At 42.8% G+C, this 144179-nt stretch overlaps 1 protein-coding gene and 1 non-coding gene across 3 annotated transcripts; one reads left to right on the top strand and one right to left on the bottom strand.

Annotated features, from left to right (window-relative positions):
- Positions 1-33808: 33808 nt before the first annotated feature.
- On the bottom strand, positions 33809-132436 carry KITLG (KIT ligand). Of its 2 annotated transcripts, XM_048500431.1 has the most exons (10): positions 132134-132436; positions 93460-93573; positions 70599-70661; positions 60364-60540; positions 59379-59541; positions 58845-58928; positions 47015-47124; positions 44799-44857; positions 39763-39842; positions 33809-37800 (listed from the first exon to the last, which is right to left on the bottom strand). In XM_048500431.1, exons 1-9 carry the CDS (start codon positions 132146-132148, stop codon positions 39803-39805), a joined length of 825 nt encoding a protein of 274 aa, XP_048356388.1. In that variant the 5' UTR covers positions 132149-132436; the 3' UTR covers positions 33809-37800; positions 39763-39802. The 2 variants fall into 2 exon arrangements, with proteins under 2 accessions (XP_048356388.1, XP_048356389.1); XM_048500432.1 differs by lacking the exon at positions 93460-93573.
- On the top strand, positions 131585-131737 carry LOC125435964. Its single transcript, XR_007244950.1, has one exon. It is a non-coding gene; the product is annotated as a 5.8S ribosomal RNA (ribosomal RNA).
- Positions 132437-144179: the final 11743 nt, after the last annotated feature.

The raw sequence follows: 144179 nt of genomic DNA, 5'->3' as shown, positions 1-144179 counted from the left end.
CTGGCCTCGATCTGAGCGCCTCACCACCCTGCCTCTGCTGCCTGACTGGGATAGCCTCCTTGCCCCAGTTCTGCCTTACCCAAGCCATGACTGTGTGTGTCAACCAGCCTCATGGACAGTGGGATTCGCACTCTGGACAGTTCCGTTGTGGAATGGAAACGGTTACCTTATACTAAAAACCAAGACAGCACCATATAATAATGTGAATTGAAAAGGGAAAGAGGGATTCCATTTGACCACCCCAGAAGAAGAAGAAGAAGAAGAAGAAGAAGAAGAAGAAGAAGAAGAAGAAGAAGAAGAAGAAGAAGAAGAAGAAGAAGAAGAAGAAGAAGAAGAAGAAGAAGAAGAAGAAGAAGAAGAAGAAGAAGAAGAAGAAGAGGAGGAGGAGGAGGAGGAGGAGGAGGAGGAGGAGGAGGAGGAGGAGTTTGGATTTATATACCCCCTTTCTGTCCTGTAGGAGACTGAAAGGGGCTTACAACCTCCTTGCCCTTCACCCCTCATAACAAACACCCTGTGGGGTGGGTGGGGCTAAGAGAGCTCCGAAAATCTGTGTCTTTCCCAAGGTCACACAGCTGGTGTGTGTGGGAGTGCACAGGCTAATCTGAATTCCCCAGATAAGCCTCCACAACTCAAGCTGCAGAGCTGGGAATCAAACCTGGTTCCTCCAGATCACAGTGCACCTGCTCTTAGCCACTATGCCACTGCGGCTCCCCAAAGGCTATGCTGGGGATCATTGGACCTGCATGGACATCTGTGTGGGTTGCGGACTGTGATGAGAAGGACAATTGCCACAGCAACACGTGGCCTGGCCCCACTAGTCATTTAATATAAATTACTACTGAATTTCATTGCTGAGAATATCTTAAAACCGCAACAAAGCAATCAGGATTGCAGGTATATAACTAATGCAGACATACAAATATTTAAGTTTAAGGATGCAGTATTATTTTCTTGAAGTATTCATTCATCAAAAGAAGTAGCTGGATCCTTTGCAAATATATTGACTAATAAACTGTTTATTCAGTTGGTTAACCTTTAGAAAAGTGTTATTTGAGTTCTTCATTATTGATCATTGTTTGGCATTTGCCTTTGCTATCATATCAGGAATAGAAGATTGGCAGCACAATCTTAATTTTTCTAAGCCTATTGATTTCAGGGGCTTTGTATCTCTGCTTAGACTTGCACTGTTAATTCTGGATTGCGAAAGCTACACTGACATAGACGCACATAGTTAGCATATTCCTTTGTCAGCTGAATAGCTGAGTTTTGCAGTTTTGCAGCAGGTAGAACTGGAGAACACTGGATCCACTTAATGGAAAGTGAATAACGAAAGAGTTTGCGTAATTTGTTCAGCAGAGGTTGTCCAACTGTCATCCCTGACTACACCATTTTTGAAAGATTTATAATGCTGTAATTCTTTAAGAGCCAAACAGGAATACAGAAAAAATGTGATTAAAACGAGAACTGCAAGTTGGCATAACAAAGCATTGCATGGCCAATTTCTGGAGAAGATCAAGGACAAGGTGAACAATGAAAAAACCTCGCTGTAGTTGAGGTGAGAATTGGGGTGGGGGGAAGATGGAAAGGTGAGGCTTGGGGTGATGGGAGGGTTGGCAGGTATGGCTAGGAATTGGGGAGGGGTGGAGGGTTAGTATTGGGGGTTGAAAGGTGAGTATTAGGGTGGGGAGGGAGGGAGGGAAGGGATGGGTAAGGGTGGGGGTGGCAAGGGATAGCTGGGATGGGGGAAGGAGTAGCTATGGGTGGGGGAGGGGCAAGGGGTGGTGGAGGATGGCAAAGGATGGTTAGAGGGGGGAGGGTGGCAAGGGATGGGGAGGGTGACAAGAAGTGGCTAGGTGTGGGGAAGGGTTGGGTGCTTAGGGTTGGGGGAGAGTAGCAAGGGTTTGCTAAGGGTGGGGGAGGGAGGCAAGTGGTGGGTAGGAGTGAGGGAGAGCGGCAAAGGATGGCTATGGGTGGGGGAGGGGTAAGGGGTGGGTGGGGTGGTCGAGGATGGCAAAGGGGACTAGCAGTGGGGGTGGGTGGACTTTGAGGGGCAGCAGGGAAGGGGTTTAAGAACATAAGAACATAAGAACAAGCCAGCTGGATCAGACCAAAGTCCATCTAGTCCAGCTCTCTGCTACTCGCAGTGGCCCACCAGGTGCCTTTGGGAGATCACATGTAGGATGTGAACGCATTGGCCTTCTGCGGCTGTTGCTCCCGATCACCTGGTCTGTTAAGGCATTTGCAATCTCAGATCAAGGAGGATCAAGAATGGTAGCCATAAATCGACTTCTCCTCCATAAATCTGTCTAAGCCCCTTTTAAAGCTATCCAGGTTAGTGACCATCACCACCTCCTGTGGCAGCATATTCCAAACACCAATCACACGTTGCGTGAAGAAGTGTTTCCTTTTATTAGTCCTAATTCTTCCCCCCAGCATTTTCAATGGATGCCCCCTGGTTCTAGTATTGTGAGAAAGAGAGAAAAATGTCTCTCTGTCAACATTTTCTACCCCATGCATAATTTTGTAGACTTCAATCATATACCCCCTCAGCCGCCTCCTCTCCAAACTAAAGAGTCCCAAATGCTGCAGCCTCTCCTCATAGGGAAGGTGCTCCAGTCCCTCAATCATCCTTGTTGCCTTTCTCTGCACTTTTTCTATCTCCTCAATATCCTTTTTGAGATGCGGCGACCAGAACTGGACACAGTACTCCAAGTGCGGTCGCACCACTGCTTTATATAAGGGCATGACAATCTTTGCAGTTTTATTATCAATTCCTTTTCTAATGATCCCCAGCATAGAGTTTGCCTTTTTTACAGCTGCCATGCATTGAGTTGACATTCCCATGGAACTATCAACTAAGACGCCTAAATCCCTTTCCTGGTCTGAGACTGATGCTAGCACTGACCCCTGTAGCGTGTATGCGAAGTTTGGATTTTTTGCCCTTATGTGCATCACTTTACATTTTGCTACATTGAACTGCATTTGCCATTTCTGGGCCCACTCACCTAATTTATCAAGGTCCGCTTGGAGCTCTTCGCAATCCTTTGTGGTTCTCACCACCCTACATAATTTGGTATCATCTGCAAACTTGGCCACCACGCTACCCACCCCTACTTCCAGGTCATTTATGAATAGGTTAAAGAGCACTGGTCCCAAACGGATCCTTGGGGACACCACTCCGACATCTCTCCATTGTGAGAACTTCCCATTTACACCCACTCTTTGTTTCCTGTTTCTCAACCAGTTTTTTAATCCATAGGAGGACTTCCTCTTATTCCTTCATTGCTGAGTTTTTCTCAACAGTCTCTGGTGAGGAACTTTGTCAAAAGCCTTTTGGAAATCCAAGTAGACAATGTCCACTGGTTCCCCTTATCCACATGCCTGTTTACACCCCTCAAAGAACTCTAGTAAGTTTGTATAAGACAGGATTTGCCTCCTGCAAAAGCCATGCTGACTCTTTCTCAGCAGGTCTTGCTTTTCTACATGTTTTATAATTTTATCTTTAATGATAGATTCTACTAATTTACCAGGAACAGATGTCAAACTGACTGGCCTGTAATTTCCGGTCCCCTAGATCCTTTCTTAAAGATTGGTGTGACATTGGCCATCTTCCAGTCTTCAGGGATAGAGCCTGATTTCAGGGATAAGTTGCATATTAAAGTGAGAACATCAGCAATTTCATGCTTGAGCTCTTTAAGAACTCTTGGGTGAATGCAATCTGGGCCAGGGATTTGCAACATTTAGTTTAACAATGGCTGCCAGAAATTCTTACTTGTCTACCACTATCTTCGCTAGTTCCTGATTCGCCTCCTAAGAAGCTTGGTTCAGGTGCAGGAATGTTCCTCACCTCCTCTTGGGTGAAGACAGATGCAAAGAATTCATTCAGCTTCTCTGCAATCTCCCTGCCATCTTTTAGCACACCCTTTGTTCCTTTGTCATCTAACGGGCCTACCGCTTCCCTTGCTGGCTTCCTGCTTTTGATGTACTTGAAGAACTGTTTGTTGCTGGTCTTGATGTTCAAGGCCATGCGTTCCTCATAATCCTTTTTTGCCTCCCTTACAGCTAACTTGCTTCTCTTTTGCCACCATTTGTGTTCCCTCTCATATTCTTCATCAGCCAAACTGGACTTCCATTTTCTAAAAGACATTTGGTGGGTCAGAAAGGACCCAGCTTGGAAGAAGTTTGCTGGGGCATCTGTGGGGGGGTGGGAAAGGGCTTCCTTTGGGTGGGGGAGGAGGGTTCAGGGCAGTAGAGCACTTGCTCCTTTGTTGGCCTGGCTGAGCAGGTGGGAAGACTTCTGGAAGGCCACAGAGGAGCGGGGCCAAAGTGCCATTGCTCTGTGGACTGGGGAGATTGAATGTCAGGATGATGAACCAGGATGATGAGAGCAGGACTCACTTTGTGATAGTGTCTCGTGAGTCCTTATCCCTCATTGGCTAAGGGTTCTTTGTTGGACATTTGATGCCTTAGTGTTTTATATTTTAGGATTGTTGTGAAGTCAAATCTGACTTATAGCGATCCCTTGTGGAGTTTTCAAGTCGAGAGATGTTCAGAGATAGTTTACCACCACCTGTCTCCATGACACAACCCTGGTATTTCTTTGAGGTCTCCCATCCAAATATTTACCAGGGTCAATCCTGTGCAGTTTCTGATGTCTTATGAGATCAAGCTAGTCAGGGCAGAGCATCATTAGGGAATTTTCTCTGGGTCTGATCAGCTGTATGGTTCTCTTTGAAGAGATTAGAAAAACATGAAAATATTTATGGCACAGAAGGTAACAACTGCAACAGATAGTACCTGTAACTGAAGGCTTGTTGAGTGACTAATAAGTGTCATCACCTTGGTCTTTCCATTTCTTCTGAACCAGTCCAGCTTCCCACTCTCCCATTAAATGCACAGTCACTTGATAGTACCAGATTTATATATTTTGGGAGTCAAAATAAGGAACAGTACTTAACTCTGTCTCCTGTTACTGTTTGTTTTGCTGTCATGCACACTAGTTATGACACTGCAAGGAAAGTGAAACAGAAGTCCAGAGGCATGTTAAGGACTATCTCAAAGTAAGCTTTCAGCCAGGAGTATTAATAGGTATGAGTGTGTGAAAGAGAGAGTGTGTGAGAAAGAGTGAGAGACAGTTATGTGTTCTTAGTGTTCACCATGCCTTTCTCTGTGTGTAGAGAAAGTGTGCCTATGTGACAGCATTCAAGACCAAACAGGCAACTTCTTTTTGAAAACTGAGTGTGCTTGATGTGGGGTGTCCTGATAAGAGGTGGGTTAAGGACAAATTGTTTAGCTAGTGCAGAAGTTCCCCACATTGCAGAGGGAAGGGAGATACCTTGTGGCCTTGTTTGTTTGCTGTGCAACTTGAGGTTCAGAATGGACTGTGGTGAAGGTCATTCAGCAGCAATATTTGAAGGCTATTTGGAGTATTTGAAACCTGTAGCTAGTGCAGAATTCTGTGGCTAGGTGGATGGTTTGGGCTACCTTCCCTGATCATATGACCCCAATACAACAGCAATTTCACTGGCCATTAAAATAGATAAAAATAAAATTTAAAAAACTGGCTATTGTACACTCCCAAATCTAATTCAAGGCATTGTTTCTGTTCTTCAAAAACTCTACATGGCTTGGGACCAGAGTATCTGAAGGACCATCCCCCACTCACAAATCACCTGGCCCAGATCTAATGCCCCCAGATTTTTATAAAGCATTTTCAGACTGGTGGACCCCCCTATTGTCCTCTCTGTTTACTATGGTTGATAGTTCAGGTACTGTCCCAGGGTCTTGGGTAAATGCAATAATAACACCAATATTCAAAAAGGGTGACCACATGTCACCGGCTAATGACAGACCCATTAGTCTTTTATCTGTCTCCGGTAAACAAACAAACAAACAAACAAACAAACAAACAAACAAACAAACAAACTAACTAACTAACTAACTAACTAACTAACTAACTAACTAACTAACTAACTAACTAACTAACTAACTAACTAACTATCTTTCTTTCTTTCTTTCTTTCTTTCTTTCTTTCTTTCTTTCTTTCTTTCTTTCTTTCTTTATTCATTCGATTTGATAAACCGCCCTACCCCCGAAGGGCTCAGGGCGGTGTACAGCAAAAACAACAACAACCATAATAAAACAAATCGAATAACCCCAGTTAAAAAATACAAAACCTTAAAACTATAGCAGCAGCATCCTACAATAAATAGTTAATAATTAATAATAAGGGCCGTCTGGCATCACACCTCAGTGGTCAAAACCTGGGAGTGGTCAAATTCTGGGAGGGGGCTGGCAGATGGTCAGGTGCACAACCAGTGAACAGGGCAATGAGAGGGGCGGAATCAGCGGCCGGTCCCCCCAAAAGCCCAGTGGAACAGCTCAGTTTTACAGGCCCTGCGGAACTCCCCAAGGTCCCGCAGGGCCCTAACTGCTGGAGGAACAGCGTTCCACCAGGCAGGGGCCAGGGCAGTAAACGCCCTGGCCCATGTGGAGGCCAGCCGCATCATAGAGGGGCAGGGGACCACCAGCAAGTTTGCCTCCACTGAGTGGAGGGTACGACCTGGGATATATGCCAAACATCTGTTAAATAGGCTTTGTACATGGACCGATGAGGGAAAAATCATTCACCCTGAGCAAATAGGGTTTAAAAAAGGCTGCTCTACGCTTGACCACTGTATGATTCTTAACCTCCTGTTATTAAAATTAAAAAAGGGGCATGATCTAAGATCTTTGCTGCCTTTTTGGACCTGAAAAGTGCCTTTGACTCAGTGGTTAGAGAGTTGCTATGGCTTAAACTAGCAGAGATGGGAATCAATCTTAGATTATTACAACCTGCCAGACACAATGTACTAGCTCTGAGACCTAACCCCAAAGATTCCCATTGTGAAGGGTGTTAAGCAGGGCTGTGTATTGGCTCCAGTCTTGTTTAACCCATTTATTAATGATCTGGTACACGCATTGTCAGATGTTAACTCACATAGCCCAGTTCTTTCAAACAAACCCATACCACTCCCACTTTACGCTGATGACGTGATACTGATCTCTAGGTCTCAAGTGGGTCTTAAAAGGCTTTTTAGAAGGACAATGGAGCACTGTACATCTAACTTCCTATCCTTAAACCCAGAAAAATCAAAAATTGTCATTTTTTCCAATGTGTTTAAGCCTTCCAAATGGCTTATCAATGGGATTAAGGTTGAACACTCCAAGTCCTTTAAATATTTAGGCCTAACCTTTCATCACAAAGCCACTTGAGCCAGACACAGAGACACTGCTATAAGGAAGCTATCACAATCAGCTTCAGCGGTGGTGTTTTTTTCATTCCAGGGGAAGGGATTATGTCCTCAGCTGTGCTCTAAAGGTTTTCAACTCCAAGGTAGTTCAGCAACTTCTCTATGGAGTTCCCTATGGATAACTGCATGGAACAACTCAGTTGAAAGTACTACAATCTGGCTTCCTCTACAAAATACTTGGGGTACCACACTCTGTACCATATGCTGTACTATGCTTAGAAACTGGTCAGAACCTACTTGAAACAAGAGCATGGCTGAATACATTCAAGTATTGCATCCAAACTATGTTTTAACTCTGATGAGCGCAGTTTAACATATATTAAAGCCCCTGAACCTATTTGCCTCCGAATGGTATCAACTTCTTAAATAAAAAATCTACTCTCTAGGTTTAGTACTTGAAGATCTCTGTATGCTGTCACCCAGAGAGATTCTGCAAACCTTTAAAACAGACTTCTAGAACAGGAATACCATATCTTGTTGGGCCAAGCAAACAAATCATGCTCACCCCTTTCTGTCAGAATAGTACCAGAACAGGGGCACATAGCCAACTATTAACTGAACCCCAACAGAGATGGATTATTACAAGGGCCAGATGCAATACTTTTCAATCGGCCATTACAAAGGGTCGCTACCTATCTATCCCTCTCCAGGATCGGGTCTGTCCCCACTGTAAAAACCAAGTGGAGACTCTTGCCCACATTATACTTGACTGTCCGAGATATGTGGATGTTAGGAATTTTTCTCCTGGGCGGGTCTTAGACAAATCTGAAAGAGACTCTGACAACTCTGTTGTGGAGCTTTTATTAAATAACACAGAGGCTTGGAAAAAGTAGCAAAATTTATTTTACAAGTGACAGAATTTTCTAAGTAACGTCCAATGCTAGATACAGTTTATCTGTCTGTGTTTTGAATGTACTTTTGATTTGTACTTCAGAAATGTCTGTAATGCTCTGGAGCCTATTTTAATATGCCCAATAAAGGTTGTTGTATTGTGACCATCCCCCCCCCCCACATAGATTCCTGACCATCAATTAAAGATGGTTATTTGGTAAGTACACAAAAGATGCCATTTTTCCTGGCTGCCCCATAATTAAGGAACAACCTCCTACATAAGAACATAAGAACATAAGAACAAGCCAGCTGGATCAGACCAAAGTCCATCTAGTCCAGCTCTCTGCTACTCGCAGTGGCCCACCAGGTGCCTTTGGGAGATCACATGTAGGATGTGAACGCATTGGCCTTCTGCGGCTGTTGCTCCCGATCACCTGGTCTGTTAAGGCATTTGCAATCTCAGATCAAGGAGGATCAAGATTGGTAGCCATAAATCGACTTCTCCTCCATAAATCTGTCCAAGCCCCTTTTAAAGCTATCCAGGTTAGTGGCCATCACCACCTCCTGTGGCAGCATATTCCAAACACCAATCACACGCTATGCGTGAAGAAGTGTTTCCTTTTATTAGTCCTAATTCTTCCCCCAGCATTTTCAATGGATGCCCCCTGGTTCTAGTATTGTGAGAAAGAGAGAAAAATGTCTCTGTCAACAATTTCTACCCCATGCATAATTTTGTAGACTTCAATCATATATCCCTCAGTCAGCCTCCTCTCCAAACTAAAGAGTCCCAAATGCTGCAGCCTCTCCTCATAGGGAAGGTGCTCCAGTCCCTCAATCATCCTTGTTGCCTTTCTCTGCACTTCTTCTTCTTTCTATCTCCTCAATATCCTTTTTGAGATGCGTGACCAGAACTGGACACACAGTACTCAAGTGCGCAGTCGCATCTTTCACTGCTTTATATAAGGGCATGACAATCTTTGCATTTTTATTATCAATTCCTTTTCTAATGATCCCCAGCATAGAGTTTGCCTTTTTTACAGCTGCTATGCATTGAGTTGACATTCCCATGGAACTATCAACTAAGACGCCCAAATCCCTTTCCTGGTCTGTGACTGATAGCACTGACCCCTGTAGCGTGTATGTGAAGTTTGGATTTTTTGCCCCTATGTGCATCACTTTACATTTTGCTACATTGAACTGCATTCTGCCATTTCTTAGCCCACTCACCTAATTTATCAAGGTCCGCTTTGGAGCTCTTTCACAGCAATCCTTTGTGGTTCTCACACCCTACATAATTTGGTATCATCTGCAAACTTGGCCACCACGCTTACCCACCCCTACTTCCAGGTCATTTATGAATAGGTTAAAGAGCACTGGTCCCAAAGCGGATCCTTGGGGACACCACTCCCGACATCTCTCCATTGTGAGAACTTCCCATTTACACTCCACTCTTTGTTTCCTGTTTCTCAACCAGTTTTAATCCATAGGAGGACTTCCCTCTTATTCCTTCATTGCTGAGTTTTCAACAGTCTCTGGTGAGGAACTTTGTCAAAAGCCTTTTGAAATCCATAAGTAGACAATGTCCACTGGTTCCCCTTATCCACATGCCTGTTTACACCCTCAAAGAACTCTAGTAAGTTTGTAAGACAGGATTTGCCTCTGCAAAGCCATGCTGACTCTTTCTCAGCAGGTCTTGCTTTTCTACATGTTTTATAATTTTATCTTTAATGATAGATTCTACTAATTTACCAGGAACAGATGTCAAACTGACTGGCCTGTAATTTCCCCCTAGATCCTTTCTTAAAGATTGGTGTGACATTGGCCATCTTCCAGTCTTCAGGGATGGAGCCTGATTTCAGGGATAAGTTGCATATTAAAGTGAGAAGACCAGCAATTTCATGCTTGAGCTCTTTAAGAACTCTTGGGTGAATGCAATCTGGGCCAGGGGATTTGGTAACATTTAGTTTATCAATGGCTGCCAGAACTTCTTCCTTGTCTACCACTATCTTCGCTAGTTCCTCGGATTCGCCTCCTAAGAAGCTTGGTTCAGGTGCAGGAATGTTCCTCACCTCCTCTTGGGTGAAGACAGATGCAAAGAATTCATTCAGCTTCTCTGCAATCTCCCTGCCATCTTTTTTAGCACACCCTTTGTTCCTTTGTCATCTAACGGCCTACCGCTTCCCTTTGCTGGCTTCCTGCTTTTGATGTACTTGAAGAACTGTTTGTTGCTGGTCTTGATGTTCAAGGCCATGTTCCTCATAATCCTTTTTTTGCCTCCCCTTACAGCTAACTTGCTTCTTTGCCACCATTTGTGTTCCCTCTCATATTCTTCATCAGCCAAACTGGACTTCCATTTTCTAAAAGACATTTTCTTTTTTCTGATAATTTCCTCAACCTCTCTTGTTAACCATGGTGGCTTTCTTTTGGACTGGGTGCTGCCTTTTCAACCTGTGGGAACACATTCCAGCTGAGCTTTTATTACTGTGTTTTTAAATAACCTCCAAGCATCCTGGCCAGTTTTGACTCTCTTTGATTTTCCCTTTCAGCTTCCCAAGCACTATCCCCTCATCATTGAGAAATTTCCCTTTCTGAAGGTGAATGTAACTACATTAGTAGTTGCCACTTGTTCGCATGCTGAGATACTGAATCTGACAGCATTGTGGTCGCTGTTCCCTATCGGCTCAACAACACTGACTTCCTGCACCAGGTCCTGGGTTCCACATAGAATTAGATCTAGGATCACCTCTCCCCTGGTTGGTTCCACAACCATCTGCTCTAAGCCACAGTCATTTAGCCTATCCAGGAATGCTCTCTCCTTACTATGACCTGAACATGCATTTTTCCAGTTTATATGGGGATAGTTAAAATCACCCATTACCACTACATTTTTGTTTTTGTTGGCCTCTCTAATTTCTTTTTCCATCTACAGAATCCTTCTTGTGCACTTTGGTCAGGGGGACGATAATATATTCCTAATATTAAACTGTCCTTCACACCTGATATTGATATCCACAGTGATTCTGTAGGGGAACCAGCTCCCCTTGCATTGTCTATTTTATGTGATACTATGCTCTCTTTGATGTAAAGGGCAACTCCACCCCCAATGCGCCCTGTCCTATCCTTCCTATAGAGCCTGTAGCCTGGTATAACAGCATCCCACTGGTTCTCCTCATTCCACCATGTCTCTGTAATGCCCACTATATCAAAGTCCTCCTTCAAAACTCTGTACTCTAGCTCCCCCTTTTAGGTCGTAATGCTTCTACTATTAGCATAGAGACACCTGTATACCCTGTCTCTGTCCTTAACCTGGGATTTATGTGCTTTACCCTCAAGTTCTTTTGTAGACACTATCCCTTGTCACATGCATGCATTGCTATGTTCATCAATTGTATGTTGTTGATTTAGAAAATCCTCCCTCTCTGTCTGCATCCCCATAGTTACTTTATTCTAAACCGAAGTCTCCTCAGCTTCTGTCGGCTTTCCCCAGTGATCAGTTTAAAAGCTGTTCTGCCACCTTTTAATGTTGAGCCAGCAGCCTGGTTCCTCTTTGGTTAAGATGAAGCCCGTCCCATTTGTACAGGCCTACCTTGTCCCAAAAGGTTCCCCAGTTCCTGACAAATCTGAAACCCTCTGCCTTTACACCACCTTCTCATCCACGCATTGAGACCCTGTATCTCCGGCTTGCCTAGCTTCCGCCTGGCGCTGTGGAACGGGTAGCATTTCTGCGCATGCCACCTTGGAGGTCCTGGACTTCAACCTGTTTCCTAGCAGCCTAAATTTAGCTTCCAGAACCTCCCGGCTACATTTCCCAATGTCGTTGGTGCCAATGTGGACCACAACTGCTGACTCCACCCCAGCACTGTCTAAAAGCCTATCTAGATGACGCGTGACATCCGCAACCTTCGCACTCAGGCAGGCAAGTCACCATCGCGGTCATCACGCCTGTCACAAACCCAACTCTCTACATTTCTAATGATCAATCACCCACTACAAGGAGCCCCCCCACTCCCGAGGGTATCCTCAGTGCGAGAGGATAGCTGATCACCAGTTAAGGAAGGGATCCCATCTAAGGAAGCATCTTCCCCCACCTCAGACTGGCACCTTCCATCCCCAAGGCCTTCATTCTCCATGACATCTGAAGAGATGTCACCTTGGGAGTGGGACCCGGCCATTGGGTCCCTGAAAGCCTCGTCTGTCACCCTCCCTGCCTCTTTCAGCTTCTCCAGGTCTGCCACCTTGGCTGCAAGAGAACGCACACGTTCCTTTGGAGAGTGCCAGGAGCTCATTGCAGCCAGGGCACACCCTCACTTCCTCTGTCCTAGTGGCAGATAGTCATACATGTGACACGCAGTGCAAAACACTGGAAAGCCCCCATCCCCCGGCTGGCTTTCTGCCTTCATATCTGATTTGTTTAGATATTTAAATATTAAGCTTTTAGTCACTGCCCCTGGAGCTATCTGTACGTACTATCTGTCAAATATGTCCTTATTAATTTAAAAAGCAAAAAAATTAAATTAAAATTGCACGCGCCGCTAGGCCTTACAAGGAGAAAAAGAGATAACCCCTGTTAAAATACACTGTTTTAAAAGCTGTGGCTTTGAGAAAAGCCCTCCAAAATGAACACCAGCAGGTCACTCTGCTCTTCCTGGCCAAGTCTCTTCTGCTGCTACTCCTCTCTGCTGGTTCCAGAGACTGAACTAAAGCCCCACCTCTCAGGACAAAAGCCCCACCTCTCAGGACAAAAGCCCCACCTCTCAGGACAAAGAGGAACAAGAGATGAACTCTGTTAACCCCTGTTAAGCCCCACCTTCCAGATTCAGCAGCCTTACAAGGAGAAAAAGAGATAACCCCTGTTAAAATACACTGTTTTTAAAGCTGTGGCTTTGAGAAAAGCCCTCCAAAATGAACACCAGCAGGTCACTCTGCTCCTCAGGGAAGTGTGCCTGCCCCCCCCCCCCACTTGTCAGTTTTCAGGAGGCAGTTGAGACAGTTTTATTTAGAATTGTATTTTGATTGATTTGGTTTTTCTTGTTAGCAGTTCTGATTGGAATTTTTAAATTGTTTTTATGTGTTTTATAAGTGCTTTTATGCTTTTTATAATGTTTTATTTATATTGTAAGCCACCTTAAATTCAGCAAGGGAGAAAAGAGTCTAATAAATGTTTTACATAAGTAAGTAGAATAAAATAAAATCACACCAACACTACCAACCCACCCTCACACACTGTTTTTCATTTCCCCCCACACTGGTGACTTCTACTGACTCATTCACTTCCAAAGCAACAGCACTGGAACAGTAGCATAATTTCACAATACTGGCACAAACATTGTGTGCTATTATGTGATAAGGACATTTGGGTTGCAGTCATATCCCACAGAAATAGAATCCAAATTGATAGGTCTGTTTTGACAATGCGTTAAATACATGTTGGGTTGGGGGAAACCCACCCCATCTCACTTTCAATTTATCATCACTAGAATAGGATTTTGCTGCCAGTCACCTAAAACTGAGTTCGGTAGACAAATATGTGATTTTTCACCTATGCTAAATTCTGTAGTAGTTAATATAATGGTCACTCAAGGGTGAATATTTACAGCCCCATCCAAAAGGACAGGCATTGTGATGGGGTTCCGCAGCCACGCCAGCCCACTGTTCCCAAGGAGGCTTTCCAGTGGTGTGGGGAGGCTGAATATACAAAAAATCCCTCTGCTGCTAACCCCTCCCGAGCTAAATGGACTTACACCACTGAAAAGGTGGCATAAGTCCAAAACCTCAGCCACTGTGGAGGGCTGTGGTGGCAGGCTGTTCTCAACAGTGGATTTGGTCTTCCCCTTTGGATGGGGTCATTTGCATGATACTTTTAAGTTAAACTTGCTGAAGTTTCCAGGGGATGTCTGTAGTAGTTTTTGCAGCGTTATTTGTTATTTGATATAATAGGAGGTCATCAGTTCCTTAATGATTTGAATCAAACAACATTAAACCAAGTTAAAAAATAATTGCTTGGGATTTAAAAAAAATTAAATGAAATATTTATTTATTTATACTCACCTTTCCACTAAATTACCCAACAATAAAGAAACTCAATAAATAGCCATTTAAAATCATAAATCCTAAGTAAATTCTCAGATGAAGGTCACACCTGTGGAGGCAGCTCATTATTTCATCTCACACTGAGGAGTGGAGTGCATAATGAATAGTGCAATCTGTGAATTATATAATAAGCATGAATAGAATATTATGTGTACATACATCTGGCCTTATTATTAGAAGAGTGAGGCAAAGTGAGGAGAGAATCATTCACTTATCCTGTGACTTTGCCTTGGGTTGGCCTAATATCCAGAGGTGGGATCCAGCAGGTTCTCACCAGTTCCCGAGAGTGGGTTACTAATTATTTGTGTGTGCCGAGCAGGGGTTACTAATTGGGTCTGCTTTTCTGTTAGAAATTCCATTAGGTCTAAAAATCATAAAGTCCTGTTGTTTCCTATGTGGTTGGTTAGCGAAGGTAGAAAATGGGATAATTCTCCCTGTTGGGCTGTTTTAAAAACATGTTTTAGAAATATGGTAAAGTTCCTTGTTTAAGGAAAGTATCCTTTTTTTGATTTCTAGAAACAAAATTAAGTATTTGAAAGTGGTCGATTCCCCACTTACCATCGACCACCCTTTGCTGTGCGCTACTCTCAGCGCGTGTCATTTCTGGCGCGCTCCCGGGCTTCCCCATGACCCCGTGCTCTCTGCACGGGGTCATCAAAAGGCGCCGTTTTGAGGAGGGCCAGGAATGATGCGACGAGGGGCTCGAGAGCGGCAGCTGCCAGCAGCCAAGGCGCTTGTTGCCGCCTGTAGCAAGGGAGTGCTTTCAGGGACCCCACGCTACTTGGCGAGAGTAGCGCGCAGCAGATGGTAAGTGGGAAATCGACCAGTATTAAGTATTTGACAGGCAGTCAATTAGAGGAGAAGTAGTTGTTTCTGTTGGAAGTAGACAATAGGACTTGCTATATGGACAGAAAGATACCAGCTGGAAATTAGGAACTTTTTTTTAACAGTAAGAGTTTTTTACAGTAACAGAGAAATTATTAATGCCCCGCCCCGGAATGTCCGGCCATGCCCCCGTCGTGCCCCGCCCAGCCCCATTGGTGCTACACCACTGTTTGAATCCCACCACCATGGGAACCTGTTACTAAAATTTTTGGATCCCACCACTGCTAATATCTACATTTATTTTAATGTGAAAATAACTTGTTTTTTCTTTTAGGCATTAGACAGCAAAAGTCAGTTTCAAGTGTGATTCAATTTCTTCTTTTAAACCTGAATATAAAAATGAATTTACAAACACCAGTCAGAAAGTTCCTCATAATAAAAGGGCAGCTACAGGCCACTCAGCTTAAAAATTCTATGCCAGGCTCTCCTCTTCTGAGTTTTCTTTTGATGTTTGTGGAGGGAGCATCATTTGATTGGCTTATTTCCCTATCGCAAATCGTGGTTTGTGTGGTGTGCATTGAAATTCTTAGCTTTCACATTCTATTCTTTGTGGTCATTTGGAAGCAATAAAAATAGCTATATTTTGTTTTTTTTTACAATGGTCTTTAAAAAAATCTTCACAGAAGGGTCTGGTTGATTTTTCTGGCAAGAGTTGACAAAAGATATCCCACACTGATTCTGCATTCTTTTCTCCATTAAGTTCATTAGAAAACAATTTGGTAACTGGATTTGTTCCTGCAAAACAGAATTGGCTTGAACCATGAGGAAAGGCAAGGTATAAATGTCTTAATAAAAGAAATAAAAACAAACTTTTAAAAAACTTCCATTACATTCTAATTGAATTTATTTCTTTGCTTTCAAAACGTCATGATTTTATTTAATCACTGTTTTAGTATTTCTAAAGGCTTTTGCATATTCTTTATTTCATTATTTTAAAAAATACAGTTTTACTTCATTCATTACAAATTTTTAGTTTCTGTCAGTAAAACAATAAATCATCATTCATATTTTAGGGAGTCCCCAAATATTTCAAGTAAATTCATTCGTAACAGTGGTATAGATAAGACCTGTCAAATGAAGCCTCTAAGCTGTATACACTTGCACAATGCCATATACTGCAATCAATCAACAGCATAATTATTCCTCCAATTAATGTTAATAAACAGTATGCCATATGTAGCAGCTTGAAGCCATGAACTTGACAGTTCCATGACCATTTAAATTTTTTTATAGAATAACCTTAGGAACTGGAAACAGATGTATGAAAATTAATTAAGGTATAACTAATTCAGAACAAAATGTAATAATATAGCCATAACTAACTGCAACTGCTTCCTATAAATGATTAAAATTAAAAACTGGCAATTGTTGGTAATATGTAGAAATCTTTGGATCTTGCTTTTATTCTGTTTATGTTTACGATGACACCAGTGCTGAAAGATCTGTACTAGCTGCCCATTTGTTTCAGGACACAACTCAAAATTTAGCCAGAGCAATGCAGTGGCTAAGAGTGCTGAACTCTAATCTGGAGAACTGGTCCAATTTCCACTCCTTCACATAAAGCCTGCTGCATAGCTTGGGTCAGTCACAGTTCTCTCAGAATTCTCTCAGCCCACACAAAGGCAGGAAATGGCAAATTACCTCTCAACATAATTTCCTTTGCAACTCCCAAGGAAGAGTCGCTATGTCAGCTGTGACGACAGCACTTTTCACAGCCACCATACAAATCAAACTGTTGGTCCTTACCTTTATATCCCTAAGTGGCTTAGGTCCAAGGTATTTGAAGGATAGTTAAGATCTGCCTCACAAACCCTTGCTTCTCTTGGTAATCCTTCCACCTTCAGAGTGTGAGGAATTGGTGGGGTATAAACCCTGACAGGACTTTTTTTGTGTAGTTGCACCTCACTTGTGGAATGCCCATTCCATTGAATCTTACCTGGTGCCTATTCTGCTTTCTTTTAGGTGTCAGGCTAAAACATTTCTGTTCAACCAAGCTTTTAATTAAGGTACTGATTTTTAAACACTATTTTAGCCTGGAAACATGTTTTAAGCTTTCAGCAGTCTATGTTTATTATCACTGCTTTTATATTTCTTAATGTTTTGTTTGGAGATATATATATATATCAGCATTTATATGCTGCCTCCCCAGGAACCTGCATGAAGTAGCTCATATATATATTTCATGCAGGTTCCTGGGGAGGCAGCATAAACATAATGGAGATCAGCAGAAGATGAGGAGATTGATAAGGAAATTACATATAAATACCAGGAATGTTTTATAATTTGCAGATCTTATCACTTGAGGACTTTCTTTTCAAAATGTGGTTTATATCAATAAGAACATAAGAAAGAGCCTGCTGGATCAGACCAGGGTCCATCTAGTCCAGCACTCTGCTACTCGCAGTGGCCCACCAGATACCTTTGAGAGCTCACATGCAGGATGTGAAAGCAATGACCTTCTGCTGCTGCTGCTGCTCCCGAGCATCTGGTCTGCTAAGGCTTTTGCAAATCTCAGATGAAGGAGGATCAAGACAGGTAGCCATAGATCAACTTCTCCTCCATACATCTGTCCAAGCCACTTTTAAAGCTATCCAAGTTAGTGGCCATCACCACCTCCTATGGTGCCACTGTTTCGTCTCTTTGACTTAGAGAGGGTATTGATTTACTTTGTGTGTGTAAACTCCTAACTACTGCTTCTGTTTCCGTTATTGAGTGATCAATTGTACCAAATCTGTTAAGCACACTGGTGGGCCAAAAAACGTTTTGCTTGGTTCATTCTGACATAAAAGCAGACAGTAAAGCAAATCTGAGAATATGGCCAATATTTTACTCATGACAATGTCAGTCAGCATGCCATTATATTGTCTTTGCTCATTATTTATTTATTTAACTATTTGAATTGCAATCAATAATTCCCAGACACATAGAACAAACCAGATGAGACACAAGAAAATAGTGACAAGGATCTGTAATTCAGTCATGAAGATGTTAACTCTTGCTTCCTCAACCAACTTCTCTTTTTCCTTAGCTTTGATAAGGAAAAAATAGAGACATTTTTTATGGTCAACCTGTGAATGAATTTTCAGCATGTTTTTTCCCCCAAGAATGTGAAAATGAATTTAATTCAATTCTGAATTGAAACTATCCAACTATCCAACCACAAAATCAAGAATAAATGGTAAACATGTCCTCTCTGAATCCTGATAAAACAGGCTGTTGTGGGTTTTCCGTGTGGCTGTGATCTGGTAGCCACCACCAGACCCTGTCCACACAGCCCAGAAAACCCACAGCAGCCAGTTGATTCCAGACATGAAAGCCTTTGACAAAAACGTGATATTAATTCTTTTTTATGTCCAGAGCATATCCCTACTTGTGGCATTTCCCGAGGCTCCACCACCTACCTTCTAGGGCAAACATACAGGTTCTGTACAAGCAACCTGTATATTTTCTCCAATGCAGCAAATGGGTCAAAGGGTTGGAAATTAGAGTCCAGCAAAGCGATCATTTGAAAATGATCCAAATAAAAATACTTCATGGTTGATGTTTACTAAGTAAAATACACTGAAGATCTCTTGACAAATATTCTCTATTCCTTATCTGGTTTGGTCCTTAATTAACCTCATAGGGTCAAATGAGATTACATTTACTCAAAGTCACCCAGACCACACAGAAAGAAAATGTGTATTCGCATAGAACCCTTTCTATAAAAGTGAGAACTCTGCTTTTTGAAAACTTTCCATCATGATAGAGCAAACTATGACAGACAGCATGAGCGCATGGTTGAAAAAAAACACTGGTCTCTAATCTGAGGGACCAGATTTGATTTCCTACTCTTTCCAAATGAGCCGCAGACTCTTATCTGGTGATCTGGGTTTGTTTCTCTGCTCCTACAGATGAAGCCTGGTTGAGTTATTACTTTGGACAAGCCCCAGTTCTCTTTAGAACTCTCTCTCAGCTTCTCTACTCCTCACAAAGTGTCTGTTAGGGGAGAGGAAGGAAAGAAGTTTGTGTTTCCATTTGACAGAGGAAAGAGAGGTGGGGTATAAATCCAAACTCCTTTCTTCTTCTTTTCTTCTTCTTCATGTCTTCTGTCCCCCGCATCATGTACTGACCATGTAACCCCCATGCCCAGAATGGGTTGGCCCAGAATGGGTTGACCCAGAAAGGGGTGGAGTCTGAAGGGAAGCAGAATGCTGCAGAACTCAGAGCTCTTTGGAGAAGACAAGGGTACCAGACTCAGACCTTGATTTCTATAAGCCCCAACACCTTGTTGGCGTAATTGCAATATTGTTGGGAACTACTGGGAAGGTAGCGTTGTTGTTTTGCTATGTTGTAAAATGTTGGAGTGTATTGTTTCAGGGTTTTCTTTTTGTGGTTGTAATGGGTGAGAGTTCTCCTGGAGACCTCCTCATCATGTTGCAACTCCTGTTCATCAAGCCCCTTTGAGTCTTCTTGCGGGAGCCAGCCAACTTGCAAAAGAAGAATTTGGACTTGGCAATATCAGTAGACTGTAAATAGAAGGACTTGAAATGCAACCTGAACAGGACCTTTGAATTGTAACGCTAAATGTTGATGTTTTAAAAGTAAGCTACTCATTGTAAAGAAAAAGTAAAACCATTTTGTTGTTTAAAAATTGTTGTTGCAACTCATTCCAAAGTACTCGCCCCACAGAACCCATACAAGCTGAGGTTGCTAACCATTCCATGTGAACTGTCTTGAGCATTATCTGATTAAAATAATACATGTTTCAAGACATTTAACATTCAGTTTTATGGACATGGCAGATTGCTATACTGGACATCCTAATAATCATCAAGTAAAATGTGAGGCATGACAAGGAGGAATGTCTAACCCGCGGACAGTCTGGAATTTCAGCTGTGGTCACTTAAACTGATACAAGCCACACACGCTTCCTTTCAGCTTCTTTAATTGGGCCTATTTTACTATGAAGCTTTATTCATCATAGCACAATAAGCTACAAACAAAGAGACACTTGTGGTTCTCCAAAGAATTTTTTTCCATGAGCTCAAGAAAATGCCTTACTTTGCCAATAAAATACAGAAAATTGTTCTTGTGTCTGGGATTGGCCAGAAGCCCAAAATCTCACATATATTTGGGGAAAAATATAATCTCTACTTTGAGTATCTAGTCTTTTTCCATGGAGTATGGAGAAGGCGCAACAAGTCAAGAGTTCAACCCTTGTTTATGGAGTCAACTCTATATTGTGTCCAAATTGTTGAAGATGTACTAAACAACTTTTAAAAGACAAAAGATGTACAGTTGGGAATTAAGGGTTCATTGTGAATTGTATTGGTATTCCTGCCAACAATTTTGTTGTGTCAGATTGGCAATGGAGTTGTCAACTGAGTAGAATAAAACCCCCCGACCTGGTTGCCAGAAAAGCAAGAGAACAACTCCATATTTTTCTTTTCAGTTTCCATTATAACTGAATTAAAAGCTCACCCCAAGCCGTCTGGGCTCTGGCTGGCCTCTGCTTCAGCCTTCTTCATTGCCAGACCTGCCCTGAATTCCACCTGGCGATCCTCTCCAGCTGATTTTTGTTAAAAAAAGCAAGCAGTCTCAACTGAATGCGTATGTGTAAAGGATTCAATGGTGTTGATGATCGGGACAGCCGCCTGGCCTTGACTGCATTCCATAACCCTCGGATGCGATGGGCCAGCATCATGGCGGAGACTCTTGGTGGAGACCTTTATCTCATGCGAGAGATGAGAACTCTGTTCCCATGGGAACTGAGGGGATGGGATGGACAGAGTTAATAACCCGTGCTTCTGGCGGAGACTTTATTCCCGCCACGCCCGCGGTAATGCGTAGGGAGCTTTCTAGGATGTCTGAATAAACGGCTCTTTACACCAAAAGCCTTTTATTTCTGCTTCATGGAATTCTTTACATTGTGGCAGGAATCCTAGTTCATCTATCTTCCCAGTGCAGCTGGACCTCTGGTGTCCCTCGGGCATGGAGAGTGTTGAATATTCCTGAATCTGTGGAGGTTGCGCGGGTAGCCCCCAAAGAGGGTCTTTGAAGCTTCCTTTGTGGATTTGGAGGAACCGCTGGAGAACTGGTCTCGCTGGTAACTCCTTTCCCCGCCCCTCGTGATTAACATCACGGAAGTCTCCCACCGCTGGGGATCTAGGGACGCAGGAGACGCATCATGTGGACTTGTACGGAGTCGCTTGGGGCGCTGTCTCCAGGATCGAAGCCAGTGATCGGATACATCTGCCCTCGCCTCCGCGGTGGGATTACAAACCTCAGATGCAACCTCGTCACGGGAGGAGACGGCCTGACCACCTTTCATGCGGCAACACAGGAGGCCATTGAACGATTCCTGGACTCGTATTTTGGTGATGCTCCCAAGAATCCACCGTGGCATAGCGCACTGGGGCCCGCCCCTAAGACCACCGCTGAAACCTGGACTGTATACCGGGATTGGGAGGGGTATCTGCACCAGTCTTCCATCGGGACTCTGGTGATCCCGATCAGCAGTTGCGCACCTGAGGCTTCCGGCGGAGCCGCCGTGGACACGGTGGTGCTGCATTCTGATGAAGAGAGGAACTCAAGAAAGCCTGGCCTCTCCCATCCGGATCTCATTCCCCTCCGCCAAAAAAAAAAAAAAAAAGAGAGAGCTGGATGAGGAAGTGGGCCGGATGGGCAAGTAGATGCCCAGGAAGCATGGGCCCGTGAACGCCAGCTATGGAAAGAGGAACGGGAGCAGCTGCAGCAAGAGATGCGAAAACCTGCAAAAAGACCGGGAACAGCAGCTAAAGAAATCTAACCTCAATCTGGACCGCGGCCAAAGACGCCGCTGCAACGGCAATATATGCAGAATCTATCAGTCCATGATAAGGTCCTGGAACACTCCAAACTGGACTTAGAGCTGCCAAAGCCAAAGCGTTAAGGCCATGCGACACGAAGTGAACTAACTGCAGCTATTCAACGAGATCTAACTGGCCAAACTGGAACGAGAAAGCAGCTTTGCATAGCGCATCCTGTGATGCCTTGACTCACAAGGAAAGAGACTTAGCCGCCTTTGGAAAGGCGAGCTGAAGAAGCAGCAGGACAAGATGCCCCTGTTGGAGTCTCATGCTGTCACTGGTGTACAGCCAACGCCAGAGGGCGCTTATCAGCTGCTGGGACTCGCTGCTACCGCTGTGATCTGCCACCTTCAGCAAAGACCTGCCTCACCAGGAACACCAGCTGGCGCCGGGCGTTGGTGCCCCCACCTTCCACCTATTCTCCGCCCTCCTGCCGCTGCCTCAACTCCAGGCAACCGCCTCAGCTGGGCTAAGGGCCGTGGAGAGAGGATATTACAGACCTCCAATACCTGCCCGCTTCAATGGGACTACTTCCAAACTTCCCTCCTCCATCCCACAACCCGATGCCCACATGGAGGACTATTGCGACGCATTTGTACCGGTCTGAATCGCTAAAAAAATACGGGGACATCGGGTTCCGGCTCTTAGATTAGGAGCGGCAGCCGACTGGTTTGTGACTCTTTTTGATCTGCAAGGAGTGATACTTCAACGGTGCTCAAGTGCTCCTCCAAGCCTTTCTTCCATGGCTTCCGCTTCCAAGATCCGGGTGCTGAAAATGAAGCCATCCGCACTACATCAAATCAAATCTATTCCAGCAAGGCAACCGCTTCCTTTGCCTAATTCTGTCTTCGTGGAATAGGCGTAGCGGGCGGCTGCCTGACTCTCCCGAGTGGCTCCGAGCGCATGAAATGTGAATAATTTCTCAGATGCCGCCGACGGCAACCTGCGTTGAAACGGTGTTCCTTATTCGATCCCCGCGCACTATTGCTGATTGATCGTAATTAGGATCTCAAGTGGCGCTCTCATTGATTACGCCAGTCGGGGTCAGCTTCCACGCTTCAAAACTCCTCGGCCATACGACTCACCGCTGCTTAATTCGCAAGTTAAGCCCAGCAGCCTCTACCGAAACCACCTCCGAAATGCCGTCGCCGCCTGGGATTGTGTCTTTTACTGCGGAGGACCGGGTCATCTAGCTGCCAACTGCCCGAAAACAGAAGCTAAATCAGCCTCCGCCGCTACAAGAATTCCATCTGCCAAGCCGTTTCACCACGCGAATCCGGGTCACTTCAACGGGCTCGTTTAAGGTGGTAGTTCACCGGCGCTAACCCAGGAAGAGGGGAAGCAGCTGTTTGCCTTCCTTCAGCCCCCCCCATGGATATGGGTTCGACTCCAGATCGCCGTGAGTGAAGGCAGCGCTTCCCATTACTTTATTCAAGCTTTTATCTGGCCAACCCCGCCAAGCAATACTTCGTGATATAGCCTCAGCTCCTTGTAGATTCTGGGTGCTCCCATTGTTTAATGCTGCCCCAGGTGGCGGAGAGGAACTCGGGACTAGACTCCAGTCCCCTGGCTAAGCCCATACCGTTTCAATCTAAAATGGACGGCAGCCCTCGGGTCGTAAACAAGGACCGCCCAGTTCAAAACGCTAAATCAGTTCCTCCTCCTCGGCCTGACCATTGGGAGAAAATTAGTTTTATTCCTGGCGCCGTGGCCAAACACTCCATAGTCCTGGGCATGCCATGGTTGTTAAGTTGCATGAACCAAAAATTCATTTGGAAAGAACGGATCTTTAGAATTCACTGACCCTCCCTGTGTGGAGAACACACATGAATTGGGGAAAACTTCACCTCCTAATGACATACTCCCCTGGTTTCGCCAGCTGTGCATCTTCCAATTGTTCCTAATCTACCGGCATTCCAATCAAGCTTACCAAGATTTTAGCCAGGGTATTTGTGAGCAAGCAATGCATCAATTGCCACTCCCATAGAGACACTGACTGCAAAAATCGTAGATATTACAGCTAGGCCTTTAACTGCCTGCTGGGTAGAACCTACCGTGATGAGTCTCCAATGAGGAGAAGGAACTTTCAGGCTCTCTAGGACAGCAAGAAACTCAAGTTGCTCGTGGGTTCATAATGACGAAGCTACCAAACAATAACACATGCTGCTCCTGTATTATTTGTTAAAAAAGGACGGGTTCTTTAAGCGCTCTGCACGGATTACTGAGGACTCAATGCGTTTCTGGTCCTAATAAATACCCTTTGCCATCTAACTGCTGACCTTTAGATTATCATTGGGCAAGGGACGCTTACTGGCTTGGACTTAAGAGAAGCTTACTACAGGGTCAGGATCATGTGAAGGCTATGAACATTTGACTGCATTTCTTAACACACAAAAAATTTGGACAGTATGAATACTTAATAATGCCATTCGTTATAAATCCCCGGAGCTTTTATGGCCCTTATCAACTTAAGTTCTACATGACGATTATACAAGTTAGTAGTGGCATTCTTAGATGATGTTTTTAATTTATTCACAACCATGGAAGAGCATTGAAGCATTGGTTCGAAGTATTAAAACGCTTTGTTCAACAACTCCCTCTTTGCCAAACTTCTTAAAATCGTTGTTTCCACCAAACCCCTATCTAATTATTTGGGTTACCGGATTCTTCCGAGGGCTAAAATGGATCCTTATTAAGATTGAAGTACAGTCCTCCAATGGTCTGCCCCTACCAATCGAAGGAACCTCCAATCTTTCCTAGGGTTTGGCTAATTTCTATCGCGGATTCTTTATACCCCACTGGCTGAACTGACTCTCCTAATTCACAGACCTCTACTTAACTAAGGGTAAAGATCCACAGGCTGCCAAGCCCGGGGCCCCCCTCTCCTGGTCTAAAGAATGTCAGACAGCCTTCAACTTTTAAAATCAGCTTTACTAATTTAACCTATCCTAAAAAACACCCTGACCCAGATCTTCCTTTTGTGGTTCACGGATGTCTCGGATGCCATGCAGCCCTGTTGCAGAGAAATAAAGACATTGATAGGCTGGTTCCGTGCTTATTTGATCAAAGAAATTCCTCCCAGTGCTGAGCTCTAACTGGACTGTAGGGGATAAAGAGACTGGGCGGCCATCAAAGTAGCATCTTCCACTTGGCACACTGGCTGGAGGCTAAAACACCCCTTTCAAGTTTGGTCGATCACAAGAACTTACCGCCTCTTTCCACCCCTCAAGATGTCCGGCAAAACAACCCGCTATCGATTTTCTCGCTTCTCGCTTTCACTGTCCATTTTTCCCTCGAAACCAATAAACTGGCTGATGCTTCATACTGCCTCCGGGAGGGGTGGAGCTGCCCACGGATATCCCGCGACTGCTCCTCTCCCTCCCAATTGGGGCTGGTTGTCACTGATCTCAGACGCCCACTCCTCCCTCTCCACCCATTCCCAGCCTGGTCTCTCCTTTCCCTACCAGAACCTCGAGGAGGCTGCCGGTTAGCCACCAGCCGAGGAAGCGGTGGACTCCCTGAATCATGCTCCTGGAGAATGGTCCTTGGCGTTTACGGGATTGTTGCACGCGTCTCCCTCCGCAGCAGGTTCTCGAGGCCTGCCGTCATGATGCCCCGCCCGGCTGGACATTTTCTTGGCTTCCAAAAACTCTGCATTTGGCCCGCCGGCCAATAATTTGTATACGAGCGCGCAAATGCCATGACATTGAGACATATATCAAAGGTTGCTCTATTTTGTGCTGGAAGCCAACCGTCTTCGGAAAAACCCCATGGTCTGTTGGAAGCTCTCCCCGCGGCCTTCGCCTCTGGGAAGTCATCTCCATGGATTTTTATTTCACGGATTTGCCACAGAAAGTCAAGGCAACACCGGGCTTGTGGGTGGTGGTGGACTTATTTTCTAAACAAGCCCATTTTCATCCCATGTGCTTCCATCCCTCCTGGCCCTGTTAGCGCCGCCTGTTCATTCAGCATATTTATCGCCTACACTCACCAAGCTATGTGGTCTCCCCAATCGCTGGCCCCTAATTCATTTCTTCAAAGTTCTTGAAAGCTTTCCTGGGCTTGTTGGGGTCAGCCTCGCAATTGCCGCCCCCAACCACGCGTCAAAGCGACGGTGAGTCGGAGAGAACTTAACGTAGAACCCTGGAGCAGTATTTACGTTGTTACACCAACTATCACCAAGACAATTGCGCGAAGTTAATTCCGCTTTTGCAGAATACGCCTATAATAATGCGGTTCATAGTGCAGTACAAAACTCCTTCAAATTAAACATTGTGTCTGGTCGATCCTTCCTCTCCGCTGTAAACGCGAACTACTGGGCGGAAGCGCTGAATCCTCGGAGTTCCAACAGTGCGGGATTTCATCTCTGGCTATCGAGGGGTGGAAACGGTCCAGACCGCCTTTACAGCAGGCTAAAGACTCCCAAAACTTCACGGATAAGCACCGCCGGATTTCCCTTTACGGTGGGCTTCTGCGTGTATTTGTCTACCAAAAAATTCAGAGACGGCAGTATACCTTCAAAACTGGGCAAAAGATTCGGTGGGACCTTTTAAGATTACTTTCAGTGATTAATGATGTCACTGCCCCATTGACTTTGCCTAATTCTCTAAGTAATATCCATCCTGTTCACTCTCCATTCCAGTTTGCTCAAGGAGGCTCCTCTGCTTCCGATGTCTGGCACGCACTCCGCCGGAGAGACCCCTACCACTATAACGATTTCGATGGCCACAAGCATTACTTTAAATTGACGCTTCATCCTGGACTCTCGCTTTAAATTCTAAACGCCAGCAATATTTAGTCTCTTGGGTGGATATTCCTCTGGGTATAATCAATAATGGGTTTATTCCGAAAAATATTGACGCCCCTGTCCTCATTTCTGCTTTCCATCGCGACCTTTCCGCGACAAACCTGGTGGGGAGAAGTCTTTCTTAAGGGAAGGCAGAGTGTAAAGGATTCAATGGTGTTGATGATCGGACAAATACTTCGGCCTTTGACTGCATTCCATAACCCGGGCGATGGCCAGCATCTGCGGCGGAGACTCATGGCGGAGACCTTATCTCTCATGGTGAGAGATGAGAACTCCGCTCCTATGGGAATCCGGGAGGGGGACGGGATGGACAGAGTTATAACCTGTGCTTCTGGCGGGAGACTTTATTCCCGCCACGCCGCGGTAACGCGGAGCTTTAGGATGTCTGAATAAACGGTCTTTTACACCAAAAAGCCTTTTATTTCTGCTTCTATGGAATTCCTTACAGTATGCAATGAATGGGTTTCCAACATCCAAGATTACGTGTAAGTCTGAAGCATCACATCAAATATCATGGTCTTATCATTGATGGAGACTCTGAGCTAACAACTTAGATGCAGATGCAATCTATAAAGGAACTGGAAACAGTATCTCAGTATGACACCAGGTCTAATTTTGGTTATGCTAATTGGCCTTAACTGGAAAAGCATGACATGAGTTTTTGTAGGCAACATTCCATGTCTATTTTCCTCTCGGTACTCTATGTGATTTTAAAAACACTACTATTTTGTTTTAACAGTTCCATTTTCTACTGAGCAGAGGTTGGAATTCAAGGAACTTCAAGTTGTTAGGGCTTGTTTGTTTTTTTGCATATTCATCAGGAATTTTCAGGCTGTTCCTCTGCTCCAGTGATCTCCTGCAAAATCAGCTATGACAGTTGAAGAAATGTTCGGTGCAAGGTTAAGGAGTGCAGCTGGAAGCAAAATTAGGCAAGTCCTAGGCACATACAGCATTGATAAAAACCTATACAGGCTTAAAAACACATGTGAAAACCTGGAACTTTAAAAAAAAGGAAGGTATTAGCACTTATCTAAATATTAGCAGGATTTTTCAACTCCTTTATAATTATTAACTTGGTTAAATGTGTAAATAATAAATGGTAATTCAGCCAAAGAGTTTGAACTTCTAAAGTTACTGTTCAGCTTGAACTGCTGGAACTAGCCTGCCTCTTTCATAACAAGTTAAAACCCTCAAGTCTTTGGTTTCCAAAATGTCCTGCAGAAATGGTTTTTGATAGCTCATATGGAAAATACTCTGTGTTAATGTGTCTGCTGGAATTATGTCTGAGTCACTGGACTGGATTTTTACCTAATGTAAACTGATGTAGCTGTAAATTAAAAGTGCATAGGGCTGGGATGTTTTACATCATCTGACAATGTGGGTTATAAGTGCAAATAAGAATTCCACCTTTCATCCTGCAAGTAAGGGTATTCATATTTACAGTTCTTTGCAGGTGGTCTGCAAGGTTATCTAAGCTGCCTTCTCTTCCACCATACAGAAGTTGATTTAGATACAATGCTGGAGCAATGTACCTTGAATCGTGAAAGCACAACATGCTATGTGATGGCATTTCAGTTGCTTTTTGGTTAAGAGATCTGTCCCTTAAACCCCTATATGCAGCTTTTGGACCACATTCCAATCAGTGCACCGAAAGCAGCATAATAATAAAGTACATGGTCTGCCACAATTCACTGAGTGACAAATGAAACAGTCCAGGCTAGTGTTTTGCAGAATTTTTATTGCAGTATTTTCAAATAAAAGAAGGCCCTGGAAGCAGTTTTACAAAATTAAAAAAAAGAACAAGCCAAAGCCACAATACAGCAACAAAAAAACAGCTGAGCAGCAAAACAGTGGAGCTGAACAAATAGAAGAATTCTATCTCTTGGCGACAAGCACCACCAATTGCGAACAGTAAGGTACGGCATAGATCCATAGTTTTGCTGTCAATTTACTTGGCTGTTCTTGCCTGTTGCTAAGCAAAATAATGGGGCTTTCCCCACTCACCTTTCTCTGCTGCTACGCTTCCCTCAGCTGCTGGCCATTCCTGGCACGCCTTTGTGGGTTCCTTAATGGCCCACGCTTCCAAGCAGGGTCACTGCAAAGGTGCCGCTTCTTCAGCTTTGCAGGAATGACATCGTAAGGAGGTGGGTGCAAGAGCTGCAGCTGCCGCAGGCTGCTGCTATTGTCTGGCCTCCTTGCAAATGGGAGCTGCCGCTGGACCCTCACGGGCCACTTTCCTCGAGTAGCACGCAGCAGAAGGTAAGTGGGGAAAGCCCCCATGAGTCCCTCCCTCCCTACACACAATTTTTTCTTCTGCAAGGTTGTATTAGCCTGGTATCTCAGAACATACTTGAGTATCCTAAGATGGGTTGGAGCCAATGCATGGTTGTCTACTCCATTGCTTTCTTACATCTCAGGTAGGACACCAGTTTATTTTTTTTTTGCAGCCATTTTTCCTTCTGGAAGGATCAATATTAAAAAAAATTGTCGCCAGTTGATACAATAGGGATATTAGGAGCCCGGGTCTTGTTTGGTAATTCCAGATCACTGAAAAAATAGTTTTATACTTTCTTTAAGTCAGGGAGATGTTTTAAACAGAATGTATTCGCCAAATGTTCAATGACAAAGGATTCCACAGTAACTGCTTACATAATACAAAATTATAAATTCATTTTATACCGAGAAAATATCAACAGCCATCAAATATAGCCCTTGTAGCAGGGGACTTCAGTATGAATAATGTCTTGTCAGTCACAAAACTTATCAGCCCATCAGCTAGTGATAATGATAACTCAATTTTCTTGTGCAAGATGAACAAGACATGTAATATAAGACTTCAAATGGGAAGCTGCAAGGACTTTGCAGAAGATATCTGGTTTTCTCTTCCCCACTACTTCCTCTTCTCCCTCTTCCTCTTTTCCTCTTTCCCTGAAAGTCCCCATAGGCTCTTTTGCATTTTCTCTTGTTTACTTTTTTCTTTCTAGGATTGCCAAACTCCAAGAGAAACCTGGAGAGATATCTTTAAAACCCAAGACTACCCCTGCACCAAATGCTGTAAAGGTCAGTCAAACCTATTAACCCTTAAATGGCAAAACAACTTAAAGCATTTGTTTAGCCGACAGTTGCTTGCCTTCTATTTTCCTAAGGTCTTCAATGTGATTGACATTGGAAGACCCTAGCAAAGCAAGAGTCAAACAGCTGTATTATGGTCTTTGGGGAGTATATTAGTAACCTGGATTAGCATTGGAGGCATTGTTGCACAGGTTGCTTTTCCTCCTTAATAAATGCTACATCATAAATTATCAAGCTAAAAGCTCTGAAGGAGCATTTGGAATTTAAGCATATTTGCATGCTATCATATAACAGATCAGTGATTCTTGGAAATAATAACCACCTGGTTATAAGCACCCTTGTATATTTTGTAACTTGGGTGTAGAAGTAGACATTATGTCAGTCAGTATAATTGTTTATTTGTATGTATTAGGGAAGCCCATGAACTGTAAAAGGCTTTTGTTTTGTTTATAGCAATATATAAAAACTATTTTGTTTAAAGATTACATTGTTGAAAATACAATACAAAATCAGAGAATGCTTTCCACATATTTCTTTATTGTAAGGTATTGGTTTACAGTCTTCTGAGTTGCTAGAATTTTTTAATTGTATACCCTGTAAAAGAAGAACAAAGAATGCTTTTATTTCTTTTATATATTTAAGAGAGTTAATAGGTTTTACTGACCTTTACACATTTGGTGCAGTGTGGTTTTTGGGATTGATTCTTCAATAACAAGATCTGTTCTAATAATCCATAATTCTATGTTCACATGACTTCCTTTATTTTGAAACAGCGTATATGGGAAAAGCATTTAGATTTCTATTGTCAAAAACTAATGGTTAAGTGCCAAAACACCTTCCACTATAACCCATGTCATAGAATCATAGAGGTTGGAAAAAGACCCAAGGACCATCAATGTCAGGGTCTGTTCCCTCAGCTGTGTCTGACAGTGAAGATGATGGCCTGTTATGCCGGTTCTTTGACTCCAACGGGAGGTGAGACCCCCGAAGCCACACCGGGCAGCAGTGACCCAGTGGAGGATGAGGAACCAGCTGTGGCCACAATACTGCAGAACCAGGGCCAGCTCAGCAAAGGCACCCCCAGAACAGTCCCAGAGCTCACCTCCACGCCTCCCCTGCAGTCCTCCTCCTAGTTCCCCCCTGCACTCCCTGCTAGAGCAGTGCTGGCAATGGCTGCTGCGGGACCTGACAGAGCGACTGCAATCAGCCAGACTGGCTGCTTGCAAAATGTGAGTGCTCACAGACTCGGCTCCCTAAAGCAAGATGTGAGTGCTCACAGACTCTGCTCCCTGAAGCATGGCAATTATTCCCACAATAATTGCCATGCTCTGCTCTGAACCTTGTGTTAGACCTAACTTTCGGATTACAACTCTGTTTGTGGACTTACTTTGTGTGAACTGAACTGACCTTGTGTTGCTGAACTTGTGGACTTTGCTAAACTGTTCTTCAGGAGGTCGTTTTAATGGACCTGGCTGCACCAACAGAGTTGTGAGTTTCTTTGCCTAACTTGTATCAAGTAAAGCTGTGAGTGTTCACTACACTGTGCCTTGTGCCTTCTTTGTGGCCAGCCCGTGACAATCAAGTCCAATCCCCTGCAATGCAGGAACACATAATCCAAGCACTCCTGACAGATGGCCATCCAGCCTCTGTTTAAAAACCTCAAAGAAGGAGACTCCAACCACACTCCAAGGTAGTGCATTTCACTGTCAAACAGCCCTTACTGTCAGGAAGGTTTTCCTGATGTTTAGGTAGAATCTCTTTTCCTTCACCTTGAACCCATTACTCCTGGTTCTAGTCTCTGGAGCAACAGAAAAAAAAGCTTGCTCCCTCACCAACATGACATCCCTTCAAATATTTAAACACGGCTATCATGTCACCTCTTAACCTTCTCTTCACCAAACTAAACATATCCATCTCCCTCAGTCTCTCCTCGTAGGGCATGGATTCCAGAACTTTTACCATTTTGGTTGCCCTCCTTTGTACCCATTCCAGCTTGTCAGTATCCTTCTTGAATTGTGGCGCCCAGAACTGTACACAATATTCCAGGTGAGGTCTAACCAATGCAAAATAGAGAGGTACAATTACATCCCTTGATCTAGAAACTATACTGCTATTTGGGTGCTGTGTGGTTTCCGGGCTGTGAAAGCCTTCGACAATATACTGCTATTGATACAGCCCAGAATCACATTGCCTTTCTTGGCAGACTAGTATTTATCCCTTTCAGCCAGTAGCAGCTCTGTAGCTCAACTAGCTAAGCCTTGTGCTGCTGTGTAAAAGGTGGCTGGTTCTAGGCAGTGGCAAGTAATTTTTTGGTTTGTTTTTAGAAGCTGTTTGTCTCCTCATTTCTATATTGTATCGGTCTGCGCATGCTCACACAGATGTGGATATGACAGGGAAAGTTTTTAAAAAATCCCGCCCAGCAGCAGCCAATCAGGATAGCCCCTGAGCTGAACGTGCGTTCCACAGCTTCAGAGTGGGGAATCCTGGTGGCTGCTGCCTGAGGATCATTTGAGGGGCAGAAGCTGCAGTGGGCACACTGAAACCGTGCTCAAAAGGTCCCAGTTTTTCCCAAAACGGTTTGTATGTGCTTTCATTTTTGAAGTGGGGAATCAACCTCATTCTGGACTCCAGTGGCTTGTACCTCCCAGAGTTCTTTCCCCCTGAAAGCGTGATTCTGCTAGGACAACTGTGGCTTCTGGTCCCCGCCCCCCCTCTCACACACACAGAGGCCGTTTCCGCACGGGCAATGAATGGCGACCTGGAGACGGTAAAAACTCCATCTCCAGGTTGCCATTCGCACGGGGGGCGCAGCTGCAACGCAGCTGCGCCGCCCTCGCGCCGCCCACCCGGCCTGAAGCCGGTGTTTCCCCAGAGCGCTTCCCAGCGCTCTTTTTGGGGAAACGCCGCAGTGAAGCCGCTGCCGAGCGAACGGCAGCAGCTTTACGCCGCCTCCCCCACCCGGCACTCACCTTGTCCCCGGGCCCCCGGTGTGTCGCCGAGGCCTTGGGACACGCCCCCCTGCCCTGCGCCGCTGGAGCAGGTGCACAGGGCCAGGGGGGCGTGTCCCCAGGCCTCGGCGACGCGCCGGAGGCCCGGGGACATGCCAGGTCGGCCGGGCGCCGGCGCTTCGTGGCGCCGGCTGCCCGGCTGTTCCCAGGACCGTCCATGCGGACGATCCCAGCGTCGTCAGGTTGGCGTCATAAACGCCGACCCGGCCGTTTCCGCCTTCGTGCGGAAACGGCCAGAGCTAAACATGGTGATACTGCCAGGCCCATAGGATGATGATTTATACCCCACCTTTCTCTTCTGTAAGAATACTCAAAGAGACCTAAAAACTTTCTTACCTTCCTCTCCCCACAACAGAGGTAGGTGGGGGTGAGAGAATTCTGAATGAAACGTGACTAACCCAAGGCCATTCAGCAGGAACGTAGCAGTGTGGAAGCAAATCTGGTTCACTAGATAAGACTCTGTTGCTCATGTGTAGGGAATCAAACCTAACTCTCCAGATAAGAGTCAACTGATTTTAACCACACCATGCTAGATCTCTGCTGCTGGCAGTTGAAAAAGTAAGAGTGTTGTCTGTGTCAGTATGGACCATACTGTTTTTTTAAATCAGAAGAACTTAATCCCTTCCTTTAAAAAATCATATTTTTCTGCAGACCTAGAGGGCCCTCCGTGTCTACAGAAAAACCTATTGAGGAGAGTGTTGCCCCCTATTGGTGGATTTATTGGTAGACAGGGGCACAGGTTGGAATTAGATTTATAGATGTTGATAATATGATTGAGTCTTGTAACAGGTTCAGTTGTTCTGGTGTTAGGAACCATCTGCCTTGAAAACCCAATGTTTATGATAAAACATGAAGACGTCTGAAAAGCAATATGGGCTACAATATTGTGTTAACGTCTATGTATTTCCATTTTGCAGCAGTGTGTACCACTGCAGAAAATGGCAGTGTTCTGGACTTGATGTCCTTGTGAAAACAATGTATTAACTAAACAGCTTTGCATAAAATTCTTTATTTAGAACAATAAAATATATGTATATAATGTACTTCCAAATTCAACCAATATAAAAAGGGACAAGGGTATACATCTATTTTAAGAGGACACATATATACATACACATTACATTTTTAGAAACTTGGGTTTATTAATCTTCAGTCAGGATACAAATGAACAAGTTGGTGTTGATGTTTACATCAATATATATACACACACTCTTGACCATAATACAATCAGCAAACTGTGTGCTCTTTCCAAGGTGGAGCCTGAAATTTATGAGTTCTAAGAAATTTAATATTTTAACTTGGTTTGTTTTGAAATATAGGTGAATGCAATTACTAGTTATACAGAAGAACTATTACGCAATTGTCATTCCAAATGGCTGAAATAATGAAAAAGAATAGTTGGTTTGTATTAAACATTTGGCTGTTATATAGTCTGGGGACTCTCAACATATTTAGGAGAGAAAGGATTATGTTAACTGCCATGTAGTCTGGAGATGCTCAACATATTTACAACAGAAAAAAACATGCGTATATTTGATGGACTGGGACACTGATTTTAAGAATATGTCTAAAATAGAATTTCACTGGCGTAAGTACCAAAGGCAGTACAATTCTATGCAGTTATTCCAGTCTGAGACCACTGATTTCAATGGGCTTAGACTAGAATAAATGTGTAAGACTGCATTGCAAGTTTTTCAAGTAAACACCAAGGCATTTTGAAATCTGCTGTGTACCAGTACTTGCTATTCTCAAAGCAAATATGCAAAATTCTAGTGAGTTCACCTGATAAAAATTGCATGAACTCTGTAAGGAACTGGAATAAAAAGTTTTTTAAAGAACAATTTCTTCTTGTCTCCCCATTCCACAAAGTGTTGTGTTACCTTACCCAAAGAGGTTTTGAAACATTTCTTCTGAAGAAATCATGCCATGCTTTGAACAAAGAAATCCACCCTGTCACAATCCTAATTCTCAATGTGTCACAATGGTGCAAAAGGCATCAAAGAGGAACTAAATCTGTATAATGTGATTTTCAGTATGTGTTATTGTCAACATGCTTATCCTCAGTTTGAAGAGCAATTGCCCTTTCTCTACGCAGTATGAATATTTCCTTTAAAAATGTTCAAGAACTGTTGAAGTTCTTGTTGAAGAAGAAAATTGAACCTTGCAAAAGTGTCCAACTCTGCCAAGCTTGCCATGAAAAACTGCAAATATGATAACTGAACAGATTGCTGCTGTGACAGGAAGAAGTCCAGCTCTAGCACAAGTATACCAATCATGACTTTGTGGAGGAGCAAGACACTTCAGCTTAATAAAAAATATTCTGGTAACTCAAGAATTAAAGTTCTTGTCCTACCACCTGAAACCACAAAACAAAAACAACATCCCAGGGTGGGGTGGGGGAACAGCAGTGTGTGTGAACCCAATCAAAATAAATTGCTGAATGAACACATTAAAACTTTCAAAATTGGGTTACTAAATGGAGATCCAATGCAGTGAAATACTCTTAAGATACTTCCTTTTCAAGACATTTAGCTGAGATGGCCCAAACCACTCAGCCAAACCTCTCAAGCAGAAAAAGCCAAGAAAATGTACAAACTGTCAAAATAATTATTCAGCTTCAATTTTGATGGATTGCTATTCCACTTGTGCTAATGGAGGTTATTTAAATTCAAAATGAGAACTATGATTGTTATGCAAGCATGGTAATGCCACTAGGATTATACTTGGAATTTTTAGTTGGCTCTGTGAATGCCTCTTGACCTTAAATTTGTCTTGCTCTGTTGTAAGGGTAAAAAGAATGTGGCATTGTTCTAAACCCTGCAGTATAACTAAGCTTTGTACAATATGTACTATGATTTCCAACAAGTTCCCAATATTACCTTCAAAATCATACTGGTGCAATACAAATAGGTCCTTTGTTTGCTACTGAGAGTGAGAAAAAGCAGGTTTCAGGTATTTTAGACATAATCTTCTCTTAGAATACTTGCTGGAATGTGAAATGTGTGTGTTTATAAAGTGTTTAGTGAATTATTGGGGCATGTTACTGTTGACCAAAGGTCTGGTTTTCTTCTTGTTGGGACCTGTACTAGAACACAATTCAAGCAAATTGGTATACTTAAGGTTTGCAGATTTCAAGATAGTGAGTCGAAAAAGTTCATTGGAATTTGCAGTTGTAGGTTTTGATCTAGTTCCAGTTGTAACTACATATGCAACAACCGCAGCACCCAGATGTGAATGAGCATCCTGTTAAACTGAAAGACATCATCTAGTAAATCCAATAATGAACATCATAGCATGGATTTGAGAGTTCCTCTAAAGTGCACATTATACAAATATATAAACTCATCACATCAAGTCAGACCACTGGTACTTCTAGATCAGTATCATCTACTCAGACTAGCAGTGGCTTTCCAGACTCTCAAAACAAGCTATATCCAAAAATCTGCAACTTGAGACCTTTAAGATGGAAGTAATGGGGACTGAACCTGGGGCCTAGTGGATGCAAAAGGTGTACTCTGCTATTAAGAAACAGTCCTCCATGTATCTCCTTTGATAATACACAGTTCTTCCCAGTTTTGGAGCAGTTAGCTTTTATGCCTTTATATGGTTCAAAACTAGGCCAAAATAATTTATAAACAAGATTTTCTATAGGTTCCCATATATTATTTGTAATAGTTTGTGGCAGATATGAAAATAAATAAATTTGTGAAAATCTTTGTTTAAATAAAGCATTTCTTAAGCAAATATTTGTGAATGCGATGTAAATGAGCATTTTAACAATAGTTTAAATTTATAATAGTTTAAGCTTATTGTATTAGTAATTTGGAATATGGGGTGATAACTATTTCACAGAACAGTCATGTGTATAGGGAAAATAACTTAAGCACACTACACAGTTGAAAAGTAACATTTAGTGTCCCCTTTAAATTTGTATTAAAAAAAAACAATTTAGCATATTTTCAGCCTTCGTTCTGCTTTCCATCCTTCTATTAGAAATAATATCAAGACACTGACAACTATTCAGAAGAAAGCTTTTCATTTTTATTTGAGCTGAACTAATCATAAATAATGGAGAATGCTAAGTGATGAAATGTGTACTACTCTTAAATTTTTTGCACATATTATATGACATATGGTAAAAGCTAAACTAAAGCTTGGTATCTTCAAGATGACCTGATTTTTGTAAATGCCAAGAAGCGTCTGGCATGTCCATAAGCATAATGAATAGGCATCATGGTAATTTTCTGTCCCAGATGATGTTATTCTTTCTCCATTTCTCACTGGAACTTCAAAGGAATTTCCCTACATCCCAACAGTCAATGTTCCATCTTATTGCAATAACCCCATGTTTGCAATTGTTCCAGTGATCCAATGTTTATTAGGTCTCCTGAATGGCCACAAATAGTTTTGACCATGTGTATGATCACTTTCTATGAAATGGAATTCAATCTCACTCATCAAGAGATAGACCAGTCTTCTGTGGCCTTCCCTCAATACGACCCATTTCTCCAAATATAAGAAATCTAGTATGTTAGTCAATTGCATAACCTTATTTGAGAGTCTTATGTACAGTACTGAAGTTTATATTATTCTCATCCATTTCATTATTTCCCTCTTACTCAGAATGTCCATTTGTACAAAACGTTTACTATCAGGTCACATAAATCCATATTTGTTTGTTCAGGTATTTACTGCATTGTCAAAATCCACGGCAAATTCCAAGATGCAAAGCAGCCATCCTTGTCTTCATATAAAATCCAGTCCCTCTCAGTGCACTTTCATTTGGTGATGTTTAATTCAATATTGGTTTCACAGCAGTACACTCTGTCCACAGCTCTATAATCTCAACATGGAGTCCGCAGCAACAACAGACTGCAGTGAACTCACAGTCTGTCACTCCAGGTTGAAGGCCACTAAATATATGCTTTAAAGCTGCTTCATTTTAGCTTGGAAGCAAGAAAACATATAGGAAAACTGTTAGCTGCCTGGTGATGGGGAGTAAGAGAGAGAAAATTTTAGTAGCATCTGGGAGGTATTTTCATAAGATTTCAATTTCACATATTGATAAAAGGCCCTCAAAATAAAATTTAAAAATATAATTCTCCCTTGTGAAAAACTTTCCAGCTCCACTAATACTGTTTAACGTTTCCAGAAAGTGGTGACGTCATGCAATAACACAGGTGAGGGATGGAGCCTGGTGAAATGTGATGGATGAGAGAAGATAAATTTATGAATGACTAAAGGTTTGGTACTTATGAAGGAGGGGAAAAGAATGGAGATAGATTTGTGTAATGTGTGTCAAGGAGAGCGGGGGGGGGGAGGGGAGGGGCTTACCTGATCTGTTGCTTGAACAATGTATGTGTGCATAGGTATTTACAAGCCAAACCTTGTCACCAGGCAACTAGTTTTATGTAGAAACCCCAGTTTTCAACCTTTCCAGATTGTAAACAATCAGTGGGATTCAACCTCCTTTTACCCATTTGGACCTAACTTCTCTGCTTACTGCAGCACCCATCCTACATGCCCAACCAAGTCTTAAGTTCCTCAGCACAGCTACTTTGGTGGCCAAGAGACCTCTTCCCCTCTATCACAAGTGGAAAAGCTGGTAGAATCTATAATATTTATTTATTTTATTTATTTATACTTTCAACTTTTATACCGCCCCGTCCCCGAGGGGCTCTGGGCGGTGCACAACATACAATAAATACAATCATAAAACCATCATAAATTAGATAAAACCTATAAAAGCAGCGAGGACTAACTAAGTGTAATGTGATGGGTTAGGGTCATCTGAAAAACATCAGCTTGCTCAGCTTTATCAAAGGGCTTAACCACCAGAAAGTCCAGTTAGTGACAGGTTGATTGATTTTAAAGTTTTGTCACTTCTCTTATAAGAACATTTCTACCCTCTTGAATATTACAGAGGGCCTGAATGTTGATTTTCCTGGGCCAATGGGAAGATGTACCTGTATCCTAGGCAGTTGCTATTCTAGAACTGGATCAAAGTGCAAAGTCTGAACAAGATCAAGTTGCATCTTCCAAACAACACCAGGATTTTGATTTGCATGCCTCTCTAAATGGGAGGAGGCACATGAATGGGAATAAATAGGAAGCAAAAAAGATCTGCTTTTGTAGACTAAGGCTTTGTTAATGAAATGGTCATATCAATGTTGCAAAGGTTCATGGGCTTAATGTGTGTGGGAAATATATAGGAGTGTGTGTGGGAAATATACACGTGTGTATGCGTGTGTTTGCTTCAGTTGTTGCTTAATGTTCTTCCACAGAACTGTACACATTGGATCCCAGGCCTAACGTCCTTTGAAGTGAAACTTTATGCAGTCTTCTTAAATTTTGTATATTACGTTAATTACAGGAAAGGACTTGCAAGGACTCTCATTTATCCCTCACCCACTGTTTCCTCCTACCCTTCTCTGGCTAGCCACTCCCCTTTTGCTGCTTCCTTCTGTACTTCCCACCCACCAGGTAACCGATCTTCATGTGCCTCCCCTCATCTTGAGACATCATTCCTTTCTCCTGACAGCCTATTCTTGGGAAAACCTGGCCAAATTGCATGGAGCCAGCTGGGCTAGGCCCAGTTGATTGGTTGTGGACCTGGAAGGCCTTGAAGAGGGTACCTAACTTTCCCCTGCATCCCCTCCCAACATTATTTCCTCTTTCACTCTACCCAACAGATCCTATATCCTCTCCTAATATTTGTTTTTAGATTTCAGATTTTTCTGCACACCTTGGGCTTTTCTCAGGTTTGTAGAAAGATCTGTCTTATCTGCCTATGCCCCTAATCTCAGGATTTAAGTATTCCCAGATGGGATCATGTTGAGAATTAGCTATATCAAAAAAGGAAATATGTGATTGCAACTCTACATTTCAAAATATCAGTCTTTAGAAAACCTAGAATGAAATTCAAAGACTTTTTTCACAGAACTTACCCAGACAAGAAACAGTAACAGTGTATAATAAAAACAACAGCTACACTTGTAAAAGTGACTTTTCTCTTGGCTCCAGCATACTGAAAGACAAATAAGTGCATTTTTAGTCAATACGTTAAGGGGAAAAGAGAAAATTTTAACATGTTTTAAAATTTTGTATCAGGGGAAGAACTTGGATTTATAAAGAAAGCTCAGAAAAGTTTAGTATTTTACAGAATTATAAAACAACACTTCAGACTTACCGTGAGAGTGTTTTGTCTTCAGTGGGGCAAAGTTATCCAAACTGGTTAGGTCACACCTCTCTCGCTACAGGCAGAGCTATGCAAATTTTTGCAGGCTCTCCTGGAAACTAGAGAACTGGCCCTTCCAGTTGTCCAAGAGCTCTGCTGTAACAATTTTACCATTTGTGTGTGTGTATGCATGCACACTTGCGTGGTGGGAAAGTGGATGACTTCAGCACCACTGAAGAGAAGACACCCTCATGGTAAGTCCAAGATGTCATTCTACTGTAGTGGGGCAAAGTAATCCAAACTGGTTATATGCCATACCTGTATATTAGGTGGGGGAGGAGGGGAAGTATAACAATCAAGTTAAATTTCCATTTTATGGCACTATGCATTGTAGGACCCTTCTTCTAAATGCTGCCTCAGCAGAGTTGGTCTGGTCAATTCCACAGTGCTTTACAAATGTCGAGAAAGTAGACCATGCCACCGTTCAACAGATCTCTTCAACTGGTGCTCTTGTCATAAAGCCACTGAAGTGGCAGATGCCATGGTGGAATGCGTATAAATGCTTGTTGGACAATATAGTCATTGGACAATATAGTTCATAAGCATGTTCTATGCACAGTTTGGTCCATCATGCAATTTAGATTTTTGAGGCTTCTAGCCCCAATCTGTTAGGTCTGTTTAGTACAAAAAGAGAATTTGATTAACAAAACTCTTTTGTTCTTTTTAGGTACACACACACATCCTCCTAAAATGGGGAAACAAAATGTTCCCCTACTTCTCTATGTGACAATGCAGTAGCCCAGTGGTGGGATTCAAAAATTTTAACAACAGGTTCCGATGGTGGTGGGATTCAAACAGTCGCGTAGTGCCAAACGGAGCAGGGTGGGGCACAACATGGCGAGGGCATGGTCTGGGCGTTCTGGGTGAAGGGATTTCCAGAGCAGGGTGGGCGGTACTGCAGCAGGGGCACTGGGCAAAATCTTCCCACTCCACCCCAATGCCACCTGGGTAGACAGTTTTGCAAAACGGAGCCAAGCACTGAGCAAAAACTCCTCTCCCCATCCCCATGCCACCAGGGTAGAAAGATTTGCCCACAGAAACCAAGCACTGGCCAAATTCTGCACTCTCCATCCCCATGCCACCAGGGTAGAAAGATTTGCCCACAGAAACCAGGCCAAGCCGCCGTCCCCATCTTCGCCCGCCCTGCAGGAAGCAGGGGCGGAATCAGCCTCGCCAGCGGCCGGCCAGAATCACCGTGCTTGTGAGCTTTACCTCCTGCCCGCCCCGGCTGCTTGCAGGGCGGGCCTCTCGGCGGCCAGCCAGGCCGATCCCACCCGAATCGTGCCCATCTTTGCCCACCCTGCAGGAAGCAGGGCAGGCGCATCTCTTGCCCGCTGGCCCGGCCAGGCCGTGCCGTGGGCTTTACCTCCCTGCCCGCCCACTGCTTGCGGGGTGGGTGCTGTCCTGGCGGCCTGGCCCGAAGCCAGCCCGTCTTCCTATCTTCGCCCGCCCTGCAGGAAGCAGCGCGGGCGCACCTCGCCCAAGGCGGGCCAGGCGGTGGCCGTCAGGCCTTTACCTCCCTGCCAGCCCATATGGTGCTTGCGGGCGGCTCTCCGGCGGCCCGGCAGTCAAGTCGAGCCGCCGGGCCCCCGCCCTGCGGGAAGCAGAGTTGGCGATAACCGTCTGCCAGCGGCCCGGCCGAGGCCGTGCCGTGGGCAATTTTACCGCTATGCCCGTAGCCCTCTGCTTGCGGGGCGGGTGCTGTCCCGGACGGCCAGCCAGGCCAAACCCGCGGTCCCCATCTTTGCCGCAGCCCGCCGCAGGAAGCTAGAGCGGGCGCATCTCTCGCCCGCGGTCGGGCAGGCCCGTGCCGTGGGCTTTGCCTCCTGCCCGCTTGGCTTTGCTTGCGGGGCGGGCGCTCTCCTGGCGGCCGGCCGAAGGCCGATCCACCGCCAGACGAGCCCATCTTTACCCACCCTGCGGGAAGCAGGGTGAGGCGCATCTCTTGCCCGACGGCCGAATTGTGGCCGTGGGCTTTATCCTCCTGCCCGCTCTGAATTGCTTGCGGGCGGGCACTCTCCGGGCGGCTGGCCAAGCCGAGCCGCCCGGGCTCCATCTTTGCCGCCCTGCAGGAAGCAGAAGCGGGCGTTATCTCTCTGCCTGGCTTTGACCCCACGGCCAGGCCGTGCAGCTGGAGCTTTTACCGCTTGCCTGTCCCACTTGCTTGTGGGTGCGGGTGCTGTCCCGGCCCGGACCAGCCAGGCTAAAGCCGCCAGTCCTATCTTTGCTTTCAGCCCTCGCGAGGTCAGCATGGCGGGCGCATCCCTTGCCCGCTGACGGCCAGGCTGGCGCTCGCAGTCTTTACGTCCTGCCCGGCCTTCCGCTGCGTTTGCGGGGCGGGTGCTCTCCGGTGGCCAGCCAGGCTTGAGCCGCCCGGGCCCATCTTCGCCAGCCCGCAGATCCCCTGCGCCTCGCGGCAGGCCAGGCCGCGCGCGTGGGCTTCATTACCTTCTCTGCCCGCCTCTGGCTGCTTTGCGGGGCGGGTGCTTTCCCCGGGCGGGCCGACCAGTGGGAATCGAGCCGGCTGGCCCATCTTTGCCAGCCCTGCGGGAAGCAGGGGCAGGCGCATCTCTTGCCCCAGCGGACCGAGCCAGGCCGTGGGCTTTATTTTCCTCTTGCCCGGGCCCGGCTTCTTGGGCGGAGCGGGTGCTCTCCCGGCGGCCGGCCAGGCCGAATGAGAGCAGCCGGGCCACATCTTTGCCTCGCCTTATGCAGGCGGCAGGGCGAGGCGGCATCTCTCGCCCGCAGCCCGGCTAGGCCGTGCCGCATGATCTGGTTACCTCCCTGCCCGCCCGCTGGCTTGCTGGGGCTGGGCACTTCTCCTCCGGGCAGAGGACGGCCCAGACCGAGCCGAGCCGCCCGGGCCAGTTCATCTTCGCCTCGCCCTGCGGGAAGCAAGTGGGTGATTTGCCCGGCCAGGAAACCAAACACTGGCCAAATTCTGCACTCCCCATCCCCATGCCACAAGGGTAGAAGTTTAACAAAGCAGGGTGGGCGCATCTCTCGCCATGGAGGGGAGGAGGATTAATCATTAACAGACTTGTGGGTCAGTTGAAGTTGAAGTTAATCATTAACCGGCAGTTTGCAGAACTGAGGAAGATTTATCAAAGGAGTTGAAGTTAATCTTTAACAACCGGTTCGAAACCCGAAACCCGTGCGAACCGGCTGCATCCCACCTCTGCAGTAGCCCCTTTCCTTAGTCACGTTGGCCTTAAACATTATCTATGTGCCTTCACAAATTACTGTCACCTTAATTCTCTTACAGTTAACTTTGATAAATCAAAAGTGATGTTTTTTTTCAAAAAGGTGGAAGTGCTTCAAATGGAGAGTTCAGGATGTAGAGACTGAGCAAGTTAAAAGTTTCAAGTACCTAGGTGTGACCTTTAATTACAATCTAAATTGGTCACTCCACAGATCATAATGTATCAAATTAACTAAGTCTACAGCAATGACTCAAACTTCTATTACCATAACAAAAACCTACTTCTCACCATCTTCAATGCGAACATTATTTCTCAACTTCTATATGGAATCCTTGCATGGATCCATGCTTTTAACAATTGTGGTTGAATACCCACAAGATCATTTTCTCTGTCAGATAATGGGAATGCCTAGATGTGTTAGTTATTCTACCATTTGTGCAGAAATTAAGTAATCTTTTGTAAAAATCAAAGCTTGGACAATTACCATTGAATATTGGCTGAGTTAGAGTTTGAGTTAGAAGACACTTATGAATCCAACTGGAACAGAAAAGGTTCCTCATGAACTGAAAATTTGTTCCCCCTCCCCCCCCCAATTTTTCAATATTCAGTTCAACCACAATATCAATTTATCTTATTTATCTGCTCTTGAATTATAATATCTCAAAAACACGCTTTTATGATGGCCAAATTGAATACCTTTCCATCATCTGTTCTTTCTAGAATATTTCTTCATGTTCCATATTCCAAATGACTCTGTGTATGTAGGGGAAATATGCCAGATTTTATCTCCCACATACTGTTGGACTGCCAGCTTCATACTGATATGCAAGAGAAACTAATTACCCCACTATTAGAAGTTAAAACAAGTTAAAAAACAACAACTTCCCTTATTGTGGTGGCGCAGTGGTTAAGAGCAGGTGCATTCTAATCTGGAGAAACTGGGTTTGATTCCCTGCTCTGCCGCTTGAGCTGTGGAGGCTTATCTGGGCAATTCAAATTAGCCTGTGCACTCCCACTGACACCAGCTGGGTGACCTTGGGCTAGTCACAGCTTTTCGGAGCTCTCTCAGCCCGACCACCTCACAGGGTGTTTGTTGTTTTCTTCCTGTGGGACCTGTTCCACTGTTCCAATGTCTTGCCAAAGAATTTTTGCCTGTTCTGATTTTGGGATTGGTGAGTTTGGGAACAGGTAAGATTATTATTTTGAAGCTCTATTTAGTAACCTTGTTGAATTATTTGTAATACCCACTGGCCTGAGATGGAGAGCAATCATCTCTGAGTGAAGAGCTGAAGGCTTTCTCCTGAAATATTGCTACAGATCTGGTCTGCTATGTGGATATAATCAGAGTATATCAGATTGTTTGACTCTTATTTGCAGTTTTTATACATATTATGTAAGAGCATACTATAGCATATGTCTCAAAATTCTTTCAAATACTTGTTACAAGAAATATAATAAAAAATTTTTTTGATCCAAACAACATGCTAGCCAGTCAAAAAAAGTTTTAAAACTTCCCTAATCAACTGTAATAAAGTCAAAATACCTTATTTCAGTGTCCTGTGCAGTCTGCTCACTCTCTAGTATGTGTCTGCTGATTGTTTTCTAGGGAAAAATTGATTAAACAGTTTATAATTCTAAAATAAATGAAACTACAATATAAATACAAAATATTATTTAGTTTTACTTTGTACTTCCTGCATCTGCCATTTTGTGGTTATGGCCACCCCATGTCAGAATTCCAAAGGTGTCCTAGACTCAATAAGTTTAAGGAGCCCTACTCTAGTAAAAAATAGAGCTCTAGAATATTTTATTACCATTTCTTTACTCGAACATCCTGTATCTTTTCTCACAGAACTTGTAACAAAAGATTTCTCAGTTTCCCACATCTCATATGTCAATATTCTGTGACTGAAAAATTCAGCATTTACATCAACTATTGCACCTTTCTTCACTCAGGAGCAATGCCAATTCTGTTTGGCCTTTTTGCTGAAGGCTGTGTTTTGTTTATGAAGGATGCTTGTCCTTTCTTTCCTGTACTGTATGGATGAATATATATTTCTCTTGATTTTGTTAAAAGAATACAGAAGCAGGATGCTGTGGTTCATGGAGGAGCTGTAACTTACAAACACAACACTTACTTCCTCAACATGGTATCAACTGTTAATGGATCTCTCATAACTGGCTGATAAAACCATTCCCTTAGCAAGCTGCTACAGGTAGAACTGATGATAGCATGGATCACTGCTCTTTCATAATAATAAAATAGAATTTGTAGTTATGTATAAGCCCAAATACAGGCAGAGCTACCACTGACATTTTGGAATGAAACAATAACACAGCTCAGTAGTAAAAAATATGATTAGCATACAAATGGTCCAAAGTGAATCTTCAGGGAGGTAGGGCTGAGTCCCCGGAGAACTGCAGCCAGGCAAAGTAGACACTTGTGGGCAGAAGTGACCAATGAGTGACCAATGATTTTATTCAGTAGAAGGCAGCCTCTTCATAGGATACCTCTTTTCAGTATATAGAGATAAAATACTGGTTTGTGGGAATTGGATCCAATGATTTTACTGTCATGTAGTAGTAGTATAACTTTATTGCTTCAACATAGCAAACAATACAACAGAAAAAAGGAAAATACAATAATATTGTATCGACAATACAAAATACCATAAGCTAATACTGATTATAATAACAGTATCCACACAAACTATCACATAATTTGATATATAAATAGTAGTACAAATGTATATAACTCTGACAATACATCTAAATCCATGAAATTATATAAGATATAATTAATCAGATCTAAAGGATCTGATTAAATTAATTTACTTTAATGTCTTAACTGTATCCTAATAACCGATTCTACAATTTTTGCAATTTGCATTGTCATCCATCTGCCATTATCTGCCATCAACACAGCTAATTCATTTTGCACTGAACTCCCCGGCAAATATAAAACATTTCCAAGAAACTCCTCTCCAAAAGCTACAAATCTTGGACATTGAAACGTAACATGAGGCAAATCTTCAATAGATTTGTGATCACAAGAGAACACTCGATAATCAAATGGGATCTTATTGTAGCATCCCTTCACTACTGCCAACTGTAAATTATCCATCCGAGTGAAAGCCTTTCTATATTCTACGACCATTAGATCATCAAGGTAAGGCATGGAAAGATACAAGCTGTGTATACAAAGTGGCTGAACTTATAGTACTAAGTAGCCCATAATCATCTTGTGAACCTATGTTCAATAATCTTTATTTAACTAAGGTCGAATCCCCACTACTGTCTTAGCCAGGTTTCAGAACACAAACTAACCAGGTTTGAGGTCGTTTGTGTTCTGAAACCTGGCTAAGACGGTAGTGGGGATTCGACCGGGGAGGTCGTCCCTCAAACCTGGTTTGTGTTCTGAAAGCTGGCTAAGACGGTAGTGGGGATTCGACCTAAATGTCTGGCACCATATACCACTTCTCCTATGATTGAGCTAAGTGAATTTTCTTGTCTTATACTGAAGACTTTATTAGTCTACTAAGATCAGCACTGACTACTCTGACTGGAAATGACTCTCCAAGGTCTCAGGAAGAGGTTTTTCATGTCACTAATTCCTTGAATCTTCTGAATGGAGATACTGAACCTGGGACCTTCTATATGCCAAGATGCTCTGCCACTGAGAAACAACTCTTCAGTTGATATATTTAACTTTCATGAAGTTTACATTTAATATGCATGATTACATTTGATAGTTCTTACCTTCCAGCATAGAGCTCCCAAAATAAAGCCAACAAAAAGAGTCACCAGTGATGTCAGTGCTATGCTAATTCCTTGCATGCTGGGGCTGCTGAGCAAGCCCAGGGCCTCCTCTGTAATTAAGAACATTTTAAATGAGTGAAGACCTTTCCAAACAAATAAAAAACTTTTAAGCTATCATTGTCATAAAATATTTGTTGATAAGGGATCATCTTGTCAAACCACAGAATGTGTTTAGAGGTGACTGATTTACAGCTTTATTTGCACCCATTCCGGAAAGGCAAACATTCTGGCAATAATATAATCATAGTTTTACCATCTGCCAAGCAATGTTTATCAATACACTCCTCTACATTCCTTTCTGTGGATTTTCCACTGAAGTATCTTTCCCCCCATGGAACTCCCAAGGCAATTTAGTGAGCCAGACCAAATGACACAGCAGTAATTCCCTCCAGAAGCAAGCAATATAACCTCAAATCTCTGTAAGTAGCACATTTGGTATGCCATTGATACCTGGATCAGAATGCTCACATTTCCTAGTACAGAGGTTTCATTTATAAGCAGTAATCCAGTAATAGCACATAGAACAATTCTGCTGAACAGAAAAGCAATAAATCATGAAATGGTTATAATCGCTGTTCTGAAGTCCTTCAATAACTATGCAGATGTTTATATCCTGTGCCTGTTTAGGGATGTGTGTGGTGCATAAAGAGGGTGTTTTGTATGTTATTTTGGCTGTGTGCTGATGTATACTTAAAGGGAGATGCAGACGATCATCCTTGTCTCATGTGCATCATCTCTCCTGCAGGAAATAGGAGAGTGTGATGCGGCAGGTGTCCATCATGATGGGGTACCTGTGATGCTGCTTCTTACTGATATGTCTCCCACAAGGAAACCGAAGATTGTTCCACAAGTCCCTGAAACACAACTGAAGTATCTCCAACAATATCCCCTTCCTGGTTAGAGAGTTGCTGGATGGAGAGCAGCAGTGACTATTTCACTTTTGTGTTGCTTTACATAAGAATAGAAGGGTATATGCAAGGCTGAACTACATGACTGCAACAGTTTCCACAGGAAGGAACTGCTTGATATTATTGAGGGTTCCACAATTCCTGAAATACTACAAGCATACTGGTGGGCTTACATCTTCTTGCTAGGCACTGAAGAAAGGCTGTTGACCATCTAAATTGTCACTAAGAGGTTTAGCAAAACCTTAATGGCTTATAGTATTTTCTAGTTCTGATTCTATTTTGTAGACAAACAGCTGACAATTCAATCTAAACATCAAACTGAAACGACTGGAAAACAAGATAAGAATGTGCTCCATACTTCCAGTACAATGTTATTCACAATTTCTGTTCCTTGTTAAAAACTGTCAGCCATTTTTATAAGTTTTATTTCCCACTTTACTTCTGCTACAAAAATCTTGTCTGAACTAGTTCAGATCACATTTTGAGCTCCACTGCAATCAATGCCTTACAGTTCTAATACACATTTTGTAAAGCTGTCTTAGACTTTCAATCTCGTTTTTTAGTTAGATTTATAGCCAATATTGTTTGAACTTTGTTTAGGCCCTGCAGGTGTGCCAATTCAAGGAAATGTTAAGTCAAGCAGAACAGATACTTCATGCTTACATAATTGGCAGGCAATTTAAAAAAACACACAATTCTAGCTAATCACAGTGTATAAACAGAGCAGTTTGAAAAAGTACCACTTACTGGCTAATGTGTCTTTAGTTCTTATTTATTTTGTTTCATAATAATGCTATTGTTTTTATTTTTTATGCAACATATTAAGGACCTAGTGTGCTGGAACATAAAAAAAGTCCTCAATTGCATTTCCAAAACTCGCCAGTGACCTGCTTCCACAGATCCCACAAGAGGACATGAAGGTAATTGCCCAATTGACCAGCAACTGACTGTCATGGTTAATACTGGACTAATTCTCCATGAATTTCTCTAATCCCTATAAAAAGCAGAGGCAATCAGTGAAGTTCATAAGTCTATGCTCTTTTCTCTGCCATGAACCTACTTCCAATCAATTTTAGCATAATGAGTTCAAAAACAAAATTCACATTCTACATTGTGCATAATTTCTAAATTGGTATAATGTTCCCTGGAGTCATTTTTTCTAAAATAAAAGTTCCCTATATTCTTATACAGACACTAATTCAGTAATTTAAGTTGTCTTTTAAAATAAATTTATCTCTGTTTTAAACTCTTTGTGAGATGTACCCAGTATTCCAAATGAAACAGGTTTATATAGGCATGACAATACTAGCCTTTCCTTACCATCTGCACCATTTTCCTTTCCCACAACCACTTCAAACTAAATGAAATTCACAACTCGAAGATCTGTTTTCTAGTAACTGACTACTAGTTCAGATCTCATCAGCAGCCCCATTCGTAGCAAATGGACATACAATCCATGTACACTCAAATAATTTTCATGTTGCATTCAACAAATGTACACTTCAACATGTGATTGACTGTGTATATCAGTTTATCCTAAAGCGTATTGTACTCAGTAGTGGGATCCAAATATTTTAATAACAGGTTCCGATGGTGGTGGGATTCAAACAGTGGCGTAGCGCCAATGGGACTGGGCGGGGCACGGCGGGGGCATTCCTTGGCGGGGCAGTGGCAAGGATGCAGGCCCCAGGTGCAGTTCCCCTTCACCCCACAGGTGGGAAGGGGTGAAGTGTCAGAGAGGGAGCTATTGAACATGTGCAGTGTGCTTTCCTTCCCAGCCTTGCTGAAACTAGGTTTTCCTCCAAGCAAAGTTTTTTTAAGGTGGGTCAGTGTTATAGCTGGAGTCAGAAACTCCTCCTCCATCTCTTGATGAGTTACAGACTGGATACAGCAGGGAGGAGGACCTCCCCCCCCCCCCCAGATCCTACTGGGCTGAGAGGCAGTGAGACGAGCTGACTGCCTCTCAGCCCATCTAAAAAATGAATGAACAGAGAGTGTGGGTCTGAATAATGCACATAGGTTCCATAGGCATGCATCAGAAGTAGAGGTGGCTTGATCTGGTATCAGAGATATGGCAGATGTGTGGGGAAAGTGCTGGGGATATTGAGAGAGAAATCTGGGCTTGTGTGTGAATTGACAGAAAGGAAGCTCTGAAAGAGGAGGTATCTACATGGGCTTAGTGGGAGGGTATGTCAGGAAGGTGACTGGCTGCTCTAATGAGCAAAAGAGTCATTTTCATGTTGCAGTTTTTAGCTGCATAGTAGATATGGGCTTCTATACAGTTCATTGAAGGGGGGTCTTCCAGGTGACAGTGAAGATAGACAAGAAAGCCCGTCAGTCAGCCCGTCAGAGGCAGTCAGACAGAGACCCAGCAGGATCCACCAAAAGCCCATTGAGCCAGGCGAAAAACAAACAGAGCAGCTGGGGGCAGCAAGGAAGCCAGGCCAGCCACCCCCTCTGCCCTTGTCCCACAGCAGCTGCCACCCCCGGCTTCTCTGGTCTCAGGCAAGGGATCCTGCTGGGCTGAGAGAGAGCCACTCTCCTAGCCCAGCTGTCAGATGGAGACTCGCTGGCAGGATCCACCGCCAGCATGTTGAGCTGGGCAAAGAAACAAACAGAGCAGGGGGAGGGGAGCAGGGAAGACCAGACCAACAGCCAAACCACCACCCTCTCCCCTACCAAACGGCGCCCCCCGCACGGATCCCTCCCAGCCCAGGCAAGAAGGCTGCCCGGTGCCTGCCCTGCCCCTAGTTGCTGGGGGGGGGGGGTATTTGGTCTGCTCGACGGGCGGCAGCAGCTCCTGCAGCCTCCTTCCCTCCATGGCAGAGCTGGAAACTCTTAGCTCTGCCATGGAGGGAAAGACGCTGCAGAAGCCGCTGCTGCCCGTCGGGCAGGCCAAATGCCTGCCAGAGCAGCCGGGCCCAGGCAGGGGAAACTGGCGCCCAGGCCACCCCCTCCCAAATGGTGGATCCCCCCCATCCCAACCGAAGAAGGTCGCCCACCAGGCACCTAGTTAGCCAGCCTGCTCTGCTTACCTGTAGTTGTTTGATGTCCCTCAGTGCAGGCAGGCAGACTTTGCTTCAGGAAACGACTCTGCCTCGTGTTCTTGGTAAGCATGAAACATGCCCACTTTCCCCACTTAGCCCAGGCGCAGACCCAATCCTCTCGCTGTAACATGTCCCTCCCCCAATTCATAAGGGATTTCATTGGATAAAAATGTTACTCAGACCACTAACTGCCGAGACAAAGAAAAAAAATTGGGCAGGGAGGAGGCTTTAGCGACCGATTCTCTGAACTCAGAAAAAATTAGTAATCACTTCTACCGAACCGTTGAGAACTGTCTGGATCCCACCTCTGATTGTACTCCTCTTGAAGGAGCAGGTTCATAACTTGGGGTTGCTACTGGATCCTGGCCCGCAGTTGGAGGTTAAGGTTTCTTCTGTGGCATGTAGTAACTTTTTATTAGTTCCAGCTGGTTCACCAGCTATGACCATTTCTTGAAAAATGTGATCTGGCCACAGTGATTTATGCTATAAACACATCCACATTAGATTACTGTAATGCACTTTACACAGGACTATCTTTGAAAATGGTTCAGTCACTTTAATTGGTCCTCAATGCAGACACCAAGCTATTGTCAAAGTTGCTTACCCTGTCCTGAAACATCTGCACAAGTCACCCATCTGTTTCCAGGGACAATTCAGAGTGCTGGTTCTTATTTTCTTTAAGGTCATAAACAACTTGAAAGCAGGGTATCTGAAGGACTGTCTTCCCCATACTATCCAGCAGCCTGCCCATTAAGATCAGATTCTCAAGCTTTTTTGTGACATCCTCAGAAGGCTCAACAGGTACCTGCTTTAAGTGCCAAGCCAAAACACATCCTTTTACACAAGTTTTTACACAAGGTTTTAACACCGGCTGGGTTTTATAGATAGTTTTTAAGCTGTCCAATAGCTTTTTAATGATCTGGTTTTTTTGATGTTGTTTTAATTGTCATGTCTTAAATAGTACTCTGAAGAGGCCAAACTGAAAAATCCTAAATAAATAAATCATAACCACATTGAAAGAGGGGAGCCAAAAACTGACAAAGGCCAGTTATGCATAAGGTGTATGCAATGGGGACAAATGTCCATCACAGCAAGATTTCCTGTATGAACGTATTTCCTCGAGCCCCGCTTTCACTTTCCATTCTCTCCGCAGCAAGTGAAACCACTTTTAGTGAGACTTTTGCTTTGCTGCCAGAGTGGGCAGATTTGCCAGTGAGCACAGCTCTGGACATGTTCTCTCTGCCCATGGCCTGCCTACCTAGCTCCACTTTTCCCACTCCTTTGCATTGCCATCCATGCCTTCCACCCCGCTCCCCATCCATGTTTCCAGCCCCGTCCTGCTTTTCTCAATGCTCATATCAAGATATTGACATCTCAATATAAAAATAACAGAGTTGGCTTTTGCAAGGGACACTACAAGCAGGATCTCTTTTGGGTTCCATCCCACTTCCCCTGCTCTATTTTTGCCTCCCTGATGACTGGGAGAGCTTTTAAAAACTTTACTTCAAATGTGACTTTATTTAAAAGACTCTTATCTTCTGTGACAGCAGCAGTGGCAGGAAATGTATGTATATATGACTGTCGGGAGGGGAGGAGGAAAGAATATCAACTCTACACATGGTCCCCTTCTTCAGCAGTGTGTGGTTAAGGGAATTGCTTTGTCTCTTTCAATTTGAGGGGTTATTTTTGGAAAGGACTACGATATCAATATAACAGTAATTAAAAGGCTTTTACAAAGCCATCAATTTTGACACTAGTGGGTGTGATGAGATCTGTGCCTTTAAGAATGACTTGATGGCCAGCGTTAAGAGAACCAGGAAAAGCAGGCCTGGGAGAGTTCTCTACAAAAAAACACCCCCTGCATGCCAGGAGTGAATGCTTCCTTGCGTGTAAATGCAAGAAGACCCCACTACAAGCCCACTTTGAAGTGGGAAGCTCTGAGGGAGCTGTTCCATGTATAATGGACCAAAATCAATTTTGCCAAAGTCTATCTTGCAGATCAACTTTCCCAGGCAAACATTTGGTCACTTCTTATTTATACTCTTAACCTTTAATTTAAGATTCATCTTACTTTTGAATTTAGCTGTAATCTGCTCCTAAAATTATTCTTTTTGCATAGGAATAGAAAACAATAACAGTTATAAGACACAGATGTTATGCTAGTGGAAACATTTCCTTTTAATCACTTCAAGAAAAGATGCAGCATCTACTTATCCAGAAACACAGGAAAATGCTGGTCGTGTGAAGAAAAGTTATCCATAAATCACTCCACTTTCTTTTTTAAGAACAGAGAATCTCAAACAAGAATTCAGTAAGTCTCGATGACCTCATACGATTTCATGCTTTACATCTGCTTGTGATCTGTTTGTTTGTTTATTTATTTATGTATTTATTTATTTTATTAAACTTGTATACCTCCCTCCCCCGAAGGGCTCAGGGCGGTTCACAGCAAGCAAACAAAACGAACAGGCAGATAAGCAAACAAATACCGTACTGGTCCTCATTAAAATACAGCGCTCAAATTATAATATACCATTTCAAAAACAACAGATGGAGTCTAACAGCTAAAACTCCTCTAGGGGGGGACAGCAGGGCCCTGGTTGTTAAAGGGGGGGCGCACATCAGCCTCACCAAAAGCCCGGTAGACTAGCTCAGTCTTACAGGCCCTGCAGAACTCATTAAGGTCCCGCAGGGCCCGGACAGCTGGAGGGAGAGCATTCCACCAGGCAGGGGCCAGGGCCGTAAAAGCCCTGGCTTGAGTGGAAGCCAGTCGCATCATGGAGGGGCCAGGGACCACCAGCAGATTGGCCTCTGCCGAACACAGAGGGTGAATTGGGACATATGGGGCCAGACGGTCCCATAGGTACGAGGGTCCCAGACCGTGTAAGGCCTTAAAGGTTAACATCAAATATTTTGCATCTTTCATAATCCAGTGACATACCCAGCTATAGTTAGTCTTGGATGATAATATACAAAATGTCAATTACATCAACAGATGAAAGAAAAATGAAATATAAAGATCAACTGTGGCCTTTCAAATAACAGCTGTAAGTATATTCCTGTTATTACAGAAAATCATGACATCAGTGTATTGGGTGGACCAAGATCTTCTGGAATTACCTCTCTGAAGAATTCTGATAGGATAATCTTCCAGAGAAGTTATGACATGCCTAAAAAATAGGCCAAATTAGGTTTTCAATCTGGATTGTCTAATCACAGAAGGGGATGTTAATAAACTATGTTGAAAAAATTAATGCAGAAAACCACATATTAATTCTTCTGCTGTGCGTGTGTTACCCAAGGATTAATTAAAATAAGATTGTTATCTGTACTACTTCAATGCATTTCTCACCTACACAGTAATTTGAAGTGCAATTCTAAACAAAGTTATACTTTCTAAATCCTTTCAAGTCAATAGATGTACAAGGGTGTAACTGTTCAGAACTATACTGCTGCTGACATAATTTTTAAAAGCTGGGCAAAGGAACAAAGCAGCAATTCCACTTCAATTTGGTAAAAAGCATAAATGTGAGAAATTTTAACCAACGCGATTACAAAGATCTTTTCCCCATCAATTCAATATATCAAAGTTTTTTTGAAAAACATAATCTCAAATGTGGACTCTGAAATCAATTGTTTCACGCTAGAGTACTATCAGCTTATGACAGTCCAACCAATCATCACTTGAACATACTACCTAAACAGGCACAAATTCAGAGGTTAATCAGAAAGAATTATGAAAAAATGGGGAACCCATAAGGACTTCTGGGGACGTCTAATTTCTTCTCCCCCATTAGTTCCTGGTCCTGGTCCTTGGCAGCTTCCATAGCCTATCTACTTTTTCTACTTCTTTATCTCCTTCCTAACCTTGTTGACCTACTGTTATTTGTGTGTCTCCCACCCACATCTTAAGCTTGCCCTCCTTCCTTTTCTTGTGGCCTTTACCTATATCAGGGGTAGGGAACCTTTAACACTCAAAGAGCCATTTGGATCCGTTTTCCACGGGAAACGAAAACACTTGGAGCCGCAAATAATTTTTGACATTTAAAATAAAGATAACACTATATAAATAGGGGTTTTTTAACCTTTTACTCCGCTCATTCTGAGAAGCGCATGGATGCGCCCGCCCTGCTGCCTGCAGGGCGGGCAAGGATGAAACTGGCGGCTTGGCCTTGCCGGCCACCGGGAAAGCACCCGTCCTGCTCCAATGGGGCGAGAGAGAGGGGAAGCCCGTGGCACGGCCCAGCTGACCGTGGGCAGTTGGTGCGCCCGCCCTGCTGCCTGCAGGGCGGGCAAGGATGGGGCCGGTGGCTCTGCTCGTGGAGCCACAGTGCAAGGGCAGAAGAGCCGCATGCGGCTCTCGAGCCGCAGGTTCCCTACCCCTGACCTATATGGAAAGACTCTGTCCCAGCTCTGCTGTATCTATCCCCAAGTGTGCAGTGGGGAAACTGCAAGGCCTTGCAGGGGTACCAATTTCCCACGCCACCCGCTTCTACAAATTATTTCCTCTTTCCCTTCTCCTGGTAACAACCACATCCTCACAATTCCCTACTTGCTGTACTCTTTCCACTAACCCACCAACCTACTTTTAATCTGTTCCCCCACCTTCAGATATATTTATTACAAACTTGATTTACACCTGGCTTTTCTCTACATTGGGGATCCAAATCAGCTTATATAATTCTCTCCTTACAGCAACCCTGTGAGGTAAGACTCAGGCCCCTTCCGCACTTGCAAAATAATGCGTTTTCAAACCACTTTCACAACTGTTTGCAAGTGGATTTTGCAATTCTGCACAGCTTCAAAGAGCACTGAAAGCAGTTTGCATGTGCGGAAGGAGCCTCAGAATGTGTAACTGCTCTAAGATGACCTTGTGAGCTTCCACAGCAGACCATGGATTTGAACCTGGGTCTCCCAATGGTTTCAGTGTGGAAACTGCTGTTGAACAGTAGAAAGCATCTAGGCCTGGGTGAGACATGCAAGTTGTGTGGTAACAAGTCGACCAGTGGTTGCTGGTGGGCCTGGCCCCAATGAACCTTCAAAGTCCAAAACAGTCCTGGAAAGGCTCCCGTCTCTTCCCACTGCTTCTAAAAGGCTTCATCTGGCAATTCTGTTGTGGTTATTGAGCAATAGACACAGATGGTATTTTTTCCTTAAAATATTTTTGCTTTCTGCAAACATGAAACTAACAGAATGGCAACATGTTGTATGTTGCAAATAGAAAATAGTAAAGTATTAATACTTGTCCTGTTTGTTGACTGTTGTCACATTAAAAATGGAAAATTGTACCTTTCCCAAAATATATGTGAGCACTCAGGAGCCATCACACACCTAGTTTTAAATGTACAGTCATTTAAACAAAATTCTAGTCTGCCTTTTCATCACATTTGATCCTCAAAATTGTGAACAATAAAAAAAATATATAAAATGCCAGTTCAAATGCCTACAACAGTACACCCTAAAACTTGAAGCATATAAAATAGAGAGGAACAAGAGATCATTATTATTCTACAACAAAGGCCTGGAAGGACCAAACAGTTTTAACTTGGCATCTAAAGGAATGCAATTACTTGGATCAGATATAACACTAAACTGTGGCAATATGAAATCATGTCTGGGTGGTATATGAACAAGCCCTGAAAAATCTTCAAGCTTAGTCATGTGATATCTCCTTACATTAGGTAAGCTAATGACTTCGTTGCTATAGCTGATGTTGCAAAACTTCAAAACATTGTTTACAATACTGATTTGTAGGGATAAATACAAACCATAGTTTGTCAGTTCAAAAATTATGGTGATTCATTTGTTCAGTGCACCTGTGATGTGTGGTGAGGTCAATGGCTGGGTTTTCTCCTTTCCCTCTGAAAACACTAAATGAAAGCATGCTTTAAAACAGCAATGAGCATCCCCCCAGTTTTATATGTTGGTAGGGAAGGATGTGAGTTAAGGAGGAATTTACAGCAATGACTCCAATCAATATAAAAATATACAGTCATGGCTGCTTCACAGCGTTGACCTACACAAAGGTTTAAGGTTACTCATATTTAAGTTTTCCACTATTCACTGACTGGCTAACAGGACTCTTTCCAGCCACACCACCAGCATGTCACCAGAGGTGAGGCTGAGTTTGTGGCTGCTGCACCTCTCGTCTCTCCCTGCATTTGCAGTTGAATTCCACAATCCCCCCCCAGAAAACTCTCTTTTGACCTGCCATTGGCCTGAAAGCTGTCATTTGGGCCCTACTGGTCCCCTGACTGGCCCGTTGGCCATGGGTCCACTTCTCCTCTTAGGCCAGGGAGAGCAGGTGCAGCTCTCCTGCAATTGCTTCTCCACTACCACTACTAGGCCCTCCTGGCTCCGCTTCCCTCCTTTCAGCTTTTCTGCTTTCAAGTCCAGCCTCCCACCTGCTTTCCTTGGCCCCACTGGTCCTCCCAGTTTGCCTCTTCTGCTGCTTGTCTATGGCAGTGTTGCTTGGCCTTGCATTCTGGTGCTTCCTTGAAGACCTGCCCCATGTCTTTGAGGGATTTCAGCTAGTATGTGGGGGTAGGGGGAGGGGGAGAACATCAATGATGGCAAGTGAAGTCATCCATGTACATTATTTTTTTTTACTTTTCGTAAAACTGATATTTACATTTGAGTATGACTGGTGAGGCTCTGACTCCCCTGCCTGCATGTCTCTGTTCTGCACACCAGCTTTTCTGATGACAGAAGTGTGACAAAGAAGTTCCCACCAACTACCAAAAACCTGAGCTGGAGATCATGGGACTGATGTGGGCAAAACCCATGGTTGCTGCAATGATACAGGGAATTGGATGACATAGAGCGGAAAAGCCATCTCATCATATCAAATCATGGTTTGACATTACGTCTGAGCCAACTAAGTGTTAGTAGCTGGGAATGTGTTATACACTCAGGACATCAGCATAAAGAAAACGCAATTACAGTACCCATCTACCAAACTGTCAAAGATGGTGTGAGATGATTTTGGCTTCAGGTGAGGATTTAGTCAATCTAAGACCTTAACTCACATTCTGGAGGATCTTAGCTCAGTGTACATTCAGGCAATTAAACAGATTCCAAATGGTGTTTTGGTTGCCCTCTGTGATAAAGCTCTGGTTTGAGATCTAGACATCATACTACAATCTGTGAGATTATATGAACTTAACTATATGGCAGCAGTAACATAAAAAGACAACTCAAAGTGGGTTCAATAAAGAGATCACTGCATTGCAAATATTGATTAGTTCAATCACTGTCTCGCTGCTGTTTGGCTTTCACATAATGTCCATCTATGATTGCTGTTTTAGGAAGAGAATGAGGAAGTGAGTAGCAGTTTAAATATATTTCTCTGAATTATCAGAATATGATTAACTCTCTGTGATTGATGTTGGCAGGATATTGGGATCTATAAATGGCACACCACCAGTGGATTTTTACACAAGAAGAGCCCTGCTGGCTCAGACCAATGTTTCATCTAGTCCTGTATCCTGTCTCACACAGTGGTCAACAAATTACTCTTGAAAGCCAACAACAGAAAATAGAGAATGGGGCCTTCTCCTGATGTTGCTTTCTGGACTGTTTAATTCCTCTGAATGCAGAGGTTCCCTTTACTCACCTATTCTCCATGAATCTGTCTCACCCCCTTTTAAAAACATCTATGCTCAGGGCCATCAATTCACTGTAAATTGCACTTTTGCACTGTTATTAAACCAATTATGAATTATTAACCTGCACAATTAATACTGCTCATTCTTTTTTTCGTTTTCCACTGAGAAAGAAATCTTTCACGATGGTAACACAATCCTTTGTACTTACTGTTGCCGTTATCACCACTGCTCACATTCCTAAGGGAGCTAGCAGCAACTGGAGGTAACAAAAATGGCTTGGTGATTCTTGACTCTGTGGCAGAAAGAGGGTGCATTGGCGTTTTTACTTTGGAAAACTGCAGATAATTACTAAATACTGCAACGAGAGCACAAATTATGCATAAGACTGATCCATAAAACAACATGTTTTAGCTGAGTTGTTCAACCTATAGATTCAACCAAAGACTAATCCAAAATATTTCCTTCACAAACAAAATCCAATTTCCCCAAAATCTGTTTTAAATACACACAAGTTCGTCTCATGACTTTCAGAAATGCTTAATGTTTCTATAACATGCTGCAGAGGCTAAGAGTTTACCAGAGCTAGTTGTCACAGTTCAATAGCTGGCTGTCAACCAGAGAACAATCTGTGGCTATATCTAATGAACTGTGATTGCATATGAAAGACTGACATAAACCCATTAAAGGAGTTATGCGAATATCCTCCAGCAGAGGATATTTCCATATGCAAATGAATTCTTACCATTTGGGGTTTTTACTGTGGCTGAAAGAAGAACACACTCCTTCTGTTCTGGTTTATTGGCAATGGCTTTGTAGACTTCAATAGTGCTATTAAAATGCTCAAAGAAGTCTTCTGGGAACAGCTGATCTTCCTTATAAAGATAATCACTTTGTCTTCTAAAATTCTATAGAAAAAGAAAATTAATTTTAAATATAAAATTCTATAGAAATGGAAAATTCATTTTAAAAGAACAGCTTACACTGATCTATGAAAATCGATTATTCATCATTGGAATAAATCATGTATGGACTATGAGAATCTTCATTGGGTTGCAAAGATTTTAGTGGGTGGTACACAACCCTTCCTCAAATCAAGCATAATAGCTTTGAGTGATTTTGCCATCAAGTCACAGCTGACTTATGGTGACCTCACATGGTTTTCAAGGCAAGAGACATTCAGAGGGGGTTGTCATTGTCCACCTCTGCATGGGCTAAGGACTGAAAGAGCAATGACTGGCCAAAGGCCACTCAGTAAGCTTCAGGTGGAGAAGTGGGGAACTGAACCCACCACTTTTAAACACTGCCTCTCATATGCTAGCTTTACCCCATGTATTTGTCGTATCATAGACACAGAACTAACACACATGCAAAACACCCCCACCAGCATGAACATCAGAAAATAATCAACATTTCATAACCAGATGAAATTATGCCCTCATTATGTTGAACATACATAGGAAGGGCATGGTGTTAATGTGCTCAATCCCTCGTGAGATTGGTGAACTTAGTCTTTCTCCCCATCTCTGCAAATTTCCATGTAACCACAAGGCAGTGGAAAGACATACAGAATATTTTTAATATAATATGAAGCTGTAGAAAGGACTTGAGAAGAATGCTAATATAATCTTGGAGTTGAGAGAGTGATCGCTGTAGAGGAGACAGTATAATAATCTACACATTCATTATCATTTAGAAACAAAAAGGAGAATCACTGTTAAGATCATTACCTTATTTTTAGGAGAAAGACATGCCATTATATCATTGATGATCCTTGTGAGATTATTGATGATTGAATAATTACTTAAGACATCTGACATATCTGAAATTTTTTTAAATTTTTGGAGAAGATTATTCAGACTCTTTGTCAATTCAGGGACCATCAAATGCAACCAACAATGATTAGGCTGTCAAGGATGATAAAAGAAAAAAAAAGAATAAAATTACATTCCAAACAAAACAACTGTTTCAGTAATTTAAGTATGTAAAAGTAGATTAACATGTTGTTTCCAATCAGTATTAGCTGGCACTTTGTTGAATTGAACTTCAGCTGCCATTAGGTAGCCTGCTGTTTTCTTGAATCCTTTTTGCAGTTCCTAACAACTCATCTAAACATAACTAGGTCAGCCATGACTGTCAACAGATGTTGCCATGTCTGTTTCTTCCCTGTTTACCAATCTGAGGACTGGCAAAAATCACAGCTAGTTTTTAACAACTTTTAAATTCACTGTGCTGGAATTTATTCTATATTCATGCCATTTTTTAAAAAGATCAACCAGATCAATAATTATATATTTTATTCTTAAATTATTCTTTTAATTAAAGGAAAATTATTTAAATGTTTTGTTGTAAGTAAGGTTAATGTTGTAAGGATTTTAGCTGACTAAAACTTTATTCCATGACTTAGGGTACATCGTGTAAACTTCAGGGATCTGAAACCTAGATGGCTGCCCAGTATATGGGGCAGGACACAGTAATCAATTTACCTCCATTTGACACCTCTGTGAAACAATCTGAAAAGGAATAACAGGCTCAAGGTCATTCAGGATGCTTCATGATTCAGGCAGGGATTTAAACCCAGTCATCCTCAGTCAAATTCCAACATTAACAATATTATCCTAATTGGAGTAACACTCTTCTAAATTTACTTTAGTCAATGAGCTTAGATGGGTAACTATTTAGGATTGCAGTACGACTCCACTACCTTGTGCAGCCAAAATTTTGGATCTCCCTGTCACAACCCCAGACTTGTCCAATAAATGGGTTTGTTGGCCACTTCCCTCACCCAAACTTGTCCAATAAACTTTGAAAGCAGAATTCTTATTTATTGATTGCAAGCATAGAAAAGCTGTTTGTATTGTCAGAACTGAGTATGTTAGAACAGGTGAAGCATTATATCCCCCAGCACAGATACATCAGGCCCACAACTCTGCCCCCTTACCTTCCCAGTGGCGGGGAAGCGCTCTCTCTCTCTCTCTCTCTCTCTCTCTCACACACACACACACTCTCACTCTCTCTCTCTCACTCTCTCTCTCTCTCTCTCTCTCTCTCTCTCTCTTCTCAGACGGTGAGAACTGGAATGAAGAGATTCGGTCACAACCCCCTCCACTACAGCTGCAGACATAGATAAGGGCAGACTGGTAGACAGGGAGAAAACAAAACAATTTCCAAGGCTGCTTCAGCATTACTCTCTTTGTAGAAAGAAATATGGCAGGATCCTAACTAGTACTTTAGAGGATCATGACACTCCCTCCCCAGGGAATTCATCTCTCTCCCTCTATAGTTGTGTCTGCCAACAGTGAAACCCTTTTTGTTTTATCTGGTATACTCCCAATAACTGCTACTGACCCTGCTCGCTAGTTTTGGGATTATGTGTCTATGTATTTTTACTGAATTACTGAATTAGTTTATACATACTTTATTTCAAATGTTGTTTTAATGTTGAAATGTTTTAATGATTTGATGTTTGCTGCCTTCGCACCTATTTGGGTAGAAGGGCCATATATACATGTTTTGAATAAATAAACAAGCCTTTCTGCCAGTGAGCACATTTCATTAGGCTTTTAATCACCTAGTGACCAAAAAAGAAGAGTAATTGGAGCTTCTGTTTTTTCTTTAAGCTTAACAGATACTTTGCTGAAAGTAATCTGCAATGTATTACAATAATACTGGATACATTGTATGTCTGTGAAAAGTGCCAAACCCAGTGTATTTCTAGGAATGAATCATCATCATCATCATCATCATCATCATCATCATCATCATCATCATTTATTTATTTCTTCGTTTTCTAAACCCCCCTATCCCCGAGGGGCGCTGGGCAGTTTACAACATAAAAATCCAATACAATACTAACAAGGAGCAAACAATAGAAACAATTTACCTAGGCTCCAACAGTTTAAATGCTAAAATAAACAATAAAATCCCATTTAAAACAGCGGTAATACAATAAAAGGTGCCAAAAAAACTATTAACAGACCATCTCCCCAAAACAGAAAAAGGGAAGGACGGCGGGTCCCAATAATATAAGGGCAACCCTGATGTTGAAGCAGAGCAAAAAGGAGGGGGCACCACCACAGCGGATGGACGCTTCAAAGGCACAGTGGAACAACTCAGTCTTACAAACCCTGCGGAATTCTCCAAGATCCCGCAAGGCCCGGACAGCTGCAACAAGAGTGTTCCATCAGGCCGGGGCCAGAGCCGTAAATGCCCTGGCTCGTGTGGAGGCCAACCGCATCATTGAGGGGCCGGGGACCACCAGAAAATTGGCCTCTGCCAAACGCAAATTGGTCTCTGCCAAATTAGGGACATAGAGGGTAATGCAGTTCCGAAAGTACGAGGGTCCCAAGCCGCATAAGGCCTTGAAAGTCAAAACCCACACCTTGAAAATGAAAATCATTATCATTAATATTATTCAATTATTATTGAAAATTATTATTATCATCATCATCATTATCATTATTAATTGATTAAATTTATATGCCACCCACCCCCAGAGGGCTCTGGGCAGTGTACAACATAAAATAACATAACAAGAAGAATCCCAAATATAAATATAAATAGAGCTCTATAACATTAAATAACTAAAACCATTTAAAAATACAGCATACAATATACAGCATCCAGTTTAAACAGTTCAAAAAAACCCCTAAGAGGGGAACAGAGGTCCCATAGATGTAATAGGGACCACCTAAGTTAAGGAGGGAGAGGGGGGACACCAATCAGCAGCCAGCCTCCCCAAAAGCCCGGTGAAACAACTCAGTCTTGCAGGCCCTGCGGAACTCACCAAGATCCCGCAGGGCCCTAACAGATGATGGAAGAGTGTTCCACCAGGCAAGGGCCAGAGCTGTAAAAGCCCTGGCCCTAGTGGAGGCCAGCCGCATCATAGAGGGGCTGGGAACTACCAGACGATTGGCCTCTGCCGAACGAATGCTAAACTAATATTATCAATCCACTTCCCTCACACCAGTATTGTGCTTAAATCAATACACAATGAATCTAGGCATCATGTATTTTGATGGGCACTGCTGCCCATATATATAGTTTAAGATTTCTTATTCATCAAATTAAACTGCATTATATAAAACAGAGCCCCTCAGAAACTAACAAAAGTTATTCCAGCATAAGCTTTCATGAGTTTCAGAGCTCACAAACAAGGCAACATGAAATAAATTAATACTGCAAATGGGATTTATGAATGACTACTTCTACTATCAGACAAACTCCAGATGTTGTCAAGAGTTCAGATGTCCCAAGGCCCATGTGTTTTTTATTAAAATACAGAATATTCATGTGAGAAAATTTCACCACAAGTAGGAAAACAAGTTGTTCCATGAGAAATGAGGATATGTGAAATACATTTCTCAATTTCTGGCACACTAAGGCAGATAGGAAATTTTAGGAAGCCTGCTGGGTCTGGAGCTTCACTTAGGTCAGATAATGAGAGAAATTGATTAATCTGGACAGACTGGCACAAATTAGCAGGAGGTGAGCAGCACTTCTTGTCTGCAGCATGACATTTCTCATAGTCATAAGGTGCCTGGGGACTCCCTCAATATCTGTGAATAGATACTCAGTTGCTACATGGAGAGTGGGCAAGAGAGCATTGGCCTTGCCCACTGCAGCTACATGATCACTCATGAGCAAAGCATCCATGCATAGAGGAATGGCTGTACACCCTCCTTGTGATCAGCAACATTTGGAAAGCAGCATCCGTGACTATAAAGGTGAAGCGTACATAGGGGCACTGCACTAAGCAGATGTTACAGCAATAGTGGAATGGGATGCGGTCGATATATTCCTGCCTGCTTTCCCTCTGCAAGTGTCCAATCAATGCATAGAGGAGTCACATGTAGAAGGCTAGCGAAAAGCATGTTATGTGGCTAGAACTGGATGATAACCAAATAGATATTCATTTGTAGTAACTCTAAGGATGGAGCTCTTTATAATCATCATCTAATTTCTGTACAGATAGAACTAATAATTGATTTTTGGAGATTGTGTCTTCCCACAAGCTACTTCAGACTTCTTATGGGATATTTCATGAATGGTTCCCTAAATTAAAAATTGTTATTAACTTTAGTTAATAATAAATTTTAAATTTAAATTTTAAATTTAAATTTTAAAACGCTCTTATTCAGTGTTATTGATGATAAAATAACCCACCATTTCTAATGAAATGCTTTATGTAGTGATCAGCACATTTGGGACATTCAGCAAATCATTTACCTGTGGTTGAACAGTGCACATTTGACTTGACATGAATTAACTCATGTAAAAAAGATGACTGAGCATAATCCCATACCACTTTTCCACAGCTCCCACCATCCCTTCACCTTATCAAGTGCTGTTTGCTGCATTGTTTAAATGCATGTAGCATCAACACTTCACAACTGGTAACCCTCTTACCAAAGGTGTCTACTTGTATTCCTTATTGTTGCCTGGTTCAGTGATCATTAATAACAAAGACAAGGAAGCTGTTTAAATCCAGATCATGTCATGACCTGTCAGACTTAGCTATGCCAGGGGACCCGGAGGACTCCTCAGATGAAAAATTAGACATTGGCATCACATCCATTCCTCAGTCAGCAGCAGAGGCACCAGAGGTGGATGAGACAGTCCATGTATGGTCAGAATTAGTCACTGCCAGGCACAAACAGAGATGACCCTCAGCCCCTCCCCCCCAGCACCAGATCAGATACAGGGGGTCCAACACTGGCATACCCTCTCCGCACTTCTCCTGACCCCCAGGAACAGTGCAGGAAAAGGCTGAGCAGTGACATGCATGAGAGGAGATGCAGTGCACACTTGGATGCTCAGCATCAGCCAGGCATCAGCTATAACAGAAAGTTTTTTCAGGAACAGGTCTGATGAATGATCTAGGTGCACAGCATCTCTGGCTGCCAGGTGAACATATGACTTAAAAGAGGCCAAGAGAAGAGCTGCTGTGTGGTAGCAGTGCCTCTATTACATGCCAGTACCACTCTTTGCTGTGCTGAATACTGAGTCTCCTGCCCCAATCTTGGCTTGTGCTGCCACCACCGGATTGCATTCTCCTGACTATTAGGCCTCAGAACCTTAAGCCAATAAACAAAGTATGGATCAGCAGCATTTATTCATTAGAGAAGAAGAGGAGTTTGGATTTATACCTCAACTTTCTCTCCTGTAAGGAGACCCAAGGAGGCTTACAAGCTCCTTTCCCTTCCTCTCCCCACAACAGACACCTTGTGAGATAGGTGGGGTTGAGAGAGTTCCGAAGAACTGGGACCAGCCCAAGGTCACCCAGCAGGAATGTAAGAGTGCAGAAACACATCTGGTTCACCAGATAAGCCTCCGCCACTCAGGTGGAGGAGTGGGGAATCAAACCCGGTTCTCCCGATTAGAATCCACCTGCTCTTAACCTCTACACTATGCTGGCTCTCAAAGTACCAAAGCTTGGCACAACCAGTTCTGAAAGATGTGGCATTTGCCATCCCCTTTATCCAGTTGCAATTCCCCCCTCCTGCTTTCCCAAGAAGTTGTGAAAAACTGCCCCTGTAGCTGAGGTGCCCAAAGGTCAGCGGCAGATAGCAGAAGACAGCCACCTGGCTTCCTGCCCTCACTAGATTCTTGTTCTATCATTTTATAATGTAGTGTTTCTTGACAGTAGCTCTTTTTCTCTTGGGATCAGGGTGTCAGGGGAAGCCTAGTTATCTACAAAGTGTGTGAAGTCATAAAATAAAGATCAAGGAAAGAATGGCCCAGATGGCAGTGGTTACATATACCGTTTCCCCGAATATAAGACATCCCCAGAAAATAAGATGTAGTAGAGGTTTTGCTGAAGTGCGAAATAGAAGACATCCCCCAAAAGTAAGACGTAGCAAAGTTTTTGTTTGGAAGCATGCCTGACGAACAGAATACAGAAATATAAGACATTCCCTGAAAATAAGACATAGCGCATCTTTGGGAGCAAAAATTAATATAAGACACTGTCTTATATTCGGGGAAACACGGTAGCAGGCTGGTTACATATATCTGTTAGCAGCATTGATTGGTTTGGTTAAAGCAGTTACATTGAATTAGGAACACATCTCAGTCACAAAGATACTGTCTCCCTGACACTGACCTCTTTTTGGCTTGTGCACTTGATCTATTTGCTTATGTGTACTACCTCATGGAGATTGTAGTTCACATATGCACACTTTTCTGCCATCCAACTCTTAGTTTTAAAACTTGACTAACAAAAGATTTGTTACTAACAAAAGACTAACCTGATTTGTTGTTTTTCCCCCTCACTAGATTCTTGTTCTATCATTTTATAATGTAGTGTTTCTTGACAAGAAAGAGAGGTGAACTATTGCAATTTAGAACAATTTATACATACACACTTGTATAAGCCACATGAAAGTTGTCGTTATTGTTCATCTTTATGAACAGCAGCTCTGGACAGTGGCTTCCCTCACATACTCAAGACCTTGTAGCACACGATGGGAACTTATGGGAACTTATGCTGTAAATGGGAACTTATGGGAACTTATGCTGTAAAGCCTACAGAAGTGATTACTTCATAGGCATCATGTTGTTCAGCACTGTATTTAATTCAAACATCAAACCCCACTAGTGAAGGATTTTACTTGCATGTAAAGTTCAATTGTAGTGAACTTAAATGCCAATCATGTTTGTGATGAAGTTCTCAGGGTCTCTGGTAAAAAAAATGGGGAGAGGGAAGAGAGATGTCAAGCATGCAAAGCCTTCACCAGTTTTTATCATGTGATGATTGGACTGAGATAGTACAGATGAAATAATGCCAATCTTTTAAATACAGGCAAGAGATTAAGACCATGCACATTTGCACAGTCCTTTTCTTTTCCTCTCTCTTTCAAGAAAAACTACACATTAAATCAATAAAATGGTTCAGTAAACTAGGAGAAGGGACCACAGAAATTAATATATGTGTACACACACACACCCTTTCATATCACACCTGAGGCTCAAATAGGGTTTCGTAATCAACAGTGCCTACAATGATAGCAATGCACCCTTTCTAAGGCTGGTCCCTCATCAACAATATTAATGGGACTCAACTTATGACCTTCACAACATATGACATGCTTCGTGTCCTAGAATATTACTCTTCAGAATATAACACTTCAGTCAACTGTGCTCTCACAAAGGTTTAAGATTGACAAAACAACAGTGTTCCGGTTTCCTACTAAAAACTAGTATGTCTATTATTTGCATTTCAAGTGTGGGTGGAAGCCAAATTCATCATGCAAGGATCTTTACACACATGAAGAAACTAGGGTTTTTTTTTTTTATCATCCATCAAAACAAGATGAGATGCTAAGATCTCAAGCTTTTTGGGTGGGGAGGAAAGTGTTGAGCCTTTCCTCCCATGCTGTTTTCCTGATCTGAAACTGTCAAATGAAGAAGAGCTCCCTTTCTATCCTGTAAGAAGACTCAAAGGGGCTAACAAACTCTTTTTCCTCCCCCCCCCTGCACAACAAACACCCTGTGAGGTAGGTAGGGCTGAAAGCTCTAAAGAACTATGACTAGCCCAAGGTCACCCAGCCGGCATGTGTTGCACAGGCTAATCTGAATTGCCCAGATAAGCCTCTACAGATCAAGTGGCAGAGCAGGGAATCAAACCCGGCTCCTCCAGATTAGAGTACACCTGCTCTTAACCACTACGCCACTGCTGCTGGAAGTACTGTTTGCCCCAGTGGAACAACCTGAATGTCCTATTACAAGTCCTGGTTCAGATTCCATTTGAGTAAAACTAGAGGTCTACAGGACTGTTAAATGTAGGGAAAATGGCATGATGCTTTGGCTGGCGCTGAAACTCAAAATTCCTTCCACCGCCCGAATTGCCCCATTGCCACCAATGGCTGATGGCCTGGGGCCAGTGTTTCTGGACTGCAATGCCAGTGGAAGCCAACTAATGTCAGCTTTACCCCTGGCCCACCTACCCCATATGCCCAAACTTCCAGTTTTTGCCACTGCAGACCTGAGGGGTGGCTGGCCATGGCACCTCTGCCCCCTCCGTTGGTGGGAGTAGTCCTTGTGCCAGTGGAGGGGGCAAATGCATTTGAATGGCCCTCCGACACTTCCTATGAGCAGACCACCTGGATTGGGCTGTAAGAATCAGTTTTGTACTTCTTTTAAAAATCTAATCTATAACTTTTATAACATATAAGTAAAACATAAGAACATAAAAACATAGCAGTAATACTGTTTACATAGAAAAGCTGTAGGCTTCCTTGAATAATGAGTACCATGCAAAATTAATGAATTATAATACTTTGATGGTAGCATTTTTGCTACTAAAAACAATTTTAAAAACTGGAAAATAATATATAACTTCATTAGAATTCCTCAAGTTTATTGGGAGTGTTTACCAAGGGCTAACAGAATCATCCTTGAGCAATGTTTGCAAATGCATATTACCGTATATACTCATGTATAAGTCGAGTTTTTCAGCACATTTTTGTGCTGAAAAAGTCCCCCTCAACTTATACGCGAGTGAGCTGTATTTTAAAAAATATTTTAGGCTTTTTAATTTGTCGGCTGCTAGGGGGCGCAGTTTTTAGGTTAGCAGCACCAGAATTTCAGGGTATCATCAGGTGACACTCCTGATGATACCAGCCAGGTTTGGGGAAGTTTGGTTCAGGGGGTCCAAAGGTATGGATCCCCAAAGTGGGTGCTCCCATCCCCCATTGTTTCCAATGGAAGCTAATAGTAGATGGGGCTACCTTTTTGAGGGTCCATAACTTTGGACCCCCTGAACCAAACTTCACCAAGCCTGGGTGGTATCATCTGGAGGGTCTCCTAAAGATACTCTGAAATGTTGGTACTGCTAACATAAACATTCCTCCTCTGACAGGTTGTGTGAATGTCCCTTCTAAAATGACACCTGCCATGAGTAATTTAAAAAAAATATGTACACTAAAAATAATGAACTATTCTTTTAAAAAGCAGTGTAGTTTTGAGTCACAGTGAACAGGCATGTTCATTCCAGTTTTTATTGTAAGATCCATTGTTTAAAACCCTTCCTTACAAAAAAGCTAAGGTTTTTGTACTTTTAAAGTTATTGTTAATACCATATTGTTCTTGTTGACCCTCTTTTCCACTTACAGAGCTAGTTTACTGCTTTTCTTTGAAATAAATATTCAAAAACATTTAACCTACTGATGCCTCAATTAATGCAATTTTATTGGTATCTATTTTTATTTTTGAAATTTACCAGTAGTTGCTGCATTTCCCACCCTCGACTTATACGCGAGTCAATAAGTTTTCCCAGTTTTTTTGGTAAAATTAGGTGCCTCAACTTATATGCAGGTCGACTTATACATGAGTACATACGGTATTTCAAATACTTCATAACATCTGTAAAATAACATCATTACTACACTGGATCTGAGAATGCTTAGAAAAGAAACAGAGGAATTAGGTAGGAAAAGAACAAGGCAATACATGTATGTCATTAAAAATAAAATATTCTTTTGATTAAATTCATTAAAAGAGATAATAATAGTAATTACTTCAGCTAGTAGTTGTTCACTTCTCTTCATTTCTGGCAATATCTTATGTATCTTTCCTTGGAGGAAAAGATAATTATACACATGCTGCTCCCTACTTCTGCCAGAGTTATTGTATAACATGATCTCAAATACAAACCACTGATACAGCCAAACATCTATAATATTCCCTGTTCTTGATCACTGACAAAAGAATATCGCATTTTATAATTGTTTAAGGAAAGTATCTAAGACACAACCTGGCCTGTCTTTAATTTTAATTTTTGTAATTCTCTCACAGAAATCATGGAGCTCAACTTGAACTGGGTTATATTCAGATAAGGGGTCTTGAATGGCATCTGGTTAGCATGAACTGAAAACCATGAAGTTCACCTGACATAAAATTAGAAAGCAAGAACCCATTTGTTTTGCTTTTAAGTTACTGGAAATAAGCAAGTGGCTCTACATACCAGACTGTCCATCTTCTCGACATATTTAAGGGTTATCCTATAATCATTTGGAAGATTTCCAACCTACAAAGAGACAATAAAAGTTTAAAGTGTTATTTATTGATTTAAATTCATGTACTTTAAAAAAAATAAACTTATTTTAGCTCATTTAGACAAGGTAAGACAGAAGAATGTGAGACAGGGCTTAATGTACTAACCCAACAGAATTTTAAAAAGGAGCCCAGTGCGGCAGAGTGTAGCTGCAATACTAAACTCAAAAGTTCTGCTTGTGAAAAAAAAATCTACCAATAAACATAATACTCTATTTGATAATAATTATAAAAAAAAATTGGAGCAAAGTTGAACAAGACCTAAGCAGATGGGGAAAATTACAGTTTCTCTTGGGCAGAATTGCCACAATAAAAATGAATGTTCTGCCTAGAATATTGTTTCTATTTCAGTCAATACCAGTAATAATCTCTGAGGAAACATTCAAAGATTGAATAAAGGAGTACTGGGCACATGAACCAAAAGGTGTTACCCCAATTTGTATGTCAGGGAAGGAAACCAAGAACAAAACTTAAGAAATTGCTAGATAGCAGGGAAAGAAGACAGGAGGATTGCTAATATCTATAGTTTGTTATTACAATAGGATACTGAAAGAGGTAATAAAAGAGTCAATAATAAGATGGGCAGAAAATGTAGGGCACACCATTCAACTACAAGACTTTTAATGATGTGGCGAGGGGGTAATTTTATCATGTGTCTTTCAAACTGTTAGCCGCTTTGGTTAAGGTGACCAGATGGTCACCTTTGTGATCCGGGATGGGAAGCAGGGGCGCGCAGCTGCAGAAGCGCACAGGCTTCTGGCCATGTGCTCCTGCGGCCGGGCGCACGGGAGGCTGCCGCACTGCCTTGCGCCCCCAAGGCAGTGCAGCAGCCTCCCAAAAATCGGGACAATTTGTAGAACCCGCGGGACGCGGGACAAATTGTCTAAAGGTGTGACAGTCCCGCCAAAAGCGGGACGGCTGGTCAGCCTAGCTTTGGTGGCCCTTGTGAGGGCAGAAATTGGGATATAATTTTTGCAAATCAATCAATCATTTATGATGGGGTTGTCCAACTGTGAAGAAATGTTGGCAAATTATCTGTAATGTCTTTCCTGAGGCAGTGAAAAGGAAAATGGCTTGTAATTCAATGCTCCTTCTTTTTGGACAGATAGAAAAGGCTGAAAAAACAGCATGGGTATCTCAGTTCAGTAAGCCTTTATTGGCATATGAAACAAAACAGTATATAATACAGTAATGGGTATCTATTGTGAAATATGATAGCTGCACTGATTGCAAAATTTTGGACACAAAGACACCTTCAATATAATTATGGTTAAGGACAAATTATATTATGCAAGCAGAGAAAATGAATAACACTGTATACTCAGAATTTACTTGTGAAAAGGCGGAGGCCTGTTACTACTTGAATATATTTAAAACAATGGAAGAGTAATACTTCTACATCTTACATTGCTATACAGAACTATATTTGGGTTATGTATCTAAAATTAAGAGTATCTAATCAGAATCAGTTAGTATGATACAATCAAGCTTGGCTAAAATAGAATATATTTTATGACTTTGCTGTAATATTGTAATATTTATTAATTTAACCCCCCTTTTCCTATCATGATTCAAATTTTGTAAGCAACACATACACATACACACACATAAACACACAAGAGAAGAGTGACAGAAGGTAATTCATGCTGAATTCCCCCCTTTGCTATTCTCCATTGCCACATGGCAGTGAAATGTCAGAGCGTAATACAGGGCCATTTGGAAAAGGGGAAGCTATGAAAATCATTTCACCAACTCAGTCAGTTCATAGAATACTAGATTCAGCCTCAACATTAACTGTGGGTGACTTCTCTATTGAGTGCCACATTGATATACTATGCTGAGCTGGTTCTAAATCTTTTAAAAGATGGGATTCAAACAGACACATCTCTGTCAGTCAGCATGAGGGCAAGCACTTCACTAAGACTGGAATTTTAAAAAGCCTCTTTAAAAGGGGATGGTATGGGAAGTGTAGTTTAGTATCTAGAATGCTGGCTCTATCAACTCCCAGGAGAGATGAGCTAATTTAAGATACTAATGTAAGATCAAGCAATGCTAACAAGACTCCTATCATCAGTATTTCCGGAAGTTAGAATTCAGCATATGTGAATAATAGATTCTCTAATTTTGGTTCATAAAAGATTATAATGCCTAGTAGAAGAATGAGTATTAAGATAAGGGGTAGATTAATGTTTTGGAAGGTGAAGTAGAGGTGAAGTTTACCTATATTTGTCACACAAAGACCTAAAAAAGTAACATGCAAATAAAAGGGAAATTACTTGCAATTTAATTATCTCCTATATTGTCATGGAGCAGGGAACATTTTAAAACTAAGATGCTGTGTACATCAGGGTTGAATACTAGTGGCACTGGATCAAAATGTATTTAAAAGGGGTTTTTCTATCACAGGATGTAATGCTAACCCAGGAACGACTCTGACAAGGGAAGGCGGATGGGAAGAACTGTCCAGAGAATATATCCCCAAGGCTGATGTCAGCTGTAAAACTGTTGAAAGTAGGCAGTGTTGAAAGTTGAAAGTAGGCAGTGTTACATATGCATTGGTTCAACAACAAATATGTAGCAAGAAAAGAATTCACCAATGTGTGACTGTTCATTTCGGGTTTTCTTAAGTTTTTATTTAATTTTTAAAATGGGACACATTAATTGTGAATGCATCTATAATCTGATTTTGCCTTTAACTGAAAACAGAATATTGGACTTATTGTGAAGGTTCCTTTTGTTTGAAAATGAGGAAGACATCCTGGCACTTTTGGGTTCTCCTCTTTCCATCAACCTAGGAAGCAGGAACTAGACTGCTTTTCTCACCACTGGTGACGAGGACAGTGTCCTTCCTCTTCAGTTTGGAGACTTCTGTAGTTCCTAAAGATACTACTTTGTGTGCCTTGAGACTTCCTCCATTCCAGACTACTGAAAAAACTTGGTCAGGAGAACAAACCTTAAACCTTAACAGGACCAAGTACTACTAAAGGAAACAGAATGGGGAAAAAGCAATAGTTTCACAAACTACCTCCCTTTTGATAAACAGGTGTCCCCACCAATGGAGACAAAAAAAGTTTGGGTGAGTCCAGGATGTCCTTCTCATTCTCAAACAAATGGAATCATCATGATAAGTCCAACTTTCCATTTCCATTTTAGGAAGACATCTTGGTATGTCACAAAGCCACATCACTAATGGGAGGGTCTTAACTGTCAACCCCCATAACAGGTCTGTCTACACCACATTCTGAAGCACCCATGCCACTGGCCATTTGCTGAAGATTTCTTACAAAGGTTTCCTCTGCCAGCAGCTTATCCACCCACAATTTCACTGTATAAAGTACATGAATAAAGTTAGTTTGCACTGGTGATTCTGCGCACATGTTTTTTCCCATTTGTTTTGCTTTCAATGAGACATCAAAGCTATGATAACTCAATATGAGAATCTGCAATATGTGCATATTTCGAGTTGTCATAGCTTTGAAGATGTTGCACTTAAAAAAAGAGAAAAACAACATATGCACGGTATCACCAGTCCAAATTGACTTGATCCATGTACTTTATACACTGAAATCACAGTTGGATGAGCTGCAAGCAAAGGAAACCTCTGTCTGAAACACTCAACAATGGCCAATGACATGGAGAATCTCTGCAGCAGCACAAAATGGTAGGGGCGAGCTGTGGAGAAAATGAAAGTGGAAGCTGCTAAGTTGGACGGGAAAAACAAAATGTTTCCTGATTCCTACATGTCTCAGGAAAAAAGAAACCCTATTTAGTTTTTTCAAAATAAAACATTTTGAGTGAAAATAAAACATCTTCCAAACATTTTGAGGGAAAAGCTGCACAGAATGCCAACAGGAAACATTTTATATTTCAGCTTCAAAATATTTTATTTGTGTTGTGCAAAATGGGCCAGAGTGAGGACACAAACAGCTTTTATTTTATTTTAATACTGTAAGGCCTGAACGCTAGGGAGGACAAATACTTTAACAAAGTTAGGCACATGAAAGGGAAAGATCTTGCAATTTAGCCACTCTGTGAGAAATAATCTCCTAAGGTTCTCAAACAATCCAATATACTCTCTGAGGAGGCAGGAAAAAAAACTGAACAGACAGGCACTCCCCTCTCCATGGGGTAGGGAGTGGAAAGAACAATATAGTTCCTGCTTCCTAGGATGATGGAAACAGAAGTACCTAAATGTGCCAGGAATTCCTCCACATTTCAAACAAAAATCTGACATTATTACAGCATTTCAAACTTTGTGCACAGTGAACGTAATAAAAGAGGCCACAGGATGCAAATATCCTTGAAATCACAGGAAAAAAGTGCAATTCACAGTGGTTCTTTCTTCTAGAAAGATATTTTCTCGAGCCTATTTTTATTCAATTTGACATGTTCTTCCGCGGTTTTCTTTTGTATCTATTGCATCTTCCCATGTAAGCAGCTATTTTCCGTCTGCTGTGCTAAGGGATACAATATTAGCTACATGCCTAACAAAAAGTGACGACCACAGCTTCAGGTGCAGTTTTCTATACTCAGTATGCTAGGATGATATTTAGCTGTATCAGCAAGTGTATATTCCTTTAAGAAAGGTCACCATAAGATGAAATGTGTTCCAGATCAACAAGCAGTACAAGAATGGACATGCATTATGCATACAATCCACTTCACTGAAATCAAAGCCTGTCAAGTACTTCTCACCCACAGTTATAAAACAAAAGTGTCCAAGGTTACAAATTCAAGGCCTGAAAGCATTTTAGCAACTTCTGGGGATAACAGGTCAGAGTTAGACAGCTTGTGCCAGACAATTGGTTTGAAAAAAAATTAAACATGCTCTTATTCTGGAAAGCTTCTTCAGTTTAGAATGCAATCCATATCACAGGAGCAGATCTAAGAAGTGCAGCGAATTTAGAGAGTACACAAGTGGGGGACTTACAAAGACTAAGGGGAAGCATCTCATTTTCATATTTCCCACTATTTCTTCCTTCCCTTCTCAGGCAGCCCCTATACTCATTCCCCTTTTCCTGCTTCCTTCAGTCCTTTCCACTCACTGGATAATTTACTTTTAGGTCGATTCCCCACTCACCATTAGATGCGTGCTCGTCACTCCAAATATCCAGGTTTCCTGCAGAACTCCCTACTTCACCAGCGCCGAACGTGCATTCATCCTGTTTCTGGAGCTCCCCCCCACCCAGCACATGAAAAACGCATGGGCAATCTGGAGCAGTGGGGAAGTTGGGGGGGGGGGTGTGAATCCAGATTTGAACTACTCACCCTTGCAAGTAATGTGGAGCCTCCCATCCAATCAGGACGCAGTGGGCTGTGTGCAGTGCGCGCGCAGCCCTTTTTTTCGTGGACCGGAGATCCACGTGGATACGAAGCAACATGAGGCCGGTTTTGACTGATTGACTGAGTAGAAGGCAATACAAAGCAGTGCTACAGGTCATATCCACGTGGATCCGACTACATGGAGGCGCACTGAAACAGGGCTTTGTTTTAATTGCCCGTTTCTTTGTATCCATGTAGAGTCGTTCTGTGCATGCTCGCGCAGACGTGGATCTGTCAGTTTGAAAGTAAAAAAAATTCCCGCCCCAGCACAATGCAGCAGCCAATCAGGATAGCCCCTGAGTGGATCACATGTTTGATCCTCCTGCATTGCTGCTGCGTTTCTGGGAACAAGGGGGCAGAAGCTGCAGTGGGGACCATGAAACTGTGTTCAAAAGGTCCTGAATCTTACCAAACCGGTTTGTATCTACTTTCATTTTTGAAGTGGGGAACTGACCTTAGATCACCCCTCTATCTTCAGTTTTTTCTCCTTACCTCCCCTTGGCAACCTCTTCCTGGGAAAACTCTGTTTGGATCCAGGTGCTGGGCTGGGCCCAGTTGTACAGTGCAGACAAGATCTATCTTGTCTGTTCTTCACCCTAATCTCCAGATTTAACTATCCATAGATGAAGTTAAGTCGAGAATTATATTGATGTTTAAAACCTCTGGAATTCCCTCTAATAGGCCTGTACTCCTTTCTTTGCCATCTGAGTGCTTTATCCTAGAAATATTGCCCTTGACCTCTAAAATGCCTGCCAGCCCTGTCTTTTTTGATGCTATTTGTTTTGAAGGAAGTGGAGTTTTGGAGGCAGTATCACGCCTCTTCAGCCTACACCTGATGTTAGAAAGCACCTGGAACGCCTTGGGCCAGGTAGATGAGTACTAAACACTTGATATGGCACTCAGTACACTTTACAACTAGAAAGCCAAGGTCAACATTTTAATAATTAAACATCATAAATTTTATTCACACATTATGGAATTAGATACTACTTTGCTCATTCAGATCACTATCAGACATTTTGGCAGACAACTGATTCTCTGAATTAACAGAATGACAAGCAGACCTATGTTTAAACTTTCTCATAACATTTTGGTGATGATACACTATTCCTGCTGTAGCAGTATTTGTAGTTTAGACCACCTTTCACCCAAGACAAAGCAACTTCTTCCCACCGAGCAGTTTATAAACCCTGTTTTTACAGCTGACTGGAAAAAAAATGGGGAGGGAGGAGGAGAGAATGTAGTCAAGTCTCTGGTAAATCACAATGCATGACTCATGAATTGTATCTGATCTGTTGCATCTTATATTATGCAACATTAAAGTACCAGTAATCCACAACAATATTCTGAAAGTCTTTTGGATACACATGATTTCATCTCCCTGTCTTGCTCCACTTGAACTGGCATGGGTGGTAGAAATACCATTAAAAGGCTGAGCTGATAAGGAGGTAATCAATGTTGTGGAATCATGTGTCTATGGGTGATTCCACTTGTCTATCAACCCCAGAACACTGGTACTCATCAAGACCTCAGGCAAACATCTTTACAACCCCACGTGTCAAGTTCCTATCAACCTTGACTAGGTTCACTAGACAACTGCATAGTTATTGGTTTTCAAAATGTTAGAAATTAAATTTGAATGAGGCCTTATGAATGGATTCTCAATGGGTTTTTAAACAGCAAACGGCCACCACGTTGGGATGGCACAGAGAGAGCTAACTGTTCCTCTCACATATATTTTTCAACCTAAGTAGGTCTCTCCTATTGGTCACACAGAGGAAACATACAAGCTCAATAAAACATTTCCACCAGAAGCCAAAATTCAGCAAATAACCTAAAACTGGGAAGAACAACTCAAATGTGGATCATTTTGAGTGGTGGAAAGTGCACCAACTTATGGTGAGCCTGTAAATTTTTCAAGGCAAGAGATGTTCAGAGATGGTTTGCCATTGTCTTCTTTTGAGTCGCAACCCTTTGGTGGTCTCTTACCTGCTCACCTTCCAAGATCTGATGAGATTAGACTAGCCTGGGCCATCCAGGTCAGGGCAACAGCCATTTTTACATTTTAATTAATTTAAAGGCAGCAAAACTTCTACACAGACTATAGAAATTTATTTTTGTTATGTTAACTTGGTAATTCCTTTTAAACTATTTACTGATAACCTCCCCATTTTATGTACCTCACACAGGCCCCTTCCCTTACTTTTCCTCAAGGAGGTCAGTTCCCCACCCACCATTAGATGCGCACTCCTCATGGCAAATACCCCGGGGTCCTGCAGCACTCCCCACTACACCAGCAGTGACAACGCAGCAACAACACCATCACCCCGATTCTGCCACTCCTCCCACCCCTCAGCGCGCATCATTTCGGATCCTGATCGGAAGTACACCTTTTTGAAACCACGCGACGAACACGGAGCAGGGGTCCCCTCCACTTTCACTTTTGAAGTGGGGAAAGGGCTGGAGTTGATCCACAAAAGCTTCCCAAACATGGAATTCACATTCTGAGGGAGTCACAGATGGGCAATGTAAGAGGTAGGATAGTTGTTAGATTTAAACAGGATGGGAAAACTAGAAAACCATATTACTACCACTGAATTGGCCAAGAAAAAAAAAACAAATACAGGGATGAAGGAATCCTTCTATCCCACTCTCTTTTAGTAGAGCTGGGCAAGTCATCAATGTTCCTATTAACACATATATACATAAACATGGACACATGAGTAAAAATAAGTACTGTACTTTTTTTCAAAAACTGCAATAAAATTAGCTCCTGAAGAATTATAGGAAAACTATAAACACATTATCTGAGAGGACAAACAAATAATCAGAGAAGGGATGCAAAACCTCCCATGGTCCTTATGATGTACTGGCCTGTTCTAAAAATTTTGATGTGTTGCTATAATTTCAACTTTACAGCTGGAATCTTAATTTTACAGGGCGGCTAGGGGGTTGTGGGGGCTGTTCTTGTGCATGCCAGCTGGTTTCTGCTGTAAAAAATTGCAAGATGAACATGATTACTGAGTCTAATAAATGTTCATTTGCTCAAAAGTCCAATTGCTGTTGGAAAGGGTCAGGGCTTAATAGCTCATTTCATTAGTTTGTTTTAGAAATAAATGTTGAATGTTTTGCTCTTGTAACACATCTTAAAAGACTTCAGTGAATCTTACAAGTAACTGATTATGCTAAATGACAAACACAAGTATTATGTTCATAGCTGAACATTTTTTTTGTTTGCGTAGATTTTACAAGAATGGTTTGAACAAAATTTCCAACATGAAAGCATACAATGCTTCTTAATCTTAAATGAAGCATCCTAATGCATTTATTTTCACAGGTATTGTGAATGTATACTCAAGGGCACCCGAATATGCAAAAAAGGATAAAGACAATCATTCAAAGTACTTTGTGTACGTGAAGAAGCTCCAGGAGAGTAGAGGAGGCCACTTTAAGCTACAAAGAAAGGTAAATTATACACATTTTAATAAAAATAAATTTATATCCTACTTTTATGAGCTGAAAACTGTTCCACAGTTCCATACCAACCTTTCCTCCATGCCATGGATCAAAACCAAAAATCCTTCTGGCCATAAACCCAGGCTATTGTTGGTTGAAACTGCATGGAAGTTTCATCCACACCAAAGAAGCAGTGGCAGGTTCAACATGCCAGAAGATTTCCTGTTCTGGATCCAGAAGGAAGGAGAAGCCAGACAGAAAAGCTCACTGTTTTACCATACCCCATTATAAGAAGTAAACTTCTTTCTCAGAAAGCAGCAAAAGCAGAGGAGCCCTAGCAGGGGACACTGGGAAGGACTCTAGCCTTTGAGATCACTCCCATAAACCTAGTTAATCTGGTGTTGGTTTGTTCCCTGAGCTCTCAAATGTAAGAGGTAGACTGTGCCAAATTTTGCTTGTGAGAAATTTACAGCTTGGAGCAGATTTTAATCAGAGGATATGCAGAAAGTTTTTCTCAGTATCACAACTTCTTGATAGGTAATTTGAATGCAAACAACAATGATCTCAAGAAAAGCAAGAAGTTCCACTTGTATAACAGAACTTTCTCTCTTCCCAGCTATAGCATCTTCCTGAAAAGAAAAGCTGTTTCTGAGGGCTATATGACTGTCAGAATAGTATGGGATGCACTGTAGTGGGATCATCTCAAATCCATGAAAATACAGAGATCCCTTTGTATGAGCAGAAATGTTCTCTGTATTGTTGAAGGCTTTCACAGCTGGAATCAACAGGCTATTGTGAGTTTTCCAGCCTGTGTGGCTAAGGTTTCGCCCACATTTATGGCTGGCAATGTCATAGATGCGGGTGAAATGGTAAGAGTAAAAACTACCAGACCGCAGACACACAGCCCAGAAAACCCCCAACAGCCAGAATGTTCTCTGCTTGTACAAAGTCACCTTTGGATGCAGCCCAATTTTGCAAGAAAGGGAAACATCTTTAATATTAAAATGTGACCTTTTCAGAAGCTTCAGATTTCTCTTATTTGATATTATCTAAATGCAAACCAAAGTACAGATGTAGATCATTATATGAGAAAGGTATGGTACCACATGATGCAGATATGCATTTAGCGCAGGGAATAACCATTCCGGTAAGATAGCTTCTCAAAAACTCTTGCCAAACTGAAGAACCTTTCCCATTAACAGATTAGATATGTTTCAAAACTTTGTGAGACCATTACTGTTACTATCCTCACACTGAAATGCACCTATTTTCTTTGTGGATGTGGATTCTAAGATATTAACTGCAGTCCTTGATGACAGACTTTAAAAGGTTGTTATGACTTTGATACATACGGATCAGGTAGGATTTATACAACGTAAGGCTCCAATTAGGCTGGTTACTGATCTGATTACTTTAAATGGTAGGAGATGTGATCAAATGCCATTCTCTCACATGATGCTAAAAATGCTTTTGATAAAATATACTGGCAATTTTTTGGAATTTAAAATTATTCTTTATGTGTATGATCTTTTATTATTTATTTCAGAACCTCAGACTTCCATTACTCATTAATGAATACGATTAATTCCTTTGGAGGCTTGTCAATTAACTGGAGACAATCTGAGTTGATAACACTCAGAAAATATATCTGGAGTGTATTTGCTTATGGACATTTTTGGTGGTGCCCAGATGTCATTATTTATCTTGAGATACTGATTCCTAGAGATATTATGCATGTAATCATACCAAATTTTTACAAGCTGATTGCTGATACAGCTTTGGATCTAGACAGCCAGGCAATTTTAATTTGTCTCTTTGAAGTGAAGTAAATATGCTCAAAATGAATATACCTAGATTTATTTATTTGTTATCTAGTCATGCATTTAATACTTTGATACAGAAATTTATATGGGGATCCTCACCACCTTTAAAGAAGATGCAATTTATACTAGCTGTCTCCATAGATCTCAAGGTGAGATGTAAGTGGTGAATGGAATATTAGCCTGGAGCTTGGGAGGCCTGGATTCAATTCTCTATTTGGTCATGAGACTCACCAGGTGACCACGGGTCAGTCATTCTCTCTCAGCCTAATATGCCTGTCAGTGTTGTTATGAGGACAAAATAGAGGAAAGTACTGTGCATGCTGCTCTGAGGTGTTTGAAGGAAGAATGAGAAATACAGATTCTTCTGATTCTGCTAAACTGGGCTTTCATGCATGAAAAGCAGGGCAGCTGATATGCGTCTAAGCTTTCTTTTTCCAACACAGCAGGATTCACTATAATAGATAACTTGAATGGACACAAGGATCAAACTTAAGCAAAGAACAAACCACTGTTTGTCAGTATATGATCCCTTTTATATGCAACAATTAATAAAATGCTTCAGCTTTCAATGTAAGTTTGTGCCTTTCCCATCTCCAAATCTCCAGGAATCTCCAGGTCTCCTGGAATGGGGTGTAGGCTAACTTTTAGGGCCCTCAGCGTCTCATGAGAGCTCTTCCGTCCAGCATACTGGGTAGGCTGAAATGCTGCCCCTGTGACTGCAGCCTGATTAGCTGTAAAGTGGGTTGTGACCCCATGCTGCAACATCTAAGTGGACTGGAACTTAAAGGGCCTAGATATCACAACACGGACTTACACTCTGCACCACCCATAGGCAGATAGATGAGATGTTGAGGTAAGCTGCTGATCTTCCAAGATTAGTCTAGGTCCTAAAAGAGCTGCCAACACACCCTAGGGATGTCTCTACTGTTGCTGCTGGTCCAGAGCAGTTTCCAATCATGGAGTGTACTGTTACACTTCCAACAACTGTGTTAAATGGTCACTAGAACCAGATTGTGAGCCAGCACCACCAGCCAAACCACCCTAGCCATCTATGTGAATGGATACAAAAGCCACTATATCTGTGGAAAGGAAACGGGGGATCCTCTGCAGACTTTGCAGGTAACCATGGATGCCTGCATGGTCAATACAAAGTAACTGCACCAGAGAGGAGATCTTTTTTCACTCCCACTTCATATGAAAATGAGACCATTGTCCCTTTTGTCAGACTAGGTCATCTGTTTCTTGCAACCCTGAGACTCTGAACTCATGATGGCCATGAAATCCTGAAGATGGAACTGGGGCAAAAAGCTATGGTTGCTGGGACACAATGCATAAATATTCTGAAAGCTGTATGAGCTGCTTTAGGTGCGCTGATAATATGTTATAGGGACCATATCTTGCAAGTTAAAAGATTTTCCCTGGATGCCTTTCTGCTCCCAGGAGCTCTTAGAGGTACTTGTTATGACATATAAAGCCTTAAATGGTCAACAATCAGTTTTGTTGAAACAGTCTCTCCTCCTGTATAAACAATTTAAGATTTTCTACTGAGGTTCCACTTTATATGCAGAATGAAGGTGGATAAACACCAGAGTTCTGAAACTCTGGGGCTTCCTACCCAGAAAGTCTCTCTTGGTTTCAAATTGGTAGTTATTAAAGTATCAGGCAATAATCTATGCCACACAGACAAACGACCCATTGGATACTCACCGTGAAGGGGTCTTCTCTTGGGTGGTGAAGGCCATCTTGTCGGGTTGTTCTTTACCACTTGCTAGTGGGGCAGGAAGAGCTTTTTGGTCATATCCTGTTGGCGCCAAAATTGCCCCAGTATCTGACGAGCCGAGCTGCAGTAAGTAAAAACAAACCAGAAAGGACAGGGGCAGCATACCCCGCTGCCGGAAAGTCCCAACTGGAAATAAATGGTCCAAACACCGGAAAAAAAAGTCAAAAAAATGCTCCTAAGCAGGGAGGACCAAAAAACTGACTATAATCAGCAAACTCCACGGGACTACAAAAACGCCCGGAGCCAAAGGCTAGAAAATTAGAATTACCGGGAGCATATTATCAGAAGAGAACGAAAACAGGGAGGGCCAAGATGGCCTTCACTCACCCAAGAGAAGACCCCCCTTCGCGATTGTGAGTATCTAATGGGTCGTTCTCTAGGGTGGTTTTTCTGGCCATCTTGTCGGGACTCCCCAAGCAGTACCAAGAGGGTGTGGTTCCTGGTTAATCCTTGGGCCAATAATATGCTCCAGGACCCACATCTCTTTCTGAAAGGCTGGGATGCCTGGACTGCAGCTCCAGGGGAGGTCAGCCTGCAGTGTCTGACGAAAGAGGAGGGAGAGGCTCCATGCAGTCAGCAGCTTCTACCAGGATTTGCGACTCTAATGGAGACATTAACGCCATTTGTAGAGTGCGTAGCATTTGCTGCTTTCAAGCTCCGAGTGGGAAATGGGCCGTAATCCCCACTAGAGCACAGGTAGATTGCTTGGCCTTGTGTGCCTTCTAAGTGATGCAAGCTCTGATGTTAGGAGCTAATGGCAGCAGAGAGGACATGGCCTCCCCCAGCCCGGGGGAACCTATGTTGGATAAAAGGGACTCCTAGGATCTTCTGATTTCCCCTCAGCACGATGAATGAGGAAGGCCTTTAAGAGCCCTACTACATTACATCTTAGGCAATGCCAAAGCCTCTCTCTAGGATGAAGAGCGGCTTGGGACAGAAGTTGGGCAGTACCTAACTCCCTGACCTAAATGGAAGTTGGAAGCCACCTTAGGCTTGAAGAAGGACGGGTCTGGCCTGGAGTGCTTCACTCTGGTCCCAGGAAAAAAAAATTGGCAAAGGTTAGGGTTTGCAGACAGCGCCCTGAGCTTCCTCGGACACTCCGCCTCTGGCGGAGGTAATGGCTACCAAAAAGAGGAGAACTTCATACGCAACCCATACGAGAGGTGGATCAGATTGGACCGGACTCAAAGGGTGACTCTGCGCGAGCGAACTTCCAAGACCGCGTGTAGGCCGCAGGAGGAGAGGAAAGCGATGGACCACTGGAGCCTGGGACTGCTGTACACGCCTTGAGGGAACTGCAGGACATCTGGATGTCTGGTGACGGGAGAGCGACCCTGTAGGAGGTGCAAGAACAGTGGCAAGTGCCGCTTGATTGACGCCGAAGGGTGGAAGAACATTGGAGACCCGTCCACTAAGCCGTTCTGCAGGAAGTTGGCGAGAATGGAGGCGATGGTCGGACTCTCTGGATCAACTCTGCTTCCTCCTGCACCATCTGGCTAAGGCCTTCCAAGACGAAGTTGTAAATACCGGGATATGTCGATCTCCGCCTGGCTGCAAGTATCATGAAGCAATTGTCCACGACTGCCTCTCCTGGTGCAGCCCCTGTCCCCGCTAAACCTCTCCGCTCCAAGAGCCACGTGGTCAGCCCTGGAGCCACCCTGGAGTCCCGGATGGTAAGCGAAGGTCCCTTGGGACAGGAGGATCCGGGGGTGACCGGGAGAAGAAGCTGGCGGGACTACTGGGAAAGCTGCTGGAGGAGCGGAGGTACCACGGACCGGGCCGTGGCCAGTTGGGAGCCACGAGGATGATCTGCCTCTTCTGCTCCTGGAGTCCTTCTGGAGCAACCTGTGGGAGGAGAGGGAAGGGGGGAAGGGGTATAGAAAGAAGTCCCGGGGGCCACCGAGCTGATAGGGCATCGACTGCAGTGCGCCTCGTGGATGGAAGAAACAGCGCCATGAATTTAGGGGTCTGATTGTTGAGGATGATGGTGGCGTAATAGGATCTATCACCGGCTCTCGAATTCCCTTTCCGCAATCAGACGGAAATTCACCAACATGGGATTTAGCTTCCACTCTGCACTGGAGATGCTGGTGCGGGGCTTTCTAGCCAATCTGGGTCCTCGGGATGTTCAGGGAGACCCTGGATGTGTTCCGCTCTCAAGAGATGCCTAGGTTGGCCTCCGCCCAGGTGAGAACCTGAAAGGCCTCTGTGCAGTTGGGAGGACCGAGACCCCCCCTGGTGGTTCTTATGCTTAGCACTTTCTTGGAGATATTGTCCTCAAGGTGTGGACTACTAGGGTGCCTCCCTCAGGAGCCGACGTCGGAAGAGATGACTGGAGGGCCTGTGCAGTATGCAGCCCTTACCTCGAGCACGCTGGATGCGGTGAGATGCTGGGACGAGGGAGACCAGAGGCCCTGAAGGCGAAAATGCCTTCCTAGCTTTGGCTCCCCACCCTGTGAGGCTCTAAGCGTCCGAGAAAGAGGTGTATCTGGCCTTGGGGCGCAAAGGTCTTCCCTCCCCTTTGTAGGGTGGCTGGGAGATCGTCCTCACCAGCTGGAGGCTGCACTGTACTGGAGGGAGGGAAATGGGAAGTACCTCGGGAGTCCCTCCCGTTGGATGATGGGGAAATCGCGTGGGGCCGCTAAAAGAGACTGGAGATGGCGCGCGTGAAGCCTGCCCCATTGTATGGAGGTCGAATAGTGGACATCCAGGGGCCGGCCCAGCAGGCTACAGCAGAAGTTGGGAGCAGGGTTGGGTGGTGCGCAGCCCGTGAGCAACCTGTGGCACACTGTTTGAATTTTCTTTGTATCTCTTTGCTGGAGGCACGAAGAGGGTGCAGGTTGTCAGGTATCTATCATTGCACCTAGGTGCTCCATCCCTCTGTGAGGGGCCTCTAGGAACTCTTTGTCCAGGTTGATGACAAAACCCGTGCTTCCTGACAAAGGTCCGGCTGGACTGTGCGGGACATCCCTGAACCGCCAAGCTTCTGGACCTTGACCTTACTTCAGGAGATCGGGCTCCAAGTAGGGGGGGTGGACGTGGATCCCCTGGCAATGGCGAAGAAGAGGGCGATGCCGGGCTACCAGCACTTTCGTAAAGACCCGGGAAGCTGATGGCAAGCTCCAAATGGAAGGGCTTAACGTGACTGGAAGTGGCTGTCCCCAGTGGGCAAAGCGTAGGGAAAGCGATAAGCGAGGGATTTGAATGAGGAGATGTGCAGGTAGGCGTCCCACTCAGTGGTCGAGGGATGCAGGAAACTCTGTTGGATAGCGCTGCAACTTCGCCGACCTGACAAGGGTCTCCCATCCTCAAAAGCCGAGAATTCGCATGGAGGGTGCGCATTGACATGCGCCGAGGAGTTCTAGGGATGGCTCTGGTGTCCCCGTTCTTTTTGGGGACACAGTAAAAAAGTGGGAGTAGGACTCCCGCTGAAGACCTTCCCTCCACGTGGCACTGGCCTTCGATGGCTCCGGATGGGCGTCAGGTGAGTGACAATCGCCTGGGCGCAGTCTTGCTGCCTTCTCTGGCTTTTGGTAAACTGATGGGCGATGGTAGTGGAAGCGGTCCAGTGGCCAGCAGTGGAACTCTAAGGAGTAGCCGGAGGAAACGACTCCTGGATCCATTGATCTGCGAAGGGGTAGCTTACCTGGGTGTGCTGGAAGTCATTAGCGGGAGACGGCCTCCCGATTTGGCTCCTTTGAGTAGGTCAGGGCTTTGGTCCCCTGAGATGAGTCAGAGGCGGAAAGGACTTTCTTCCCTCTCGGTGGACTAAGCTGAAGTCCTGTACTCTTCCGGACGGAGCCTCTAGCCTTGCCAGATGGACGCGCTGGTTGTCTCTGCTAAAGAGGGACGAAGGGAAGATCAGGGAAGGGACCAAAAGGAAGACTCTGTGAGAAAACGGGCTCTTGTCTGGCCTCACTGGATCAAGCTGACATGGCCTTCTTGTGGTCCTTGGTCCAACCTTAAGACCTTGTCCAGCTTCTCGGAGACTTCGAATAATGAATGCCCGCTTGGTAGGTCGTAGGCTGGCAACCACCGTCTGCCTTGGATACAGAGGTGTCGGACCTCAAGCCACTGACCTTGAGCCAGATGAGGCGCCCGAAAGTCGCAGCTGAGCCAAAGGCCATGGATGCGAGACGAAAAGGTGAGAAAAGCGGCGTCACCCGAAAGGCTGTGGAGATGCGGCTAGGAAGGAAACTGCTATGATGACTCTTTCCCACGCCCTCTCTGACCCCTGGTCTTGGGGATGATGGGTGGGAGTAGGCTGGAAGGACCACGGATCTCAGAGGCGGCTCTGGCTACTCTCGTGGCTGAAAGTTGGGTGCTGAAGTATTCTAGCGGCTATAGCTGAGCCCTCGTGGTATGTCATGGGCGGAGGCTGGACTCCGAAGCCTTCCTAATTCTATGGGGTCCCACTGCTCTCACCCCTGGGTCTCCTGTGTGGAAATCTAGGCCTCCTGAAATGGAGGGCAGAAATGGGACCATCCACCAGCTGGCCCTTGACTAAGGCTGTGGAGGTGGCTCAGGGGCCACTACAGCTTCTTTGAATAGCGGAGGGAAGCCCTTATTATTGGCTGGATTAGTATCCACTCCTTTCTAAATTTTCGCCTCAAAATATGTGTGGGAGAGGGAAAAAATGGGAAACCCTCATCCTCCACAGGGAAAATGTTTGTGAGGCTCTCTCTGGAGCAACCTCCTTTAATGGAGCTTGGACGGTTATGCGTGGAATTAGGATCCTCCTGCCTCTGCTGAATCATACAGGGCTAGGGCGGAGGCCGGTTTTGGCTGCATTGCAGGACTGGCAGCTGCTCTATCTTAAAAGCCGGTGAGTCTGGTCCCCAAATTCAGGGATGGGGGTGCCGTTGTCTGATAGAAGTGATCAGAATACGGAACCTAGTTCCCCCTCACTGACGCCGCTAATGTCTGCTGGAGCCATAGGATTTAGTGCCAACCAGTCCCTATCTGCTCTATGGGGGCGCAGGGACCTGGATCAGGGACCTGGCCCCATGGCGGGATTTATCCCTGCTGGAACTAGAGGGGAATTTGTTGAGAAACTTCCTCCCAAATGGAGGGACCGCGATTAAGCAAGTGACATAAGCTGGTGGGGAGAGAAGCGACTTCCAGTCGATTCAGGAATTCCTCTTCCTGTAAGCTGGATGGGCCGGGAACTGCCACCTCACAACACTGCTGCGGCAGGGAAAGGCCTCTCTGGAAGGCGGCTGTTGAGGAGAGGTAGCGCCGCGGAGGGCCCTGGCGCCTCCTGCTGGGCAAGCGCCTGCATTGGATCATTCATGGCGCCGCGGGCGCCGCAAATGGGTCCCCTCCTTCGGCTGCTTTTCTGCCACGGCCGTCCGGGCAGGGGAGTTCCTACGGCGGCCCGCACACGGGCCGGGCTGTTGTGGCGCTGCTCCCTCTTCCCTCCCCGGAGATCAGGAGGCGTTAGCGGCTCGCCCGGGCCCGATGGCTGGGTTGAGGGGCGATCCGCTCGCCGGGCCTGCTCGGTTCCCCGGCTCCTTGCTGGGCGAAGCTGGATATCACCTGGCCGCTGCTCTGGTGTTCTCCGGGCGGGCGAAGCGGCAAAATCCCTCGGGGAGAAAGGGGCCGATGGCCATGCTCCCCAGACGAGCCTTTGCAAAAGGGAGGGGAAACAGAACTGAGACTTCCACGCGGGAGACTCCGCGAAACGGGCGATCAGCGCGAGGGGTGTAGCTGGGAAGAAAAAGAAACAAAAAACGAAAGCTCTTATGAAGAAAAGGCGTGCTCTGACAAAAAATTTCAGGAGCCTGTTGAAGTTGTTGCACTCACTAGCGAGGCAGAAAGATACTGGGGCAATTTTGGCGCCAACAGGATATGACCAAAAAGCTCTTCCTGCCTCACTAGCAAGTGGTAAAGAACAACCCGACAAGATGGCCGAAACCACCCTAGAGAACACATCTTACGGGAAGAAGCCAGCTATAGATGCAGATGAAACAGTATTGAGAGAAAAGTACCAGACTACAGCCACACAGCTTGGAAAACCCACAATAATAATAATAACAGTAATAATAATATAATAACAATAACAACAGTCAATAACCTTCTCACTTGCCCAAACTTTTTGGGTAATTGTATTCCTACCATGAAATCTTTCATATTTGTTAACTCCTGGATTTACAGCTGCAGCCACTGCTTTTATGGTTAAATGTTTTGATTCCCATGGTTTAGGCTACACTGCTCAGTTGAAAATTTATTTCATTCAATGAGGAACAACCATAAATGTAAAAAGAAAGTTTACACTTAGACCATTGGCTTTTGGGAACCCATAGACTATTTGATGACAAACAAATAGTTAAACAAAGCCTGATGGCTGCCTTTGAGATGGCTACGAGTTCTTCCTTTTTCATTTCCTTTGCCATCATCCTGCTTTTATTGCTCCTGCTTCAGCCTGTGATTCTTCTCTTTTCCCTGCTTATAGCTTTCTCCCCTTCACCTGCCAGCAACATTTCTACATTTCTTTCTTCCTTCTCTCTGAGCCAAGTAGTAAATGAACTGCAATATGGAAACCACTTGCTCCAAATCAGTTCCCTGGAAACTGAAAAGAAAACTCCATGGCAAATGGATTGCAAATAGAGCTATCATTATCATGATGCATTATGCCAACACAATTATTAGAAACTTGATCTTCCATGTACAGGATGTTTCAAGACACTAGGTGAACTTTTAAAAAAAGAAAGCACTGCTTCAGTTACAATTTTAAAACAAAAACTTGAAAGGATATCCTAATTAAAATTAAGAAATGACAAGTAACAGAAGCAACAGCAAGTTCTTATGTTCTACCAAGAAACAGGTCACAAGAGGATTGCTGCTGAAATAGTCTGTCTGGATACACGTAGTTTTATATATCTGAAGAGACCCCGCCGGTCTGGCTAAAAATAAGACAAGTACCTTGGAGCCCCATCCCAAGGTTGTGATGAGGATTGTGACATAGAAGTGATGAGGATTGTGACATAGAAGCAGCACATGCCCACGCCAGTAGATTTGCCCTCCCCAAGGTACTTACCCCAGCAGAGGGGCAGAAATTACTGAGGGTGGCTGCTGCTGCAACCTACAATGCCCGGACATAGTGTCCAGCACAGTGCTCCTGCAATGCCAGTAGGCCTATTGACACAGAGAAGGCATGGCAGGGGCGTTCTTGGGGATGGAGTCCACATTTGTCAGCTTCTGTCCCAAGTTTGTGGCAGTTGCACCACAGCCAAGGCTCTCAGACTTACACCACTTTTGGGGTAGTATAAATCCACTGAGCCCAATGGGGGCTTTCCAGCAGCAGGGAAAAATTTTTTGCCTCCCCATGCCGCTGAAAAGCCCTCTTAGAAGCGATGCAATAGAGTGGCTTCAGAACTGCATCCCACCACTGAGGGCTCTGGATGAGGCTGCTCAACTCTTTGTTCCCAGTCAATAGCTTCACCTGGGTCTCAGAAAGTATAAAGTTCCAAGAAGGTGGAACTTGGATCTCTTTTGCCATTTCAGTGAATGGGGAGATTTGCAGAAATTTGGTGAGAACATCAGAGATTCTATGTATGCAAGAAGAACTAATTAAAAGCTTCAAATGTGAGCTCTGATTTACATTCATGAATTCCAGAAGCATTTTACTGGAGATTCTGCTCAGACTTGGAACAAATACCTGACCACATGCTTTATATAATCAGTATATTTTCAATCATTTTCTGTGATGAATTTGAGATGCCTATACCAGTGTTTTGCAAATGTATCATCAGATCTTGGAAGCTAGGCAGGATGGGATTTGGCAGATGGGAGACCACCAAGGGCAATTTCACAGAGGAAGACAATGCCAAACCATCTCTGCTTAATCACTTGCCTTGAAAACACTACCGGGTCACAAAATCAAACCAAATCGACAATAGGGTACAGCGTCAGAAACCAGACAAACACAGAATCAGTAATATCATTAATCAATATCATTAATCAACATCAATAAACTCAAAAATGTAATATCATTTAGAGCAAAGGAGTATTATCTTCCATATAATGTTTAATGTATAAGACATTACACATTATTGATATTGCAGTCCTGTTTATCTAGCTAAATTAATTCAAGACAAGTGTGCAATAATGATTGTTCTAATGTGATCCACTGATAAAGTCAGTCTATGGAAACATAGTTTTTACAGCAGAATCCATTTTGGATGGATGATCCAAAGAGTGATCACTACTGCACAGAGGATTATCGGCTGCACTCTCCCCTCCTTGGAAGAACTCTATAATTCCCGAAACCTAAAGAAAGCCCAAAATATTCTGAGAGACCCGTCTCATCCAGCACACTCTCTTTTTGAACTGTTACCATCTGGCAGACGATACAGGTCTATAAAAACTAGGACAAAGAGGCTTAGAGACAGCTTCTACTCTAGAGCTGTGGCTATGCTGAACTCCATGGCTTCGTGTTGATGTGTTTGGGGCTGTGTAGGGATGGGTGGAGGAAGGGGAAAGTGAGGATGGGGTATGAGTCTGAAATTGTGTGCATCGAGGAATGCTGCTGTAAATTTAATTGTGCATGAACAATGACAATAAAATGCTTATGCTTATGCTTATGATACCTCACACTATCCACTTCATCTAGTCGAAGACTTATTGGATTGCAACAACACATGCGGATTCTTTATAGTAAATGATACTGCACTTTCTCCTGTCCAGCATTGGGGGGGGGAGGGGGCAGTGATTTTGTATTTGTTGGGAACCCTATGGGGTCACCATAAGACAGCTGTGAATTGACAGCACTTTATGCACTCACATAGTGGTGCTTTCTTCAGAACTGCAACTCCCTGTGACAGTTGTGCATGCATAAGAATGAAGGTTGAACGATACTCTTACAAAAACTGAGGTTATACAAAGCAGAAAAAAATAATTGAGATTGCAACGAATCAGGAAAATCTCTATGACACAGTAATTTCTGTAAATGCTCCCTATGCTTATTTACTTCATCTATACTCCCCCTTTCTGCCGAAGAAAGTGGGATCTACATGAAACTGGATCACAAGACTGTATGCAACCAAAGACTCTTGCCATCAGGGGCAGTGGTTTTACCACCTGCTTCATACCTCTCTACCAGTCCCTTGAAACTTAAAGGGAAGCTTGCCTCCTAGAAGGATGAAAGTGGTTGAGGACAGATTGCTGCCCTCACAGCAGAGATGTCCCCACTGGCTCAGCTGCTCTTTCCCCCTTTGAGGATCATTTTGTTACTGACTGGTAGATCTGCTGTATTCAATAGCTTGTTATTATTTTGTCATATTGTAAGCCATTCTGAATACAAACTCAGGAAACAAAAACATGGTAAAAATATCCAAGAAAATAATGAAAACCCTCCTCACTAAACTGGAGCTGGTTGCATGCAAACATGTTTCTCAATATGACTTATAACCCACCAACCTACCCAAATCCTACAACAGCACAGAGCACCAGATTCTGATACTCCCTCTGTTTTGATGAAACTTGTTTGCTACATAAAGTAAATAATCCATTTCTTATTACAACATTAATTGAGTGGCATCAAGGAAGATACACTTACTAGAATCTAACGTGATCTTTTGAAACAGCAATATACATTGTTTATGGTGTCATACATTCAATGGCTTATGAGAGTTTTTTCAAATCAAGAGACATTTGAAGATGGTATGTCATTGACTGCCTCCACAAAGGCTGAGCTCTGCTGGCTTCATGTGGAGGAATGGGGAATCAAACGTGGCTCGCCACATTAGAGTCCACTGCTTTTAACCACTACACCACGCTGGCTCATGTATCTAGATAGAGTATTGCATAAAATCTTGCTATGTACTATAAATAGCCTGTAAATGAATTTTGCATAGCTTGTGTATGCAGTAGTAGGCTAATTTAGACACTTAATACTTATTTAGTTAAACATTATTGTACCAAATTCATAAAAGATTATATCCCAGTAGTCTATTTTTATAAACTAAGAAAAGCACACATTAATGAAAGCAAATGTACCTTATCGCCCAATACAAAGAACTTTTGTTTTTGTTGTTAGTGGAGACTATGCTAAAGTTAGTGGAGACTACGCTAAGGAGACTATGCTAAGCATTTGAAGGAAAGCTAAAAGTAGCTCTTAGCTGAATTCGCTGGGAGGCACAAAAACTCTCCAAAGAAAACATAATCGGGAAATATGAGATATTTTTGGTGTTAAAAGATCGAAAAAGGAACTGCTGTTAGGAGGCTGCCCTGTTCAGTGATACTGGTAGGCTGTTAAATGTGTATTCCCTTTTGAGAATCTCTCTCCACAGTAAAACAAGTAGAGCTTCTTCAGTGACCACATTTCCCCAGAGTGTCTAGTCTACTTCCATCTAACATTTAAAGAGGAGTTTAAAAGAAAAGCCACTTGCCAGTTTTTCAATGTCATTCACATCATCTGTCACAGGATTCCCGCAGGGACTTTGAGTTTTGACAAGAGGATTGAGTAGGAGCAGTTGAAGATAAAAGCAAGTGATAATCCAAGTCTGTAAAAGAGAGGGAATATTTGCTTGGTAATCTTTACCAATTACATTAAGTACCATGTAATACCTTAATACCTAGGATGAAAGAATGAATAGATTAAAATACTTTCATGGCTGTTAAACTGACGTGCAGACAGGTATAATCGAACACAGTACGGGCTAAGATTGTATCTTTTTCAGTACAAATACATCTGGAAATAAAGTGCAAGCTCCTGAGGAATATTTCACATCCTCAGTTAAGCATATTTACCATTAAGCAAGCTTACCAGTTCAAATATTACCACCTTTATGGAGAGTCCTGAAGTTCTTCCCAATGGAAGAGTTCATCAAGTGGTGGCCACGAAAATGCTTCCACAGGTTTCCTCCCTCACTCATGCCAGAACAGAACTTCCTGGCACTACTGCTGTTGACATATAGACCCTAGACACATTTGGGTGGCCACACAAAATAATTTCAGATGTAACTGCATGGTATATGAAACATTTTCAAACAGAATAACTTTCTGGAAGCAGACAGATACTTGTAGTACTTTTAAAAATGGACTTTCATTGTAAAGAAATTGATATCAGACTATTTTCTAGATATTTATCTGAAGTCTGTTAGATTTGGTTATCAAGTCACTGGTATGAATAACAACCATGGGAGATCAGATAAAGGCCCATCTTATTCTGTGCTCGATCTTCAAGAATGGCCACACTGGTGCCCTGTAGCAGTGTTAAAGGCAATGCAAGATGGTGCTAGTAATATGCCCACAGGATCTGGCAAACAAATACACCTTCTGAACATAAAAACTACATCCTCACTTCTCAGTATTGAATATTATGCTGCCTTGCCACTCAATTCTTGGTCCCCAAGGTAGTGAATATCAAAACAATAAAACATTTCAAACACTAAAACATATTCAAAACAATTAAATAAAACATATAAACATATAAAAACCACAAACAAGAAGAACAACAAATAAGTTAGAGATGGCACAATAAACAAAACAAAAAGATTTGGCTCATTGGTGGCAGACAACAATTAAGGAGACAAATGAGTCTTTCTAGGGGAAAGAATTCCATAGTTTCAGCATCACAACTGAGAAGATCCTTTCTTGGATTGCCACCAGTCTAGTTTTAGATGGCAGGGGAACCTGAAGCAGGCCTCTGAAGATGACCTTAGTAGTTGTTGGGCAGGCTCATATTAGAGCAAGTGATCCTTCAGGCGTGTCAGTCCCAAGCCATACAGGGTTTCAAAGGTCAATACCAGCACCTTTAACTGGGCCCAAAAGCAAACTGGGAGCCAATGTAGATGAAACAAGACTGGAGTGGGAGCCAGTCAGTATCCTGGCCATAACATTCTCACCTACTGTAGCTATTTGGGTAATAGCCGTATCAACACTCCTATTCCGACAGCAAGGGGGGGAGAAAAAGGCTTAATGGGATGTTATTTACTATGCAGAGAAATGTGAGTAGTACATGTAGACAAATTTAATTTCTGATCACACTTGTACTATTAATCAATGGCTGGTCCCAGCTTATGATTCCATAATTTTTCCACCATATGAAATTGCTTTATATGCAAAAAATTAGTAACTTTTGCTACAAATAATCTTGCATGACATCTATCCATTGTTCAACATTCTCTCACACCTCAATTTTTTTTCCCATACTAAAGAGCCTTTTCCATATTACTAGATAATGTGTTTCAAACATTGTGAAACAGCATCTGAATTATACTTCTGAAGAAGAAATAATATATTATTGGCTGACAACTATATTCCTTGTTCAAGGGAACAATTTAGCAGAATCAAAAGACTTGTTTATACAGGATGCAGAGCTTTTCTCAGGAGCTGGTCCAAGGTCGTTGAATGTGTTGCTATAAAAACTTTTGGTCTCCTTGTTTTGAATATAAGGTCATTTATTCAACTTCATATTTTATTGTTGATACATTTATATTCCTTAAAATTAAGAGTGCAACTAGAGAACCAAACAAGAGTTAACTTACCTATTTATTTGTTTAATCTGTACCCTTATTTTCTCTTTGATGGGGACCCAAAGTGATGTCCTCTCCCGCAATTTATTCCCACAATAAACCTGTGAGATAGGTTAGGCTGAGAGTCTGTGACTGGCTTAAGGTCACCTAGCAAACTCCTATGGCACAGCAGGAATGAAAACCTAATCCTAGTCTGACACCACTATACCACACTGCCTCTCACTGGAACTTGATTCATAATCAAAATATATTGCAGTGATTGCAGAATACTTAAAAGATAGACCATAACAGAATATAATGGAATGTCTTATTTATTTATTTATTTATTTATTAGTCTTCTTTATACCGCCTCCGGATCCCATAATTCAAGGCGGTGTACAAATATAAAATCTTAAACAGTAGCTGGAAATGTAAGGAGCAAACTTCATACAAATAACAATAAACAATCACATAAGCTCCATCCGATTAATAATCAATAAAACATTCTAAAACTTCATATGAAATTTAATAAATAAATAAATAAATAAATAAATAAATAAATAAATAAATTAGCAAGAGGCATCCAAAAAACCCCCATTTAAAACCTACCCCAAGAAGGAGGAACGGTGGGCCCCTCAATATGAGGGGTACCCTGATGTAACAGCGCAAGAGCAGAGAGCAGAGAAGGGGCACCACGTCAGCGACTGGACACTCCAAAGGCCCGGTGGAACAACACGGTCTTACAGGCCCTGCGGAATTCACCAAGATCCCGCAGGGCCCGGACAGTTGGAGGAAGGGTGTTCAACCAGGCTGGGGCCAGAGCTGTAAAGGTCCTGGTCCGCGTGGAGGCCAGGCGCATCATTGAGGGGCTGGGGATTACCAGCAAATTGGCCTCTGCTGAACACAGAGACCGAGTAGGGACATATGGGGTAAAACGGTCCCGAAGGTACAAGGTTATCAAGAATTGCACAGCTCAGGGAAACCTGTATAATTGTTTTGTTCAAAGTACTGTTCTAAAACAGTCCTTGTTTTAAATTATAGAAAATGTAATATCATAGGAAACTAAGTATTCTGAGCTTTATCAAATCTTGTTTCAGCAATTAATCTGGAAGTCGCTTTAGGCAACCAAAGACTACCCAGTTTGAGTCATTCACTAGAGATTTCCAGAAAATTTGAAACCAGAAATGTTGGGGAAAACAGAAAATATATGCAATGTTTACTTTCCTTTCAAGGCCTCACGCTTATTTTACTGCTTTAACAAAATAAAATGTTTCATTTACAACTTAGCATATAATATTGTAGTAATTAGAGCCAGTATAGTATAGTGGTTTGGAGTGGTAGACTCTAATCTGGAACAGGGTTTGATTCCTCACTCCTCCAAATGAAACCAGCTGGATAATCTTGGGCTAATCACAGTTCTTTTAGAACTCCCTCAGTTCATATGGAGACAGTCAATGGTAAACCACCTCCAAACAACTCTTGCCTTGAAAACCCTATGAGGTCTCTGCAAGTCAGCTGTGACTTGATGGCACACATACCCACACATACATTGAACTAATTCACATATTTATGAAATCTGAAAATAAAAATCCCTCCATTTTCTATAAGTGAAATTGCTATATAATACTTGAGAGTCTGCAGCAAATTGCTATGCCCTATACTACTTTAACATATGTATCCTAATTTTTACTATCTTAAAAAATAAAAGTTTTGTTGTAAAAAAGGTATTTTGGGGGAAGAAACAATCTAATAGAGCCACAATAGATAAGAGTACCAACATACCTGGATATTAATTTCAACTTTATAACACTGAAAACATAGAACTCTTTAATAACATATTGGCAAAACACATTATAGCATATCTCACTTTCCCCCCATGCCATCACAACATAATTAACAATGTAGAGATAATGTATCTGGCCTATTCTTCGGGGTGTTGCAATGATTACTGAGATAAACAAAACAGTTCAGAGTATTTTACAACAGATATGTTAAGTGCTAGTTTAATATAGTATTACAAGCAATGAGAAGTGTTAAGAACACACAGTGTAACAAAAACAGGCTTGCCAGTTCCTCGTTGCAAAATTCCTAGAAATTTGGAAGGGTGAAGCCAACTGAGGATGGTGTCTGGGAAAGGGAGGAGCCTATATGTCCACTATAGGGACCTATATAAAGGGAGGTACCTATATACCCACTGGGAAAGGGAGGGCACTATAGCAGGGGCGTACCTAGGCAAACTGGTGCCCGGGGACAAAACCCCGGCCCGGCATATCGGCGGCCACCCTCCCCCACCATGACCAAACAATGATTTTTTTGTACCAGATCACAAAACACCTCCCACTCCCACCAAAACATACATGGCTCTCTCCCCACCAACTCTTTTCCTAATTTCCTAATCACAACAACCTTATGAGGTAGGTTGTTAGCCTGAGAAACAACTCCAAGCCAGTGCAAGTGGGTATTAAGCATATAAATCTCTCACAAATCACCCCCAGCAAAACATTTACCAAACAAATGTCAGCATCATCTCTCACAAAACACCTCCAGTGAAATCCACCCCCAAACAGCATCACTTTCAATGGTGTTTAAACTAGGGAGCTTCCAGATTCTTCTTTTAAATCTACCTTAAAGGGAGAATCTAGGGTCCCCAGTTAAAACAAAATTGAAAGCGATACCGTTTGGGAGCGGGATTCTCCCCCACCCTGAGAGAACAGCACTCTCACTTTCTTTTGAGGGTTGGAGATCCAGGATGAAACAAATAGCAGATCTCGGGCTGGAATCTGGGCAAATTTGGGTACATTCAGGACAAAAATTGTCTGATTGGGTGTCCTGCCCAAATATGAAACAAATGCGAATGCAAGGTATTTGGGCTTTTGGGAGAGTATTTTTTGGTGTTTTGGCCTGCAGAGGAGCGCATTTTTAAACCTAAACGGCACCATGATTCCTTCAGGGAATTATCATCCAGAGACTGCCCTGATGATACCACCCCGAGTTTGGCGTGTTTAGTTCAGGGGAAGCAAGTTATGGACTCCTCAAGGGGTGCCCCCATCCTCATTGTTTTTCAATGAGAAGCCAACCTGAGATGGGGGCTACCCCATTTCGAGGGACCATAACTTTGGTCCTCCTGAACTCTAACTTCATTGTAACTTAGGGTGGCATCATAAGAATAGTGACCAGATGATACCTCTGAAATTTTGGTGTCACTAACTCTTAAAAATATTGATCCCTTCCAGGTATTCCTAAGAAATTTGCCTAAGATCCTTTGTTTTTTGCAGTGACTTTGCTCATTTGTAGCAGCTAAATGAGGAATTCCTCTGAGACTAGGCTGCACATTTTTTTTGGAAGATAGAGGCACCAGGACTTTCAAGGTGGCTCCAGGAAGCCCTCCTGGTGGCCAGCATCCAGGCTTAGAGACCTTTGCTTCTGAGGTGGTCCAATTTTATGGGCCCCCCAAAAGGCTTATTTTGTTTCCTGCTCACTGCATACATATGAAGCCTGTGGGCTGAGTTCTCTCAGAACTTCTCCAGCTACTCTACCCACCCCCCTAAAACAAAACTTTCACCAAGCTTGGATGCTATTACTCAAGGCCTCCTTTTGGATCCACCTTTGAAAGTCTGGTGCCTCTATCTTCAAAAATGTGTGGTCACTAAGCTTACATTACTCCCCAGGAAATTCCCCAGAATCTGCCAGAGCTTTTCAGCAAGTTCTGTGGTGGGAAAAATATTTTTCCAAATTCTTTCATAGACTTCAATGGGAGCTTTCTATTTATGCCCAGATGGCTCCTGTGGTAGAGGTGTCAACAGGAGGCACTGTGGTAGTGGTTCTTTCTCTGGACTCCCACACAAGCTAGCTCCCTGCAGCAGGGAAATAAGTGCGAGGGCACTTATTCTCCCCTGGCTGGGCTGCTTGTTTGAGTCCTCCTGAAAGGAACCAGCCAACTCTAAGCCTAAAGCTCTTACCTGGGATGGCCCAAATGCTGTGGGCATCAGGTTCACCTTCAAACTTCGGTGCCCTACAGCATTTTCCTCTTCCACACACATTTTGAAGCAAATTTGGCATTGGTTCCTTTCAGTGAGACCTTGCCACCAGCAGCTGCCAAGTGGCAGGAAATGCCCCTGCACTCCAGAGCAAGATCCTACCACAGTGCCTCCTGTTTGAAAAACCTCTACCACAGAGCCATCTGGGCATAAATATAGAAAGTCCCATTGAGAGTCTATGGTGGGAAAAGTAATTTTTCCCACCACAGAACTTGCTTGAAGAGCCTGAGCAGATTCTGGGGAATGTCTGAGTGTGTAAGCGCTTGGCTGCATTTTTTGAAGATAGAGGGCGCCAGACTTTCCAAGGTGGCTCCAAGAGGCCTTTGGAGTAGCTGTGCATCCAAAAGCTTGGTGAGCTTTGCTTCTGGAGTGGGGCTGGGGGAGTTGAGAGAGTTCTGAGAGAACTCAGCCCACAGGCTTTCATGTGCAGGAGCGGGGAAACAAAATAAGCCTTTTAGGGGCCCATAAAATTGAACCCCCAGAAGCAAAGGTCTCCAAATCTAGATGCTATTACCAGGAGGGCCCCTCCTGGAGCCAACACCCTGGAAAGTCTAGTGCCTCTATCTTCAAAAAAAAAAAAAAAAAAAAAAAAAAAAAAACGCTGCAGCCTGCCTTACACACTCAGAAATTCCCCATTGGCTAAGCAAATGGGAGCAAAAAGTCACTGCAAAACAAAGACTCTTGGGCAAATTTCTTGGGGTGCCTGGAAGGGGTGTATTTTTAAAGTTAGTGGCACCAGATTTTCAGGGTATCATCTGGTCACTATTCTTATGATGCCACCCACGTTTTGTGAAGTTAGGGTTCAGGGGGACCAAAGTTATGGTCCCTCAAATGGGTAGCCCCCATCTCAGATTAGCTCCCATTGAAAACAATGGGGATGGGGGCACCCCCTTTGGGGGTCCATAACTTTGCTTCCCCTGAACCAAACATCACCAAATTTGGGTGGTATCATCAGGACAGTCTCTGGATGGTACCCTGCAATTTTGGTGCCGCTAGCCTTAAAAATGCGCCCCCTGCAGGCCAGAACGTGAAAAACACTTAAAAACTTTAAAAACACGCAAATGACCCTGAAATGTTGGCGCCCCCCACGTGACCAAATGGGGGGCACCCGGGGACAGAGGGTACCTCCTGTCCCTAGGCAGGAACGCCACTGCCTAGACTCTGTCACCCAAAACTGCCATTTTCTCCAGGGGAATTAATCTCTTTAGACTGGTGATAAACTGCAATTCCTGGAGATCTCCAGGCTCCACAAGGACTCTTGTAAAAAAAAGGAAAGGGAGGATAGATACACCAGAGATATGGCAACAATATAAATCTGTATCCAATGGCTTAAACAACGAAAAATGTGGGTTTTATCCACAATGTATGATACACAATTTGATAAACAACGGCTTATGCAATATAATTTTCACAACTTTAAACATTTATAATTTGTATTGAAATGAGTACAATTATGTACAAAGTACATTTACAGTTTAAATTTAAGTGAGTACAATTATGTACAAAGTAATGTTCAATGTATGAGTTGTTTGCTTCAGAATGAACACGAAAGGTGGGGCTAGTTAACCACTGGTATCAGTTAACCTCATAATGCCCTCTTAGGCCCCTCCTAAAATAAACAAAAATACAACAAACATATATGGTGATTGATCTCCAGGCTCCACAAGGACTCCGGCAATGCTAAGTAACAGTATCTGAAGGATATTCAATTGATAAGATGCTTTTATTCAAATAGTTTCCAGTTCCATACAGGCCTCTCTCTTAAGGGAGCTCAAGATTAAGTGATGAGAAACTGCTTTCTTTGCCAAGAAACTGGAAGGAAACTTGTTAAGCAGAGGAGGCAATACTGAGTTAGATGGTCCAGCAGTCTGACTCCATCAAAGGTCAATTCATATGTTCAGAATCACAGCTACAACAATAACTCTAGAGGGAAGTTTTTGCTGCGTCATTTTGGTCTCTCACAAAATTTCCAGATTACTGTGTGTGTGTGGGGGGGGGGGAGGTTGTGTTACTAATGTTTCTGTCAGGCTACACCAGGGGTCTGCAACCTGAGGCTCTCCAGATGCTCACTGGCTACAATTCCCATCAGCCCCTGCCAGCATGGCCAATTGGCTGATGGGATTTGCAGTCCATGAACATCTGGAGAGCCGCAGGTTGCAGACCCTTGGGCTACACTTAGCACAGAAGTTCAATCATAATTCTTGCACAAACCTACAAGAGTGAATTACCACATGGCATAAGGATGTTTTATAACATGCATACATAAGATTTCAACTGAAAAGTCAACACATGCTGCATTCACCTCAATTTCTTAAGCCTTCACTTCCAACTCTGTCAAAGAACAAGGTGGAACATGAAGTTTAGCTTGATCACACAGAAGTATGGAAGGGGATAAGAAAAAAATGAGAAAGGAAATCCAAACTTTCCTTCAAAATTGCAGTTCTCTATATTAACAGCACATTGCTTTAATATACTGCAGATTCCTTTCTTAGTTGTGCCAAGTGAATACAAAGGGTTGACGGTCATGCACAGCTGGCTTTTATTTCTAAATGTGAGGATTTCACAGTTGCTTCCTTTGCATCTCCACATGTGAACTTGTATTGAGGATATTAAGTTCTATGTATGCTGCAAAACCTATTTTCTGTATCCATGGCCCCGAAGCACAATTTTATGTATCTGCAGATATTTTGGGAGACATCTCATCCCCACTATTTTCTCTTTTCCTTTCTTGAAGGCCCCATAGCCTATCCTCTTTTCCTGACTCCACTTTTTTTTCCACCCACCCACTAGCCAGCGTATCTGCCTAGGGACAAGTCCCCGGGCGCCACTCTTCTGGTCACGTGGGGGGCGCAAAATCAGCCCCCCCACGTGACCAGGAAGTCCTGCTGTTTCGCGTGCCTCGACCCCATCCAAGGCACGCAAAAATGATGAGACAGCAGGACCTCCTGCTGCCTCCAAGTGCCCTCAACCCTGCCCTGGACTCCCCCCTCCCTTCCTTCCTCCATGGTGACATGGGTGGGGTCGAGGGCAGTGGGGGCGGAGCCTGGGGGTGGGGCGGCGGGGCAGAGCCTGTGGGGCATCCTGGAGACAATTTGTCTCCGGGTGCCATTTACCCCAGGTACACCTCTGGGGGGAGATGTGAAAACAAGAACACAAACCGGAAGATTTCTAGGGCTCATTCATCTAATTACAAATCATTGTTTTATTGGATGGCACTGGAAATATCAAATTACATCCTCTATCATACAATAATACTGTTACAAATCTATTTTATCATAATTCAGCTAAGCATGACATTAAAATTGTGGTTAACAAAAAAAATCCAGAAGCATGAAAATTCTCATTCAGGACATTATCATTTGTTTTAAATGATTAAATTCCAAAATCTGTTTCTCGATGGGGAAGAGGAGAATGATGTACAACACTTTAGAACTCTGTTGAAACAAAGGCGGGTTATAAATGAAGTAAATAAATAGATTTTGTTTAACTACTTTGACACATCTGTTCTTCTTTGTGGCACAAATAATTTCCCACTCATCCTTCAGTTGAAAAATATATCCAGCAAGAAAGCTCATATGGTTAAAATTATATGACAGTTATAGCAAAAAAAAAAAGTTTCCTCCACCAATTTTGGCACTACTCTGACTTTGAAATAAAAACCATATATTTAAAAACCCTTTAAGATTGTTACCATAAATATAGCAAAAATATTGGAACTGTCCCATGCCTTTATTTCTCAAATAAGTCCTTTAATTCTCCCCTTCCCTGCCAGCATCACTGATACAAGCAAAAGATAAACAAGCAGAATAGAGACCCTTCAGGCTTATCTTAGTCAAAGTTCCATGACAGTAGGAGGTCACAGACATTTTCATGCTACTTAAGATTGCTTATTCCATTTCCTGCAATTTTCAGTATTCTACAGATCATCGTTTATAAAGTTCGGTTACTCCAGTTAGCAATATACCTTTTTACAAGTTCTCCAGTATACTAGTAAATACATTTTGGAAGAATAAGTACACATATCTACCAAGGAAAATATTAAAGCCAAGAGAAAATGTGGGCTCCTGTGATCAGGAATTCAATGAAGTTTTGAAAATTTTCAAATGCAATCTAAGTCTCATATGCAGTCTAATTCTCAGCTCGGCCTAGAGCTGAATCAGAAGACGAAAACCCCAGATCTGCAAAAATTAGATTAGCAGGATCTGAGAAGCAAGAGTAACCGTGAACCTCAGAGTAAATTTATCGAAAAGACTGAAGTCTTTACTGTGGCCGTTTCCGCACAGAGGCAGAAGGGGTCGGGTCGGCGTAATCCACGCCGACCCGACCCCTCTGGGACCGTTCGCATGGACGGTCCCAGAATCGGCCGAGACGATTCTGCGCCGTCATCAGAGCGACTTACCGGTCCTGCGGCCCTCCGGCACGTCGCCGAGGCCAGGGGACACGCCCCCCTGCCCTCTTGCTGACCCATCCCGGGGTGCGCTTGGGGCAAAGGGAACATGTCCCCAGGCCTTGGCGGCTTGGCGTGAATGGCCTGCAGGACTGGTAATGGCTCGCCAGGTTGAAAGAGCACCTGAAAGCCACTGCCGTTCGCACGGCAGCGGCTCCAAGCCACCGTTTCCCGTAAACCTCGCTTGCCGAGTGAGGTTTGGAAACGCCGGCTTCGTGCCGGTCGGGCGGCGTGAGGGCGGCGCGGCTGCGCAGCAGCTACGCCCCTCTGCGAATGGCTCCCTGGGGACAGCGTTTTTGCCGTCCCCAGGGCGCCGTAGACCGCCCGTATGGAAAGGGCCCATGCTTTGCTTTCCCTGCACTTTTAGTGGCTGCAGTCAGAACTGCATTAGAAAAAAAATTAAATGCATTCGGTGACTACAGCTGATTGCTGGCTTTGGGGCCCTCCAGCTGACTTGTACCCTCCCCAGTTTTGTTTCCTGGTCTCCTCCCCAATTGTGAGTAGCCCTGCTGGAACAGAGTGAAAGACATGTGATAGAAAGCTGACCAAGGGGTCTGAAGAGAGGGAACACCATGGGAGGGAAAGGACTTTCTTCCCTTGTAAACGTTGTGGGTGGCCAACTTATAAAGTTATAATATGCATATCCTTAAAAAAATTATATTATGAACACATGCTCCCATGTTTATGCCTTTACCCATGGCATACTTTACCCAAAGTACTCAGGGCAGCTTACAGCAATTAATTAAAACATTCAATAAAATCCAAAAGCCAATTCCAATAAAAGTCTGGTGCCCCTTACACAGAACTATTACACACATTAATATACTAATCAATCATGCTGGGAATGGGAAAAGGGAAGAAGGAAGAGAGGAAGGAAAAGGAAGGTCAGCAAGATGGAAACCATTTGTGTCCTTGACCATATGCCTGACAGAACAGCCCTATCTTACAGACCCTGTGAAATTGTAGCAGATCTTGCAGGGCCTTGATCTCACTCAGCAGAGCATTCTATTAACCTGGGGCCTGTACCAAGAAGGCCCTGGCCCTAGTCAAGGACAACCAGATAATTTAGGGACCAGAGACCACCAATAAGTTGTGTACCAATTGCAAGGCTCTTGGGTGGGGGGCATACAGGGAGAGGCAGTCTGGCGGTTACAATAATTTTTAAGGTTGCTACTACTACCTTGAACCTGACCCGGTATTCCACCTGGAGCCCATGCAACTGGTGGAGCACTGACTGGATGTGTGCTCACCAAGGAGTCCCTATAAGGATTTGAGCAGTTGCATTTTGTTCCAGCTGGAGTGTCCAGATCACTCTCAAACCTAATCTGGAGGTGACTGTTGCATGGATCACTGTGGCTTGGCCAGACTAGGACAGATAGGGGACCAGCTGCTTTGCCTGGGGAAGTATGGTGGTTGGTCAGATCCCATAGGACTGGAACACGCGGTCAAAATTTCCTACAAGGCACTCAAGCCATTTTAACATGCACAAAAGCATGTGATAGTGCTGAAGATGACTCAGATATGCACCAATGAGGTTTGTAAAGTCTTGGCAATAATCCTTCTGATTACTGCTGGTGTTTGAAAAGCTGCTGTCTTCACAGGAGTACTGCCAGTCTACTGTAACTGTATCTGTGCATGGCCTGGGCAACAAGTTATATTCTCCATGAGAATACTTCCATGAGAATAGTCAAGGTGCATCTATATGTAGAAGAATATGAGAATGTGCAGTTCCAAAAGAAAATTTGTGCAGTCCAAAAACGAAAGCCACACAACTGTTTTGCTAGCTGACATAAAAAGTGATGGGTAATACTGAAAAGTGTGTGGTCCAGAAGATTTAAAGCTCCAGACCCTGACCCGTTTCTTCTTCTCCTGCCAATGACCCTCTCTTCATACTCCATAAGGATGTCACAGCACACACTCATTACGTGCACAAATTATCATCACATACCACTGTATAATTCCTTATTTTCCTTAAAAATACTAAGTTGAAAAAGCCCTTCCAGATACCCATGGGTCACAATTGAAGCATCAGGAAAAAAAACACAAGGTGCCCATCATCAATTTGCTTAACTTTTGGATCCAATGTGGTTCTTCCCCAAAATTGCTCCAAGGAAAAATGTTTGAGCTGCTATGAATTAAACAAAAGCCAAAGTGGTTAAAGTGTCAGATGAGGCTCTGGGAAACCCAGGCTCCAATCCCCACTCGTGCCATGGAAGCTTACTAGGTGACCTTGGTCTGGTCACACACCCTCAGCCCTGATCCTGGCTAATATCTGGATGGCAGACCTCCCAGGAATAACAAGGTTGTAACACAGAGGAAGGCAATGACAAACCACTTTTGAAGGGGTCTTACTTTGCAAACCCTACAGGGTCATCATAAAACAGTTATGACTTGATGACAAAAACAAAACAAAAAGAAATAAACACATGGTCTCAGCACGTATATTTGAAGCTGAAATGCTAGTAGCTGTTGAAAGTAATATAAGCCAGAAAGTCTCAGTACAATTTGTAACCACTGTATTTCTGGTAGCATATGCTGGTTTTGATTCTATAAGACATTTATTGTCATCTTATTTCATCAGAGGTGCAGAAAAAACATTCACACATAATTATGGCTCTGAAATTTAGTAAACTGGTCCATAGATGGTTTTCCTCCACCCCAACATGTCATGAAAAAATGCACAGTGGTTTCTTATCCAGCAAATGCATCCTCTTTAGGGAAGTCATAGATTCCAAGCATTTAAACCACTTTATTGACTGCACTGCTGGGGTGGGAGAGAGTGGCGCATGGGAACAGTGGATGGTGCCTGAGACATTTCTGTGCTCAGCAACTTAGTTTGTCCCAGCCCAGTCAATATTGCATGACTTTTGCATTTTAAAGCTTCTCATTAATCAGAGCCTGGCTCAAAAGGGGCTCCCCTCCCATTTATAACAGATGCGATGGATTTTGGCTGTTCTCTTCTGCACAGGGCTTCCCACCTGCAGCAGGCTTTTTTTTTTTTTTAGCATTTCCACAATGTTGTCTTCTAACTGTCCACTTTCCAGGTTCTTCCCCCTCTCTATACATTCTTTCTCAAATCTGATTTGGTATGATATTTCTGGAAACAGCACAGACCAAGCATGTTAGCAAGGCATCTTGCTGGGAATGTGCACATTTTCAAAACTACTGCCTACATAACTACATTTTCCTTTTAATAGCCCTTTCGTAGCTACCATTTTCCCACCATGGAGCTTTTCAAAAATTGGTTATTGTTGTCTTCCCTGTAGTGAAATTTAAAAATTATAACTGTTGTTGCTTTGCACTATAGTGCAACAATGTCTATTGCCATGATGCCATTTCCTCTGAATTCCCAGCCTCCATTTCAAAAAGTAGGGTTCTAACCACAGATGGCAGTGGTTACAAATAGCAGGCTGGTTACATATATCTTTTGAGCAGCATTGATTTGTTATTTTAGGCAGTTACATAGAATTGGGAATGCATCTTAATCACACAAATAACACCCCCCTGACACATTGCCAATGGTTGAAATTGTAGATTATCTATGAAGTTTCTACATTCCAAACATTACAAGTCATTTATCAGGAAGAAGCACACATGAGATCTCACCATAAGTAACAATAGATCAAGAAACATCCTGCATGATTGTTTTAGTGCACCACAATAAATCTGGTTTGCATTTGAATTCCTGGCAGCTGTTTGGTTTTATAAACCATTCCTGAGAAGCCCTTTACTACCATAGAAATATATGTTGTTATTCTCTTCACATCCTGATTATTCTCACATACCACTCCAAAATACATTAACTTTTTGTTTTCTTTTTTTAATTAAGAGTCAAATTTGGTTTTGAATCTAGACTACTACAAGAACACTTGCCTCTAGAGCCATAGTCTGCAGACACCTGCTCCAGCTCTTTTTGTTAAGGAGATATAAAGGGAAATAACTGCCACAAAAAGAAATATGACAGTTTAGTGCTTCGGTGCTAAAAAGAGCATCACTCAGGTCTCTGTAAATGAAATTTGCAAATGCAATAATCCTGCATTGTGGAAAAAGGGTAATTAAAAATTTAGCTCTCTTTTCCACGGAAAAAGGAAATGTAGTCTTACAAAATTCAGGTTCTACTTTTCAGGCTCCAGAAGGCTGGAAAAGTTCAAGCATATTTGAGTGATTTGAAATTAATTCCGCATTTATCAAAACAATATGATATAGACATGTATTCATTGGGTATGTATGTATGCCAGGCCATTAGGGAGGCCCATTAAATTATGCCTTTAAGCAAAGTATGCCTTGTTGGAGACCAATCATGTCTTGACCTCTGGGGAATCATTTCGAAAGCCTGGGTTAGACTATTAGACAACATAGCTCCCAGTCAACCTTTCATCTATTGAATTTTTAAAAGTAAGGAGAAGACAGTTATTTTGTGCAAGTAGGAATCCATGGTTTTTGACACCATATAACTATAAATACCCACACAAAGTAATTTTTCACTAGAAAAGAAAATAAAAAGTTCCACTCGCGGCTAAAAGGATCTTTGAGGTAGGAAACTAGGCTGAGAAGGTATTTGTATGGAGTTCTGAGATTGGTGCCCACCTCTTCTCCCAATATTTTAAAGTGGGAAAAGACAGTCTTTAGCGGTAGCACAGGATACTGCCAGAAGTTTTGAGAAAGACCACTCTAAGCCTACAGGTGTATGAGAGCTGTCAAAACAGGAACAGAAAGAGTATGTGGACGATAGAGAAGTTTGGTTCTGCTTTTTACATTTTCATCAAACAATGACTCACTTTAAAAAATTTTTTTAACAAATTGAAGGAACTTTTTGAAAACTCTTAGGAGCCGCTTCCGCACAGAGGCGGAAGCGGCCGGGTCGGCGTAGTCGACGCCGACCCGACGTCGCTGGGACCGCCAGCATGGACAGTCCCAGAAAGAACCGGGAAGACGGCGCCGCTGGGCGCCGTTGCCCGGTGGACTGACCTGGTCTCCGGCCCTCCGGCGCGTCGCCAGGGCCTGGGGACACGCCTCCTGCACGCCTGCTTCAGCGTCACAGAGCAGGGGGGCGTGTCCCCAGGCCCCGGCGACGCGCCAGAGGGCCGGAGACCAGGTAAGTGAAGGGGGGGGAAAGCGCCTTGGAGCCGCTGCCATTCCCAAAAAACCACGCTGGGGAAGCTTTGAGCCGGTTGGGAGGCGCGAGGGCGGTGCGGCTGTGCAGCAGCTGCGCCCCCTGTGCGAATGGCGGCCTGGGGGTGGCGTTTTTGCCGTCCTCAGGCCGCCATATTCCACCCGTGTGGAAACGGCCTTAGAGTGATGAGTAATATACTGCAGTAGAGGGTAATAGTAAGAAAGATTTCCAGAAACTTAGCTTTTTACCACATCTAATTTTATTTTAAGAATATCAAAAGCACCACATACAACTTAGTAATCATGCTGAATTGCAGTCTGGCATATTGAGTACAAATATAAATGCCTTAATTTTATTCAAATTAGAACAAGTGGGAACTCAGAGGGACTTGCAGGAGGCATCTCATTTCCCCTTTGGAGATCAAGCTTTGGGCAGGAAAGCAACCTCAGTAGGATATGCTACCATAAATTCCACCGCCACAGCAAGCATTTTCCCCAAGGAAACTGATTTATATCATCTGGAGATCAATTATAATCCGGGGGTGGGGGGTGTCTCAATTTTTCACCTGGAAGTTGGCAACCCAGGTTCCCACTGAGGCTGGTCTATGACATTATAGCCATGTAAGGTCTCTCCCTTCTCAGAGCCATTCTCTGCTGACTCCACCCTCCACCACTACTACATCGTTTTATACACTGAAACTATATCCAACACTTCTGTTTAATTTGGGTGCAGCCAACACTTATCGTTAATGTGCTATCTCTGTTCACTGCAATATAGCATGTAAGGTGCCTCCTTGTATTGTACAGGAATGCTTATCTTTAGTGGCAAATGGATATAAGCCATATAATCTTTCAAGTGCAAAAGCTAACTTGCCTAGAAGTGGATAAATTAGTAACTGAGACTAATCTCCAAATCCCACTAACAAGTCTTAACTTAAATACATGTGTGGAACTGGTGATAAGCCCTTTATCTGAGATGCTTAGAACTGGTAATGAATTACCCCAAATGCTTACAGCAATTAAAATCTGTGTTATTAGGTATTTAGAATTCTGATTGTTTTCCCCTAAATTAAAAATACAGAATCAATAAAATCCTGGCTACCAATCACAAATAGAATGTTCATATAGAAAAATGTTAAGTTATTCTGGTGAGCAACTTCTACTCGTTTTCAGTAAAATGTTTCTCAGTCTGTATTGATAAAAGGGCTTTTACCATAAAGAAGAGTATGTGTGTGTGTGTCTTGCATAGACCCAATAAATAATTAATAAAAGCTCACATTTAAAGCATGTGTAGTATATATTTACTTCAAAGAAAATGGAACAATATTAAACTTTGTAGAACCTTTCCAAAATAAAAGAAAAAGGTTTGTGTTTTGCTTCAAAGAAAAAGAATAGTATAAACTGAGCAAGTTCGAATAAAATTGGAGGTTTAAAATAGCACAAGGAAATTGGGTTGAAAGAAGATAAATCCTTTAACATGAAAAGCCACTTACAATGTGATTTCATTAGAGACACATTGCCCGTATCTTGTATAATACCTTCTAAAGAGCACAAGGAAGAGAAAGACAATAGAATAAACAAGGAAGAGAAAGACATTTCAACAATACCATTCACCACAATTATTATTTAATGAACTGTGTATCTAAACAGCATTCTGATATGTGTTGTAAAAGTTTTACTCAGATAATATTCTGTATCTCTTCTGAAATAGCAACAGATTGTAACACTGCTCTTCCCACCACCTACTTCTTCAAGCTAAAAAATTGGATGGTAGAGCTCCCTAAAGAGGTACTTCAAAATAGGAAACAGACTGACTGGAATAAGAGGCCGCAAAAGATTCATTCCTGTGCTCATTGTGCACACTAATGTATAATAGTTGGGCTATATTCTGCTGCCCACAAACCAAATCATAGCTATATACAAACTTGCAAACAAAGAGATAAGAATAACAAAAGTATGTAAATCATTCAAAGTTGCAGACTAGTGTTATCAAAAGTCAGATGTTTAAAGAAAAATATTTTGATGGACTCATGAAGATGTGGAAGCTTATTGAGTTACAATAAATGTATGGTAAGTAATGTTTAAAAATGGACTTCGTTATGACAACAGGGATGTCTCATTTGACTTCACTCCATACTCACAAACATTTCATGGTGTGCATTTTAGATGCATTTCCCATGTTAGCTTCTATTGCCTTTAATTGGGTGTTATGAGCATGCTTACAGAGAAATAGTAACAAAGCAAAACAGAGTTAGCATGTTATAGGCAGGAATGTAGGGAACAGCCAAATTTCAGGCACAGATAATTTATTCATGAAAATTTAGAGGTGTGTTTGTCATATGTTCGAACGAATTCCTATAATTTTTTTTAATACAAGGATTTTACAGATTCTACACAAGCAATGTCTTGGGAAAATGTTTTAATTAATTGCTGTAAGCTGCCCTGAGTACTTTGGGGAAGGTACTTCTATAACTTGAACTTCTATAGAAAGAGCTGCAACCCAAATCTTTTAGTAAACCACACTGTATAGCCAGTGACACTCAAATGTAAAGTTCAACATTGGGTATCAGAGAACAGTTTGCAGTCCTGGGAGTGGGAAATTGGAATACCTAAATCACTGTGGGGATAGGAGGCAGCTCTATCAACTGCTAATCAAAATAGAACAAATTCATGTCCATCATACCAGTCAATAATTCAACGTGAAATAAAGAATTAGAAACAACTAAGGAAGGTCATGATAGAAATTTACAGAATTAGACAAGGCTAGAGAGAGTGGGAAGAGATAACTTTTTCTCCTCTCAAAATACTAGAAATAGACATCCAAAGAAGCTGTTGGACACTAGAGTCAGGATAGACGGAAGGAAATACTTCTTAAAAAGTTATTAACATCTAGAATTCCCTGCCAGAATATGCATATGGCATAAATAGCCACAGGCACAGACAGTTTTAGAAGTGGATTAGGCAGATTCATGGAGGACAAGATGGATCTATCTGTGCTACTAGCCATGGTGACTAAAGCAAGTCTCCACTTTCAGAAACCCTGAAAACCAGAGCCGGGAGCAATATGAGAAAAGGCCTTGGCCCCTATGCCCTACTGCTGGCTTTCCAGAATAACTGGTTGGCCACTGTGTGAGACAGGATGATGGACTAGATGGACTACTGACCTGATCCAACAGGGCTCTTATGTTCTGAAGATAAAAGGAACCACATAATGGTAAATTGTGAAATCCCTAGAATCCCTAGAATTTGAAATCTTATAGCATGTCTCCATAGACATTGTATTCATGCTTTTATTTTATTGAGATCCTGTGAATCTGTGAAAACAAAAGGGTAAACAACTTTTATGATACTCTTACAAAGTCTTTCAAATCTTCTAGCCCAATAGAGTTATCTTTTATATAATCTAATGCCCAAGAGCCCTTTCAAATATAGACCATCTCTCATGCTACAAATGTACAGCTTCTCTCTTTTGAATGATTTATGGAATGTATAAAGACAGTCATGGCATTCACAAAACCTTGTCCTTCCATATAATAAACCCTACAAACATCCCATTGCACGAAGCAAGAAATAAAAGGTTACGTTCAATCTCTATATCATATCCTGGCTCTATCAAGCCACCTCCAGAAATGGGTTCTAATATCAGGGGCGAAAAATTCCATATTAGTTGAACACTGTATTTTTGTTACCACCACAGAATAACTGTGAGCATTATGTGATACCAGAAGAATGCAAAGAGCTTTACCCATGATGGAAACTAAGAGCTCCATCCAAAGGGGAGATAGTGAAAGGGCTCGAGAGAGCAGCCTGACTTTGAAATGGAACATTTGTCCTTTCTAAGGCACTTGCACCAGAGGAGGCAGACACACCAGAAGAGGAGGCAGTGGCAGCCTCCCACCTCTCAGCCCCACCATGACAAAACTCAGAAGACCTTCCACAGCAGGGCTGTGCTGGTGTCCCAAACACACATCAGCATGGGAGGGGGCATTCCTGGGGGTCCCTCACAGGGTTTTGGGATGGGAGCATGGTGTCCTGGCCCTTTGACTTACAGGGCTTTCTGGCAGGGGGGAAGTTTTGGAAATCTTTTTTGTTCCCAGCACCTCCAGAAAGCCCTCTTGGAGGTGGTGCGGTGCCACATTGGTGCTCATTCCACCATCTCTGGTTTTGGATGGACTTTGCAGGACTGGATTTATTCACAAGAGAGAAGAAAACGATCAAGGAACAAAGCTGGCCGGAAAGAACAAACTTCTTTTACCCGTAACTGATAATAATCATACTCTCATCTTCAAAACATGGTAAGTGCTCACTGAACTCAAGGTCAACTTTATGTGAGTGAGTGTTGTAAAAACAAATGGAAACTTACATTGTACAGAAGCCTTCCCATCATTTTATACCACTTCTAGTTATTTATGATGGTTGATACATATTATCTTCTGAGATGGTGGGAGATCCCATATATTTCTCCATTCTGTTCCTAATGCTTGCAGAGGCCCCTTCCGAACACGCAAAATAATGCGTTTTCAAACCACTTTCACAACTGTTTGCAAGTGGATTTTGCCATTCCGCACACCTTCAAAGAGCACTGAAAGCAGTTTGAAAGTGCATTATTCTGCATGTGCGGAATGAGCCTTACATTTTACAGTGCTTCTTCCTTCAATTCACTATTTTCAAATCCAAGGCTTTAACCAATGTATAATGCAACTCCTCTTTGTAGTTTACAAAAGACTGGTGAGAATGCTAGAAATCATTCAGGCATATCTAGTGTTTGATGTTGATCCTACAGACTTGTCATGAGTTTCTCTGTGGAGTCTTTCATACAGAAACATCAGCAATGACATCAACCAGGTCACTAAGAGACTTGGAGAAAGAACGAGAGCTGAGCAGTTCAGTGATGGAATGAGGACAAAGGCAATAAATATCCTTTTAAACACACATCCCAATTCCAGTGCATCAACCACTGTACTTACATCAATTTAACAATGTAGAGTCAGATTTTATTTAAAAGAATACCACTAAATAGGTTTCACCCTTCTAAATCCACTGAAGTTAAATACCTCCGAAATGTATAATTCTGTTTAGGATGGCTCCCCATGCATGCTGCTTTATCAGTGAAACAGTTTTAACAGCAATCATATTCTGACTGTATTTTTTTAGATATTTGAGTTATAAGCCAGACTGGCTGAAAAGCATAGTAAATATACCAAATGATAATGATAAACTTTCCATTGGACCACCTGTAAAATCTTCCTTTGCTTTTGTTTGTTCTATCCATTTTGGAAGTGACCCTGCCCTAATGATCTGTCAGGAGACAGGCAGATATAGTCACAGTGTAAACCTGAACAGAATTATACCAGAGTTAATGGACTTAGAAGGGTGTAACTGTGTTTAGGATTACATTATTATTCACCTATTCTATGTGTACATATTTTGTGTTTAAAAATTTACATTCAATTATTACAGTACGTTTAGCTACCTCATACTAGTTTTTTCAAAAACATAGGCCGTTTCCGCACGGCGACAGAAGCGGTCAGGTCGGCGTAGATGATGCCGACCCGAGCCCTCTGGGACTGTTCGCATGAATGGTCCCAGAACCTCCAGGGACGACGGCGCAGAGCTGCGCCATCGTCAGGTTAACCTACCTGCCCTGCGGCCCTCTGGCACGTCGCCGAGGCAAGGGGACACGCCCCCTGCCCTGTGCGACCGCTCTGGAGTCGCAGGGCAGAGGGCGATCCCCAGGGCTCGGCTGACGCGCCCGGGAGGAGCGCGCCAGGGCAGGTGGAGTCGCTGAACATGAGGTGGGAGGAAGGTGCCTTGGAGCCGCTGCCTTTCTCACGACAGCGGCTCCAAGCCACCGTTTTCCATAAACCTCGCTGGGGAAGCGAGATTGGAAAACTGGCAGCGGCTTAACGCCGCTCGGTAGGCGATATTTGGCTTGAAGCAGCCTATACGCATGCCTGTGCGAACGGCTCCCTGGGGACAGCGTTTTTGCCGTCCCCAGGGCGCCGTATTCTGCCTGTGCGGAAAGGGCCATAACTATACCAGAGTTTTGCTTCTGCAGCGTCTAAAGAAGAAGAAAAGTTTGGATTTATACCCCGCCTTTCTTAACCATAAAGAATTTCAACGTGGCTTACAAATTCCTTCCTTTGCTCTCTCCACAACAGATAGCTGTAAGGTTGACGGAGCTGGCAGAGTTCTGAGAGAACTGTGACTAGCCCAATGTCACCCAACAGGCTTCATGTGTTGAACTGGGAAAACAAACTGGTTCACCAGGTTAAAAACTGCCACTTATGTGGAGGAGTGGAGAATCAAACTTGGTTTTCCAGAAGAGAGCCCACTGCTCTTAACCACTTCACCACTACGAGTCCTCATTGTTTTTAGTTGTAGCTGCATCAAACAATTTAATCAAGATGCATTTAACCAACATTAAACGAACATGTGCATAAAGCAGCTTGGCACCAAGCCACTTGAAAGACATTTCAACTTGTCCAGGATGTGGTATCAAGAATGATTCCTCTGTTAGAGACTAAATACATCTCTATGTGCCGTCAACTCACAAGAGACTTATGGCTGCTCCAACAAGGAGCTTTCGAGACAAGAGAGAAGCAGAGATGGTTTGCTGTTACCTTCACTTGCTGTCTTCCTTGTGGTCTCCCAACCAACCTTATCTTCTGAGATCAGACAAGATTGGATTATATCATACTGCCTTCCTATGCACATGAGAACACGCAGAGCAGGACAAGCGAATTGCATGACTGCCTGCATGTAAAAGCATGTCTCTCTTTGTGCCACAAACCAAATTATAAAAACCCCAATGGATCACATAACCAGTGCCTTGGGGAATCCTGGTATGGCTGATTCTGAGCAAGTACAAAGGGAAGAGCTTTCCCATTATTGCCCCTCCCATGTATGCATTCTTAGGAAGTATAAGCAGTCTAGGCATATTAAAGAGATTTGGATCACAGGCTGCTTTCTCAGTGTTTAATAATACCTTCAATGTTTCAAGAGGATCTGTTACTGAGCTAGGATACCATGGTTCCCACAATTCATCTGTAAATGTCTCTTTTTAACAAGAGCCTTGCAAAAGCAAGCAGTTTCCTTGGCTCCCATGAATAGCAGTACCAAGAAAGTGTGGTACTGTATAAAAGACCAGTGCAACCCTACTGAGATGTGCTGTATACATGAATTTAACATTTTTGTGCTACATATGTTTCAAAAACTCTTTTTTTGTGTGTGGGGGGGATTCTATTGTTTGTCAAAGATTTATAATGGTGAATTTCTCCACTGCAAGAATATTTTTGCTCCTCTGATGTTCTACATCTTTTGCAAAATATCCCACAATAAAAAACTTCCTGGGAAACAATGAGAGAAATCTCTTATGACCAAGTCTATTGACCACAAAGCAGTTAAATTGTGAAACTTCACAGTCTGACAGTCACATTTAGTGCCATGATTTAAGGAAATGCACTGAAGTGTAAACAGTTTACAGTCACTGGATGGCGCCACAGGGGGCAAGGAGTGGGACACTAAAAATTGGATTAGCTTTACTCCCTGACTTGGAACCTTTTATTAATAATGGAAATGAATCTGGGTAAACATCCAAGACAGATACTGCTTGCAGGTTTTGCAGAAAGAAGAACTTAGAGTGAACAAATTAACATATTTAGTTTGTCTTGGTAATTAAATATGAAGCACAGTAAATCAATGAAAGTATAGCTAAAAAGAATAAAATGCAATCCATTGAATAGGTTATTAGCAAATAGATCTACTCAGAATCCTTCTCAAGTCTATTACACGAGTCTCTCCCTGGAAGGTATTCTTATGATTGTACTGTTAGTGCACAACTGTAATTGAAGGCTTTGAAAACTGTCCAAGATATATCTCTTTCAGTTTTTAAAAATATGGAGAACCAGTGTGGCATAGTGATTAAGGGAGCCTTTGTAGCTTCTGGAAGATGGTCATCAGAGGTTCATAAATCTGGCTGACTGAGAAGGGAGGAAGGGCTCACCTATGGCATTATGCTGAGCTTCAAAGGCACTCTGAAACATTTCATGGGCATTCTGAAAAGCTGTATGAGATCAGAGTAGATCTGCTTTCCCCACCCTTCTAAGTTTCACTCTTAGGAATGCTAGAGCTTGTCCACAGCTTGCTACCCTTTCAAGATGCTCCGAGCACCTTGGGAGCATGAGGTAACATTGATGAACTCCAGACCCCTGTCCATCTGCACGAATGTGCAGAAGTCTTGGACAGAGGGGAAGGGAACTCTGTAGACCTGTGATGCTCTAGCTTTGATTATTCCTTTGGGGAACTATGTAGCTATGAAACAACCATCACAAATGAAGCTGTGAGTCCTTCATAATACTGGCTCAATGATGAAGCAAAACCAAATGCTCTCTAGCTAAATCTAGAAAGTGTGATAACACTTTAGATGTGGTAATATCATAAATAGGTTGGTTCAGGATCCATTTCCAACCAAGGCTGTCTTCAGAATCCTTGTCTGCTGTATTACACCTAGCAGGATTATAATTTCTTTTTGATAACATCTAAATTATGTGCAGTCAGTATGGTGGGACCAAGAAATAACTGCCAGATATATACCTTGGACGTTAGCATTTATTTGGATGAGTAGCTGTTTTGGAATACATGGGTACAATATGTTTAAAATATTCAGGCAGTACTGGATCACAGACTTCGTGTTCTCTGAAGGACAGATATTCCCCCTGGGATCTGAAAACAATTTTCATGCACATTATTCCAAATATAGAATGTTGCTTCTAGAAAGGGGAGTTTAAACATCTCTGGAAAGTACAGATCAATTAAATAGCCGTCAATTGACAACTGTACATTTCGCTTTTTATCACTGTTTTCTATGTCAAATATAAAAGGTTATACAAAAAACCCCTAAATGCATAGATGTCTGTTCTCAGTTCTGGCATCTGACCACACAGTGCAGAAAGGCCAGCAAAATCAAGAGACAGGGAGCATTCTTCCAAAACAGGCTGCAGGATCACACAATGCCTCTCTATAAATTGCTATAATCCACAGACTCCTCACACCGTCTTCCTAATATGTGGCTGCAAACAAGCAACATATAAAAGCATACTGGCATAGTTGATTTGGCACAAGAATGGTTAGTGATAGTTTGGGAGACTGTTTGGACTGAAAGGCATTGCAAAAAGTATGTGATAATAATGAAATAAAACAAAGAATTAAGTAGCACTGGATTTATTTCATCTCAGCTAAAGTGTCCTGTTGAACTGGACTACTCCAAAATAAAACACATTGCCTTCAATGAAGTGACTACTGGCACTTACCCTGGAAAAGAAAAAAAAATGTTCTAGCAATTTTTCTGAGAGATGCCCAACATTTTAAAAGAGTTGAACAGAAGAAGTTTGGATATATACTCCATTTTTCTCAACCGTAAGGAGTCTCAATGCAGCTTAAAAACTCCTTTCCCTTCCTTTCACCACAACAGACACTTTGTGAGGCAGGTGGGGCTGAGAGAGTTCTTAGAGAACTGTGACTGGCCCAAGCTCACAAAGCAAGCTTTATGCGGAGGAGTGAGGAAGCAAATCTGATTTACCAGATTAGAGTCCGCTGGATATGTGGAGGAGTGGGAATCAAACCCAATTCTCCACATTAGAATCCACCACCCTTAACCATTACACCACACAGTTTATCTAGGTAATAAAAAAATCAATATAATTTACAATCTATTTTACTTCTGGAACATTAAAGAGTATGAGTCAAACAAGATGTCATGGTTTCCTTGTGGATATTCTAATGTCACTTTAAAATGCAAGGAGGGGCAGTAGAGTGGGATGAGCGCTCTTTCCCACCACCCAGGGCCAACCTCCACAGCAATTTCAAACAGAAAAATGATAGGGAGGTAGCCAGAACACCATGTTGTGGGTTCTAAAGGGATCAGCCCCTTAAGGCATTTTTAAATGACTTTAAATTTGTAGGAGTGGCTGCAACAAGGATGCCATCACACTTAGTCTGTCCTATGAAAGGATGGGTGAAAAGGAAAAAATGGGTGCACAATCCAAGGCATGAACACAGAGTTTTCATACTGCTATACTGCCTTCTGGAGCAGTAGGAAATCCATGCACATGGTCCATACTATAACCTGGGAATGGAGAATTAAGTGTTCTTCCACTGGAGAATGTTGTAACTCTCATAAATGATAAAGAACAGGAGTTTTCACAACCCAAAGAAGGTACCGGTACTTGTTTTCTGTGTGAAAATTCATTACATTCTTGCCTAAGAAAGCTTGTTTTGTGAGTGGAGGTTCATTCTCTCTCTCCCTCTCTCTTTTAATCTGGAGAGGGAACGTGCCAAGCTGTATTATACAAGCTTTCTAAATTAAGCGGGCTGTCTATTGTTCACCCTCCCACGCATGACTCAAAGTGTATAAAATTTTTGTTCAGTTGCAGTTCAGTCGACATCTAAATCCATAAAGATTTTAAAAGGAATTACTATGTAATTATTGCATTAGATACTGGAATAAGAGAATTAATTACACAACCCCTGGTGATACAATATGGTCAGAATGGTTTTCTAGTTCTGGTGGGTTTTCTGGGCTGTGTGGCCGTGGTCTGGTGGATTTTGTTCCTAATGTTTCGCCTGCATCTGTGGCTGGCATCTTCAGAGGTGTATCACAGAGAAAAGTCTGTTTCATGAATGGTTTTCCTTTTTTTCTTTTTCTTTTCTTTTTTACACAAGACAAGAATGTTGTTTCACTAGTGAGACAAACACACCATCTATTTATGCAGCAGAATGAAACAACAATATCTTGGGTCATTACCATGTTGTGTACTGATTTAAACGGCTGGTGCATAATGCCATTTTTAACAAGTCTCCACATTTAAAAAATCCCTGCAAGTAAAGCAAAAACCTAGCTCAATGGGGAGAAAGGTTCTGCTTAAGATCCTAGCCCAAAGATGCGTGAGCTGCTGAACATCTATCCACAATTTCCCAGACATCCAGCATCAAATGATATTGGTATGTTATTGTGTACTAGTTACTGATATCCATGATTGTTGTTATTTTGCTGATACTGTTACATTATATGCTAATGTGTCATGTTATTGGGAAATGTTGTGTGATGGTATACTTTGTAATGTACAATATTGTGATTTGTTATTTTGCTGACTTTATTCCCAATGTCTATGATTTTTTTTGTATATTGTGATGCTTATTGATGTTTGCTGGTATTGATATTGCTGATATTGATATTGTTACTTATACTATTGTTGTGCGCTGCCTTGAGCCATTTGGGGGAGGGCAGGATATAAATTGAATAAACTAAACTAAATGTGGACAGGGTTGAGTTAAACAATTAGATTCTGCACAATAAAAACCAACACCCAATTTGATCATGTATCACTGTAAATCTATTGCCACTATAGTAGAAAAAGAAGGAAAACGCTCTACTAAGGAAAAAACAAAACTTCTGGGAAGCTCACAAGCTTCAATTTGTTTACACTCCCCCCCCCCCCATCAAGTCACAGCTCACCCATAGGGTTTTCAATGCAAGGGGCATTCAGAGGTAGTTTCTCATTGCCTGCCTTGCATAGCAACCTCCGTGGTCTCCCATTCAAGTACCAACCAGGAGTTACCCTGATAGCTTCCAATATACAACAAGATCAGGCTAACCTGAGTTATCCATGTCAGAGTTGTTCCACACTACTCTACCTTCAACACTACCCCATCTAAGGAGGGAACAGGATGTTCAGTAGAGATAGAATTTAATCATCCCCTTCTGTCCCTTGGGACATAGCAAAGGATGAAATCCAGTCAGTTTTTGTTAGACTGCCCTGCCAATTCCAGGATACATGGGGCAAGGATAAAACAGGGAGATAGAGTGTGCTTTCCTTCTTTGATTCCCTCATCTCCTCTACTGAATTTTTTCCAGGTTCCCCTTGTCAATATTATTAATGACCAAAGCACAAGCATCAGTCAGAACTGCTTACTTAGCACCTAGGAATAGGTTAGCATCTGTTGTGAAATGTTCACAGCAGGGAAGGATAAGAGAAAATCATGTTAGGGGACAAGGCTTATTCTGTGTCATCTGATCAGTAAAATGGGAGGTGAAAAAATGCAATCACTTTATTTTGCCCTCTGCGGTATGGTTGTGAGTTTAGAATGAAACAGGTTTATTTTTAAACCCAAGGCCTAGGAATACAACTGCCGAAGGAGAAATCGGGAAGTTAGACAATTAGTGGGATTGAAAATGGGGGGGGGGGGGTTTGAACACTTTAGTACTGAACAATGTGCCAGTTTTTCCACTGCTGCAATAAAAACTGTTCTCCCCTTTAGCTTTAACATGGGCTTCTCTAGTTCATATACTTTTTCATGACACAGTCTCAGAAGGCACAGAAATGTGAATAGGCTGAATACATGCACGCAGTGATTTACAACTTGTAGTAAAAGAACAATTAGTGGATGTTCCTCCTCATATCAGACTCAGGCTTATGCAACTATGGATCTCTAATTATATTATTCTGAAAACTGCTTTCCTAATTCTTCAAAGCCAGCAGATAAAAGAACTGTCACCTTGCCATGCAGTTGTTACTTATGGCTGCAATTCTTTCACTAATGAGAAAACATACAGTATATAACTTATTCAAAAATAAGTTTATGGCAGCCTTCTAGTTGTACTATCCTGTGGGTTCACAGTAATACATCAGATAGAATGTTGGACTTGGAACAAAAGGGAACTGGGCTTCAATTTCTACCCAGCCACAAAACTCACAGAGCAGACTCTGACATGTCCTCCTACATAGGATTAATTCATAGGGCTTTGCAAGAGACTGGAGGAATCAAATGTGATTAATATGCCCAGTTCTGTTGATGTGCACCTGATACACATGTTCTACAAACCATCTTGTCATAACCAACTTACAGTGACTTCCAAAAGGGGATTTCAAGACAAACAGAGAAGCAGAGATGGATTGCTATTGTCTTCTACAGAGTCTTCCTTGGTGGTCTCCCATCCAAGTACTGACCCTACTTAGCTTCTGAGACTGGGCTATACCATACTGCCTTTACTTCTGTGTGCCCAATACTACTTTTTATAGGAAATTAGATCATGAGAAATTAACAAAGCAATTCTAAAGCTGGATACTCAAAAATAAGTCTCTTTGAGGTCCATGAGAGTTATTCTCAGAGGCCCTTTCCACATGAGCACCAAGCGGTGCTCCTCCTGGCTTCCAACACGTTGCAGAGGCCAGGGTACACACACACATCCCGCGCAGGCTGGAGCGGTGGCTCTGTGGTCGCAGACACGCCACCCCAGCCTCTGCGACGTGCCGGAAGCCAGGAGGAGAGGTACAGCGTTCCACAACGGTGGGGGAGAAATGTTGCCTTCCAGCTGCTGCCATTCACACGGCAGTGGTTGGAAGACTCTGCTTCCGAAAAACCTCGCTCAGGGAGCGAGGTTCAGAAGCAGTGCCTTCGCGCCGCTCGGGGGTTGCGAGGCTGGCTCTGCTGCATTGCAGCAGCGTCAGCTGTGCATTGCAGCAGCGCCAGCTGTGCAAACTGCTCCCCAGGGACGCAGTTTTTAGCATCCCTGGGTCTCTGTTATCTGCCCATGCGGAAACAGCCTAAGAAATTTATTTAGGATTGCAAGTATATTAGTTTTTTTCATAACAGTTGTTTTGAAGATACTTACTTCCATTCCTTTTATGGAACCCATGATAATTGTTTCCATTTCATCCTTACTAATCTTATTTTCTTTCAATCCAGCTGCAATCCTTTTGGTAAATATCAACATCTATGTACCAATGGCACCCTGGGCTTTCTTCCATTAAGCTTCAAAAGCAACCTTTCACACCAGAAGAAATTGCTGTTTTCACACAATAAATGTCAATTTACAATTCCTAACACATTCTAGGAGCCTGCTGAAATAAAAGATCTAGGGATCTGTTCAGTATAAACAAGGTGAGTGAGGATATCCCTGAGGAGACACAGTTTCTGAAAGTATTAGCACAAATTATCCAGAAGAACAGCACAGCATGAATCAAGTAAAGATGTGGTGAAAAAAATAAGAACATAGAAAATAGACGGATTTGGCAAAAAAGTTCTCCAAAATATACATTATTAGATAAATGCAGCCACTCATGAATTTAGCACTTCATTACAATCACTGCTGTATATTTTAATTTAAAAATGTGTGTGAAAGCATTTGTGGCTTTTAAGAAAGTTTTATGTTTAAGCCTTTCCCCTCTACATCTGTAATCCACAAGAACATTTTTGTATGGTTTAAACAAGAAAATACTCCAGATTTATTAACAGTGGCATACTAAGCAGTGTTATACTTTTCTTTATCGGGACCCTTGTTATATATTGCGTACATAGTGTTGTACACCGCCCAGAGCCCCTCGGGGATTGGGCGGTTTATAAATCCAATTAATTAATTAATTAATTAATTAATTAATCCAGTGACGTCAATGCAGATAAGAGGGTGTGACCAATTGATCAGGCTAATAGATTCCGATTGATCAGGCTAATAGATTCTGCTCATGTTTGTATCTTGGTATTTCTTTGGGGAAAACAAATATATCCTACTATTTATATTTACTTCATGAACCCAAACTGTGACATGGAATCTCCTTGACAAGATGTAACATCATGCCATCTTCTCTGAGATCTCATAGGGAGATGAAAATACCACACCAAGAAAGGCTTTGCATTTGTAACATGAATTGTGAAAAGTCAGTTCATCATATCTTGCACTGTTGTCCTCTATATAGTGCAGCAAGGAGGGAGTTCCTGCTCCTCTGTTGATCGACAACAGCATTCTCACAGACCAACAGAAAACCTTCTTCCTGATGGATAATGGCTCAAGAGAAGTCTTAGAGTTGACTGCCAGGTTCCTCTGTATTGCAATTGCAAGGCACTCTTCATAACTTTTAAAACATTTTATTCAGTTTTTAAATCATCATTTTAGAGGATTTTTTAAATATGGATCTCTATTTTGTTATATATTCTTTTATAAATTTGTATTTTAAAGCATGTATTATTGTTGCTATCTGAATGCCATTAAAGGTTTCAGTTCAGTTCATCTTTCACACTCACATTTAGAGCAGTTAGCAAGGAAAGTACTCTGCTGAACAGCCATGGAGTCAAGGAATACTTGCAGATGTATGCCATGAAACAACACAATGCAGTGGATGTATAGAAGCTCAGAGTCATTTTTAATCTTTAGTTTCAGGATATTGTAATGTTCTTTTATTCTCAGGGCAGCTAAAGCATCTCTCCTCATCCAAATAATGTACTTTCTTTGCCTTATCCTGCCAGCTTTCCGTTCCAGTTTCTCCCTTTACCCTTCTTTCATGCCAGGAAGCAGGAATCCTGAGAGAAGGGACAAAATTCTGGGGACCAAGTAAGCTGGAGAACCCCAAAGCTAGCGTCATGTTGTATTCACCAAATGATTTTTTAAAAAAAAAAATCTAATGCAGTTCTAACTGCAGCCACTAGGAGCACAGGAAGGGCTCTTAACTTTGCTGGTTCAATCTTTCTTTGCTGGTTCAATCTTTCTGCAAAGTTTATTATAAAGCTGAGAGAACCCCTTTCTTATCAGATCCTGGTATATACATCAACCAATCCAGCACTGGAGCGAAGCAAGATCAGCCAGGACAAGCTATAGGCATTGCCAGTATGCAGCCTCCTAACAAGATAATTATCTATGGTTATCCCAGCTGCTGCACAGCCGGAACCTGCAAAGGTGCAGCCTACTATGGTGGTGGTGGGGGAGGACCCTTTTGTTGTCTGTTCCTATAGTTCTCTAACCCTTTTACACATTTTTCTCTTCCTCCTCCTCACTTATTTTTCAGTCTCAACTTCTTCTCATCCATCCTGGTTGGCAACATAGAAGGTATTAATGATGCTGTAGCACCAAACCTTTGTTAACATTATGAACATAATCTACCAAAGCAGTAAAAGGATACTTCTCACCCCTCCACCCTTTACATTCTGTTCAATATGCCTTAGTAGTGAGAAATGAGGGACAGAAATTAAAGCTTATTTTATTTATTAACTTTATATATATCCCACCTTTCTACCCAAGGGGGACAGAAAGCAGTTTCCATTGTTCTCCTCTCCTCCATTTTATCCTAAAAATGTCCCTGTGAGGTAGGTTAGGCTGAGACTTTGTGATAGCCTCAAGGCCACTCAGTAAGCTTCTAATATTTTCCAGTAACGCGCTAAACAAATAATGAAATGGCTAAAATGTCAAATTCCTCCTTTACTTTCTTCACCTGAATTGAACAATACATTTTTTAAAAACTGCCAATATAGCTTGTTTTTTCATTTTTCCACAATTCAATCAAACTAGCAAAATGTAAGTCAAACCTATTCCCAGCAAAGTGTTATCTCTTCCAGCAACCTAGTAATGCTCACCATTCTACAAGGATTCAGTAATCCACTCAGGGAGGCAGCTGATCCATTTTGGAATCATAAGAATCCAATCCTGGTACAAATATTTAGGAACTGCAATCCAGGACTATACTCCTGAGATCTTGTTTAAGATTGTTTTCACTGCCTCTTTCCAAATATTTGTATCTATGCAACGGCCATCTCAACTGTGTCTCATAACACACCACATAGATAAGACTGATACAGCCACTTAGTTATCATTCTGAGCACACTGCTGATTAAAGAACTGTTTTTCATCACTGTGCTTTACAACAAGATAAGTGTTCACAAAACTTTGTGTTAATCCAACAGACCATCTTCACTGTTGGATGTAGGCAGGGCAGGCTGTGGTCTTAGTCACTCCCTTAATTCCCATGTTTAATCTGCCAGCTCACACAGGGATAAACATTCTCAGGATGGCCATGGTCCCACCTTATATTGGCCTCTGTTTTTTTCCCTCTACTCACCCACCCTGATAAATATACCAGTCAGTCCTGTATAACCCAACATGTGCATGCAAGCAAAGAAAAAAAACTGAAAGTAGAGCTTTAATTATTGCAAACCATCATCACAGAAAAATATCATAAGTACATAAGTAATGTAAACAAACTCCTCAGTAATAACACAATGGAAGAGACAAGAATTAAATCACTCATAAATCATATTTCAAAATAATGTCCTTCTAACACTGCAAGTTTGTTGTTGGTCACCTCCAGCCCGAAAATAAATGGAGACCACCATGTGGTCAAAACAATTTCTTAGAAACAGACTTAGTAGTTATATGCCAAAGTGAGTAATCTGAGTGTTGCAATTTGTCCACGCTTTTTAAAATAAAAAAATCAAAGATTTCCTCTATTTGTAGCAATTCTTGGGTTCATTTTCATTGTTAAATCTTACACTGATAAGATTTTTTTACAAGCATGTGGGATAATTGTTATTTGCAGCACCTTCCAATAAATTCCACATATTGTAAAAAATAATTGAAGGTAAAAACAATAAAACTGTTATGATAACCTTTAATTCGTCTTTCTTTCCTGCCCCTTATCAGCTATACTTGCTGATCTGTCATTTGGCACATTCCAGAACACACAACGGCAGTATTCAGTTTCACAAACAGAAGCTCCTCTATCATTCAAATCGTAGAAGGTAAAGTGAGTCTGTATACTTTTCTTGAAATAAGTGCTATTTTTAAACTCTAACTTGCCCAAGTGTGCTATACAGCCCACAACTTGACTTCAGAAGTTATTTGATAAAAAGAGGAATACTTTGCTTGACCATTGAAAAACCTACATTGCAGAACAGATTCCAACCCACTTTCCAACATAACTTCAACAACTTCAATAACCGAAGTACTGCATAGAGATTTGACCATTTATTAATAAAATGCCCAAGTAAATAAATCTTATAAAGGTTATAAAAGATATGATATTTGTGGATGGTCAAAGTTTCAGCAAAACACCTAAATTATAGCCACCAGGAAAGAAAAATTAACAAAAATCAGATCCAGCATCCCAGTTCTTTTCACTTAATCCCAGTTGTAGCAGGGCAGTTCATACACAGTACTAAGGGAAATTCACTCAGCACATATTATAAATTCATTTCTATAACAACCAGCATGATGTAGTGGTTAAATGCAGTGGACTCTAATCTGGAGAACCTCCATATGAAGCCTTCTGAGTAACCTTGAACCATTCTCAGTTCTCTCAGAATTTTCTTGGTCTAACCTACCTCACAAAGTACCTTGCGGGTAAGAGGAGGAAGGTGATTGTAAGCTGCGTTGAGACTTCTTTCGTTAGAGAAAAGGGGGTATAAAACCCAACTTTTCTTTTTCTCTATTTCTATTTTTGTATGTCACAGGGCCTAATCCTGCAAACATGTTCAGAGGCTAAATCTTGCTTATATTGAGCTCAACAAATTCCAAAGGTACAAAACAATTATGGAAGTCATTCATATCTCAGATAAATGAAATGATTAGTTAGCAACCCTTCTCTTCATTATATGTCTCAATTAGCTCTACAATGAGATGTCTCACAAAGATTGAAATCAAAGCAGCTAAAATCAAAACACAAACTGATTGCCGATGCAGATCCTTTGCAACTGTGTCTGATACTCTGTTGTCTGGTATGAGCTCTTTTCTGCTTGGTGTGCTTGAAAGTCCCATACCTCACACCCAACAAGTCTTTCATATTATGCCCCTTTGACAGTTGGACTCATAAAAAACCTTAAAGTCAGTGACGCTGGAGTTTCAGGAGGCTTAAGAGCAAGTCTGCAAGTCACAATGCTCTTGAAGTAAGCCTTCTGGGACAAAATACAAGTTTTCTTGTTTTCTCCTTATTCCTGCTTATTACAGGATCTGTCTTGCATTGTTTGTGCTGCCTACTTATTTCCAAAGACCACTTTCCAACAGCAAGAATGTCAAACTACCAGGACTGTCCTCCTCGAAGAGGGCTGAAGGTCATCTAACTGCTGGCAATGAATGCACCCATTCAACAAAGGAAAGCTGTATTCTGCCTCTAGCTGTTTTCCACCACTAAGGTCTCCTAAAGTTTGTACGGCTACTCGGCAGGTCACACTTCTGATAGTCTTTGGCAAGCATCCCCAAATTTGTCATAAATGCTAAAATCCCTAAAATATCAGCATCTGACACTTAGGCCGATTTTTCATGGTCAAAATGCCTTGTGATAGATCCGGGGAGCATGCCTGCCACCGTTTTTTTTTTTTTTGCAGTGCATTTTTAAAAGTATCTTTCCCAAGGAATTATTTCAAATTAACATTATGTCATGTTAATTTTCACAAGAGTCCCTGTTATTAAAATACTCATACTCATCACAGTTTTAAAAATTCACTTTAGAATAATTACTGTGACACTGTTATTGTTTTGAATGTCAAGGTAGAGTTAACTTACATGGATTCACTTGTTCTGGTATTTATTTATTAAAGCATATAATCCCATAAATCCTCTCACAAAAGTAATCCTTCAATAAGATTCCATGAGTGTCATTACTATAAATGAGAATCTGTGATTTTTATCTTAAAATAGTTAATTTAAAAGACATTCTGACAGTTTAAAACCTTGCACAAGTAATGGATTGTTTTAAATGTCCACATAACAGTTCTTCGTTTTGAAAACTCAGTTTTTAGGTATGCCAAAATGGCCTTAGCAGTCTAGACCACAATTTGAATTTAAGAACTATACGATGCCACTGTAACACTACACAGCAAAGCTATTCTGTGATCTCACATTCTTGTGAGCCTGAACACTATTTGCTTCACCTTCCTATATATGCTGCAATACACATCAATAAAGAGTTAAACTTCCAGTTCAGAATGCACACAGCTCACCTTGTTACAAACATCAGCATTTCCTTGTTTCCGGTGTGTTTTTTACAATTAAACTTTAAGTTTGTTTTACAGGGTTGATCTATTTTTGTGAAGGCACTGGCTTTTACAAGTTCTTTAAACGCTTTCTTGTACAGCCAGTTGTAAATATGCAGATCCCAATGAGTTCAACGAGACCTTGCAAGTATAATTACAGCACAGCCCTGAATTCTTATACCTTTCTAAGCCCTACTGACTTGAATAGATTTAGAAGGGTTCAACTCTATTTAGAACCACACTGTCAGCATTGCAGTGTCAGCTTGTAGCACTAAGTATGCTTACTAGGAAGTAAGCTGCTGAACTCTCAAGGTGTGTCTCTGAGCCAGAACATCTAGGATCAGGCTGAAAATGGTGATTCAAATATTTAATACCAATTTGTAAAACAAAGACCTTGCAGCAAGACCTTTTACCTCTTTCACCTTTCACGGTTTCATAAACAGAGCTCCGTACAGAGGAAAGACATAAGAAACCACTATAGTTGATGACATCATACTTCAAGGGAGCCTGCAGACCATTCAATACATTTTTTGCTAAAAGGCCTCTCAACCTCAAAATGAAAACAGGAAGGAACAAGATGCTCTTTACTACTTATGGGCTTTCACTTTCCTTGACTATGGAATGTTCATGTTTGACAAGTGGAGAAAAAAAAATACTTTCGTTGCTTGAAGCCTCTTCTGCTCTGATCTTTCCAAGGGAGTCAGAAATCACCATTTGCCCTCATGAGCTGTTTCTTGTCTCTTTATCCTCCAGTTATTGAGTGTATGTGTATGGAGAGGGGGTTGCTCTCTAACCACAATGCGATGACTATCTGGCAGCCTAAATGCTCCAAAGCTGATGGATACTTTGCAATCAGGGCAGACACACTGTCACAGGTCTCTGCATCCACTCTGAAGCTGAGCCGCACTTATCCAGAAGGTCAACACTGATGCTACTGTCTTCTGCTAGAGACCAACTTTTCTCAGACATAGCTATAACAGCTTTTCTCTTCCTGAAGTGTTTGCATTCAGATCTTGGATGGAATTAGACACTGTCTTATGTAAAGAAGTCTGACACTCAGACCCACCTCACTCAGCTCAAGAGTGAGAGTGTTCAAGGTGCATTAGGCTGCAGACACCTAACTGTCTAAGCGTACAGCCTAATCAGACAGTTCAAGACTGCCCAGTCCACAGTAGAGTTTGCAGGAAGACATCCACCTCATGATCTGCTCTCAATGTATTTTTCTGCCAGATATAGGACACCAGCCAATCTACAATGTATTAGTGTTAAAATCCCAATCATGCAATAATTTCTCTTATTGTCTAAGAAGTGCAAAGGAGTATGAGATCTCCCTGTTTCATCCCATTTTCCTGAGACACACAAAAACCACTCAAGGAGCTCTGCTTGATTTTTTCTGCTTAGATTTCCCTCACTCCCATAGGACACATGAGAGACCTAAACTGACAAATGGGTCAAGAGAACAGCAGGTAACACAGGAAACAAGCAGGAAAGAGATAAGGGGTGGGGAATAGAAGGCGTCAGCTCTGTGGAAGTGATAAGTGACACCGGCCACCAAAAGATATTGTTGCAAAGGAAAATGGAACCAAATTCCACTCCCCACTCTTCTCCTGCAAGGACATGCTTTAAAAAGCGTTTGTTTGTTTTAAGCAGCAAACAGGAGAAGAAAAGAGAGTTAGTTTTCTCCCCCTTTTCCGTACAAATGTTCCTTGCCCCTCTTTAAAAATACACACAGAATAGAAATCTAGGGTACAATTTAGAAAAATTAGGGAACAGGGCGGTGCATTATGACTGGGGCAAAGAAAGCAGGAAGAAGAAGGGCCAATCTTGACCGATGCAAGTGGTCAATGAAATGATGCACTTAAAAAGGCCATCTGGGTGAAGTCAAGAACAAGGAGCTGGTTTCCAATCATTTCACAGGGCTTCTGTCAGACCGCAACAGAGCCACTTAGCATTTGTTCTGCAATAGATCATCCATTAAGCGTTCCCTATCAGCCCTTAGCCTGGAACTTTCTTGCCGATCGTACAAAGGCCAGTGCAGATAAGAAGAAACTGTCAAGTCTGCACAGCACCTTTACAGCAGACGAATCTCTGCAAGCACAGCCTACCATCAGGCAACCAAACTGCGCAGGATGGCAGGTGGTGGCAAAGTCAGAGCATTTCTCTGCCACCCTAAGCATGTGCAAGAAGTTCCCAGCCGCTGCAACAGCTCTAAACGCGGCCGCTTCGCACCCAATCCACACACAGGGCCTTTCCCCACTCCCTTCCATCCCCCCTATGCAGCGCGCTGCTCTCAGCGCCCGGCATCCCAGGCGCGCGCCCAGGCGTCCCCACAACCCCGCGCTCTGTGCAGGGTCGTCAAAAGGCGCTGTTCGGAAGAGCGCCTGGGATGCCTTGCGCGAAGGGGGCGCGACAGCGGCAGCGTTGGGGCGGCTGCGCTGTGGCCGCCCCTGCCGTGGGGAGGGAGGAGGAACCCCGCGCTACTCTCCTCAAGTAGCGCGGGGCTTACGGTAAGTGGGGAAAGGCCGAGCGCCCCGTCTCGCGCTGAAAAACCGACCGTGCTCGTTGCGCGCTTCTCAGAGGCGATGGCCGGCGGGCGCCGGCGGGATGGCTTGAGCCCCGGCGCCCGCCTCGCTCCCCACGATTGGAAAACGAAAAGCCGAAAAACGCTGACAACTCTTAGCGGTGGATCACTCGGCTCGTGCGTCGATGAAGAACGCAGCTAGCTGCGAGAATTAATGTGAATTGCAGGACACATTGATCATCGACACTTCGAACGCACTTGCGGCCCCGGGTTCCTCCCGGGGCCACGCCTGTCTGAGCGTCGCCCCGAGATCAGTCGCGCCCGCCTCCGCGCGGTCGCCGGGCTGGGGGTCCTCGGGGGCGCCTCGCGGGGCGCCCCCGTCCCCCCAAGGGCAGTCCCTCGGCCTCGCCCCCCCCGCCCGGGGGGGGGAGGAGGCCCGTCCCTCGTCGCGGACGGGGCGGCGGCCGGGAGCGCCGGTAAGTGGGAAAAGGGCAAATGCGGGCAAGTGGCCGTCCGAGTAAAACGCCACCGCTCCTACCTGCGGACGAGTGCTCCTGCTCCCTTTGGCGATTCCACTTTATCAGATTCCTCGCACCCCCCCCCCCTCCCCACGCCCATTACAATTTGATGCAACACAGCAAGAAAAGGCACCGAACAAAGGTGTGCAGGAAGCAGAACTTCCCGCGGCTCCGTACTCACTTGTGCCTTCTTCATAAGGAAAGAGAGCGCTGCAATCCGGCCCGGGTAGCTGCGTGCAAACTCCGTTCAGCGGCTGTGTGGCTCCAGCATGTTGCAAAGGTAGTCCACGCATTGGGCTTGCCCCACGCCTGCTGTGGCCGTGCGTCTCGCGCCCGCTCGGCCCCCAGGCGCGCGCGCACACAGGCAGCGCAGGTCGGTGCGGCTGGGCCCCAGGCTTGCCGGCGAGCGGAGCAGGGGAGTGCAGCCCCAGCCAGTGGCTCATCCGTTCTTTTATAGCACTAAGCTGCCTCCCGCAGCAGTGGTGGCGGCGGTGACAACGGCGAGCCAGCAGCAGCCCTGGCGAGGACACGCCTTCCTCGTGCGTCTTTAACGGAGGAGGCACGGAGCACCTTCTGCAGGCCACGGGGGTCGTGGGGAGGGAGTGGCCAGGGCTGGAGTTTAAGTGCCCGGGGTTATTTCCATTCAGTTGCTTGCTTTCAGCAGGACCAACTCTTGACACGGCTAGTACGCACGGTTAACCGGCTCCATTCGTCTTTTTTAAAAAAATAATCACAACGAACTAACAATACAACAATTCACAACTGACAATGTGTATTGTGGGGGAATGTACTAAAACAAATGGCAAGTATGCCCATTTGGAACCGTGGGAGATGGGGAATGAGGAATCCCGATTGACATGCATGGGCTCCACTGAAAATGTATGCTATTCCCTTTTGCTCGTTGCTGAAGGCTGCTTACAATAATAGTGAAAAACATTCTCAATTTAAGTCCACAAATCACAGTGCATAAAAGTTAAGAAAATGAGAAAAGAGTTTAGCAAAAGCTACCTTGAATGTGTATTTGGCAGCCCCCAGAGTGGAATGAGAGTCTCTGAGAACAGCGGACAAGTTCTGTGAAGTCAGTGAAATGACGGCCCTCAGTGGGAATGATGACCACTAGGAGTAGCAGAAGGGTTCTGGGACTGCAATGATGGCCCCCAGAATGGAACAACAGATATTTTCTTCTCTCATGCACCCATGATGCAACTTATTTTCGGCAGTGCCACTTTAAGGATGTCATAACGGGGGACCTCATCCTACAACTCTTGGAGTGTACTATTACCTTCTGAAAAGCACATGCTGTGTCCTCAGGATCATTTCACCTGTATTCATTATTTCTTGATGCCTTTGATGTACACTGACATAAACACAGCCTCCTCACATGTACCGTTTTATATCAGTGATTGGTGCCACACACAGCTGAAGTTTGGAAAGACTTTAGAGATTAAGGAAAAGACTAAAGTTTGGGGGATGAAAAAAATAATCTTCAGAACAAAACAGCGCACTGTAATTTACTTTAGAGCTACTTACCTCATCGTAGGGTCTAAAGTTCTCCTGCAATTACAACTGATCTCCCGAGACAGAGTATACAAGTGTCTCTATGCTAATATTAGAAGCCTTCGACCTAAAATGGGGGAGCTGGAGTACAGAGTTTTGCAGGAGGACATTGATATAGTGGGCATCACAGAGACATGGTGGAATGATATAGCAATTAGACATGAAAACAGAAAAAAATTAAAATACAAAATTAAGAAAGATAAAGAGAAAAAGAAATAGAAACCAGTAGTTAACGAAAAGTAAAGTACCCTTACTATAGGAGGAACTACTAATGTTAGTAGCTCTTGTTCATAGAAATGACTTCACTCCATCTATCGTTGAATTTTAGTTTTTTGGTATAATAGTTACGACACTCAGTTAATAATGACTCACTTCCATTATACATTGGTTACATCAGAATAGATACATTCAAGTATTCGAAGAAAGGAGTTAGATTTGGCATTCTATTCCATACATTACATTCACAAATTATATCTAATCTTAATATTATCCCATCCCTCCCACTAATTCATAAAGCAATGTCTGCTTCCTATGTATTGCCTTATCTTTAACCTGCTAAGTGGTGCAGGACCATTTCCAGGATTTGGGGAGGCCTAGGGCTGCTCTTCTCCTCTGCCTACTGCCAGTGAGCGCCAAGCGGGTGGGGAGTGCACGACACACCAAGGGCACTGGTGTGTGGTCATGGGGTGCAGGTTCCCCTCACTCCACCACTGCCAACTGCCATGCCCCCAGATTGCACTTTTTTCACCTCCTGCCCCTCATCTGTGCCTCCACTTGTTGCAAGCCCTTCCATCACCTGAGTTGACAGCCACTTCTACTACCAGCAGTGTGGGCTACAGTAAGTGTCCCTTTCATGGCTGCCAGAAACACTGCAACACTGCCAGAAACACTATGCACTACCTGGTAGCATTGGGAAATATCCTCAACCGGAGCACAAGTGACACAGAGAGAGTGTTTCAAAGTGGGGGCAGAGGGAGTGTTGTTTGGTCGGATGGCAGGGGAGGAATATGGGCAGGAGTTTTTGTGGCCATGGGCCACACCAGATGTCTTCGGCCCAGACAGCTGCCCCACCTCAGGAAATGCTGTAACTGTCCCTGCAATAGTGGCTGCCTGCTTACTTAGTGCTCAATTAAAAACGCTGTGTATAAAATTGGAGAGAAACACTTCTTTATGAGACATAAGTTTCCATGGGAAGTTTCACTAAGATTTCGAGTGTTCACTAAGGCCGTTTCCGCACAGAGGCGGAAACGGGCTAGAGCCTCGGCGCGATAATGTGCACCGACCCAGCAACTGCTGCTAGAGACCGTCCCGCGACGCGGACAGGTCTCCCTGCAAGGGAAACAAGCCGGGCAGCCGGCGCCACGGAGCGCCGGCACCCGGCCGACCCGGCATGTCCCCGGGCCTCCGGCGCGTTGCCGAGGCCTGGGGACATGCCCCCCTGCCCCTGCGCGCCTGCTCCAGCGGCGCAGGGCAGGGGGCGTGTCCCCAGGCCTCGGCGACGCACTGGAGGCCCAGGGGCAAGGTAAGTGCCGGGTGGGGGAGGCGTCCCGAAGCCGCAGCGGCTTCGGGCCGGCGTTTCCCCAACAAGAGCGCTTCCAAGCGCTCTGGGGAAACGGCGGCTTCAGGCCGGGCGGGCGGCCGGGCCCATGATTTTCGAGTGTCTGGTAAAGACAAATGTATGGCCAATTCATGTAAGTTGGCTTTCAGTATTCAAAGTGCTTTGGGATTGCTTGCCTGTTTTGATCTCTCCCCCACTCCTGCATTGCTGCTCAAGGCAACAGCTCCAGAAAACCTATACTTTAGCGAAGGGGTGTCAAACATGTGGCCCAGGGCTGGATCTGCCTCCTTGAAAGTGCTTATCAGGCCCATAAGCCAGCAGAGGCAACTCTCATTTGATCCCAATCTGGCCTGGTAAACCCAGTACCAATATGGGAAGGTTCACCATTGCAGGCAGCTCCCAATCTGACCTGGTAGATCTCCTTCTCCCAGTGCCAGTTTGGGCTGGTACACCCACTGCAGACGTGCCAGCATAGGCAACCCCCCTCCCCTCCATAGTGCTGATCTGGGCTGGTGGGGGCTCACCAGCCAATGCAGCCTCCCCCCCATTCCAGATCCATGTGACCAAGTCTCATTTATGTCACACCCAGCCCTCATAAAGAATTAGTTGAACACCCCTGTTCTAGTGAGCAGCAGCTTGGAGAAAAAAACTGGGAGACATGAACTCTACAACAGTTACTGTGGAAATACAAACAATCAGTTTCTCAGATGCTGTGAACAAGCTTGCCATTTCTGAAAGGTGTTCTAAAGTACAATATAGGCTGCTTTTAATTGGGAGCATAAAAATGACCTCCCAGCTGTGGAAAAAAGTAGCAAGTAGGGATGGTATTTATAGGTCTTGCTCTTACACTACTTGCTGTTGTCCTGGGCCTTTCACTTCCTTATCTAGGATAAATGGGCCCACAGAAAGGATTATGCCGAAGGCACACTAGGTTCTTTTCAGTGCAATTATTTTCACAACTCGAACCAAACAAAGAATTAATAGTGCAGAAGATGCTCTTAAAACTTTCCTTTGAAGCACTTTTCTGGGGAATATTCTATTGGGCACTCTAAAGAATTTCAAAAACAGTGAAATACTCTTGTTTCTTTGTAACACAGATCTATCCAGTTATTTCTAAGACACAATGTCAAGATTTCAACAATTTACTTTTTAAATGCTTTGGTTAACCTTTTATACTAGAAATCTCCTTTATGATAAAGTTCTGCATCCTTTAACATTTAGGACTTAATATCTTGAGTAGTATCTGTTTGTTTGCTGGTCTAGAATATTGTAACCCAGCATCCCAATGGCCAGAGGTAACTCTTTTATTACAAAGGAAGGTTTACAATAGCATATTTTATATGATTTTAATCAGTTTTTTTATTTTTTAATTGTATCATTTGAATTTTACAGTTTATAGTATTTTCCTTCTTCATACATTTTCAAACAATACTTTCCCCCTTTTCTCCCTCCCCCCATTACTTCTTTTTCATAGTTTTGTCACACAAACAGCAGTAAGTTCATTCTCTGTAGCCTCTTCTCCCATATTTCTTCATCGACTCGAGTTTCTTTCATCCAGTCCACGTATATTATCCATATCTTCAAAATCTCATTCTGTTTATCTATGATTTTAATCAATGACTTAACCTACATCTTGCTTAATTTAATTATTTTATTTAAAATCTTAATATTCCGCTTCTTTACCAATCAATGGGACTCAAAACAATTTACAACATGGGACCAGCTAAAATTTTGGCCCACAGAAATATGATACAAATAAGACAAAACAGCTAAAACAAGTAGACAAAGACTTAATTATCATCTCTTTATCACTAGACTATGTGATATATCACATACCCCAATGATACTCTACAGCCAGCAGAGTAATTACCAAATCACATTATTTAAATTTTGCCTAAGAAACATCCACCCACTCTCTTCCTTCAAATAATCACCAAGTTGAGGACAGGATCTGGATTTATTTGGGATTACAAGAAGGAATATCCTAGTTTATTCAGGCTAATAAATTTCTTGAAAATATTCATAGGAAGGCACTTTGTAGATGCAACTGTGGCACTGCTCAAGACATTTTTGGCTGTCAAAGCTTTTTTTTTGTTACTTTGGCACAATCTCATCCCCTTCCAGAAATAGTTGTGACACATTCAGTCATCTTCAGGGAAGCTAATGAAATATCTTTTCCATTGTAATAAAGTACCTTCCTCCATATACCAGGGAAACAAGCTTACCTCATCCCATCATCTTCTCTGAGAGCCAGTGTGGCTAGCACATTTGATTAAAATATGGCAGGCTTCAATTCAAACTACAGCCATGGGACTCATGGATAAGCTTGAGCCAACTCTCTCTTAGCACAGCCTACTTCACAGGTAAGGGTAAGAAGCAGAAGTGGTTAATCATGTATGCCACCTTAAGTTTTTTGGAGGAAGGATGGGATAAAATTATAGATATTCTAGCACTTTTTTACAATTTATTTTCAAAACATCCAAATGCTTCATCTGTATTGCTAGATGGAGGTTAATTCGTTTCTTTATATGCCAGTTTCTATGGAAAGGGATCAAACATATAATTATATTGGTGTTTGATTTTATTTACTTTTTTTCCTCTCTGAAAAGTAAGCATTGTATCCAACCAGCCATCATAGGAAAGAACAGATTTCTCTCACATTTCCCTCCTCACAGCAGACTTTTTTGATCTGATGGAAGAGTGATTTGGGTACTTCCTTCTCCTCACACCATACACATATCTTTCTGTTTTTGAATTGTATAACTCCAGGAATTAGGGGTCACAATTGACTGCTGCAAATCTATATCCAACAGTGCTTCCTGCTTTTTGTTGATTGGTCCAAAATTTTCTTGCTTTTTTCTTTCTTTCTGAAATATATAATGGTCAAGACAATCTGGTAGTTCTACCTTGATAAGTTCTGATGAAATTGATTGGCGTTGAACTCAGATTTGCAGCTATAGGTTGATACGTTCTGTGTCATCATTTACAGAAGACCACCAGAAGACCACTAATGTATGCTAACTGATACCCTAACTGAGTAATCCTATTCAGAGCTACACAATTCTAAGCCCATTTTATAAATTTTATTTTGTAATACTGTCGAAGTCAGTACTGCATATTGAAAAATAAGTAAATTCAGTACTGCATTAAAGCTAACATACTGATACTTTGCCAATGTATAGTCTTATAACTACGCTTCCAAACAATTATTGTTTTATTTTTGTCACACTAAAGATCAGTTTCCTGTGTCTCCAGCTGCTCTGTGAAGAAACTGATAAGGATATCCCATCAGCAGTAAATTCCACATCGGTAGTAGCTTTCTATACTTTCTATTCTTTTGTGACTCATCTGTGATGAGGGTGTCTGGAATGGCTCTGACGAAAGAGTATCATCTGTCATTAATTGTTTCCCAAGGGTTTCCCAGTTTTTACCTGAATTTTGTCATCCTGTGATGAAATCGTTGACTCCTTGGGGTAAATAAGGAGATAATCTTTTTGTAGGAAGAAGTCATGACAAGAGTTAACTATCTCCTGATTAGAATTGGCTTGAGAGTCGTTTTATTTCTTTATGCTGCTGCTTGATACATACTGATGAGCTTACTGATCAGCTCTAGTTCCATTGATAACCTCTTTGAAATCATTACAAAGGCTACTATAAGGCCCTGATGAACTCTGGCTAGAGCAGTGGTTCTCAACCTTCCTAATGCAGTTACCCTTTAATACAGTTCCTCATGTTGTGGTGACCCCCAACCCTAACATTTATCCATTTTACAGATGGAGAACACTGATGCAGAGAGTCTTAGGCGACCCCTGTGAAAGAGTCGTTCGACCCCCAAAGGGGTCGCAACCCACAAGTTGAGAACCACTGGGCTAGAGAATACCATGTTCACTTGTGCTATAGACAAAGGCATGTTAAATCTGTCCATTGGCTCTAATGTCACTTGACTGCCGAGGTAAAATCTCACTCAGTTGAATTAACATTTTTCTTCCCTGTGAAAAAGGTTATAACCTAATAGCAAACTATCTCACAGAAAACTACATGTCCAGCTAGATTTATCAAATAGCCCATTTGTGAGATGGATACAAATGCAAGCTTACCTGTCCATATTTATTTAAAATTTGCACATATATATAGAATACATGGTAAAAATGAAACAAAAAAATGGGTGTGTTTACAGATGGGATCAGCTGGCTGGCTTTCTTAAATGCCTTGTTTCAACTAATTTTACAACAAAAGCTGTCTCCTTCCGTGGACACATCATAGCTATATCTAATTCCAGTGAGGCCACACAAACCCTGCAGACTGCATATCTGTATAACAGAACCAGGCATAAGTTCTCTGGATATCAGGGGAATTTCTTGGTATATTAAGACAGGGAGACTTTGCCTCCCTTAACTCTCAAATTGGGACAAAAATCTTTAAAAAGGGGGTGCATCACAGATGGATAAGGTTGCAAGGACAACTGAAACAGCACCTGAAAACTTGAAGACTTTGAGTGCTATTTTGGACTTTGCAATCTGGCTGGATGCTAGTCATTTCTGTCTTCCCTGTTAGGCTGTGTGATGAGGCCCTGGGCTGCAGGATCTCATCACACGGTTGATATGGAAATTACAAATTGTAACTCGATTCAAAGAAGGGTCTGAATCACTACTATACCTAGAGTAGAAACTCTTTTCTTTATTGATTGCTCATGATCAGATAAAGCATCTATTCCTAGATTCAAGATGCTGAGAGAGAAAAACATAAAGTCTATTGACATCAAGTTCTTACAGAACTTTTACAGCAATTACACAATGGTAAAGCGATACCACACCAAATCTAAACTGACAGAGAAGCATAAAAGCTCCCCGAGCAAGCTGATTGATCTGTGATGGACACCAAGGACTCGTTAATGTGATCCTTACTTAATTTCAGCAGCCAGAATGATTTCAGCAGCCAGGGATGCATAGCACAAGTAGCGACTTTCATAAGTACCAAGATCATGTCAGCATCCCTCAGTGTAACTCAGTCTAAAACATCCATAAACAGACCACACAAAGTGTTAGACATATCTCTGAACTATGTACAACCAGCGTTTAACTCAGAATGTATTTCAGAGATTCAGTCAAGATGTGGATGGAAAGATGTGGATTTTGAATACTGTACTAGTGTGATCATCTTTACTGCTCCTCTAAATCCCCAACTTTTATTTTATTAAAAATGGATGGAGTCTTAATGGTAATAAATCTCTATAATGTTATTACGCTACAGTACTACAAGAATGACTAATTCTAAAATGGTGGCTGCTGCGGGCTGAGGTAAGGAATGCTTGGAGGAAACTGCTGTATGAGTCCTGCAGCCATTGAGAATGCATGCAATGAGAGCTAGACGGAGGTGGATCCTGTACGGTAGAAATATTATGGGCAGAGGAAGGAAAATATACCATTTTGGGGAAGAACTTTACACAGGTCCCTTCCCCAAAATGGGATTGGCCCATTATATTTCCCTCAACCCGGGTTTTTCAAAACCCAGACTGAATTTGCTCTCAAGTGAACAGCACGGGCACCAAACACTATTTTTCCCACCTGCCATCCATTTTCCTGCCTTACCTCATTTTAGTTTAGTTTCTGCTGAGCTGCTGGCTGCCATTACAGTGTGACTCTTGCCAACCACCATTTTGTGAACACTGAGGGCCAATTCCAGCCTGCCATTTCCCAAATGTCACCCAAGCATGTTTTCTCCCCATGGCAGCAAGTGTGAGCACCATTTCATGCATATTTGTATAGGAATGCATTCACAACTGTTTCCTTTTTTAAAAAAAAAACCCATAGCTATGCTGATACACACCTTTGAATGTGTATGGACAAATTTTATTATTTTGTATATTACAGTGTTGGGGGTGGGGCTTGCATTCATCATGTTTATATGTGTTGTGGTTTAAATGTCTTAAACTTTTTTTTCCCCACACTGGAGAAATGGGAGCGGGGAAGTCCTGTTTGGGCTCCCTGGGTTGCTGTAGACTTTCCACCAATCAGAAGCATTCCCTTAGCAGAGGGTGGGAAGGAACAGGAAGCCGGAAACAATCAATCAAACTGTGGCCAAACAGGATTAGCCAGTCAGAATGCAGGAAAAATGGAATGTTTGCACTTGCGTAGGTATGTATGCATTGCAAAAAATAAAAACAAGTACTGGGTTTGTGTGAAGGGGCAGAAAGAAAACAAATTGCACCCAGATGTGCAGAGGTTTCATCTGGTGAATAACCACAGGACATGTCTTGGAATTAAAATGGGCCGCAGCCCTTTTTATTGAGGCAGAAGCTGGGCAAGCAAGAGGAGCACATCTGAGCAGCCGGTCAGCACCCATGGCTGAACCCCGGCACCAACCCCAATCCATATTGGGGAGGACAGAGAAGGTACTGGGCCACCTGGGCGCCCACCCATTGTGGCCCCCTTCCTGCTGGGGGGTCAGGCTCGATTGCAAAGACCTCCATGGCATGCGCCATGACCCTGCACCACCCCAAGCCTCTTATGGAGGCCCCCAACTGCGGGGAGATCCAGCGCGCAAGCTCGGCCTCCCCATAAGGATGCAGTCCTCTGCCTAAACTGCCAAGGCTGTGACAGAATGAACAGCAAAAAAACCCCTTCCCAAATAGGGAGGGAGGGTGGGTCAGATTGCTCCAGGCGTTGAAGAAGGTCGGAGCAACCACATGCTGCCTAATATATAGGGAGCGTGCTCCACCCCTTGTGCCTGTGTGCCAATGCGATCAGGCCAGGTGTGGCTCGGCCACCCGGCCAGCCCAGGGCACGCATGCTCACTGCTCTGGAGCTCACCATGTGCCCTGCCCCCGCCGCAATTACGGTCTAGTTGACTCTAGTGCCATTATTTCTTTACCCCAACCTCAACTCCATTTCTTCACAGAAAATAATACCCATGCAAAGGGGAAAAAAAGCTGGATCCAGATTCAAAAATAACGGCTGCAACCCATTACTATCATGCTGTGCAGAACCAACCAGAGAATGATAGCAATTTGAATCTCCAGGACAATCCAACCTAACTGATCATTTTTGAGAGTGCATTCCATTTTTGCACTATGCCCTTTTATAAGTAGCTGGCAAAGCTTATCAAACAGAAAAAAATTCTTATTGAATATGTCATAAATCTAATACTACAAGGGTGTTCTTCAAGTATGTTTTAAACTCAGCAAAAAGTATTTGAAAAGAGAGTAAACAAGCATGGACCTGTAAGATGGCACCAGAAGAACTCAAACTGTATACCTCAGCACCGAGTTGCCTAAAAGATATAACAGGACTACTGTCTGTACTGTACCATTTCTGGGGTAGGTACTGCTTGGAAAGTTAATGCAGACAGAGTTGAAATTAGTGGTGACTAACTAGGAAGCAAATCTTGGGGCTACAGTGGACCCCCAATTAAAGTGTAACTTTAGTATGTCATATCTGTTTTTCTTTTTAAATTAAAAAAGTAAAGACTCCGTTTTGGGTCAATATGCCACTGTGTGGATTATATGGTCTATGACTGTACAGAAGGAAAATACAATGTTCAACTAAACAAAGTTCTTCATACCTTAAAGAAGGCAGATCTACAGCTGAAGAAAGCTAAATGTTTTCTGTGCCAGAAGTCTCTCACTTATCTAGGACATTACATAGATGACGTGTTAAGCCTGATTTGAAGATAGAGACAATCCAAGAAATGGATCCTAACAACACTACAGAGCTTAAACTCTTTTTTGGCATAGGCAGGTTTTTGCCCAACTTGGCAGAAGTCCTAAGTCTTTTGAATTACTTGCCAAAATCTGATGTAGCCTGGCATTGCAATTCACAGCAGGTAGAGTCATTTGCAAAAGTGAAGCATCTATTAAACAACACACCTGCACTAGCAGATGATGATGTCGATCGCTCTGCTGTTATCTGTGCTGATGCAAGTAGCTATGGCCTCAGTGGAATACTTCAAGAGCATGATAGTGAAATAAAATCAGTCGCATTTTGTTCCAGAACACTCACTGATACAGAAATTTGATATGCTCAGATAGAGAAAGAAAGTATAGCAGCAGTTTGGACTTGTGATTGGTTTTTAAATATCTCTTTGTTTTGTCTTCTTTTCATCTCTTCACTGACCACAAATCCCTAGTAATACTAATAAACATCAGAGATTTGGACAAAGTTCCAATGAGATTTCAAAGATTCCTTTTACATCAGATGAAATTTAATCAGTGGTAGGATTCAAATAATTTCACAACTGGTTGTTTAAGAGCACCATTTTAACAACCGGTTCTGCTGAAGTGGTGCAAACCTGCTGAATCCCACCACTGGATTTAATCCTTCAGCTGAGTACAGTCCAGGTAAAATTGTAGTTATCACTGTTGCACTGTCATGGCAACCACTGAAGACTATTGATGCTGATTATCGAACTATCAAATAAGTTGAATGTTATGAAGCCACTAATGTGATTTAAAACCAATTTCGAAGTCTCTTCTTCATCAAACCCTTACTACTTCTGATGCAGGGTTACAGAAAATTATGAACTATTTGTTAAAAGGATGGCCAAAACATGCATGCTGTCTACCAAGTGAAGCTAGCCTTTATTTCACAGAGCGTGGACATCTTACTAGGTCACTTGAAATTGTTTTCCATGGTGAGCATATTGTTATTCCAACAGAGAAAAGGCAGTACATACTACACAAACTTCACACTGAACATTGAGCCATCACCAAATGCAGAAACCATGCACTGCTTTCAGTGGGGTGGCAACAAATTAGCCAAGATCTTACATCTTTCATACAAAACTGTGGATTTTGTCAGAGACACGAAGCTTCCCAAAAGAAAGAATCTTTGTTGCCTACTCCTTTACCTTCCAGACCCTGTAAGGGTGAGGTTATTTGGTTGTTATTGTACACTGCAAGGCTGAAATTACTTGGTTGTTACTGATTATTTTTCCAGGTTTATAGAAATTGATTTCATGACAGACACACAATCATTATTGTCTGAAAAAACATATTTGCCAGATAGTATTGCCCAAATGTGCTGATGACCTATAACACACCTCAGTTTGCAGGAAGACAGTTTGTAGAATTTGCTGAGATATACTGTTTTAAACATGTGCCAGTCAGTCCACACTT

Source organism: Sphaerodactylus townsendi, linkage group LG06 (genome assembly GCF_021028975.2).
Source record: "Sphaerodactylus townsendi isolate TG3544 linkage group LG06, MPM_Stown_v2.3, whole genome shotgun sequence".
NCBI lineage: Eukaryota > Metazoa > Chordata > Lepidosauria > Squamata > Sphaerodactylidae > Sphaerodactylus > Sphaerodactylus townsendi.
Note: the sequence above shows the minus strand (reverse complement) of the source record. Positions and strands in the feature narration are given on the sequence as shown.

Excerpts from the sequence above, each read along its gene's own strand:
- KITLG (XM_048500431.1), bottom strand. Across the intron at positions 60,541-70,598 it reads TCGAGAAGATGGACAGTCTG|CCTAATCATTGTTGGTTGCA; the intron begins GTATGTAGAGCC and ends CATCCTTGACAG. Across the intron at positions 58,929-59,378 it reads CACAGTAAAAACCCCAAATG|AGTCAAGAATCACCAAGCCA; the intron begins GTAAGAATTCAT and ends TTTCTGCCACAG.